General features: G+C 38.9%; 4 protein-coding genes and 1 pseudogene across 11 annotated transcripts; 1 reads left to right on the top strand and 4 right to left on the bottom strand.

Moving 5' to 3' along the window:
• Positions 1 to 620: 620 nt before the first annotated feature.
• Positions 621 to 19130, bottom strand: DNAJB13 (DnaJ heat shock protein family (Hsp40) member B13). 3 transcript variants are annotated; one of them, XM_064492697.1, is made up of 11 exons: positions 18993 to 19130; positions 17446 to 17544; positions 15585 to 15730; positions 11329 to 11536; positions 8568 to 8671; positions 7572 to 7733; positions 4587 to 4744; positions 3053 to 3166; positions 2575 to 2688; positions 1554 to 1630; positions 621 to 946 (listed from the first exon to the last, which is right to left on the bottom strand). In XM_064492697.1, exons 4-11 carry the CDS (start codon positions 11394 to 11396, stop codon positions 793 to 795), a joined length of 951 nt encoding a protein of 316 aa, XP_064348767.1. In that variant the 5' UTR covers positions 11397 to 11536; positions 15585 to 15730; positions 17446 to 17544; positions 18993 to 19130; the 3' UTR covers positions 621 to 792. The 3 variants fall into 3 exon arrangements, with proteins under 3 accessions (XP_064348767.1, XP_031316171.1, XP_031316170.1); XM_031460311.2 differs by lacking the exon at positions 11329 to 11536; XM_031460310.2 differs by lacking the exons at positions 11329 to 11536; positions 15585 to 15730; positions 17446 to 17544; positions 18993 to 19130 and having other exon boundaries at positions 8568 to 11302.
• Positions 19131 to 19154: 24 nt separating this feature from the next.
• On the bottom strand, positions 19155 to 66841 carry PAAF1 (proteasomal ATPase associated factor 1). 6 transcript variants are annotated; one of them, XR_004139304.2, is made up of 14 exons: positions 57830 to 58020; positions 56672 to 56712; positions 52817 to 52920; positions 49186 to 49275; positions 42221 to 42319; positions 41421 to 41571; positions 33915 to 34109; positions 30044 to 30135; positions 28831 to 28946; positions 27155 to 27237; positions 24001 to 24045; positions 22399 to 22534; positions 20983 to 21065; positions 19572 to 19593 (listed from the first exon to the last, which is right to left on the bottom strand). XR_004139304.2 is itself a non-coding variant. In XM_064492696.1 (12 exons), the coding sequence occupies exons 5-12, from the start codon at positions 42254 to 42256 to the stop codon at positions 19516 to 19518; spliced, it is 834 nt and encodes a 277-aa protein (XP_064348766.1). In that variant the 5' UTR covers positions 42257 to 42319; positions 49186 to 49275; positions 52817 to 52920; positions 56672 to 56712; positions 66824 to 66841; the 3' UTR covers positions 19155 to 19515. The 6 variants fall into 6 exon arrangements, 3 of the variants coding, with proteins under 3 accessions (XP_064348766.1, XP_010987679.2, XP_031316168.1); XR_010383419.1 differs by lacking the exon at positions 22399 to 22534 and having other exon boundaries at positions 19539 to 19593; XR_010383420.1 differs by lacking the exon at positions 24001 to 24045.
• Positions 58023 to 60990, top strand: LOC105096946 (cytochrome c oxidase assembly factor 4 homolog, mitochondrial). Its single transcript, XM_010989397.3, has 2 exons — positions 58023 to 58149; positions 60131 to 60990. The coding sequence occupies exon 2, from the start codon at positions 60143 to 60145 to the stop codon at positions 60395 to 60397; it is 255 nt and encodes an 84-aa protein (XP_010987699.1). The 5' UTR covers positions 58023 to 58149; positions 60131 to 60142; the 3' UTR covers positions 60398 to 60990.
• Positions 66842 to 70148: 3307 nt separating the features above from the next.
• On the bottom strand, positions 70149 to 111543 carry MRPL48 (mitochondrial ribosomal protein L48). The gene is made up of 8 exons (XM_010989357.3): positions 111407 to 111543; positions 103314 to 103366; positions 100693 to 100730; positions 92475 to 92563; positions 80164 to 80333; positions 72919 to 73021; positions 71347 to 71436; positions 70149 to 70452 (listed from the first exon to the last, which is right to left on the bottom strand). The coding sequence occupies exons 1-8, from the start codon at positions 111425 to 111427 to the stop codon at positions 70378 to 70380; spliced, it is 639 nt and encodes a 212-aa protein (XP_010987659.1). The 5' UTR covers positions 111428 to 111543; the 3' UTR covers positions 70149 to 70377.
• A 7763-nt stretch (positions 111544 to 119306) lies between these two features.
• Positions 119307 to 119723, bottom strand: LOC105098161 (small ribosomal subunit protein uS12-like; annotated as a pseudogene).
• Positions 119724 to 121896: the final 2173 nt, after the last annotated feature.

Here is a 121896-nt window from a genome sequence, read left to right as displayed (position 1 = left end):
TCACACTAATGACATGGCAGCCTGTGGAGAGTTATGAGCTCTGCTTTACTGACAAGACTAGCAATAATGCCCAGGGGGTCAGTGGGAGAGCTGGGAGCAGAACCCAGGTCTCCTGCCTCCTAGACCACCCTGCCTAGAGGCAGGCACAGACCTGACCCTCTGCACAGACAAGGCAATGGAGACTGGCAAGGTAGAAACCAAAGCCATTTCCAGCACATGTGTCCTTTGTGTTGCCTCTAATCTAAGAAGGGTGAATCTGTGGGAAGCAGCCTTCAAGGTTCTGGTGACAGCTTTGTCACTGAGCCCTGTGTGACCTGGGACAAGAATTTTGTTTTCTTTGTGCTTCAGTTTTCCTGAGTACAATGTGACTATATCACACTGGAGACTGCCCTTCTAAGGATTGTGTGTCATGAGAAATAGGACTGAGGACACTCAGAGGCCATGCAGCACTGCCCTGCACTACCAACGTGGTAGGCTCTGAGCCCTCAGGGGCCTGACTGTGCCCACACAGCCAGGACAGGGACCCAGGTCCTCAGCTTCCTAGGCCCTGCGCTTCCCTCTGCTCCACAAGAAGGCCTGTATATATAAATCCCTCCAACACACACTCTCCTGGGTGTAGCTGGAGGATAGGGAATAAAACTTTATTGTGTCAGTTTAAAAGTCCCATGTCATCCCATCCTCACATGTCTGTACAGTGGGCTGGCCCCCCGCCCACCCTGAAGCTGTGGGGGTTCAGGTAGGGTAAGGCCCAGCTAGCCTCCTCTTCCTCCTCCAGCTCCCAGCCCACCAGAACTATGTCAGCAATGCCTGGCGCAGCAGCTGCTTCTTCTGTGGTGTGAGGTGGGTGGGGAACTGGATGTCAAAGAAGATGAAGAGGTCCCCCTTCTTGGTGGGGTCCTCTGGCAATGGCATCCCCTCACCTGGCACCTTCTTGAAGTACTTGGGACTGAGACAGGGGAGGATGAAAGAAGAGGGTTCAGAGTGCACCCCAGAGCAGCACTTCAACAGATCCCATCCACCCTGGCTCACATTACCTCAGGTGTGGGGCAATCACCAGCTTCTAGAACTGGTGGGAGGGAAGGGGAGTCTGGCTTGTTCCAGACAGCTGGAAATCTCTGATGGAGGATTCCGGGAATCTCTTTTTAAGATGGGAAACCAGACAAGGAGTGAAGGAACATGAGCAGACCCTGGGTTGGGGGTGGGGAGTGCTGGACAGCTGAGCAAGCTTCCCATGTGAAGGACCTGGCTTGGAAAAGGGCTTAGGGGATGCAACTCAGAGCTCTCCAGAGAGGTTCTGGAGGATGACGGCAACAAGAAATGACTGGGGGCCTCTAGCCTCTTCAGTGGCTTTAGGCAAGTTAGAAAAAGGTATTCCATTTGCCAGGAGAATGTAGCCTATAGCTTGGCCAGAGTGGGGCCTGGATTTCAGTCTCTTTCACCCTCTTGTGCTGGATGCAACCTGAACAACTGTACCAGGCTGGCCTGTCTGACACACCCACTAAAGCCCAGACAGTCCTTCTTTTGCCTATGGGGGCCCAAGCAAATGAACTCACTGGACGATGTCATTGATAGGGATGTTGAGCAGACGGTCATCTAGGGTCTTCACCTCCACGGTGCAGCAGGTCAGAGCCTAGGGGACATTAAGGCCAAGGGTGTGAGTAGGGAAGGTCCCCATGTCCATTCTGTTTAAAAGGCACTTTATGAGATTATTCAGTGCCAGGCCCTAAGCTGGGCCTCAAGGAGACAATAGGATGTTCAAGGACAAACAAGTAAGTGAGTCACCCAAGGAGTTCACAGTCTGGTAGGTGAGACTGATGTCAATATGTGTTATGACAGAGGAAGTAAAAGCATCAGTGGGAGACAAGGAGGGGCCCCCAAGCCATTCTGGGATGGGGCAGGAGGGCTTCACAGCGGTGGTAGCAGTTGATAAGGCCCTTAAAGGAACGGGAGGTGGGGAGACAGCACTCCAGGCAGAGGGCCCAGCATGTATAAGAGAACCCAGGTGTGAAAAGAAAAATGCACCCAATGGGCAGGAGCTCTAAGTGGCAGTGGCTGGAATGCAGGGGATGAGATCAGCAGGGGCCAGATATCCGGAGGCCTTGAATGCCATGCAAAGATGCTTGGACAGGAGTGTGACGTGGTGGGGAAGTGTCTGGAGGAGACGAGAAGGGAGGCAGGAGGGCCACTGAGGAGGCTGCTGCACACATCCAGTTGCACAGACCCAGGCAGTGGGGATGAACAGAAATGGACCAGGCAGAGAGAGATCTGGCAGTGGGATTGACGGGACTGACTGAGTGCCTGCCTGCAGGTGGGGTGGATGAGGGGCAGCAGAGTCCAGGCTGGGGCGCCGTTTCTTGTTTGGGTTGTGAGGGCACAGAGGGGCCACTCACAGTCAGGAGTGAAGACAGCCACGAAGATGCTGTGTGGCATTCCTCAAGTTCTGGAGGCTGCACCATGCACCGGGGTGAGTGGAAGGTGAGGCTTCCTTGCCTTCAGGCCTTATATGGGGTGTGGTGGGGTTGGGGGCCTCATTCTGATCTGCCCACCCCTTGCTCCTCCACTTCACCCACTCACCTTGCCCAAGGGGATGGAGTACACAAAAAAGAGGTTGTCATTCTCCCTGCGGAAGCGAGGGTGTAGCTTCTCCTTTACGATGAAGATGATGTCCGCTGGGATGATGTTGGGACCCTGGGCAGGGGAGGCCAAAGAGTGACAAGGACTGATTGGCTCTGTGACCTTGATCAAGTTCCCGCCTCTATTGGGCTCCATGTCTTCATGTGAACAAAGGAGATTAGACCAGGTTTTCTGGAAGGGCCTTTTCAGTTTGGCCTCATAGCCCCTCCTCTGAGAAGCCTACCCCAGTGAATCCTACTTCCCACCAACCCCCGCCTGTCCTTTGGAAGGCACATTAGGGATCAGCTCAGTCACTCCTGTGTTCGCCCTGCCAGATCAGGGCTCCCAGAGGCAAGAAAAAGCACTGCCTCCTTCCACCTCAGTCTTTCCACCACATGAGCCCTGGTGACTGACTCTAGTCAGCGTCCCTCTCTCTCACCTGGTCCCCTTCCTTCTCGAAGGTGATACGTGTGCCCTGCCTCCAACCAGGCTTCACATCAATTGTGAGGATCTTGTCCTTGATGATAGAGGAGTACCCATCCTCGTTCAGCACCTGTAGTGAAATGACAGGGGAGGGAGGTTTGCTCAGGATTTCCCAGTGGGCCTTTACCCATGTGAAAGATGGTCTGTGGGATCTATGCTCAGCTCAATCCTCTAGCAACAGGGAGAACTTGCCCGAGCCATCCCCATGCCCACCCTATTCCACTGGAACCAAGAACTTATGATTCCAGGATGGCAGGGCGAGCGATGTGGCTGGGGCCTGAGATGCCAAGCAGTCACCATGATTTGATCAAGGCCACAATTCCAGCCCTAGAAATTATGTGGCCCTGGCCACTAACAGACACACAGTGAACATGAACTCAGTTCCTCACCCACCCCAGAAGCTTGGCCTTGAGCCTCTGGCAGGTCTCTTAATCCCAAAGGGAGAAATACCACTGGAGGTCGACATATCTCAGCCTTACCATCTCTTATGTCTTCCATCCATTCCCCAATCACATGCCCAGATGGGTGCCATCTGTGGAAAGCATGGCTCCAGTTGGCAACTCCTCTGCTGGGCAAAGGTATGAGGGGACCTTGCTCATGTGTCTAGTACAGGGCTGGACCATGGGACAGGGCCAAGCCAAGGACTGGACCCTGGGAGGACTGTCCCCCAGCCCACCCCCCATGCCCACACTGCTCCTTCTTATTCATGGGGTGTACACACAGATGAAACCCAGAGGGTATTGTCTGGAAACACCCAGAGACCAGAATTCACAGGAGATTCTCCTCCTCTTCCCTCAGGGATGGGGCTGAACTGAGAAGGGAGAGCTCTCATCCCAGTTAGGAGCAGGCAGAGGGGATTCCTGCACTGGGAAAGAACCAGGCTAATTCCCTTGTTACTGAACACAAGACCATGTGCACAGTGAGGCCAAACAATAGGAAAACATTGGAGTTTGGAGCAGAGATGGGTTTACTGCAGGGCCAAGCAAGGAGAATGGGTGGCTCGTGCCCCCTAAAAATAACCCTGAACTCCCTCAAGGGTTTCAGCTGAGCATTTTTAAAGGCCAGCTGAGGGAGGGGCGTCCCAAGGTATGTGATCAGCTGTGCAGTTCTCTGATTGGTTGATAGTGATCAATCCTTAGGTGCCAGAAGGAGGGCTAAGTGCTCATGATCATCAAGTAGTTAATTTCTTCCATTTGGTGGTGGTTTTTAGCATCTGAAAAACTTGGATGTATGAGATGAGATACTATTATCTGGGTACTCCAGAAAGGAACTACAGCAGAGGATATCTGGGAGAGGTCTGTCCCGGGAAGGCCCCATATGGTCCTGCTCGGTTACATCCTCAACTGTCCCTTCCAAATTTCAGATTTTAGAATTCTAAATCTAAGATTCCATGATTCCATGAGAGACTATATATGAGGTCTCCAGTTAGGGTCAGGAAGGAGGTGACCAGTAGGGTTGGAGGGGATAGAAGGTGGCTCCCAAGTACTCACCCTTCGAGAGATCTTAATTTTCTTGGTGCAGCCAAAGAATAAGTCCTCCAGGGACAGGTAGAGGTCTCGTTCAATTGGGGGGTCCTGTTTCTTGACCCCTCGGCCCCGGAGCCCCCCGAAGTTCAAATCCACCTCATTTCTTTCTGTATCAAAAAACTCTGCAGGAGGTGGGGAGAAGTAAGGAGTAAGAGAAATTGTGTCCAGAGACTTGGATTCGTAGACAACCCCCCTACCTCTTCAGTTTCCAAGTGTTATATCCAGCCTCCTATTCCCACTTTTCATATTCAGACAGTTTGGTCAGTCCAACGAGCTGTCCTCAACTGCAAATCCAATTATTACTGTCCCTTGCCACTCTCCACTGCTCCATCTCTGCTTTGGACTCCATCCCCACTCTACCGCCAAAATCAGGGATGTGTCCCTCAGGAGAGGAGTGCCCGCTGGTGGCAGTGCCTGGTAGTGCAGAAATGACACGCTGTTAGCTTTTGTGGAGGAGGGTCAGAGCCTGCCAGTTCTCCCTACCTTTCCCCAAGCTCCACTGCCTCTCACTGTCCAGTCCAGCTCAAGACCACTAGAGACCCCAGATTCAAATTTCTATGAAGTCAGCAGCTGAGATGTGGGAGGAGCACAGTTAAGCCCTAACAAATTTGAGACATCACCAGTGTGTCCCCAAACTCCTCTCTCCTCAACTTCTTTTGCCCCTGCCCAGCTCTACACTCATAACCCCTCTTGCTGTCCCACCTTCCATCCTAGTGCAAAGAGCCCCTTCCCTGTGATGCGCAGTGCAATTGTCCAGGCTTCAGTTTCTCACTCTGTGGGGTGGGGTAACATGCCTGACCTGCCTTCCACCATGAGGATCAGATAACAAGATGATGATGAATTAAAACTAGCTGAGAGCTTACCATGGGTCAGGTGTTGTTTTCAGCTCTTTGTATTATTATCTCATTGACCCAGAGAGGTCAAAGAGCTCACCGTCTCACAGCAAGTAAGTAGAGTTGGGATCTGAACCCAGGATGATATGACTATAGAACCACTGCCCTTAACCACTAGGCTTAATGCTAGATGTGAAGCCGTTTGTAAACTGTAGTCAGTGGTCTCTGTCATGATTCAGCTTTTCTGTACTCTGCCCCTCATAGTTTGTGCCACAAAAAGAACTTCATAGGCTAGAATAGTACAATGACCTTAGGCTGGGGGGCAAGGCAGAGTCTCACTCTGTCGCCTTAAGATGTGATGGGTCATCAAGAGGCCTATGAATTACCAGGTCCCCTCTTGCACCACTGAATTCATTTGTTCACATAGCACCCATGATATGCCAGGTCTCAGACACCTCAAAACCCAGGTCACAGGAAGCCCAGCCCTGCAATTCTGCAGGGAGATGGGACACAAGAACCCCTGGGGTGAAGCACTATAGCAGTATAGCTCCTGGGAACTGCCTGAGGGACCCCTGAACCATGAACAGGCGATGCCCCTGTAAGCTCTGGTTTGGCTCCTCTGAACAGCCTCTCTCCATGGATCTGTCCCTGAAAGACAGGCCCATCGTATGGTATTTTTCTGAATGCAAAGCCTGTTTTCATAAACATTAATCTCATTTGATAATGACCTGTGAGGAATGGCTATTTAACAATGAGGAAGCTGTTTCAGAGAGGTGAATTGATTTGCCCAGAATCACACAGTTCATAAGTGGTGGCGCATGGATTTGAGACAGGTCCTCTGACTCCAAGTCCGTTGCTTTTTCCAGTCTCACATGGAGTTTATAAACTCAGCCTCCTCTGGCCGACAGGTGAAGGCAATGCACAGTGGGCAGGACCTCTGATGTGGAGAAGCAGCCAGCCACAAAGCATATTAACATGGAGACAAGGAAGAGAGAACTTTTGAAATGTAGACAGGCTGTGATATAGCCAGGGAGAAAGGGCTGGGGAAGCCAGGCAGTGAAAATCACGATTCTGAGTTGCTTCAATGGAGCCAGCAAGACAGGTCTGAAGGTGAACTGTCCTTGCAAGATGACTGAATCTTGGAAGTCAATTCTTTGTCAGTTTTTCTAGGACCTGGGATCATCCTCCCATCCATCCCTGTACTCAGCTGACTAACATACACCTGTACAATGAAATCTTAAGCAGCCATTAAAATGAATAAAGTAGATCTGTATATAATATAATGTATAAGAAGGTAATCGCTAAGTATAAGTGAAAAAAATCAATGTGTACTATGTGGCCCTATTACCTTAAAATAAAAGACATAAAAAATAAATATAAGCTCATAAATGCATAGAATATTTCTAGAAAGATACATAAACTGTTAATAATGAGTGGCTGCTTCTGGGGAAGGGATGGAGGGCTGGGATTTATTTCTTTTTCAATGAATTGGGTTTTTGTTGTTGTTTTTTCCCACCATGTACTATATATATTTCTTCAAGTAAACAAAGCTGAGACAGGCTGGTACCTCGGACCCTTTGCTACAGTGCTTGCACCTGGACAAACATCCCCTCTAGCAACAAAATACAAAGAAACTAGAAGGGACTAAAAGGTACAACTAGGGCAAATTATGAACAAGATACAAAAAGACCAAAAACCTCACCACCACTTTGAAGAGTCCCGAACAAAAACAGGACACAGCACATGATCCCTGCACACACAGCACTACCAAGAGGGTGGCCCAACCCCTGGATCCACCTCTACACCACCCCATTTAAGGGACCAGTTTGCCACCTCCTCAGGGAGGGAGCAGGGAAACCTGTTACTCATTTTCACTCCCTCGTGCTGCAGCACGAGTCCCAATAAAGCCTTGCCTGAATTTCTTGTCTGGCCTCTCATCAATTTCTATTGATTAAGAAATCCAATAAAAATAATAATAAATAAATTTTAAAAAATTTAAAAAATAATAATAAAGAAATCCAAGAACCCTGGCCGGTAACAAAACTACTCAAAGAAAAGCATCTTCTAAAGCTCTGTGCTTCCCCAGTAAGGCAAAGGGGCAGGCAGGACCTCTTACCATTAAAGGGGTTATCTCCCCCGAAGAACTCATGGAAAACCTTTTCAGGGTTGCCATGGAAGACGTAACCAGTTGTCCATGGGGTCTGTGATCCAAACTCCAGAGGAATCCCGCCCTTCAGGCCCTCCTCTCCGAACTTGTCATAGATGCCTCTTTTCACCGCTGTGGATATGTGTCACCTTGAGTAGGGGGCCAGCCTTTGAGGCTGAGAGAGCTGGAGGGCTGGGAAGTAGGTTGTGAGACAGAGAGAAAGGGGCGAGGCGAAAAACAGCCTTATTTCAAAAATGCCTGCTGTCTGGCAGTCTTTGGAGGGAGACTTTGGAAGTTAGGGGCTTAATTTCATTGTGAGTGGATATAGCTAAGGCCCCATACCCAACAGGAGAAACAGGGAAGACTGAGACTTGCTGGGGGAGGGGTGGGGACTGGAGAAGAAACCAAGGGCCTAAGGGTCAGACTATCATCCTGGGATCTGAATTGTATCAGTCATCATAGAGCTACTGTCTTATGTGGGGTAAACAGAATCCTAGAACCTTGAGATTTTAGAATATAAAAATTCTAGAGTTTTGAAATCCTAGAGTCCAAAGTCCTGAAAACTTGGGGCTGGAGAAACTTTAGTGATCTTCTAGGAATAAGTAGGCGTGTCTGCCTCAGCCTCAGCCTTCTTCTCTGGGCAGGAAGCATCTCACTCTGCATCCCTGCAGGGGATGGGTGGAGTGTGGGGATGTGGAGGAGCCCTGCCCCAGGTCCTGCACTGCTGAGGGGCACCTGTCAGCGTATCTGGGAGCTCTTCACACCACGTCCTCCACCTGAGCTGGTGTTTGCTGAGAAAGGCAGTTAATTATGTTTATTTTCTCAGTTTGTTTAAATGTGAGCAGCGAAGAACGTTTATTCTCTGTTGGGCCCCCTCAGAAAGCCTGACACTCGGAGACATAAGGAATGATCTTAACATAGATGCAGGACAGAGGGCCACCCTCCACGCTCAGCCCTGTTACTCACGGTCGCTCAGCACATCGTAGGCCTCTGCTATTTGCCTGAATGTCTCTGCCGAGGATGGCTCAATGGACTTAAATGGGTGGTTCTTAAGGGCAAGTTTCCGATACCTAGAGGAGCAAGGGTTAGTATCCTGAGACTCAGACCACGGCTCAGAGCTGGCTCTGCTGCCTGGTGGCCTCCTGGAGCTTTGATGCTCCAGCTGTAAGTCAGGGCTGTGGTGGCCGGGGAGGAGCATCACTCAGAGCCCTGGGAAGAGAACCCAGTGTAGGGAGCACAGTTGACTGACAGCACCAGCAGCTGTCCTCCTGGCCATTTGTGTGAGGCTGCACTGGCTCTGAGCGGCTCCCAGCCAATGCCTCAGCTTGGTGGGGGTATCAGTGCTGGCTCTTCCCTACAGGACCCAGGCCTCCTCCAATACGCAACCTCTGCCTGAGGCCTCCCTATCAGCCTGGCTGAGATTTTTCCAGGCCACACTTCAGCCCTCCCTCCCCCTCTCCTTTCACATGTATCAGATCTGCACTGTGGTCTGCACACTCCTGCTCCCTCTTCACCCTCACAGGGGTTTCCCTTAAAACACTTCTTGCACATCTAATCCTGTCTTGGTGCCCAAACTGACACACAGGCCTCTTGGGAAGATTAGATAAAATAAGGTGTCAGAGGGCTTGGTGTCAGAGGCACTGGCCACAGGTCAGGTCCTCTCACTGTCCCCCACCTCTGTGCTCATTCTCTTCCTCATTTCTGTATCTGCCCAATCCCACCACTCAGAGATGCCACACCCACAGCATCTGAGGTATCATCAGGGTCCCAGGAGGAAAGAGATTTGTGGAGAGTTTAATTAGGGACCACGAATTACGGTGTGAGAGGTAGGAGGGAAACTACAAGGGACAGCCCAGGCTCCTGATACTAGGAGCCCTGAGGTGCCCTGACTGCCCCCGACCTTATAATTGGTTGTCACAACCTCCCTGAGACTTCCAAACCAGCCCTTCTCAACTACAAACGCTGCAGTCAAGTATGAAATTGCAAGAGAACTCTAACAGTGAGAAAAAGTAACAAGGTTTGAGAAGAGTTCAGTTTTTCATGTAAATTTGAGTAGTTTAAAGATGCAGTAACATCACTCTCATTCACCTGCTTTCCTAAGTGGGAGAGAAAGGGGTGAAGTCACAGCCCAGGCGTGGCAGTCTAGAATGAATATACTGAGAAGTTAATAGCTGGGCAATTATGAATCATCATGGTACTTTTCTTCATTACATAAATTTAACCTTTTTTGGGGGGAGGTGTCAAAATCTAGGTACTACCATAGGAGCGTGTCAAACATGTGACTCATCCCTTAAGAGCTGTTTCAGGGGAGAAGGGTTAAGGATATTGTTTGGAACATATACTGTTCTTTTAATCACTCTTCATATGCCATGGTTTCAGATGCAAATAGTTGCTGGGCATTTTCATACTCATTATCTCATATAATTCCACTTCAATACCACAACAACCCTTTAAATTTTTTTAGAGATGGGGAAACTGAAGCTCAGAGAGGTTAAGCAATTTGCCCATGTCACACAGCTACCAAGTAGAACCTAGGTTCAGACCTTGCTCTTTCCATTGCTTAATTTGGGCTTATCTTTCTGCATTCCAAACTGCCCTCCATCCTTGTGACCTTTCCCTAGACAGGTGTCACTGGCCAGGGAGATATTGTGAACACTGGGTGACATCACACACAGTCCTAAATTGTTCTGTTTCATGAATTTGTGTCTTGTTTCTCCAACCACACTGTAGACACTTAACCCCCAGAGGTCCCCTAAAGGACTTGGTTCCAGTGGGCAATTATAGTCAGCAAGGTGTCTGAATACTGACTCTGCTAGTTATTGGCACATGGCCTTGGGATAATAATGGCACCTACCTCTCAGGGCTGCTGTGATAAGTGAAATAATGATGGAACATTCTCAGAACAGCATCTGCACAATTCAGTAAGTATAGCTATTACCACTACCCAACCTTAACTGAACTTAGACTCCTCCCCTTTTCTTTACCCTCTAATGATCTAATTAATGGCCAAGTCCATTCTTTCTTTTCTCCCCAGCCCACTGCCCTGCTTCAAGCCTCATCTTTTGCCATGATTACCATGACAGCCTCCAAAGTGGACTCTCTCCTTCCAATATAGCTTCCACATACCCCGTATATCCCCTTTTTTAACCCTCATCATGCTTGCTGTGACTTATTCAACATCTGTATTCACCAACAAAGTTAACCTGCACATCTGATTCATATCTCCAGCTGATGAGACTATACCTAACCCATATGGTAGATGCTCGATAAATATTCGTCAAAAAAATTTTTTTTCAGAAAAATGTGCTGATTCCTGTCCTAGACTTTTTTAAGAAATACTGTAAATCCCCAAGACTTGATGGAACTATTCAGAGATGCAGTTTATTAAATGCGAAAACCCCACGTGTCAGCCAAAATAAAATTTGTAACACATCTGTCAGGTCACTCTCCTGTTCACAATCCTTTGGGTCTCCATAATATTAAAGTCTCCTCAGTCCCCATTTCATTGCTAGGGAAAGCAGGGCATCCAGGAGGGCAGGCAGGGTAAAGGATGATGGATTGGGAACCCTGATTCAGCCCAAAGCCAGGATGTAGGTGTGCAAGAAGCAAGAGAAGGAACAAGGTTTATCTTGTCTGCCTAAACTGTGAGGGGAAGTTCAGTTTGGAAGAGATGAAAGTGCGGATTTCCCCAACACAACCCAAAAGCCTCACTCCCACCCCAACTTACGCGCTCTTGATCTGGGCATCCTCTGAATTGCGAGTGATCTGGAGCACAGAGTAATAATCCTGGCCCATGGCTGGCTGGTTGTCAGTGGGTGGGTAGTCCTGACTCCAGCAGGGCTGTTAGTTTGCGTTCCTTGGTTGCTCCTGACAACCGCACAGGGGCACTCTGGGAGTTGTAGTCCTTCCTGCCTAAGCAAATTACCTTCTCAGCTCTGCCTCACAGAAGACCAAAAGAAAAAAAGGAATCAAAGAACTGATTCTGTGAGCCTGACAAGGGTCACTCAACTCAGAAACCAGAGAGAGAGTTTTTAAGGAGAGTAGTAATTAGTTTTAACAAAAAGTTTTAAGAACAAATACATTTGGCTATTTTTAAAAAATAATTATTTTAGAATGCTTTTAGATTTTCAGAAAAGTTATGAAGATGAGTTCTCCCATATACCCCACACCTGGTTTCCCCTATTATTAAGACTTTACATGAGTATGGTACGTTTGTCACAAATAATAACCAATATTGTTATATCATTTATAACAGAGGAAGTCCATACTTTACTCAGATTTCCTAGTTTTTAAGCTAATGCTGTTCTTTTTCTTTTTCTCCTGTTCCAAGATCTGATCCAGGATATCACATTGCACTTAGTTGTCACGTCTCCTTAGGCTCCTCTTGGCTGCAACTGTTTCTCAAACTTTCCTTGTTTTTGGTAACTTTCACAGTTTAAGGAGTATTGGTCATGTATTTTGTAGAATGTCTCTCAGCTGGGATCTGCTTGATGTTTTTCTTATGATCAGATAGGGGTTGGGGCATTTTGGAAGGAGATCATAGAGGTAGAGTGCCACCTTCCTCCCATCAGGTCAGAGGCACACACCATCACCATAACTTACCACTGTTGATGTTGATCACCTGCTGAGGTAGTGCTTGTCAGGTTTCTCCCCCATAAAGTTATTTTTGTTTCCCCATTTCTGGATTGTACTCTTTTGAAGGAAGTCATTTTGCAGCCCACCCTTCAAGAGTGAGGAGTTCTGCTCCACCTCCTGGAGGGCAGCAGTGCTGTTTTCCAAGGTGGCACAAGCCAGCTTCACACACCACTGCATGTATCCCAAACAACATTATTTAACTTTTCATATTTTTAAACTTTATTTAAATGGTATTATTCATGCAAATTGTGTGTGTGTGTGTGTGTGTGTGTGTGTGTGTGTGTGTGACTTATCTTCACAGCGGTTGTATAGCATTCTCTGTTGATGCTGAGTATTTGGGCATGTGCATCAACTGCAAGGTAACAGACAGTTTTCTGAGGTGGTGATTCTCATTTACAGTGGCAGAACAGCAGTGTGTGACAGTTCCTTTTTGCTCCACGTTCTCACCAATTCTTGGTGTCAAGTTTTTAAATGTTTGCCAATATAGGTGTGAAACAGCATCTTTATAGATTTTAATTTGCATTTGTTCGTGAAGGTTTTTCTCATGTTCATTGGCCATTTGTTTTTCCTTGTCTGAAATGCCTATTTACATCTTTTGTCCATTTTTCTATTAGGCTATACTTTTTTTTAATCAATTTTTTGTGACTCTTTATATTTTATGTTTTCTTGTTGATAGTATAAAATACAAACCCCTTTCACCTTGGAGCTTGTCTTTTCAGCATTTTTTTAATGGGGTCAAATTTATCAATGTTTCTTTTGTTTCTACCTTTTCTGTCTAGTTCAAGAAATATTCCCTATACAAGGTCATAAAAATCTTCACTTACATGTTCTTCCAAAAGTCCATTTAACTTTAAAATTTTTAATCTACCTAGAACTTATTTTTCTGTATATGGTGCCAGGTAGGTATCATTTTTTTTTAGATATCCCACTGTCCCAGAACCATTTATTTAACAGTTCATTGTTTTCCCACAATCTGTACTGACTGTTGTGTTACATACGAAGTTTCTACATATGCATAGGTTTGTATCTGGACCATTGTTCCATTGGTCTATTCCTGGGCCAGTGCCACACTATAGCCCTTCCTCTCCCCTTCCTCCTCCTCCTCCTCCTTTTTCAGGAGTATCTTCTCTTGAGCACTACTCCCTCACTCAGCCTCTTACTCCTCTGAAACAGAAATGTGTTCTTAAGAAACGATCTAGTATCAGTTACACAGGGAAAGAGCAGTGCTACATTTTAAACCTCATCTCTAATTGTAGATGGAAAAGCCTGATGTGCCTTGATGGCATTACAGATGATAGTGACTGAGATATTTAGGAACTTTCCTGGGTCCTCTGAAGCCACACTGTTACAGAGGAGGGCCTGCCTTAAAAGTAGCTCTTTCATATTATTTGAGGCAAAAGATCTATTTTAGGTATATTTAGGTATATCTAGAAGTGGTAAAACGCACTTTTGGAGTTAGGCCAAAGGGCAGAGCAATTAATTAAGACACAAAGTGTAGGTTTTGGGTGAGTTGAGTTGTTAGAAAGTGACCATATCTTGATGCTGCTGTGCTTACATGCCATTTGTGTGACCTGAAGCATGTTTATTTAATGGCCCCATGTCTAAGTTTCTTTGAATAAATGGCATTATCAACATGAACTCCACCACAGGGTTGGTGTAAACATATTAAACTATACAAAAGCACTTATCACATAGAAGAAGCTCCCTCAGCATTGAGGCAGTAAAGTCAGAGCCAAATCCTATCTGTTAGCTACTAGTTTTATGACCTTAAAACAATTACTTCATAGCTACAGTTGTCTGGTTGCAAAATGAAAATATGGAATTACTCTTGATACTTTTTGCATTTCCAAATTTTCTTCTGTATTTGCCTTTTTATTTAACTACTGAAATCGAGCATCTTTTCTTGTGTATTGGCCATTTGTCTTACTCTTATTACCAGAAAAAAATGTTATTAAAAATTAAATTCAGAGACTTGGAGGAAGGCCTTGCTCAGCCTGGGACTGGCTGTCATGAATGCAGAGGGAGAAGGAGACCCTATCGGAGGTGTGCAGGGGCTGTGGTGAAATGGAGGAGACAGTTTGTGTGGCTGGCAGACTGGTTCCTCACAGAGGTACTGAGCAAAAAAGTGAATATACTGAGAGTCATGAGATCCAAGTTTCTCACTGTTGGAGAAAGGAGCTATTTACATAGAAGGCTAGAAATAAACCCTGTGGCATTGGAGACGTAAATGTGAACACATGACTTTTAATATATATAGAATGATGGTTGTAGAAAGAGAGAAGTATATATGTATTGTCTACTCATAGGGCCTAGGAGCAGTAATACCCCAGAAGTAAAGAGCATATTGGTACCCAGATATTGGTTTCTGAATACCATTCTCCATTAAAAGGGACCAGGGCTATTTAGGCAAATGACTGATTCCCGAGCTGGGGAGGGGAAGTATAACTTGAGGCTTGAGTATCCTGTGGTACCAGAAAATACAGAAATGCTCAAAGAATGATGGAAACATGTCAAATGGACACAGGATCCAGCTTGAACAAGCTCCCACTGGGCCAACTTGGACAATTTAAATACCAAAGTAAATAATAGTAATAATGGATTATAATCCATAGAATAAAAGATGAGTCCATGAGTAATTTATACTAATATATTTATGATGAATAATTGAGAGAACAAATAAATAAACGGAGAAGGGAAAGTTCTTTCTTATAGTAGAATGCTGATTATAAATGTAAAAAGAATAATAGAATTAGAAAATCACCATTTGGCAATTATCATAGGAATAACTGATTCAGACAGAAATCATCAAAGAATGCTAAAACTAGCTGATGCAATATTGATGAGGAATAGGTTATTTATATAGTCTCAAAGTATCTCCCCTCAAAATACTTATGAACTCTCCAGTGGAGAAACCTGGTAGACACCATTTTAACTGGCTTAACATTGCCTGACTATAACAAAAAGGATGGAAAAAAACAAGTGTTGGCAAGGACATGGAGAAATCAGAACCCTTAGACATTGCTGGTGGGAATGTAAAATGGTGCAGCCACTTTGGAAAACAGCTGGCAGTCTCTCAAAACATTAAACATAGAGTTACCACATGACCAAGAAGTTCCACTGACAGTAGAATGAAAAACATATGTTTACATAAAAGCCTGTACACAAATGTTCATAGCAGCATTATCCATAATAGCTAAACAATGGAAGTAACCCAAATGTCCATCAACTAATGAATGGATTAAAAAACTGTGGTATATCCCTACAATGGTGTATTAGGGTTCTCCAGAGAAGCAGAGCCAAGAAGATGTGTGTATGTATACAGAGATTTATTTTAAGGAATTGGCTTACGTGATCATGAGGCTTGAAGAGTCCAAAATCTGCAGCGTAGGCCTGCAAGTGGGAGACCCAGGGAAGAGTTGTATTTCAAGTCCAAAGGCAATCCTCTGGCAGAATTCCTTCTTGCTGGAGGGATGTCAGTCTTCCTCTATTAAGGCCTTCAAAATTGGATGAGCCCCACTTATGTTATGGAAGGTAATCTGCTTCACTCAAAATACATTTATTTTACTTTATTTATTTATTTTTTTAACATCTTTTTTTTTTTTGAGTGGGAGGTAATTAGGTTTACTTATTTATTGATTGATTTTTAGAGGAGGTACTGGGAATTGAACCCAGGACCTTGTGTATGATAACCACATGCTCTAATACTTGAGCTATACCGTCCCCCCAAAATACACTGATTTTAAATGTTAATCTCATCCAAAAAATACCTTCATAGAAACATCCAGAATACTTGACCAACTATCTGGGCAAATGGCCCAGCCAAGTTGACACATAAAATTAACCATTACAAGTGGGGTGTTCCTTGACAACAAAACGGAATAGAGTACTGACACATGCTACAAAGTGAATGAACCTTGAAAACATTATGCTAAGAGAAATAAGCCAGATACAAAAGGCTACATATTGTATGATTCCATTTATATAAAATGTCCGGAATAGCCAAATCCATAGAGACAGTCAGTTGATTAGTGGTTGCCAGGGCTGGGGCATGGGGAGTGGCTGCTGAAGGATATGAAGTATCTTTCTGGGGTGATGAAATGTTCTGGAATGAGTGGTGATGGCTGCACTACCTTGTGAATTTACTAAAAAACCACTAAATTGTATACTTTAAAAGGATAAATTTTATGGCTTGTGAATTATATCTCCAAAAAAAAAAAGGGCTAACATCACTAGCAATGAGACAAGTCAACATTGTGTGGCTTCCAATATGATGTTCTTAGGACAGAGAATCACTTTTGGGGTATTGTTGCCAAAATGCCTAACCTAAATCTAATCATGAGGAAACATCAGACAAACCCAAAGTGGCCTATATTCCAAAAATACCAGGGTTATAAAACACAAAGAAAAACTGAGGACATACTCCAGACAGAAGGCAAATAAAGGCAAAATAAATGGATTAGATCCTGGAACCCAAAGGAAAGAGTGATTATAAAGAACACCGTTGGGACAACCAGCAAAATTTGAATGGGGTCTGCAGACTGGATGACAGTACAGGATCAGTGTGAGTTTCCTTGTTTTGATAGATGTACTGTGGTTATGGAACAGTGTCCTTTAAGTATTTAAAGGTAAGTGGACATAATATTTGTGTATTACTCTCAAATGATTCAGAAAAAAATGTAGCATACATAACCTGCATGAAAATATGTACTATATAAAATAGAAAGAGAGAGAATGATAAACATAATATATAGTTAACAACTGGGAGATTTGGGTGGGGATATACTGGAATCCTCTGAACTACTCTTACAGCTTTTCTGTAAGTTTGAAATTATTTCAAAATAAAAAGTAAATTAGAAAAAGAATACTAAATATATCCACAAAGACACTTGTTGAAGAAAAAAAAACCTTTACTTTGCAAGGCTATTGTGAGGACTGTGCCTGGCACACAAAAACATGTACACAATATCTGATGCCGCTGCCAGCTTTTCAGATCTGAGAAATAGCACTTCTCACAAGAAATCACAAGGGGGCACCAAAAGCCAAGAAACAAGGTCTTCCACAGAGCTTCACTGGGCCTTTAGTGCTGTGGATGGGGGTTGTCTACCCTTCCTTACCCAGAATGTGCTCCTCAACCCAAAAGTAAAAACAAGCTTTGTCTGCTGCAAAGCGGGGATTATTCCATTCACAGTAAACAAAGCTTTGGTGGTACCTGAGAGCTAGCCTCCGCTCCTTCTGCTTGGGTCTGGATTTCAGGATAGCTGTCAAGGGTCATTTCATCCATCACAGCCAGGATATCACCTATGGAGACCTGCGAAAAGGAGCTTGTGAATGTGATGGCAATGGAAAAGAGCGAGTCCTGGAATGCCTACTCAGAGACACACTTGTTGTGTGAACTCAGTCATATTCTCCCTCATCTTGTTTTGTTAATCTGACTTCTTAGAGGACTCCCCTGGACTTCCTGTGATTCAAAATTTCTGAGCTCTGAAATATGTCCTTTTGGGTCTACCTGAGCCTATCACAAATCACTCCTTAAATGAAACTGCTCTAGTCCCAGGTCTTGTAACCCCATGGTGTAGTGAAAGGAGCATGGACCTTGGAGACAGACAGAGCAAGGTCCAAATTGAGGCTCTGGTACTTAATTTCTTGAGCCTCAGTTTCCTTATCTGTTAAATAGAAATAATACCATTTCTTTTTTAAGAGTGTTAGTGAGGATTAAATATTTAAATATAGTACCTAGAACAGAGTAGATATCCAGCAGATACTCAATGAACCACAGTATTTTATTTTCAGATACTCAATGAACCACAGTATTGTATTTTCAATTTGGTTTAAGCATAAGCAACAGGAAAGAAAAAATGCGATTCAAAGTTAAGATAAACTATGTTCAAGTTCCTACTTTCTATGATTGTTGGCAAATCACTTTATCTCTTTGAGTCTTACCAACAGCCTTTACGAACTCTGTAAACCATACTCTTACCCTACCCAGGAATTACCTTCTTCTTTTAAATAAATCCTGATCTTAACATACATGTTGCATCCTCCAAGAAACCTTTTATCTAATAAGCTCTAAAATGTAACTGATACAGAAATTATTAAATTCATACTCTAGAAATTATTAAAAAAAAGAATGAGGAAAGTCTGAATGTACTGAGATGGAAAGAACTCAGAGATACTAAGTGAAAATAAACCATAGAATACATACATTATGATTCCATTTTTATGTTTAGGATGAAAAAGAGGCAACCAGGTTGAACCCTTCCTTAAAACCCTTCTGTAGTTGGTTCCCCATGGCCATCCAAATGAAGTTCAAGCTCCTTACCTGGTATTTTCATTATTTGGACCCTGCCAACCTCTCCAGCCTCCTCTCCAATAGACCAGTCTTGCCATCCCTTAAGCTCTGGATTCCATCTATGACTAAAGTGCCCTTCACTGTCTTTCTCTTGTTCTCAAACTTTAGCAGGCATCAGAATCATCTGGAAAGTTTATTCAAATACTGATTGTGGGCCCCATGCACAGAACTTCTCATTTAAGTCTGAGGTGGATCCAAGAATTTCTATCTCTAACAAGTTCCCAGGTGATATTGATGCAGCTATTCCAGGGACTGCACTTTGACAGCTGCCGCCTTTACAATGGTATGATTCAACTTCATCACCTGAATAAAGGCTAACCAATCATATCGGTTTGCCTGGGACTGAAAGTCCCATCTAGCAGAAAATCCCTCAGTCCAAGGAAAACTGGGACAGTTGGTTACCCTACCTGTATAAAAATCTTTCCCAGGTTGCTGCTTGTGGGCCATTTACTGCTACTGTCAAGTAGTCCTTCCCTATAGCCAGGCCAACAGGAAGTGCCTGAGAAAGGAATTCCATCAGCTTGACTGACTTTTTACTCAAGCAAGAATATTTAACAAAGTTTCTCAAGTTCAGACTCCTCCAAACATATTTTCTTTATTTCCTCCAGAGAACAGGCTTTAGTCCTCCAGTCCTTGTAAACATTTAACACAAGCAGTATCAGATCAAACTGTAAGCATCTGTATCCTTGTCCTGTGTTGCTGGGATGAGTATATATAGGGAGAAGTTAGGACAAATGCAGTGAACACATGTGAGCTTCTTACTCAGCTCAACATAGGTTTTATCATGGAATGATAGTTCCACATGGGCCAATGCAGCTCACTTTCTGTGACTTTCAAAGGGTGCCCGAACCCATGACCCTTGATAATGTTTCCGCTCATTGTTGTCAGAGTCAATCTTTTTCATTAACTGGGACTCTTCTTCCCAAGGCGTTAGAGGTCAGAGAGCTGATAGCGTCGCACAAGACCATCCCGACAGCATGTATAGATCTGCTTCTCCCATGTGGCTACCTGGAACACAAGAATTCACAGTTCAAAGGAAACCTGGGATTCTTCCATTTCAAAAAGATAGAGCCTTGTCATCGACCCCCAATAGTACAAGGGAGTCTGAGAAGCTTTACTGATTCCAAACACAAGAGAAGAGTTACATCCATGTTATGTATTTAAAAAATGGCTAGCCAGAATCTAAGGGCGCGCATGACCACAGAATGGAGGAACTAAGTGACCAAGTGGAGAGCAAACCCACTAGTGTTGTGTATGGTTTAGTGCAGATGGACTGTACTTGGGGAGGAGACGATCCATAGAAGGGCCTGGGTATCCCTGAACCTCATAAAATTCTATGCAAAGAAGTTCTCAAAATTTGCACTTTTTCCTAAGGAGAACTTCATCAAATTCTCAAAGTAGTCTGAGACTCAAAAAAGGTTAAGAACTCCTAATTTAATGGAAATAGTATTAATTCTGGAGTTAAGCTTAACCTGCTTAATTAGCAGGTTTGCTGATAGGTAGCTGCATGACCTAGGGCAACTTTCTCAATCCCTCTGAGTCCATTTATTTGTAAAACAAAAATATGTTAATTCACAATATAGAGCACTATGCAGGAATTTAAAAAAAGAAGTGTATCTATATGAATTTGGAAACAGTTTCAAGATGTTAAGTAAAAACCCAAGCTGTAGAGTAATATATATATAGAATGATACCAATTATGTACAAATTTGGATGTAAAACTACATTATTTATGTAAATACATAAACACAAAGATGTAAGTGCAAATTCTCCAAAAACAGTCTTGAAAGATACACGCCAAACTATTAATTCTAGTTACTTCGGGAAAGAAGAGTGGAACAAAAAAGTCTTAAAGGGGACTTTTAAGTCTGTACAATTGTGTATTGTTTGAATTTTTATATGTATGTATTAATTATGCAACTGTTCCAAAATTATAAGAAAAAATTAGAATAATAATACCTATACCTCAAGGAATAATAATGACTATTAAATAATAAATGTAAAACATCAAGCACAATATCCAGTCAATAAATATTACTTCCCCTTTCGTTTTTCTCTTTCTACTCTAAGTGAGATAATCAGTCTTGAACTTAAATAATGATAATAACAGCTAATATTTATAGAATATTTAAAATATACAAAGATCTTTCATATGCATTATCTATTATCCTCACTTTACAGTTGAACTGACAGACTGAGGCAGTGAAGTGAATTTTAAAGTTTCTAGAGCCAGTAAGTGATGAAGTCACTTCTGATTCAAAATTATGATTTCTTTCTATCCCACTCCTAAGTACTATATTACCCCTAATAACTACAAAGTAGCTGAATTCAGTCTCCTCTAAAGCCCTAGATCCCAGGTGAGAATCACACAGGCCTGATCTCCTCTCAGGTATGTACCTTGTACACAGGGTCAGAGTCAGCCCCAGTGAGCTCAATGACATAGTCTAAGTCTTGCTGGACAATGAAACAGCTTCCATCACCTAAAAGGCAGAAAGAAAACTTAGATAACTGAAGAGAAAGCTGTATGAAAAGGAGTTTAAAAAAAACCCAACTAAATATTTAGTTTATTTCTGTACATCACTGGCCTAAAGAAGACTGTCCTAAGACCCAGAATGGCAGACAGGTCTCATTATGTGGCTCAAATATGAGGCCCTATAATGTCGGCCTAAAATGCTGGCTCAAAAGGATTTGAAGGCCAAGAGCAAGCTTAGTGGGAAGAAGAGTTATCTTTGATTAGCAATAACTGCCAAGGGCACAGAGCAAACAAATGCAGGTTATATATCTGTTTGCAAATTTATCCTAGACAATTATCTTTAACAGGGAATTTGTCTACATAAATGTCTTCTTTAAGAAAATTATGCTCCCAAATTATTCTTCAGTCTATGAACTTGAACACATACATCAGGTTATACCAAGAAAATAAAAATATATCTAATATTTAAACTTACTTTTCTCAGAAAAGCATGGACAAATGAAACTTGGAATGATGTATAAACTACTGAATAAGTGATTTTTTGTTCTTGTTTTACTTAATATAAGAGTAGTACGTGCTCACTGAAGAAAACTTTAAAAATAAAGGAACAGAAGTAAAAACATCACCCATAATCAACCATTTGAAGACAATTACCATTCACATTTTAATGTATTTTTTCAGTCTTTTCTGTGCAAATTTTCATTTTACATGGTTGAGAGCATACTGTATAAAAGAATAGTTTCTGCATAAAGTTTTTTCTATATTAAGATTTTGACTTTGTATTGAACCTTGGACAAGAATCAAAACACATTAACTAGTCTTTTCAAACATTTTAGAAACCTGAAAAACTGCTTTCCAAAATTACATGTTGATCAGTATTACTTTATCTGTTAATCAATCTATACAACAAGCAGCAGCATACAGGAGGACCTTATTCTTGTATTATTATTAAAAGTAATCTTTTCCAAAAAAGAATCTTTACCTTTTAGAGATACATATAGAAATACTGACTGATGAAATAATATGATGTCTGTGATAGGTTTCAAAATTATAAGGGTTGGGGATTGTAAGAGAATGGGTAAGAAAAGATGAAACAAGATTAGCCATTGGTAACAGCTGAAGTTGGATAATAGGTACACCAAGTTCATTGTGCTATTCTCCTTACTTTTGTATCTGGTTGATAATTTCTGTAATAAAAAGTTTTTAAAATTGTTTAATCTGGCAATTTTAATCCTTTCTCTAGTAAATCAGAGTTCTAAAGTCCTCAAAGATCATCTATTTCCAGCTTCTAAACTAGTACAGAATTCCCTTAAGAGCATCCTGCAGAGGAGTCAACCAACCTGTTTGTCCAGTCCCAGAGTTAATGGTGCTTGTTACCTCAATGCCAGCTTCTTTCTTATGAAACAGAACACTTTTCCTTATATTGAACTGAAATGTGGCTCTTGGTAACTTTCTTTTATTGCTCTTAGTTTTGTCCTTTGAAAACAGAGTTATAATTTTAACCTCTCTTCCTTTTAGATATTTATTAATAACAGAAATTATGCCTTTCCTTCTCTCCAGCAGGAAAGAGCTACAAAAAGTAGGAGGGCCAGGAGTTAGCTCTTCTCCACACGCTACCCTTCAAGTTTCCCACACATTCCCTTGCAACAGAGATGTAAGTATTTTTTTAAAATAGCCTAACAGTAGGACAGGGGATGTAAGAAAATGCAGAGGCCCTGGGTGAGCTACATGCAGGTTCTCAGGGATATTAAGTTCTGTCACTTCAGAACTGCCACCAAGCAACATAAGCTTCTCATGTGCTGTACCATGTTTGAAGTTTATAATCCTTCAAAATCTCATTTTAAGCCAGAGGGGGAAACCAACCATAATCTTTTGTCAGTTTTTCACTGTTATTACTACTTCAGCAAGGAAAAGCTACACTACTGAGTTTTTTTCTTTCCTCTCAAAAAAAGTATGATTATCATAGCTCTTCTTCTGCACTCAAGTTTCTATACACAAATCTTACTTGATAAGCCCCAGCGCTATCAACATTCCCTCTAGGAAGCAATTTCTAACCATCCCATATAGTAAACCCTTTCTCCGTCAATCTCTTGTAACATTTATTATTCCTTTGATACTTTCACATATCTTTCCCTACAGCATAATTCTACTTTTTGTGAGTGTGTGCCTTGTCCTGGGTCATGATGATAAGAAATACTTTTTAGGAGGGCTTATAGGGCAAGGCAAAGTTACAGGAATAAGAAGAAATTATCATTTATAGGATATCTACTTTATGTTGAGTACTTTATATATTTTATCTCTAAGGAAATTGAGACTTAGGAAAGTGAAATGGTTTACCAAAGGTCATAGAACTATTAGATCAAACCATACACAACTGCCATTTTTATAAATAAAACATAATTTATTTAAAATAAATTTTATAAATAAAATATATTTCATATGGTTGAATCTAACAGTAGGTGATAGAGTGAGGATTTAAACTCACTGGTTAGGCTATCAGTTTGGGTCCAAAATCTGTACTTTTTCCATATCATGCTGCTGCCCAATAAAATAAGGGCTAAGTAGGAGGTCAGGGCTAGGGCTATGGATTCCAACCTTTAACAGCTAAAACCATGAGAACAGTCAGTCCGTTAGGAAGCACGGAAAACAAAAGGTAGAAGGACAAAGGCTGAACTCAGGAAATACCTCTGGTTTAGGTATGGCAACAATGTAGGAATAGCAAAAGGATTCAAGTTCAACAAACAATTTGAGAACCTACAGTATACCATGAATCATGCTAGATATGATTCCAGGGAAATGGAAAAAGAAGCAGTAATTAGAGAAAGAGAACAATCAGGAGATTAATTAGTATCACCAAAGTCAAAGGAATTAACAGTTTTAAGAAGGAACTAACAGAATCCATTACCACTAAGAGTCATGAAAGATGAAAAATATATACTCACTCATTCAGCAAACATTTGCTGAGATTCTTCAGTCTTGTGCAAGAGCTGGGGATAGAGAGATGAAAAAGACATAGCACTTGCCCTCAAGGAAACTTAGAGACTAGTGGACAAGATAGGCCTGTACCCATAAAAGGACACTGGATCTACCAAGGGGCTCATCATTGGTAGCCTTCAAGAGGGCATTCTGAGTGGAGGGATGGAGATGGTGGACATCCTGCAGGATCTCAAGGGAAGAGAGTAGCATGGCAGCAAAGGGAATCAAAGAAATAGGATCATAATGCGTGATGGCAGCAGCATCAAGGGAAGCTGTTGCAAGCTTATGCCAGCTGATCTCTTATTAAGGTTTCATAAACCCACTATAACACCAACTGATGCCCAGACACGGGGAGAAAGAGATTGAGAGGGAGTGTAGAAGAGCTAGAAAATCAGGTCTACAGATTCCTGATTACTCTTTGCTGCGGTCTGAAAATCCTGAAGAAGGGCTAGGTAAATAAGGCACCAGTTTTGACAGGGATGAAGGGTACCTACCTATATAAGAGTGATGCCCGTGAAAATCTGGACACTGTTGGCTGCCTACTCATCTATTTCCCAACCCTTCTCTTGACTAACAGGATCCCAGATTATTTCCAGTAAACCAGTGACTTGGGGGGTGAATCTTGATTAATCTAAGCCAATTATGGTAATTCCACTACTCTCCCCTTGTCACTTTAGGCATAGCATGTATTATTATTATATTCAATTGAAGTATAGTTGATTTATAATATTTTGTTAGTTTCAGGTGAATCAGCAAAGTGATTCAGTTATATATATATATATATTTTTTTTCCTTCAGATTATTTTCCATTATAGGTTATAACAAGATACTGAATATAGTTCCCTGTGTTATACAGTAAATCCTTGTTGCTTTATTTTATGTATAGCAGTTAATCCCATACTCTTAATTTATCCCTCCTCTTCACCCTTTCCCCTTTTTGTAACCATAAGTTTGTTTTCTATGTCTGTGAGTCCGTTTCTGTTTTGTATATAGATTCATTTGTATTATGTTTCAGATTCCACATCTAAGTGATATAATATCTGTCTTTCTCTGCCTGACTGATTTCACTTAGTATGATATTATCTAGGTCCATCTAAGTGACTGCAAATGGCAATATTTCATTCTTTCTTATGGCTGAGTAATATTCCATAGTATATGAATACCACACCTTAAACCAATCTTCTGTTGGGCACTTTGGCTGTTTCGATGTCTTGGTTATTGTAAACAGTGCTGCGATGAACACTGGTGCATGTATCTTTTCAAATAGTTTTGTCTCTTCTAGATAAATGCCCAGGAGCGGAATTGCCGGATCATATGGTAGCTCTATTTTTAGTTTTTAAGGAACTTCCATACTGTTTTTCATAGTGGCTACACCAATTTACATCCTACTAATAGTATAGGAGGGTTCCCTTTTTTTCCAAACTCTCTTTATTCTTTGTTAACTTTTTGATGACAGCCATTCTGACCGGTGTGAAGTGATACCTCACTGTAGTTTTTTTTTTTTTTCCCCTCACTGTAGTTTTGATTTGCAATTTCTCTGATAATTAGCAATGTTGAGCATCTTTTCACATGCCTCTTGGCCATCTGTATGTCTTCTTTGGAGAAATGCTATTTAGGTCTTCTTGGGATGGCATGTTTTATATATTGTAATTCTGGCCAATGAGGTATAACAGTAAATCAGCTGGGCTGCTCCTAAGGAAATGTTCCTCATTCTTAAAAAAAAGTGTAACAGTATCCATGTTACATGAGGATGAGATCTGCTGCAGCTATCTTGCACTGTGACCCTGAGGGAACAAGCCTGAGGACAAAAGCCAGCATGCCAGGGAGGACAATACCAAAAGATGAAGGGAAAAAAAAAAAAAAACCTGGCTCTTGATTTTATTTCTTTTTCCTTATTAAGGCTTTTATTCACTTTTTAAATTAAAAAAAAATTAAATACTTTTAGAATAATTTTATGTTTACATAAAAGTTACAAAGATAGTATAGAAAGTTCTCATATGCTCGTCTGCCAGTTTTAGTTCATACTTTCTTGGATTTCACCAGTTTTTAGTGTCCTGGATGCAATTCAGAACACCACAATGACTTAGCTATCAAGTTTTCTTAGGCTCCTCTATTGACTTTGTTTTCAAATCACTATATTAATCTAATCTGGAACCACCATAAACCTGGACATCTTTGTTAAGTGAAGTAGTACACTTTCCTAATTATTGAAGCCATTTTCAGTTGAGTGTTCTGTTATTAACAGTCAAAAACATCCTGATAACACTGAAATACTCAGGTAAGATGGTCCTCTCCAGGCCTACAGTCCAGTCCTCCTCACCTACATCATTCCTATGAAGATTCAGTCCCTTAACAGACATCTTATTCCGTGTATTTCTCCTAATCTCACTCCCAAACTCCATTCCAAGTATTTTGTACTAGTTACACCGAGGTATTCACTTTACCCAGACTATGTATGTAAAGCATTGAACACAGTACCTACTACATAGCAGGCACCTAGTAAATGATAGATCCTTTACTTTCGCCCCTCTTCCCTCACTTATGACTTTACACACACTATAGCTTTGGCCCTCAATGTTCATCTTTACATCTTTAGCTGGTAAAATATTCATCAGATTACATGTCACCTACTCCATGAAGATGTCCCTGTAGCACTCCTACCACTTGAATTAGCTGTTTCCCATGTTCCCATATAGTCTTCTGCTGCACAATTTATCAAGCTGTACTCAATCACATGTCCACATGTCTGTCTGCCTTATTAACTGTGAGCTCCTTTAGGGCAGAGACTGTAACTGATTCATTATCGAATCCTCAATGTTTTGCAACAAGGATCAATATATTGCTCTACCAATGTTTATTTGTATTGAATTAAAAAGTGGGCACTGAATTAAAAAGCTGGGGATAGCATGATGAATAAGGCCAAGTCACTACTCTCAGGGAGCTTAGACTGCAGAGGAGCATAGACAATCACAAGTAGTGTGTTAAAGGCCATGTGAAAAACACAATATGCCAATGAATCCTGGAGCACTATGCCCCTAGTCTAGCCACAGACCAGGCATTTAAACCTATGTTTAACTGAACTATATAGAACCACCTCTCTCCATTGGCCCCTGGACCTACCTTGGCTAGCAATGAATCCATCTCTGAAACTCAGCAAGGACAGAACTGGTGCTCCTGATCTGTGGATGACTTGTACTGGAGCCCTGGGATTCAAAATAAATAGGGAAATTTCACTTTTTTTCTTCAAAAGCAATGCTTGACTATGTACAACATATAGAGCTAAACACAAAACACCACACAGGACAAATGTGGACAGAGTAAACATTCATATGGTTTCTTTCATGGCTAGGTCCTTAAATGGTAGATCAAGGTAATCCGTTCAAAACCACCTTGGAATGAATCTAAACATATCTCTAAATATGTGAGTGGAATGAACAAAGTCACCATCGATATCTCCAGATTTTAGGGGAGGACTGACAAGGGTTTAAAATAACAAAGTTAACGTAAATCAGCTATACTTCAATAAAAAATGTAAAAAAATAAAATAACAATGTTAACAATATGTTAATCTTTTTACTTATAGGCAAAATCAAGACAGTTGTAAAACACTAAAACTGTTAGGACTCTGCAAAACAAAAGAGAACGGTAAGAACCAATTTTATATACATATATGTAGGTGATTTTATAACGATGAAATTTCCAATCTCCATGGAGACAAAAACAAATATAAAAATAAAATAAATTATGGAAGAAAAGGTATAATCTGGTCACTCTTAAGCTGAAATTGCTCTAAGAATAAAGTCCAAACTCCTGGGGATGGTATGTAAGTCCTTTCTAATCAAATTCCTGTTTTCCTGTCTTGGATCACTTCTCAACATTGCTCCATTGGCAAGGAACACACTTGTCATATTAAACTACATAGAAATCCCTTAAAGTGTCATACTTTCATACTCCATTGCTCTCTATATGCTGTTCAACCAAAGGCAGGTTCTTCTGCTTTTCACTTGGTAACTTTCTACTGGACAAGATCTAACTAAAGCCTCATTTCTTTGGAGAAGCAGTCTTACCTTCTTCCTTCTCCTTCTTGGTGCTTCCTCAAATTCCTGTGTGTAACCCTGTTAGACCATTGATCACACTGTATCACAACAGTCTTTCATTGCCCATCTTTACTGTTAGACTCCAAGTGCCTCCAAGGCAGAATCTTTGTTTTCTATTTCCATTTTTTGGTGCCCAGCACAAAGCCTGGTGCCCACAGAAGCCATTCAATAAATATCAGTTAAACAAAAGAAGGAAACAGAAGGAGGAAGGGACAGAACCGTAGAAACTGTTAAATCCTGGGACAAAGAGGATGTGGATTCTCTTTGGATATCTTTAAGACCAGGATAAAGCCTATTTTAGAGGTTATGATCAAAGCCAAATAAAGAATCAGAACTGGCTTACTGGAACTAAAAATGATCAATCTTAGATCAACCCAGATCTAATACCATGGGGAAAATTACTAAGCTCCTTGAAATTAAAAGTTTTACCCAATTATTATAAGTAAAATGTTAGCTCATTATTTAAGCTCAATTTCCAAAGCAATCATAACAATCATGACAGCAGGAATCAAATTACCTTTTAATGTGATTCCAGGAATAACAGGAACAATCAAACAATTCACACTGGAAAACCTTTATAAATGGAAAAATATACCCTTGATTCAACAGTCATGTATATGCTAGGCTAAACCACTGTGAAAGCCAATAAAATTTCCACTCTATAGAAGACCTGCACCATGCAAACGAATGGTGACTCACCTTGGACTCCTTACATCCAGCTGATAAATGTTTCCATCCTGCGTCCCAGCCAACAGCAAGAAGCCAGAGAGAAAAGTACAGCAGTTGAAGGCATCTGAGCCAATAAAGAGGAACACCTGGGAACAAGCAGGAGCCAAAAATGCTATTTAAAGATTAATTTGTTTCCTGGAATAAACAAGCCCTAAGAAAATGAGAATTTTACTATTTTTAGACAGAATTTCCTTCTTCCCTCTTCAAGCACTCCCAGTCTAAACTAATCATTCACCAACAACTGAGGAGGAAGCACTCCCAGGATTTCAGGAACCTGAGGCTGACTGAGAACTTAAGCAGGTTATATAATACTGAAATCTGAGGTAGGAGCTTTCACACTATTTCCCCTTAACATATTGACTCATGGGATCCTCAACACCAGAATCCCCTGATTTCCCTTTGGAAGTAAAAGCCAGCATGGAAATTCAGAGTGCAAAGGCAATATGATCAAAAACAGTGATATTCCCAGAACAAACTTTGAAAATGGAAACATCACCAGCACAAGGCAATAATGGATGAAATGAAAATACAAAGCCTATGGCCAAACCAAATAATTACATCGTCTGGATGATGATGACAGCAGCTGGATAGAAATTTAGAAAATCCAATCTCAAGGAACTCAGAGTTTAATTAGGAGCACAGTCTGCTTGGCAAAAGCTCAGCAAATGAAGGAAGAAAATTTAACTAATTCTTCTATAAAAGACATTCTGGTCATTAATTGATCTAGAGCCCTGAATGCATGAGTCCTTTACTCAGAAATTCTTCACATTACCTTAGAGATAGAAGAGAACCTACAGAATCTCATCATTTTACAAACAGCACACTAAGGCCCAGAGGGAAAGTGACTTGATAAAGGTCACAAAGCAGTAGGGCATTTAATCTCATCACATAAGCCTATATGGTAAGTCCTACCATGCCCAGTTTAGTGATAAGGAAATTGAGGCTCAGAGAGGTTAAGTAACCTGTCTGATGTCACAGCCATTAGGAAGAGCTAGGATTTAAATGTTGCCCTTATTTCATATTCCATGCTCTTAATCACTATACTGCACAGCCCCTCTCACTCACACAGCTTCCTCAAAAGGTGATCACAGGGAGAAAGCAGAAATATTTTCAAAACAACTTTCTAAGAATCAGAGTGACCGAGGTTGCCCCAGAGTTCAAAGATCTTAGATGAACCACTTGCCGGCTGCCTGCTCTGTAGTCCGAAACACTGAAGTTTCTTATCTTCTCGGGCCAACAGCAACATTTTCAACTCTGTTCCAACCTCCCGTTCACCTGCATGACAGATGAGCTATGTCAACAATGGGCTAGGCTGATCAGCTGGCAGTACTCAGAAAGTACAGCTATTGATGGCTGTTTACTGAATTACTCTCAGTGATTGACCTACTAATTTTCTAAAAATGTATTATGTTCTATATCTTGACTGTGGTATTGCTTATATGACGATATATACTTGTCAAAACTCACAAAATTGTGCAATTAAAAAGGGTGACTTCTACTAGATGTAAAATACACCTCAATAAACCCAACTTTAAAATATTAAGTCCTTGGTAATATGGAAAGATACTATACTTGGAGTAGGAGTACAATGTTGAACAAAATAGGTCTCTGCCCTCACAGCTCTTATGGTCTGGGGGAAATGAAATTTATTCATTCACTAAACAAATACTTGTTGAGGGACAAGGTCCTTACTCTCAAGGATTCTAGTAGAAACGGGAAACAGTGAAATAAGCTAATAAATAAGTAGGATATTTTCAGACAGTGATGAGGTCTATAAAGAAAATAAAACAGGAAAGTGTGATCAAAAGTGAGTACATGATGGAAAAATGAGTGGAGGAAAATAAGTTTAAATTTAAACTATTTATTTATTTATTTAAAGTATAATCAATTTATAATGTATTAGTTTCTGGTGTATAGCATGGTGATTCAGTTATACATATATACGTATATTCCTTTTCATATTCTTTTCCAGTATAGCTTATTATAAGATATTGAATATAGTTCCCTGTGCTATTCAGTCTGGCCTTGTTGTTTACCTATTTTATATATATACTTCAACTTTTAAAAGGTTACATGGAGGCCACTTTTCAGTTGAGACCTGAAAGGTAAACAGAAGCTAGTCATGTGAAAAGTTTCAGGAGGTATATTCCAGACTAAGGGAAGAATAAAAGCAAAGGCCTGGAGGCTGGCAGAGTCTGCTGTAGAGTTAGAACACAGTGAACCTGGCAGAGGGTAGTATGACATGAGGCTAAAGAAGACTGTAGGAGTTAGAAAGTGTGTTTGTCATAAGCCATGGTAAGGGGTTAGGATTTTAATATATATCTATCCCTTGGTGTCCACAGGGGACTTCTTCCAGGGCCCACTGCAGATACAAAAATCTGTGAATGCTTGAGTTCCCACAGTTGGCCCTCCATATCTGAGGGTTCCACATCAGCAGATTCAACCAACTGTGGACTGTGTTCCAGATGTGGAACCCATGGATATGGAGAGCCAAATGTATGTACAAAAGGAGGTCACTGGAGAAGAGTAGGGACACAGGAGATTCCTATGACTTGATTTATATTTTTTAAATGACCATGATGGTTCCTCTGAGGAGAATGGATTATAGAAGAGTGCAGGCAACAGAAAAATAGATTAGATCAGGATTCTGGTAGGAGGAAGGGAGAGCTGGAAGGAGAGGGTGAGGTGGAAAAGTGAGAAACATTTTGAAGGTAAAGAAGACAGACTTTGCAGATGTGAACGTGAGAAAAGGTTGGGGTGGATCTTGAATCAATCTGAGGCTTTAGGCTAAGCAAGGAGATGGTGGTGCCATTTACTGAGATGGGGAAAAAACAGACTTGGGGTGGGGGGAAATCAAACACTCCATGCTAAACAAGGTAAGTTCAAGCTGTCTATCACATATCTAAATAGAGTCTGAAATGCAAGTGAGATCTCTATGCTTTAGATATACCTTTGGAAATCACCAGCTTAAATACAATGTTTAAAGTCATGGAAATAAGGAGATCACCTAGGGAAAAACTGTAGAGCTGAGGGCCCTCCAATATTTAAAGGTAGAACAAAGGAGACTTATAAAAGGAGACTAAAAACCAGCAGCCAATGTGATAGGAAGAAAAGCACTGCAGTGTGATATTACAGAAGCCAAGAAAGAAAAGTGTTCTGAAGAGAAGAGTTTACTATGATGAACCCTGTTGAAAACTCGGAAAGACAAGCACAGAGAAGTAACACTGGATTAGGCAACATGGACTCACTGGTAACCTTGACAACAGCAGCTGTTGTTAAGCAGCTGGAGCACAAACCATCCTAGGATGTGTTGAAGAGTAAGTAGGAAGTGAGGAAATAGAGAAAACAAGAATATTTTCAATTAAATTACTTTGAACCAACTAATTTTTAGAAACTCAACCTTATTTTAAGTAGTATCTGTGAAATGTTAGGTTTGAAGTGAAATGTGTGTATTAATATAGAACTATTAAAAATGTGTACTGCCTGAAATGATCTTGCTTAGCACTAACTGCACATGTATCACACTTTGGGAAATAGACTCTTCCTATTAATCCATTAATTCCCAAAGAGGTGCCAGGGAACATGTGGTAATCAACAACAATTTTAGTTCTTGGACTACAGTGCATTCTACATGGGAAGTTTAAGAGTCTGAGGAGAGTACCACAGTGTGTCAAAAGTGAGAGGCAAAATTAATCCAAAAACATATATCCACACAAACACCTGCACAGGGATATTTACAGAAGCTTTATTCATAGTTGTCCAAACTTGGAAACCTCCAAGATGTCCTTCAGTAGATGAATGAATAAATAAACTGAGGTACACCCAGACAATAGAAGATTGTTCAATGTTAAAAAGAAATTAGTTATCAAGGCATGAAAAGACATGGAGGAACCTTAAATGCATATTATTAAGTGAAAGAAGCCAATCCGAAAAGGCTACATAGTTCATGATTTCAACTGCAACATTCTAGAAAAGGCAAAACCATGAAAACAGTAAAAATATCAGTAGTTGCCAAGGGTTATAGGAGACGAAGGAACTAATTGGTGGAGCACAGAGGATTTTTCAGGCAGTGAAACTCCTGCATGGTGCTATAATGATAGATATGTGTCATTATACATTTGTCCAAACCCATAGAATGTACAACTCCAAGAATGAATCCTAATGTAAACAACGAACTTTGAGTGATAATGATGTGTCGAGATAGCTTTATCAACTATAATAAATATACCACTCTGCTGGGGATGTTGATGATAGGGTAGGGTGTATGGGTGTTGGGGTAGAGGGTATTTAAGAACTCTGTACTTTTTGCTCAGTTTTATGTGGACATAACTGCTTGAAAAATAAAGTTTATTTTTTAAAAAATGGGAGAAGCAAAGATGATGGTAGAAAAATAGTCCTGTGAAATGAGAAGCAAGTATGTTATAATCAGAGGAAAATAAGAAAAAAATGCAAGTTGCCTTATTAGGACCTTTATCTTTCTGACTCACTAGAGCTATCATTCTACTCACCTATTTCGCCCTACTACTCTTACTCCAACCTCTGGCCCAACCAAACATATCTTTACCCAATAGTCAATTTCACCTGCATACTGTTTTAATGTGAATTGTCCCTACCTCCACCCCTGCCCTAGTTCCTGTTCTCCCATCCTTCCCATTCTTGTCTGTTCAACTTGAATCCATCCTTCCAAGTTCAAGTCAACTTCTTTCGTGACACCTTTCTCATCTATACTAACCTGAAACACTCTCTTCCTCCAAAAAACTATTATATATTGCACTAAGTTATTTTCGCTAAATTTTATTGTTCTCTGTTTTACAGGCATTAGTTTCATCTGCTAAATTAGATTGTACTTACTCAAATGCAGTAACTATGAGATATACTTCCTTTGTAGGTTCCAAAGCAACAGAAACATATGTATGTAATAAATATTAATCTTATGGTGAAAATAGAAATACCAGCTATAAAACAGAAAGAACGAGGAAGAAAAGGAGAGACTAAGGCAAACACTGAAGGAGTCTAAGGGAACAAAATAAGTTCATATATTGTTGTCAACTTACTAGGCATCTGTTCAGGGGAGCCGAGGTTTATAGAGTTGTCTGCAGCACCCACAGCCACTCCATTGATGGAAGAACCACAGTCTGCAATGACTCCCAGGCAGGCTGAGCGCCCACAATCCCAAAGGCGCGCTGTTCCATCTCGAGAACCAGATACCACGTTCCTCCCCCGATCAACAATGGCTGTATCCAGGATACCTGGAAAGAGGGGAAAGAAAAAAAGACCCTAAGATGGAGTAGGCAGTAAAGGAACTACAAGGGCAGAGAAGAAGGACCTGCATAAATGACTATTCCTTCACAATCAAGTACTGGATATGTACTACATGTTGGGCACATTCAAGTGCCAGAAAAACAGAAATAAATGGAACAGGACACTTGCTTCCCAATGGTTCAAAAACTAAATATGAGAGACAAACATGGAAAAGAAGCTTTGTATTTAATTTTTAGTGGAGTATTCTAGAGCAGTGGTTTTCAAGTTTTCATTTTGGCTTTAAAATCTGTTTTTTAAACAAAAATTAAGTAGATATCTTAGAGAGTTCAGTTTGAAAATCACTGTCTTAAAAGATCCTGCTGCTTCCATTGAGAATTAACTGAAAGGGTAAGTCTACCCATTGTGAAAAAAAAAGGATGTACCTCTGGTTTGGCCAATATGGAATAGCCCCATTCCTCCCAGTCCTTCCCCTTACAACTTAAAAAAACCTGGACATTAGACAACAAACCAGCATCAGAAAGCTGAAAGATGTAAAGAAGGCAGCCCACTTAGAGACCGCAGGACTTGAAGAACAACAGGGCAGTGAGTTCCCTGGCTTTCCTTACTGCCTCCCATATATCCAGGATAGGACACTGCAACACTGCAGAAGCCTCCAACACAGAACTGATGAAAAAACAACATCTACTAAAAAAACAGGTATTTAAAAAAAAAAAAAACTGCCAAGAAAGTTTTGTTGCTCCTATGCAGAAGACTGAGAAAAGGGTGACTTAACAGAAAACCTTTTTTTTTAAACTTAAGTATAGTTGATTTACAATGTTGTGTTAATTTTTGGCTCAGAAAAACTTCCTGACAATATCCATTTTACTCAAACAGCAACATAAAAAACTGCTACCTGCCCTCCCCCAAAGTTTCAGTGGGGCTGAATAGGAAGTGATCTTCTACCCCACCCCCTAGGGAAGGAGGAGGCAGCACTTCAATTCCCACCATCCAGTGATGCTGAACAGGCCAGAGGGGTACTGTCACTGGGGTCCAGTGGAGAGCTGAGCCTTTACCCTCAGCCAGCAGCAACAGAGGAAAAGACGCAGAACATGTGGGAGCAGGAAATAGCACTCTGCTTTCCCCAACCCCTCCCCTGGTGTCAGTCAGCAGGGAACAGAGCTTACAAGCCCATTTGGAGGCAAGGAAGTGGTGCAAGTTGAGGTGATGCAAATTGGTGCCTCACTATCACCAGGAAGGAGTCAGCAGGGTCAAAGGAAAGCTCAGCTTCTACCTCATCTGCCTGCAAAAAGGTAACGTAAGCCAGTGCTCCACTTTTGCCAGAGCAGTGTTAGAGGAGCCCAGCAGGAAGCTGAGCACACACATTTCCCATGTCCCTACACCATACCTCAACCAGAGACTGCTAAAAAAGATCAAATAAGATCCAAAATGTCCACAGATTTTATAACTTTTGAAGCCCCTTATTACCTGTTGTCTGACTATTTGTTATGGTCCCTGGCCTCAAGAGCACACAGCACAAAAAGGCAGAGCTAGTCATGGACATAAAGAGCTATATAATACGGGGGTATGTGTGTGATAACATAGGACTGTAGAGTAGAAAGGTAGTAGGACCCAATGGTGATACAGGAAGGGTTTGTTTTATTAAAACCCATTTAGTAATCCTATTATAGGTACCCAATAAATACTTGCAGGCTGAGTAATAAGACTACCTGGCCAAACACAAGAGTACCTGACCAAAGGTTACTCAGTGAATTAGTGCTCTTTGGGTTGCTCCCCTTCCCTTCAACATGACATGACTTCAGATATATAAATCCTGACAGAAATGCTGCAACAATTCATCATAAGGTACAAGTGATGGATTACCCATGTAATTAACCATAAGCCTCAAAAATATGACTGGAAATTTCATTTTTGAAAGCCTTTTCCAGAAAAAGATGAGTTTATTAAAAATGCCCCAAGTTTTAAAAGTAGCCAATTTTAGGGCCTATTTGAGAAAATGTGATTAGAGACAACTCAGGTGGGACATAATTCATAGCGTAAGCTTCCAAATATTTCCAATTTAAAATAAAAACTAAATCCAATTTCTATAGCTGATTATAGTTGTTGGAAAAATAAAATGTAACCCTTGTAACTATATACCCACTGAACAAAGACCACTATAGATAAGGTTTTAAAAGTAGTCTTTTCCTCAGAAGCAGATCTAAGGAAGCAACATGTTTTGTTACTATTTTGTGTTTCTTATTTACAACATATTTCGTAATTGTAAAGTAATTTGAGTTTAGAAAACCCACCTTTCCACTCTATCTCCATAAAACATTCAGCATTCTCGCTAGAGAAGGATCTCAGATCTTTTAAGAATCTTAAAGAATCAACAATAGGAACATTAGGAAGGGCCTTCAGCTCTTATTAAGCAATTAATGATCTGTTTATGTCTTTATTGGAAAGTTGCAACTTCTATTTTAAAATGTTGTTCAGTTCCATCTAAGTGATGCAAGCTTTAAAAAAAAAAAAAAGAAGTTCTGAAAAATATGTACCCAAGGCAGGTTGCTACAGTTGTGGCTAGGTAGTTCTGGAAGGTATTAACTGTGTACAAATTTCAAGTAATACTTGGTAAAGAGCTGCCACCTAGAAAGTTTTCCTTTTTTATGAAAGTAGAGTGGAAAATTATCACCCTGTTTCTAATAAAATGTCAATCACAACACAGTGGCATCTAGTGTGGGTCTCTTGACTCTTAGATGACAAGAATAAAAGAAAGAGGGGCCTTACAGGTGTGGGAACTTTCGAGGAATTACTTTAAGAAGAGGCTGTGAAAGTAGCAGGAATGCACTTGTAAGAGCAGCAGCCATACATAACTAAGACCTATCAGACGGCAAAGACTTTGATAACAAACCAAACAGACATGAAGTCCTCAACATATAAATCAAGACAAAAAAAATCTGCCCTCAAGAAAAAAGATTCAGCTGAATCACATATAAACATCCTAGCCAAAGTCTGGGAAATAAAAATAATGTTAGATGAAACTACAACTGAAATAAGTATTAGTAAGAAACAGCACATTTCATATTTCTAGGCATGTTTTTAAGAAGTTTACTCAGATCTCAGAGAATAACGAGCCTTGAAGTGTCTACTATTACTTGGAGGTAACATATCCTATTTCAAAACAAGTATATAATAGTTTGAAAAGAATGACCCAAGTGCCAAAAATGTAACTTGGTTTCTTAAAATTATTCTAAAATGTAAGCATCTTTCCTACCGTGATGAGCAAAGAAACTCACCAATCAACTGAAATGATGTTTAATTTGGACACAATGTTTTCATAGATTATGAAAGATCTGGTGCTTATTACAAAGAATTAAGATTATGAATATATATCCCCAAATTCCCCAATATTAATTAAATGGCCTGGGCAACTAAAAAGCTTCAAACTGATTAAAGCACACTTTAGAGCTACTTAGTACACTTCTATATTACAAATAGAAAACTACTTTTAGTTTATCTTTTCATAGAAAGATTTAGAAACACACAAATCTTATTACTTCTGCTTGTTAATTAAGTAAAGAACACACTAATCCTTTAATTAAATATAAAATATGTATCTAATACGTCAGAAAAGACCAATTACATATTAACTAGGATCAAAATGTCTATTCTATTAGAAGTAACAATTTCTGCTTTTCAAGTTTGACAAATATGCTAAAACATCACAAGGTTCACCTTTTCTGGCAGGGTTTAAGGTTTAGTGTTATATTTTATATGAACAATAACATTTATTGTGCACTTGTATGCTGGGGTTATGCCAAATCTCTCATATGCACCATTTCATTTAATACTATCCCCATTTTACAAATGAGAAAATTGAGGTTCAGAAAAGTTAAGCAATCTTCCAAGGTTGTACAGGTTGTAAATGGAAAAATTAAGATTTAAGCCAAGATCTGTATGACTTCAAATCCTATGTTTAACCACTCTACTATACTGCTTCCCTTACTATCATGTTTCCATACACTAGAAGCAGTAAGCAAGCCAGGGACTTAGTTAAGCTAACAAAAGGTTATCCTTTACAATAGTCCTTTATATAGAGCTAGCTACTCTATTAGTGTCCCTGTAAACATCAGGTTATGTTCAGTCCAGTCTTCCTTTTATATCTTGTTTGCCAAGACTTACCTAGGCAATGAAAGTCCATGTTCACTTTCAACACTATCTTCTGCTTCTCTTATTTAGTCACCACTTGTGAAACCACTAAAGATCACAAATGCAGGTAATACTTCTTTATTGTTTTTTATGTGGTTCATGACTTCTGCTAATAAAGAGCTTCAAATACTCAGAACTAAAGAGATTGTAAAAAAGGAGCCAAACAAACCTGGAAGTCATTTGAGTGGAGACAGTGTCCCATCTGCCGCTAAATTACTGGAGATTAATCTCGATTTTTGCTCTGTACTGTGGAAGAATGGGCAACCCCAAACCCGAGGCTCCTTTACAGAACTGGAGAGGCACATTCAAGATCTGACAGACATCAGTCTGGATCTGACTTCATGTAATTTCTCCTAAAGCTTATTATCATTTCTGTTCAATCTAATTAAAAAAAAACAAAACTCTCAAGGAAAAAAGAGTCAGGATTGTTATACTCTGAAGACGCCCCCACCCCACCCCAGGACTTCCTCACAGGGCCAAAAGAATGGAACAGCTATGTGAATAAAAGCTTAAATCAGATTAACAAACATTCTATAAGTCACTCTAAGTTAAATGACATGCATGGGTTCTCAAGAACTGAAGAACATTGGGAGACTTGGGAGGGTACACTCAATACTGCAGTAATCCAAAGGTTTTCTGAAGTTGAGTGAGCACTGATGCTGAATATGCATTTTGTTGAGTTCAACATGCACAGCCATGTCTTGTTCCACTGGAAAGCTTCTCTGTGCCTCATACATTCAAGGTGGCCAGATCTGAGGTAAATCCTTCAGTATTCTTCTAGATGCCTTTGGCTCCTGGACTCCCCAAATGTGAGGCCACTTTGACTCCTCAGACCTGTCAGTTCTTCAGGCTGAATGTGAGGAAGGCTCTAAATACCCCTTCTATTCCCTCTCAATGCACCCATGTACCTAAGTCTTAGATGTAAACCTGTTTATTTGCTAAGGTTAGCATGTGTGTTTGCTAGATGATCTGTATGTAATCTGACAAACCATTATAAAGAATTATTAAGGGAGGAGGGTATAGCTCAGGTGGTAGAGCACATGTTCAGCATACATGAGGTCCTGGGTTCAATCCCCAGTACCTCCTCTAAAAATAAACAAGCCTAGTTACCTCCTCCAACCCTGCCAAAATAAAATAATTAAATAATACAATAATAAATAGAATATTTTTTTAAAAAGTATTAAAACTTAAAAATCAATCTCTACAAGCAAGTTATTTATAATGCAGTCCGGTACACAAGGCAAAAACACTGGATTAAATATCATAAGTATAGGGCAATACATAATTAATTCCCAAATGAGTGGTACAGATGATGCGTATTACGGTCTCAAAGGAGGGATCAAGGTAAGAAATTATTTGGGGATGTTATTACATTTTCAAAAATATCCAAACTTGTAAAAGTAAGAATGACATATTTATCACATTTTTTAAAATAAAAAATTAAAGATAAAACATTTCTAAATTAATTTTCCCCAACAAACCAGCCAATCAGTTAGTTACAGAGGGAAGATGTTCTCACTCTGTATCTACAATCTGATATCAACCGGTTATATGGTTAATCCATTTAAAAAATATGAACTGTGATTTTAAATCCACAGGAATCAACAGCAGTATCTCTTGCAGTAATGGAGACAAAAGCAAAAATAAACAAATGGGATCTAATTAAATTTAAAAGCTTTTGCACAGATACCATCAACAAAGAGACAACCTACAGAATGAGAAATTTGCAAATGATATGACCAACAAGGGACTAATTTCCAAAATATACAAATAGCTCATACAGCTTAATATCAAAAAAACAAGGAACCAATCAATAAATGGGCAGAAGACCTAAACAGACATCTCTCCAAAGAAGACACAGATGTCCAATAAGCACATGAAAAGATGCTCTACATTACTAATTGCTAGAGAAATGCAAATCAAAACTACAATGAGATATCACCACATGTCAGTCAGAATGGCCATCATTAAAGTCTTCAAATGATAAATGCTGGAGAGGGTGTGGAGAAAAAGGAACTCACTCTTCGTAGGAATGTAAACTGGTGCAGCCCTAAAAAACTAAAAATAGACTTACCATATGATCTAGCAGTTCCATTCCTGGGCATATATCTGGAGAAAAATACAATTCAAAAAGGCACATGCACCCCAATGTTCACAGCAGCACTATTTACAATAGCAAAGACATGGAAACAACCCAAATGTCCATCGCCAGAGGACTAGATAAAGAAGATGTGTTGTGTGCACACACACACACACACACACACACACACACACACACAAAGGAATACTACTCAACCATAAAAAAATAGCTAAAGAAAAGAAAAGAAAAGAAAAACAATAGCCATTTGCAGCAACACGGATGGACCTGGAGATTGTCATTCTAAGTGAAGTAAGCCAGGAAGAGAAAAATGCCACATGATATCGCTTATATGTGGAATCTTAAAAAAAGGGACACAAACAAACTTATCTACAAAACAGAAACAGACTCACCAACATAGAGAATAAATTTAGGATTACCAGGGGTTAAAGAGGGTAGGAAGGGATAAATTGGGAATTCAAAAATTGCACCTCTTGGGGAATGATGGAAATGTTAGCTATCTTGATTGTGGTGGTGGTTTCATTGGTGTATACATCTATCAAAATTCATCAAAGTGTAACATCTGAAATATGTGTAGTTTACTGTACAGGGACCAAAACACAATAAAGGTGTTTAAAAAAAACAAAGTCAGTACCAAGCTCTATCTGATGTCTGGTGATGCAGCCATTTGCCACCCAGCTTTTACTATCACCTCAGCCAAAGGACTAATGAGAAAAAGTGGGCACACCTACCTCTCTCTTTTTTCCCAGCACACAAGTAAATGATCTCCTATGGAGGCTTTTTTTCCCCTTTTCAATTGTGAAAGACTACTATTTATGTAAGGCAGTTAGTTCTAGATAGCATTAATAAGACTGAGTAGGAAAGGAATCGCTAATCCTTGGAGAAATAGCAGTTCATTGGCCAGGTGGATAAATTATTTATGTTTTTGTGGATAACTAGCTTCTGTTTCTGTCTTTTTGGTGATTCATTTCTGGGGATTATCAGAGAAACCTTTGGGAAAAATCACTCTTCATACCTCCTTTGTGACCTTTGAAGGTCACCACGCAGCTAGCATCTTCAGCTGACCAGATCTTCAGCTGGGCATCCATTCCCCCACTCAGAACTACAAGGCCTGATGGGAAAAACCTGCAACAATTCACATCAAACACATGTCCTTCCAATACTCTCTGGAAAAACAAAAGAAAATTCCATGCTAGTTCTCTTGTCCATCCCTTGATGTTCTCTTACCTCCCATACCCTTGGTCCCTTAAATGAAAAATCTACATGCTGGGTTTTAAAACAAAAGAGATCCAGAGACTCTCTTTTAGTTCATCTATCTACCAGTAGTGTACTAAGAGCTACTGACTGGCTCCCTTTCCTGGGCTTTGGCTACAGATGTCATGGATTTGAACTACATGGCTCTCACAGTCATCACTAAGTCTAGCTCTACATATAAGGAGTTGAGGAGGCTTGAGGATTTTTACTCACCTCTCCTTAAAATCCTCTACAGAGGTTGGGGGACTCAGCCATACAGTTAGTGTAACAGCCGAGATACTCTGCCTTAGAAATGGATCACTGAAGGCAGTTCATACCAAGGGAACACCCACTCAGACATTCACTGGCCTGGCTCCTCCACTGTTCCAGCCCCAATTTGTTCTGGCAAATCACCAAACTTGAGCATGGTTCTCAGATTAACAAATGGAAGAACAAAGATCTATTGAAGTGCAGTGTTCCTACATTTTCAGAGTGGGCCACTGTTTTTTTCATGACGTAGTCTAAGGTTTCTCAGACCACCCTTCATGTGTAAGGCCCTAAAAGTGTATCCAAAGTCTTTACTCTGAGCTCTCCGTTGGAAGCCTGCCAGATTTTCATGCTCCCATCGGTACTAGAAGACACACCAAGGCCTCCTCCACTGGAAATGTCCAAGCATGTTATCTGTTCAAAAGACAAAACAACCAGTGTTATAAACAATGAAATGCTCTTCTTCCCTTGAAATATGTTATAAACCTCTCCCATTTCACGCTCCTCTGAGACTTCTTCAGGTTTATGCTTCTCAACACAAAGGACATGTGTTTCATGTAAAGGCTGAGTTATCATCACCAATCTCCCAACGAGGCTAGAGCCAAAACCCTTTATTTCTTGAAACAAAAAGATATTCTTGCAGTTACCTATAATCTCTTGCTTCAGCTAAAAAGTTCCCTATTCCCGTATCATTTCCATAGTTTCCATCTTTTGTTATTTTATTTTAAAATTAAAATAATTCTCCTAATTCTTGGGAATTCACTTACATAAAAGAAAGACTTCCAAGATGCACCAGAAGGATTCAATGAAAAGCAAAGGTGCTTCCAATTTACTACTTCACATTCCCTCTATAAAACCTTAAGTGTGTGTGTGTGTGTGTGTGTGTGTGTGTGTGTGTATTTTAGAGTAAGTAATAGAGAATTCTAAGATTCACTTACACAATTTGAATATTAGGAATCACTTCATGAATAAGCTATTATCAGAATGCCAAGTCTCTTTCATATACATGCATATGTAATACCCCCTTTTGATTAAAAAAACACCCAGTTGCAAATATTCCAGAAATGTAGGACTGAGATATATAAATCCTAGTCATATTCTCAACAACCATGATTCTCATTTGACCTAAATTATTAAGGAAAAAGTAGGAATTTTGGCCTTAATTATTTAACCTTCCACTTTACATTTCTATGCCAATTAAGCCATAATGAATAGGTTTGGAAAGAACTAAAGGGATATATAGGTCAACTGTAACACTTTCTAAGACTTTTTCTTCTTTATTTTGGTTCCTCAATAAAAAGACTATTAACTTAATTGTAGTTCCTTTAATTTTAAGGATTATGACAACAATTAACATTTATACCATGTTTTATCATTTTCAAATACTGAATCATTTAATCCTCATAGTAATCCCATTCTGCTCCTAGCTTCTCACTGGTAGGTACTGCATTCACATTCTAGTGTAGTAGACATCTCTCAGACCTATCTTTCTTCTTCAAGACCACTGCTACTGCCCTAATCCTGGTCCTTGAGTCTGACAACGGGTACTGTCAATTTCAACTCTATTCTGGTCCCACATCCCTAGAATGTAGGCTCTACAACACAGTTCAATCCATAGCCCCAGTACCAGAAGAGTATCTGTAATATACTAGGTGATTAATAAGTGGGTGAATCACCTAATAATGGCTCAAATAAGAGACAGGGAGAATGAGAGATACAATAAAGGAACTTATAGAAAATGATCTACTCTTCAAAAGATAAATGGTTTGTTTTCCCAAATCCCGCAAGGAGTTCATCACTTCCTCCCTTAGTGGTCTTCAGTTCTGTTTATATATTGTAGTGGTTGTCAACCAGAAGCAATCTGTTCCTAGGGGGACATTTGGCAATGTTTGTAAACATTTTTAGTTGTCACAAATGGGGGCGGCGTCCATTGACAACTCGTAGGTAGAGGCCAGGGATGCTGCTAAACATCCTACAGTGCACAGAACAGCCTCCTACAGAAAAAGAATTATCCATCTTAAAAGATCAATAGTGTCAAAGCTGAGAAACTCTGATATACTGTTTCGTATCCTCTCAGTTAATAAACTCTTCCTGGAGGGGACAGGGATATTGTGTTATTTATCTGTGTTACATACCTTTGGGGCCCTAGTTCCTAGACCTAAAAAGTAATTAAGTCTGAACTATTCATTTTTTCCAAAGTGACAGAACACTGAAAAGTAGTTTACAGATCATACTAGCTGTCTCTTTCCTCCAAATTTTTATTTAAAGAAAAAGAGAAAAGAGAACTAATATTTATTGAATAGCTATTATGTGCCAAACAAGTAACAGACACTACTCTCATACAATCCACTCAAAAATCTTTAAGTATTTGTTGTATTTTTCAAATGAGAAATCTGAGGCTTCAGAGGTGGTTAAGTAATTTCCCCAAGGTGACATAGCACAGCCAGGATACAAATCCAGGACAGAGTCTAAAGATAAAGATCTATTCCTTAGTCACACCAAACAAACAAGACAGATCTATGGGTCAATCCTAAATATTGGATAAAGATGACAATTCAAGTCTATGAGATAAAGGATGAATTACTTTGTAGTGCTATGGGTATGACACGCTAATCATTTCAAAAAGAATTAAGTTAGACACCTCTTCAAGCCAAATAACAAAAATAAAGCTTGAAATGTAAAAAGTAAAACATAAAAATTCAAAGAAACTACTTTATTTATAATTTTATTTGACACTTATATTGTGCTTGCCATGTTCCACGCCCAATTCTAATTGCTTCAATCCTCATAACGACCGTATGAGATAAATATTATTTTTAGTCTTATTTTACGGACAAGGAACTTTTAGTACAGGAAGGTTAAGTATCTGCCCAAATGTCACACAGTAAGTGGCAGAACCAAAATTAGAATCCATGACGTCAAATTCAGTGAGCATGTCTCTAGAGTCCCTGCTCTTCTACATTATGCTGAGTAACTAAAAGTAAATATACATAAAATTATGGTCTGCCCCAAGCAGGATCCCAAAGGCAGTCACCATAAGCTGACAGGTATAAATTGGTAAGTCTTATTATCTAGAAATATTAAATATCTTGCATGTCAAAGACACCATAAACAAAAAACCATAAACAATAAGCTAGAAAAAAACTACCTGTAAAATACACGTCAAAGGATCAATACCTTTTATATAAGAAGCGCTCTTACCAACAAAGAAAAAAATTCACACTTAGAAAAATGGGCAAATGACATAAAGAGTGGCCAATAAATATATGAAAAAGTGGTCAATTCATAATTAAGGGAATGCAAATTAAAATAACAATGAAACATACAGAATGTTGGGACTGTTATTTGTGCTCTCTGTGGGGTAGTTGGATAAAATTGGGCAGCTAAAATTTTCACTCCTGTGTGCCTCCTAAATTTAAAAAAAAAAAAGTTTGACTCCTTTACACCATACACAAAAATAAACTCAAAATGGATCAAACACTTAAACGAAAGACAAGATACAATAAACCTCCTAGAAGAAAATATAGGCAAAATATTGTCTCACATACGTCTCAAAAATGTTCTCCTAGGGCAGTCTACCCAAGCAATAGAAATAAAAGCAAGAATAAACAAATGGGACCTAATGAAACTTACAAGCTTCTGCACAGCAAAGGAAACCATAAGTAAAACAAACGACAACCTATGGAATGGGAGAAAATTTTTGCAAACGATGAAATCGACAAAGGCTTTATCTCCAGAATATATAAGCAGCTCATATGACTTAATAAGAAAAAAATAAACAACCCAATCCAAAAATGAGCAGAGGACCTAAACAAGCAATTCTCCAAGGAAGAAATACAAATGATCAATAGGCACATGAAAAAATGCTCAATATCACTAATTATCAGAGAAATGCAAATCAAAACTACAATGAGGTATCACCTCACACCAGCCAGAATGGCCATCATTCAAAAGTCCACAAATGACAAATGCTGGAGAAGCTGTGGAGAAAAGGGAACCCTCCAACACTGCTGGTGGGAATGTAGTTTGGTGCAGCCACTGTGGAAAACAGTATGGAGATTCCTCAAAAGACTAGGAATAGACTTACCATATGACCTAGGAATCCCGCTCCTGGGCATATATCCAGAAGGAACCCTATTTCAAAAAGACACCTGCACCCCAATGTTCATAGCAGCACTATTTACAATAGCCAAGACATGGAAACAGCCTAAATGTCCATCAACAGATGACCGGATAAAGAAGATGTGGTATATTTATACAATGGAATACTATTCAGCCATAAAAACCGACAACATAATGCCATTTGCAGCAACACGGATGTTCCTGGAGAATGTCATTCTAAGTGAAGTAAGCCAGAGAGAGAAAGAAAAACACCATATGAGATCGCTCATATGAGGAATCTAAATAAAAAACATAAATACAAAACAGAAACAAGACTCATAGACATAGAATACAGACTTGTGGTTGCCAAGGGGGTTGGGAATGGGAAGAGGCAGAATGGGATTTCAAAATTTGTAGATACTGACAGGCATATGTAGAATAGATAAACAAGATTATACTGTATAGCACAAGGAAATATATACAAAATCTTGTGGTAGCTCACAGTGGAAAAAAAATGTGACAATGAATATATGTATGTTCATGCATAACTGAAAAATTGTGCTCTACACTGGAACTTGACACAACATTGTAAAATCACTATAACTCAATAAAAAAAATGTTTAGAAAAAAAGTTTGTAAATTGACTTGCAGACACAAAGTAGCAACTATCCTGCATGTTTGCTGTTGGGTTTTCTTCCTTTCTTTTTCTTTTCTTTTCTTTTTTTTTTTGTAAACAGGTGAAATTTTCCAACTTGGCACATGCCATTCAGTTTTCCATATATCACACAGTTGTATAAAGTAGTAAAACTGAAGGAGGGAATGATTGTTGTATACACTTTAAAACTGCTTTGTATGGTCTCATTTGAGATTTTTAAAAATGCTAAATAACAATGAAATACCATCCCTCAAAATGGTAAAACTTAAAAAAAATTCTAATACCCAGTATTGGCAGAGAATGTCAAGTAAGATTGGTAGAAAAGCAATACAGTAAAAGCCTTTTTTAAACAATGGATAGGGCCCAGTAGTAGGTCAATCACAAAAAATTCAGATAAAGTCAGAAATAATAGAGAATGATACATAAATATCTACATTTTATTTTAACTCAAATATATAAATGTACAGTAAAATTCACTAATCTTTTCATTAGCCCACTGATCACTATAAGGAAGCATTACCTTGGTTTTCTTGTAATATACTATAACTAAAAGGTATATAACTTCCAGTTCCTCTAAAGCAAGGTAAATCTCTAATCACACTTAAAAAGCAATCTAAGAGCAAAGATTCATCCAGGGTTTTTTTTGTTTTAATCTTTCCCCTAATATTTTACATTTCTCTTGTCCACACCATACTAAATAGAAGATTTTTTAAAAACTCTTTTTTATCAAGTCTCTATAAAGCAGTCAACTTAATTTCAAAGACATAGTCACTGTCTTTTCACACTCATATTTCATTGGTTTAACATACTGAATTAATTAACATAATTTCAAAAATAATATAGCTGACATTATAACTGATCCTTGGTAAGCAGTCAACTTAACTGGCAGCATCAGTATGCAGACCTCAGAATGCTTACAAGCTGTAAATGTGCTGTGAGCATGGGTCAGAATGGTTTACAGAGGAAATGCAGAGCAACAGTTGACTCAATAAATTAGTTAAGTAGAAGTCAGAACATATCAAAAGCCTTATAATTTACATTTCCTGTGACTCAGCAACTCCACTTTTACAAATGTATTCTAATTTCTTCTTATTTTGGGGAGTAAAGGATTAGCTATAAGTATATCACCAAAATATGAAGTCATTAAGTTGGAGAAAATTAATGTCTAGTAATGTAAGATTAGAAAAATAAATTACAGTAAAGCCATACAGTGGAATACTATGCAACTCTTAAAATAATACACATAAAGTGAACATAGAGTAATGTACATAGTGTATTATTAACAAATAAAAACTAAGTTATAAAAGAACATGTATTATAAAAACCTATTACAGGAAAATATTTTTAAAAAAAGACTGGGAGGGTTAAGTGAAATAATGATATGTAAAGCTTAGCATGGTGCTGGCACATAGCAGGCAATCAATAAATGTTAGCTATTACTACTATGATTTTTCAAAATTGAGATGTAGTTAATGTACAATCTAAGTTACAGGTGTACAACACAGCAGTTCACAATTTTTAAAGATTATACTTCATTTATAGTTATAAAATATTAGCTATATTCCCTGGGTTTTATAATATATCTTTGTTGCTTATTTATTTTATACATAATAGTTTGTAACTCTTAATCCCCTAGCCCAATGTTTCCCATCTCCTCTTCCCTCTCCTCACTGGTAACCATTAGTTTATTCTCTATATCTGTGAATCTGTTTCCTTTTTGTTATATTCACTAGTTCGTTTTATTTTTCACATTCCACGTATAAGTGATACCATACAGTATTTGCCTTTCTCTGACTTATTTCACTTAGCTTAATACCTTCCAAGTCCATCCATGTTGTTGCAAATGGCAAAATTACTATGATTATTATTAATAGATGTTATATAATAAAAGCTCACAACAGTTATTTATCTTTAATTATGGAAATATGAGTAATTTTCATTTTCTTTTATATTTCCTAAATTTCCATCACTAAATGTATATTTATTTTCCAATAAGTGCAAAAAACAGCTCCTTTTGAAAATATATCACACAATAAGAAGCAGAAGGATTTAATATAATCAGTTTATTCACCTATTTCTCACTTCTGCTTCCAAAAAGCCTATGGTAGTAGAAAGAACTTTATCACAAAGACCTCTGAAAATCATTCCTCAGTACGCTGTACTTGGAATTTTGAGAAAATGCCCCTGTTCTGCAGGCAAACGGACAGAAATATGAGCAGCAGCAAATTATGCAAACATCAACTACTATCATCATTATCCAAAAGCCAGTAACTAGCTCTGCTAAAACATATATAAGTACATTTCATAAAATTCCTTTAAGATTACCAGTGAGTGGATTTGTACACTTATTCTAAGTGGACCCAAGTATCAGTTTTGCCATATATACAACATTTCATCAGCTGTGTTATCTTATAATGCAAAGTAATGAAAAACACATTAATATGTTTATAGCACTAGACAAGCAGATAAAATGAAAACCCAAATATGCTATTACATTTTCTCCTCATTTTATTAAAATACTTACACTCTTTGTATGAATTCTGGAAAAAGTAGTATATGGTGCCAAAAACTTCGAAGATGCAGTTTCCTTTGGACATGAAATATGAATGCTTTTCTAAAAGGAGAGGGAAAGATGATATCCATCAGTAAATCTACTCCAATGGAATTAAAACTTCTTAAAGAAAACATTAGGATGAGAGAAAACACTTACCTTTTAAGTGTACCCTCTCTAATCCTCCTTCCCCAATGCACAAAACTATCACTCCCCTATAGATCAGCAGTCCTTTTACTGCAGAGAACTGCAATGTAATTTGGTATCGCTGAGCCATTACGTTTTTATGTTTAAGTATACCCATAGAAGTATACTTAAGTATACTTCCCATAGAAGACAAGCCAACAATAAGATACAACTGACAAACATAAGAACATTAATTTTCAGAAGAAAATCTATTATCAGTATTCTCAATTAGCAGTGAGGCAAGGAAAAGGATCTACAGATCTGAGGAAACAGGACCAGTCCCCAGGTTAGGGCCTAAAAGACTAGTCTAAAAATAAACTTGCTGCCTATAAGAACTTTCAGAAAAAATGTTAGACTACTGACATGTATAGTTACCAGAGTGAGAGAGTAGGTAAAGTAAATTATGGTACAGTCATACAAGCTTGGCCAGGCTTGGGGTGCCCATTCTCACCTAGGACTTTAAGACTGGTCATCATAATATAGCTTTCTTACGATTCCCCATGTGTTTTGCCTAGTCATTATTACACTTCTTTCAGCTACTGTATGTAGGAAGATAACACTGGTAACATAGTGTTAAATTATACCTAGAACCAGATGTCAGATTCAAGCGACATAATAATAAACACCAAAATAAATAAATAAATAAATAAATAAATAAATAAATAAATAAATAAATAAATAAATAAATAACAGATTCAAGTGACATGATTTGCTAAAGGCAGACTTTGTAACCATTTAAGGTAAATATGCTGGTGTTTCAAGGCAGCATGTGTAGAAGTATAAAAGGCTTAGTAAACACCTCCTCAAGGATTCTTGCAATATGACAATCCCTTACTCTAATCAGAATACCAACACCATCCCCTGAGTGTGTATCTCCTATACAGAGCTGAGGAGTTGCTCTCACCAAATGGCCCCTAACCTGTTATCTCTTCTGCAATAGTACTTGAAAGTTTCTGGAAATTCTGCTGGACTATGAAAATATCTTCAATAATCAAGATTTTCTGAACTTCTTTATAAGGCTAAACTATGTATAAGCACAGTCCTCAGAGTTCATTAGAAAGAACAGTTTCAAAGTTATAATATTCTCATTACTAAAAATCAGTATGCTCTTATTACAGGTTTTATACTTCTTTAAAAAAACAATTAGATTATCTATACAAACTGTACTTTCTTAGCCAGTGTATTTATGCCTGGCTGCCTGCAGGCCTTTCATTAAATGAGTTTTTGCTTCTAACCGCATGACAAAGTGCATACAGCTGCAAGAGAGCTGACCCGGATTTAGAATTGTCTCCTGTACCCCAAACTAAAGCATCAGCTAAACTCTCTGACTGAATATTCATACCAAGCAAGGATGTGAGGAGCTCTGAAAGCTTAGTGTTTGGGCCATTATAAGAAATGAATTTGCTCTCAGAAGACTTCATTTCTTTGGTGCTAACTATGTAAAAGATTTCAAGAATCAGTGGTCTCCTGCTTATTAATCCTGCAAACCTACCTTTATATCATAAACAGACTATGAAGGAAGATAAGTGCCGAATTACCTTCCAATGTCAGCAGTAGAGAATCATGCTGTTAATGAAAATATTTTAAAGAAAAGTTGCAGGAGATATAACAGACAAAATTCAGTGTGGAAGGGCAAGTGTGAGTATTCCACACCAAGAAAAAATTCAAAGTCAAACTTTCTATCTTTCGGGGTTAGGTTTTTAAGCATAATGACAGATCTGTTTAACAGAACAATGTAGCAACATAAAATAGCAAGGTGACTCATGGCAGTTAGGAAACAAATGAATGTTCAACCATAAGCACTTACTGTCTGACCCAGCAGGTACACAGCAGAAATTAGCAATGATGTTGGAGGAGATAAAAATTGTATCAGGGCCTGAGTACAAAGGGAAGAAAGGAAGTCAGCACCAAGGCTGTGGATGGATACTGGCGAAACACCTGGAAAAATGTAGGCTTGCAAGGTGGTGTTATACTTGAAATCAAAAGAACTGGGTTTCAATTCTGACATACTGTCTAATCAGCTTCGATCATCAGAGGTTAATTAACCTCTCTGAGTGTGTTTGCTTATCTGCAAAATGGAAATCTAAAATGGCAATCCCACAGGATTGTTATGATAAACAGCAATTCACTTTTGAAATACGTTACAGCTTCTTTCATATGCATTCTTAGTCTCCACTATTCAGCCTGTAAGGTAGAATATTATCTCTGTTTTATAGATGAGGAAACTGAGGCTCAGGGAACTACTAAGTTATCTATCCAAAATCATCTTGCTAGTAAGTGTCAGAGTAACAAAGACTTGGACTCAGATCTTCTGACACTTTCTATAGTACTATTTATGAAAAATAAATATAAAATATATTATAACATGTCAACTATTACTTTGTATAGAGTATAATGAATAAACATTTGCTAAAAATCTTATGTAAAACATAAAATATTCTCTATTCTTTTCAGTATACCTGAAATATCTTATAACCAAAAAAGTTTAACTACACACAAAAAGAAAACAAAAAGGCTGGTTCATCCTTTGGGAACTGCCATAGCATACAGACTGCAGCCATCAGAATGTGGAAGGAAAGTCAGTTCGAGGGCTTCACAACACTTAGTTTGGCCATCTACTCACCTCAAAGACCAATGAAAAAAACTATTAAGTACTACGAATGTAGGTCTCCACCAAGGTGTTGCCAGACACATTATAATGCTATGCTGTACAACATGGTAGATACTAGCCACATAAAGCTTGAAATGTGACCAAAGCAAATGAGGACCTGAATTTCTAATTTTATTTAAAGTTTAATTTTAAAACTGATACTTCATTCAGTTATCAGAAAACTTTTAAGTATGTTTGGAACTACTTAGGTATGTGGATCTATGTTTTTAACTGTAAATTTTTAAAAACCTAAATACATATCAAGTATTCCCAATAAAAAATCAGAGTCTGAATTGAGATGTGTTCTAAGGGTAAAATATACAAAGAATCTCAAAGACTTAATAAGAAAAAAGGAATGTAAACCATCTCTAATAATTTATCATATTAATTCCAGGTTGAAATAATATTTTAGATATATTGGGTTAAATAAAATACATTATTAAAATTAATTTCACCTGTTTATTTTTACCTTTTTAATGTGACTACTAGAAAATTTAAAATTACATACAGGGCTCACATTATTTATCTATTGGACAGCACTGATATAAGGGAAGCAAGAGAAAGTTTGCATCTAAAAACAAATGTTAAGTACCAAAGAAAAAGAAAACTTTTGACATTCAAAGGCAGTAAAAAAAAAAACTATGATTATTGTACAAATGAAGTGGAGCTGATACTGATATGTAGATAAAAGTATAAATATTTAAAGCAGATATTTAAGTACTACTATAGTTTTGCACATGGTGCCATCTAGAAGACATAAAAACCCACCTTGTTTATTTCATTCACAATAAATCCTTCTGAAGCTGTAACCTCTGGGATGCCATCAAGGCCAATTCCTTGACAAGTTAGGCTGCCATACAAAGTTGGTTTACCTATATAGCACAAAAGAAGCATTTATCAAAAAAAGAGAATTTAACATTTTTCTTCTTGAACACCCAATTCAGGCACCTGTATAGATGAGAGGAAACTGGCTCATGACAGAGAAGCAAGTACTTGTGTTAAAAGTGAGGTGAAGTGAATCTAATTTGGAGGGAATACACTCAAGGGCTAAAAGTTATGAACAAAGATTTTGAGATGTAATATAGTGTTTGTAGAGAAAGCTACTAGAGTGATCTCAACCTCATTTACTGGCTGTGAAATAAAATTCTTCCAGGATGAAAGGTGAAGACCAACATAAATATATGCATTTATCCACAGTATATACACATAATATACAATAAAGAATTAAACTTCAGTAATCTGGAAAATTTGCTTAAGTAGGACATTGCTTTTGCAGTGATATGGACGAAATAAAATATTATCCTACACATAATCATATGCAGATGGCAGAATGGAGTTAAAAATGTTCTTTTCTTCTTCTGAGCCTCCTATATACACTTTTGTAACAGCCCATAACATGTCGTTTACATTTCCAGCTTCCCTATGAGACTGTGAAGTCCTTGAGCTCACAAACTAGCAAGGTGCTACAAATTATTCAGTAAATACCTGCTGCACCAAACAGAGATTCTAAGAGTAAAAGGGAAGTAAAAACCATCATGGATTCACACAGAGTGGGAGACCTTCTTAGAGAGGGTGGGACTTAAGTAGGACCTTGAAAGAAAGCTAGGCAGAAGAGAAAGGAAACTGCAAGTCAGGGATGGGGCGTATCAAGAATAAAAGACACAAAGAACAAGAGGGAAGGAGGGATCAATTAATATACTAGTTCAGTGACAACAGTCATGGAAAAGGTAGTTGAAAGATATTAATTAAGCAACTCACAATCGAGGGTAGAAGTTTGGCCTAGAGAAGATACAGTAAAGAAGCTTCAGCAGGGAAGTGGCATGAAATGCTAGTTCAGAAAGATGCCACAAAAACAGGACTGAGGGAACTCTGCTTTTTGTCCCACTCCATGATTCTCTCCTGGCTTCCCTAACCATCCTGTGAAGTCTGGCCTTTATGGTACATCATTTCAGCCAATCTCCTGTTAGTACCCTCAGTGAGCACTCTACAATTGTAAAGTCACTGAAATGACCTCAATCTTGGTTTTTTGTCTATGTAACAAAAGTAGAATTAATCCAGTCAGTCATGTTCTACATTTCTAAGCATAGGCTGCTGAGTGCTACTACAGAAAATGACACAACTGTGCAGACTGGCACCATTACAATTTCCTACAGAGCTTCAAACTCTGCAGCTTTGCAGTCCTTTTGCCCCTTTTATTCCCCAGAGCAGCCAGTTCTCATGACACCTATCCTGCCATCAAAACTTCTTTCATAACAGCCAAAAAGTGGAAATGACTTTGTTACGGAAATGACAGACCAGCCAAGAAACAAGCACCACTCGGAGGGTTGGAGTACTCAGATGTATTACACCGGCGGGCTCAGAGGGGCTTCTGCTCCGAAGCTCTGAGCACCTCCAAGACGTGCACATGAGGTTTTATAGAGTAAAGTACAAGCTTAGGGTATTCAGCCAATAGGCATGGAACAGCTTTAGCAGCATCATTATCACAAAAGTAGAGGCAGGGAGGCAGCAAACCAACATTCCAAAGCCAGATATGTATCTTTGAAAACCCAGCTGGCTAGCAAAAAAACATGAACAGCAAACCAACACTAATTAACTTAGATTTACCAGTTAGTCCAGCAGAACTCAGATCAGTATTCCGATACTTAGATTTGTGAGCTATCTTGTTAGACCAGCCCAGCTTTTCCTTCACATTCTTAGACTTGAGTCACCTTGTTAGCCCAGCCCGGCTTTACCTTCACAATTTAAGTGTCCATCTACTGATGAAAAAGCAAAAAATGGGGTATATCCTTACAATAGAATATTACTTGGCCACAAAAATAAATGAATGCTACAAAATGGATAAACCTTGAAATTATGCTAAATCAAAGACACAAAAGGCCACATATTACAATTCCATTTATGTGAAACATCCAGAAGAGACAAATCTATAGAGACAGAAAGTCAGTTAGTGACTGCTAGGGGCTGGGAGGAGGGTGGAATGGGGAGTGACTGCTAAAGAGTACAGGGTTTCTTTTAAAATGTTTGGAATTAGATAGTGGTGATAGACACACAACTCTGTGAATATACTAAAATCCACTGAATTGTACACTTTAAAAAGGTGAACCTTATGGTATGGGAATTATATCTCAGTAAAGTTATTATCTAAAAAAAATTAGAATCCTAACAGGTAGGTAAACTGATACAGTTGTGAGAAACAGAAATAATGTATGTAAAGCATCTAGCACATTAGCACACATTTTATTTTAATAAACTGTTATTTCAGGGAAAAAAAAACTCTTCCTTAAGAGCTGACCCTACTTCCAACATCATGAAGAAAATTGAGGATATAAGATAGTCTCAAATTTCCATATCTACATCTACACTTAAGCTCATCTTCTTTCATCTTAGCCTTTCAGACTTAAGTCTCTCCTCCAAGGCACTGATTTTTCAGTTAGTTCTTTTTTCCTTTACCTACATCTTATATCTTAATTGCTTTCCATTAGTACCCATGTTTAAAAATAAAATAAAAACCCTTGATTCTTTTAACTTTATTTTTTAGTTGAAGTATAGTCAGTTTACAATGTTGTGTCAATTTCTGGTGTACAGCACAATGTTTCAGTCATACATATACATACATAAATTCTTTTTCATATTTTTTCATTATAAGTTATTACAAGATATTGACTATAGTTCCCTGTGCTATATCGTAGAAACTTGTTTATCTATTTTATATATAGTAGTTAGTATCTGCAAATCTCCAACTCCCAATTTATCCCTTCACACCTCCTTTCCCCCTTGGTAACTGTAAGTTTAAAAACCTTTGATTTTTGAGACCTTCTAGCTACCATCCTTCTCCTGTGCAGCACCAATTTCCTCAAAAGAAAACTCTATTTAAAACTCTATTTCTCATAGAAATAGAATATATTATTATATAAAAACATAAAGTATCTCCAAAATGAAAAAATAACCACTAAAACAAAATTTTCTCACAAATTTAGAAGTTACCACATGTTACCACACTAACTGCAAACGAATGAACTGGAATAACACATGAATGTCATCCAAAGGAAACACTTATAAGACTTGAGAACTAACAATATATGGCAGGGTGAAGTGACTAGGCTTTTTACTCTGATACCTAGAACGGTGGTAACTTAAGAAATGAGAAAATCAAGAAAGAGAACCCATTTGACAACAGAAGTGCTTGGCTTCAGGTTTTGGATTTGATAAACCCAAGATAACAGTGAGAACTTTAAGCAGAAACATTTAGCAGACAGCTATTTAATCTCTGCTTGAAATTGAAGAGAGGTCAGAACTAGAACTGCAGATCTAGAACTGCAGGACAATCACAACTGAAGCTACAGAACTGCTTAGGATACAATAATGAATGGCTAAGAGACTGATAAAGATGCACCAGCAATGTCTCCACAGATAAGTTTGTGGCTTCCAATGGAAAACTAATCTGAAGACTTTCCCCTAGAATGGAGAAGTTGGAGTGATGTCAGAACAGCACAGACTAGTTAAGAACATTTGAAGACTATGAGCACTGTATAAGCAGTCTGGGCCAGGAGAAAGCAGGAAGCTCTCTTTTAGTAGTAAATTCTCTTTTTCTAAAGGGAAAGCATATAGATTTAAGGACATTACCTGGGGGGTGACAGCTCAGCCAGGCCTCCCCTTCATCCTTCCTATGAAGAGACAAAAACCTAATTAGGCTCACTCAATGTCAAAAAGGATCCTAATTTGGCCACTAGCACTTAGAAATGATCTAGTCTAAAATCTCATCCAGGCATAGACAAATTTTATTTGTTGAAGAAAGTTTTGTGGATTAAGTGTTTAATGCATAGATCTGTCGGTTAAATGAATCTCAAATATTCCACCATATATTTGATGAAATACTTACTAGCTGCACAATCTTGGGCAAGTTATTTCCTGATTCTGGACTTGTGTTCTCTCAGAGGCCCTTGGTAGCCCTCAATAAATGTCAGTGTTCTTCCTATTACACATTTTGTGTTGTAGTAAGTAATGTGTATTTTATTTTAGCCCACTTAGTAAAGTGTAAGTTTCTTAAATGCAGGAGACTATGCTTTATTCATCTTCACCACTGTTTTAATTTGAAAAACTTATGAGTAATAATGGTTGCCATTCACAGCACTGCTGTACTCATTCTGGTGCCTAGCATAAGTTGCACAGTATATGATCAATAAATATATGTTAAATGAGTGAATGGTTTGCTGTGCATCCCTAATTAAGCTGTTAATTTCTTGAGGGCAGGAACCACCCCTTAAATTTAAAGTGCACATTTGAACTCCACGGAGTATCTATCTAGGTCAATCTCGACATGGTAGGCGTTACGCTGTTTCCTTAACAGAATTGTACAATATGACTAATACACCACTAGGGGCCGAGGAAGATACAAAGATTCCATCGCACAATGACAATGCGGTGGTGGCAAGTACCGGGACTTTTATAAATAGCTGAGGACCAATATTTGCTAAATGACCATGACTACTTGGCCAAGAGACTTCCTGCCTCCCAATTTTCCAGTCTTTCTCCAACTGACTGATCCTATTCTGCCTCTGGAATCACACGACGCGTATGTGTTTTTTTGCCCTCAGCATAGCTCTTCTGAGGCTGAAAAACAATGGCTATGGGCGTTTGAGACTTCTTTTTCTAGACCCAGGGTTCCCTCAACAATTGATGAGGTAATCCATATGGATATCCTGGATCGAGCATGGCTTTCCTTAACGTAAAGGCAACATCTGCTACCCGCCTCCTCCGTCCCGGTTCTGGACCTGAATTCACCTGAGGGCTTGGGCCCAGTCGCTCTGAATCCTCAAAGGCGCCGCCATCTTGACCCCGCCTCCACCAGACCGCCTCTTCCGCTCTTTCCCGGAAGTGGGTCCTCCGAAGGAGCTGCGTCGAGAACGAAGGGCGGGATCTATACCGACAGACCACCAATGAAAATGCGCGATAGGTCCTCTTCTCCACCCCATCCATTTGCGCGCGCGCGCTCCCCACAGGAGGCTGGTTCCTGACAGAAGGGTCGGAAGAGTTCCAGCTGCCTGTAAAACCGACGCCGCTGTGCAGGAGCGCGCGTCCTTCGAGTCTTGTCAGCCTGATCGGTGAGCACTGTGTGCCGTGTGCATGCGCGGTGTAGCGCAGCAGGCACAACGGGGGTGTGCCCGGTGGCCGCGTGGGGGCGCGCGTGCACGCGTCCTCTTCTGAAGGTGGGAGAGGAGCGTTGGGTGACTTAGCCACCTGGATTTCTCTGCTTTCCCATCCTTTCCATGCCTTCTTAGTCCAGACCAGCCTCCACAACCAGCTGCCGACCATCTGGCTTGCCCTGATCTCTGTGCAAGGGTCTATCTCTCTTTACTCCAGGGGAGGCTGAAGCTGGGTAATGGTGGGAAAAAGTACAGTAGCATTTACTTTATTTCTGTTGTAGCCCATGCACGTGTCATTCATTATTATATTAATCCTTACAGGAACTCTGCGAGTTAAATATTACCTTAGAAAAGATTGCACGCTAAGGCATGTTCATAGTAAGGCGAGGTGCTGGTATTCGAACCCAGATTTCTTGGCTTAGGATCCAAGGCACTGTTTTTCCCACCGTACTTGTTCTAAGGGGTTTGCCCCTTGCCTTAAAAGAGCTCACTGTATTTAGGAAGAGGAAACACGTACGGGAGCTATCATTCATTGAACTCTTTGGACGTGCCAGGCTCCTTAACGTACGTTATCTCATTTAGTCGTCAGCAGTATTGTGAGGTAGATATTATCTGTTTTTCAAGAGAGATTTTGAAGTGGTTTACCCAAAGTCACTCAAAGAGTCGGTAACAAAGCTAAGTTTCCAATTCAAGTCTGTTTTCAAAGCTCATTTTCCCCCTCCTCTCTTAGGTTATACTGCCTCCAAAGCAGAGAGTTTTGTATAGGTATAGAGTCCTTAAATCCTTCTCGTGACTTCGGCATTGCCTTCTGGACGCCTTAACATGATTACCAAGGCGTTGCTATGATCAGATACTTTTTCATTTAACCAATTTCATTAATTTTCCCGTTCTCATACTCTATTCTCCAGTCATGTAGAACTTGCAATTCCCCTTCTGTCACATTCTGTCTCAGACCCTCACCCTGCTCATCCATTGACCAGGAATATTCTTTATATCTTTGGCTAACTCTTATTCATTCATCCTTCAAGTCTCAGTTTAGAAATCACTTTCTCCAGGAAGCCTTCCCTGCCTATTCCTGCCCTTGTCTGGATTAGGTATTCCCCTACTGTGTTCCCAGTCTTAGCTGTCTGTACATACTGTACACAAGTAAATAGCCTATTTACTTGTCTAGATTGTAAACTCTATGAAGGCAGGCACTGTGTCTGTCTTGCTCACTCCTGTATCCTTAACTTTAGCATAATGCGGGGTATGTGATAGCTCCTCAGTGATCATTTCTTGAATGAATCAGAGACTCAGGAAAGGCATTAAAGAGTCCTAGCTCATTTACAGCCTGTCATGGTGAAATTTGTACAAAACCTGAGGTCATTTCTCTTCAAACCTTTCTGTATGCTACCTTGTGCTGGGTATTCTGAAGCAGATTATTGTGGGAAGACAGTCTGGGCGAATACACCTTATATTAAGTACACTCACTCACCTCACAGACTCATTTCTTGCCCTGGACCCTGTATGCTCCATGTTACAGCCACACAGCTCTCTCCATTCCTCCCATATGTCAAACCCTACCCATACTTGGGTACTCTCTCAAGTGTTAAACTTTGTTCTAATCCAGCCGTAGAATAAAGCCAATTGGATGGAAGAAGATAGCTAATTCAATTCTATTATTAGAATCATTTCGAGCTTATTAGTGCTGTGCTAAGCATTCTCATGTACTTTATCTCATTCTGTTCAGTTCAAACCATTTTGCAGTGCCTGCTCTCTGCCAGGGAGTGCCAAGGTAAATCAGACCCAGTATCTCTCCTCAAATAGCTTACAATCTCCAAGAGGAGACATATGTATAAATAGGCTATAACAATGCAGTGGTCAGTGTTACTTACAACAGAGGAACAGCATCATACATAATCATGTCCCTACTCTAACCTTCCCTCCATTGATGTTCTAGAGACTCCCAAAGATGTCAGCGCAAGGCCATACCTGGTCCCGACCGATGAAGAAGGAGGATGAGGAAGAAGACCCACTGGATCAGCTGATCTCCCGCTCTGGCTGTGCTGCTTCCCACTATGCAGTGCAGGAGTGCATGGCCCAGCATCAGGACTGGCGACAGTGCCAGCCACAGGTGCAGGCCTTCAGGGATTGCATGAGTGAACAGCAGGCAAGGCGAAGGGAGGAGCTGCAGAGGAGGAAAGAGCAAAGCAGTGCCCACAGCTGAAATCCCAAACCACCTATCCCCAGAGGATGGCCCTGCAGAAACTAGCACCCAGAGAGATCATGGGAGGAAGAAATCCTAAACAGTGGAAGTGTGGGCCAAGAAGTGTAAGACTTGGGGATAGTCTTGGGCCTGGGGTTGAAAGCCAGGCAGCCATGGGTTTGGACATTTCTGCCATAAAAAGCTGTCATATTTTCATGTTGAGATCCCACACATCCTCATCCATCTTGTGCCACCAATATTAAATACTGACCAGTATTTGCCATGTAAAACAAGAATGGAGTTAAGGGATGCTCTCCTACCCTGTGTCCTGGGTCAGTGTGTCTAGCCCTGAGCTGATTACATGGACATTTAATTTTAAAGTAAATTCACAATCTAAAGGTAAATTTGTTACCTAATCATTTCTTCATTTATTAAGTCACTGGTTCAAAAATATCAGGGTTTTCAGAGACCTTCTCATGTGCCAGGCACCGTGTTGGAAACTGATGTGATGAAAATATGATCTCTGCCTTCATGTTGCTTAGTCTGGTTTGAGAGAGAAACAAAACAACACTAGAACAACTAATCCTAACAATAATATAAATGACTTTATCTCATCATTTGTTCTGGATATTTCAGTCAATCTAATGGAAGGAAAAGCAAATGGGAAACAAACACTGAGTACCTCTCATATGCCAGACTCTGTTGAATTAGAAAATGCAGAGTCTTAACTCAGCACACTCCCAACCCAGCAAACACAATGTTAGCTTGATGTTTTAAAAAGTACATTAACATAACATACAGATTTTCAGCTTTTGAACAATGTGAGGCTGTCAACGTGGAGCTTAGAGTCCTACGTGACAATTTTCTGAAGCTGAATAATGATTTTTCTTTTAGGTGGTTGTGTTCTCCAGTTCACAACAGTTCGCCACTGCTTTTCATTTTTCTTCCATGGAGCTGCATTACCCATTCTGTTACTTTCTGTCTAGCCCTGTAAAGCATTTGGGAGTTGGAAGGGAGCTGGGAGAGTGACCCCTGCTACAGAGCTGGAGTGCAAAGGGGCATATGCTCTCATCAATAGCAGCAACATTTCTTGAGTGTGTGTGTGTGTGTGTGTGTGTGTGTTATCACAAATCAGAAATACAGTAGCCCTAAAACTACTTTGAGCCTTTGTGTTGGTATTTGGAGAGGGGAGAAAGAGAAAAGAGGGGAGAAAATATGAGGAATACCAGTCCAAAGAATAATAAAGTCCAGTTTCAGCCTTGAAGCAGAAGGGGATGACTGGGTGTATAGAAAGAGATGAATCTCTGTTGGGCCATGTGTGCTCAGTGTCGTGTGTCATCAGAGGGAGCAGTGTGGACTGCAGCTGTCAGCAAGAATCTCAAAGAAGAGAATGGAGTTGAGTTGACACCATTAAAAATGAAGTAGATATTACCTATTTGTAACATATATAGCAGAAAGGATTACCATCTGCAACAAATAAAAAGTACCTAGAAATCAGTAAAGAAAAGCAGTAGTCCAACTGACAAGTAAACAAAGTTAAGTATACCCACAAAACATAGGAAAATGTAAATATATTCTACATAACTGATAATCAGAGAAATGCATGTCTTAAAAACAAAGTACTGTTAGATGATTCTATTGACAAAAATTAAGTATTTTTTTCTTCCATTTTTTTAAACATTGTTTTTTTTGAGTTATAGTCATTTTACAATGTTGTGTCAAGTTCCAGTGTAGAGCACAATTTTTAGGCTATATATGAACATACATACATTCATTGTCACATTCTCTTTCACTGTCAGCCACCATAAGATCCTATATATATTTCCTGTGCTATACAGTATAATCTTGTTTATCTATTCTACATTTTGAAATCCCAGTCTGTCCCTTCACACCCCCCATCCCCCTTGCAACCACAAGTCTGTATTCTATGTCTATGAGTCTGTTTCTGTTTTGTATTTATGTTTTTTTTAATTTAGATTCTGCATATGAGTGATCTCATATGGTGTTTTACTTTCTCTCTCTGGCTTACTTCAGTTAGAATGACATTCTCCAGGAACATCCATGTTGCTGCAAATGGCATTATGTTGTTGGCTTTTATGGCTGAATAGTATTCCATTGTATAAATATACCACATCTTCTTTATCCGGTCATCTGTTGATGGACATTTAGGCTGTTTCCATGTCTTGGCTATTGTAAATAGTGCTGCTATGAACATTGGGGTGCAGGTGTCTTTTTGAAATAGGGTTCCTTCTGGATATATGCCCAGGAGCGGGATTCCTAGGTCATATGGTAAGTCTATTCCTAGTCTTTTGAGGAATCTCTATACTGTTTTCCACAGTGGCTGCACCAAACTACATTCCCACCAGCAGTGTTGGAGGGTTCCCTTTTCTCCACAGCTTCTCCAGCATTTGTCATTTGTGGACTTTTGAATGATGGCCATTCTGGCTGGTGTGAGGTGATACCTCATTGTAGTTTTGATTTGCATTTCTCTGATAATTAGTGATATTGAGCATTTTTTCATGTGCCTATTGATCATTTGTATTTCTTCCTTGGAGAATTGCTTGTTTAGGTCCTCTGCTCATTTTTGGATTGGGTTGTTTATTTTTTTCTTATTAAGTCATATGAGCTGCTTATATATTCTGGAGATAAAGCCTTTGTCGATTTCATCGTTTGCAAAAATTTTCTCCCATTCCATAGGTTGTCGTTTGTTTTACTTATGGTTTCCTTTGCTGTGCAGAAGCTTGTAAGTTTCATTAGGTCCCATTTGTTTATTCTTGCTTTTATTTCTATTGCTTGGGTAGACTGCCCTAGGAGAACATTTTTGAGACGTATGTGAGACAATATTTTGCCTATATTTTCTTCTAGGAGGTTTATTGTATATTGTCTTGTGTTTAAGTCTTTGGTCCATTTTGAGTTTATTTTTGTGTATGGTGTAAGGGAGTGTTCTAGCTTCATTGATTTACATGCTGCTGTCCAGTTTTCCCAACACCATTTGCTGAAGAGACTGTCTTTATTCCATTGTATATTCGTGCCTCCTTTGTTGAAGATTAGTTGACCAAAAGTTTGTGGGTTCATTTCTGGGCTCTCTATTCTGTTCCATTGGTCCATATGTCTGTTTTTGTACCAATACCATGCTGTCTTGATGACTGTAGCTCGGTAGTATTGTCTTAAGTCTGGGAGACTTATTCCTCCAGCCTCTTTCTTCTTCTTCAGTAATGCTTTGGCAATTCTAGGTCTTTTGTGGTTCCATCTAAATTTTATAACGATTTGTTCTAGTTCTGTGAAATATGTCCTGGGTAATTTGATAGGGATTGTATTAAATCTGTAGATTGCCTTGGGCAGTATGACCATTTTAACAATATTGATTCTTCCAATCCAGGAGCATGAGATATCTTTCCATTTTTTTAAGTCTTCTTTAATTTCCTTAATCAGTGTTTTATAGTATTCTGTGTATAAGTTTTTCACCTCCTTGGTTAGGTTAACTCCTAGGTATTTTATTAGTTTGGGTGCTATTTTAAAGGGGATTGTTCCTTTACTTTCTTTTTCTGTTGATTCATCATTAGTGTAAAGAAATGCAACTGATTTTTGAATGTTAATCTTGTAACCTGCTACCTTGCTGAATTCTTCGATTATTTCTAGTAGTTTTTGTGTGGACCTTTTAGGGTTTTCTATATATAGTATCATGTCATCTATGTATAGTGACACTTTTACCTCTTCTATTCCAATTTGGATCCCTTTTATTTCTCTCTCTTGCCTGATTGCTGTGGCTAGGACTTCCAAGACGATGTTGAATAGGAGTGGTGATAGTGGGCAGCCTTGTCTTGTCCCAGATTTTAGTGGGAAACTTTTGAGTTTTTCACTGTTGAGTACTATGCTGGCTGTAGGTTTGTCATATATAGCTTTTATTATGTTGACGTATGTTCCCTCTATACCCACTTTGGTGAGAGTTTTTATCATAAATGGGTGTATTAAAAGTGTTTTAATGACCAGTATTGGTAGGGATGGAAGGAAACAGACATATTCACATATTGAAGGGATCATAAATTAGTAATGCTTTTCAGGGCAATTTGGTGACATCTATAAATATCTTAAATATTTAAACAGTAATTCCTCTTTTAGGAATCCTCTTAAACATCTTTTTACAAGATGTATATGCTATTAGATTCATTGCAGCACTGTTTATAATAGTGAATAAATGGTCACAATGTAAAGTTCCATCCATAAGGACTATATTTGCTTATATATTCAAATCTGTTACAACAGAAATGTATCTATGTATTAATTTGTGTAATTAAAGTAGAAATAATAGGCCATAGATGTAGGACAGGGGATTCTAGCAGAGGGGAAGGGTATAAGGACCTCCTCAGCAAGAGGAATGGCTTTCAAACTAGCTAAGCGTAGGGAACAGGTTTGGGAGGGCTCCAGTCTAACAGGGAGCTAACACTGTGGGGAGGTCACAGAATGTTTGGGCAAGGAGACCTCTATTGCCACTCAGGCCTGTTTCCTCAAATAAAGGGGGATAATTCCTATTTAATAGGCATACTAAGAGAATTAAATGAAAGATAATACATAAATATCTGGAAATAAAATTTGTTAGCATTTACTGATCTATTATAACACATGTATGGAGCATTTAACCCAGGGTGTCTGGTTCCAGCACCTGTGGTCTCAATCCCTATGACATGCTACTTTCAGATCCCACTATGCCACTTACTGGCTGTGTGATTTTGGGCAAATTACTTAACATCTCAGGATCTGTTTTTTCTTCTTTAAAAATGTAGTTATAATACCTTTCTCACAGGCATCAAAACTAATGCATATAGTGGGGAGGGTATAGCTCAGTGGTAGAGCATGTGCTTAGAATGCACAAGGTCCTGAATTTGATCCCCAGTACCTCAAAAAAAATAATTGAAAAAAAACCTAATTAATGTAGATCTTCCTCATAGGGTTCTTGAAAGAATGAGTACTGGTAAAGAGTTTGGCAACAGTGTCTGGCACATAGTAAGCATTCACTGGATGTTAGCTATATCACCATTATTATTGTGTGCTAGTCACTGTCCTGAGCTACATTATCTTCTGGTCCTCCTAACACTCAACTAACTGCCCTTTATAGAGGAGGAAGTAAAGGTCAGACTGAGGATTAGACTCCAAGGGTGTCTTGTTCCAAAGCCTGTGCTATTCTTTGCTCTTTGCTCTCTCACAAGCATCCAGTGCCTATTATGGTGCTTAACACACACTAAGTGACCCTACTTACTGTGTAAATATTACTTTACCTTTTTTTAGTGCTTTATAAAAAGGAAATTAACCAGCACAACTTGCCCACAGTGTTCTCGATTAGTATGTTTTTTAATCTCTCAGCTATGCAGCCCACAGCCATGGAGCTGGAGTTTAGGGGGGTCCATGCCTGTTCCTATACAATCCACACCTACCTCTGCAGAGAAGCTTAGTGCCAGGGATGAGTGGAGAGACCTGTTGGCTGGGTGCCACCCTTGGCTAGGCCTCAGGCAGACTCATGATTTGGCTCTTCCCTGCAAGGTCCTTGGCTGGGGACGTGGCCTGTGCTCAGTACAAAGGTGCACTGTAATGTGTTTTACTAAATGAGTAATAAGATACTCCTCCCACTCTTCCTCCCTCAGGTAAAATTGCCAAAGTCCTGGGCTGCTGACTTTAGAAATCCAAGGAGAACTGGAGGGGGTCCAGGTTGAAACTTTATACTTGCCCACTGTATGGAATGCTAGGACTCCCTGCTCTGCCCCAGCAGGGACCTAAGGCAGGCAGAGGAAGTGGGAAGGGTTCTCTCCTTCTCTAAGCTATCTTCTGAAGAAGACTTTCTTTCTTCAGAGCCTGAACATCTTTCAGAGCCTGGCTATTCTGTCTAAATGTGGAGCTGATTCCCTCAACCTGAAATGCCTGAGAATGAGTTATTCCAGGGTGGGTATAAGAGCTAAGTGAATCATTTCAGATTCTCCAGGGAAATCAGACATTTGAAGACAAAAACAGCACAAAGAGATCAAAGTACAGATTAAACAAGCATGGGGTACACTGGCTGCTTCTGTCTGTAGTGCCTTGCCAGCAGGTCCAGTTGCAGACATGCCCAATGCATGCTCAGAGAGCTTTCCTTGCCTAAGTACACTTTATATCCTACAGACAGGACCAGGGTCTCTGAACATTACTACAGTATCTGAGTGGTCAAATCATCCAGATTCCATTTTTTTTTCTCTACAACTAGAACATACCCTTTCAGAATCCACAGCTGGCAATTTTTAGGCTTGATGGTGGAGGACCAAGCTACCTCAGCCAGAGGAATGGGGCTCACACGTGAAGCTGAGGAATCCACTGGCCTCCACTAGGAAAACTGTCCATTTAACTTGGGCATTCAGTCCCTCTTGAAAGTTACTGATCTACATAAAAATCCATTTCTAAAAATCTCAGTAATGTGTACAATACCAGCAATCGAGTGACTTGGAGCTATCCCTGTGACCTTGGCCAAGTCTCTTTCCCTCCTGGGCCAGTTAACTCATCTGTAAAATGAAGAGCAAAACAGATTATCTCAAAGGTTATGTATTGATAGAGCCAAAACTAGAATCCAGGTACTCTGACTTCTAATCCATTAATCTTCCCTTTCTTCTCTCCTGTCTAGCCTTCATGTTTTTGCAGCAGTACTAGACACAGTTTAACCTTTATTGGGTTCAAAACTAAAAGTATGCTGAAGGAATGAACTATGGATATATGCAACAACATGGATAAAACATCAGAGTAAGTGAATCAAGTCAGACACAGAAGAGTACATACTCTGATATTTATATATTGTACTAGATAGGCAAAACTAATCTGTGGCAATAGGAGTGAGATGAGTGGTTGTGTCTGGGAAGAATGACTATGAAAGAATGTAAGGGACCTTTCAGGGAGATGGAAATGTTCTTTATCTTAACAGAAGTGTAGGTTTTATAGGTGACTGCATTTTTCAAAACTGATCAAACATCCACTTAAGATCTGTGTGTTTCACGATATATAAATTATACCTCAATGAGAAAATAATCTTTTTAAAAAGTATACCAAAGAAGTTTCAATAGGAAGGTAACCTAACATTTACTGAGCACGTGCCAGTCCATTATACACATAATCTAAGTGCCTAAAAAGAAATTATCCCCATTTTACAGATTAGAAAATTGAGGTTTAATGAAGTTAAAATAACTCACCTGAAGTCTCAGAATTCGTAAAATGTAGAAATTAGGAATAGCTCAGGTTTGTCTGCCTCTTTTCTTTATAATAAGTTGTCTCAGGGAGGGAGGGGGAGGTATTTTCAACCTAGAGCCAGGAGATGCATTCCATTTGATTTCACTGCCACATTATCCTAGAGAAGTTCATTTCCCTGCAGAGTCAAATGAAGCTTACAATTATTTTGTAACTCTGAGGTACCAGCAATCAGATTATCTCTGTCTCTCTTACCAGGATAAGGCATTATGAACAATTTCTATTTGTTTCAGGGCAGACTAATCATGAGCAACAAAAGTCCTTTGACTGGTGAGAGGATATATCATCAACTAGGCCAGTGACACAAGAGCTCCAAAGTGACAGAACCCAGTTGCCTCCTGTTTAAGAGATAAACCTGACTCATCCCTCAGTGATGTAATGGAAAGGGATGGACTGGGAATCAAAAGATCTGGATCATGCTCTCAGCTCTGCCAGTGAGGCGCACTGTGACCTTGAGTAAAGCACTGCCCTTCCTGGGCCCCTAACATGCAGTTGCTAAAAGAGAGGGTTAGGCTAGCTGGGTCCCAATTTCCTCCAGCTCTAACATTTTGTCAATTTATGAAACCCTGTATCTTGCTTTCACAAATTGGTAACAAGGAAAGGTGGGCAACTAGAATACACTGCCGTATTCCAGGTTCCTAAATGGAGTCGATGTCACATTGCCTATTGCCCATGTGATATGGAAGCGAGAAAGAGCGGGAGAGGGGGAGGGAGAGAGGGAGAGAGGGAGAGAGGGAGAGGGGGAGGGAGGGAGGGAGGGAGAGAGAGGGAGAGAGAGAGAGAGAGAGAGAGAGAGAGAGAGAGAGAGAGAGAATATATATGTTTATTCACCTTTTTATGTTCAAGTCACTACACATGCCCCAGCTTTACACTCATCTGTTAACTGCTGCTCTTTCATCTTCCCTAACGGACACCCAGCAGTGAGTAATTCTGCAACCAAAATATCAGTCCTCACCTCGCAAATTCTGCCCACACTTCCAGTGGGGGTTCACTTGGAAGTCCTGGCCTGCTGAGCCTTCAATTTGAATTCAGAGCAGCATTTTAATTAAGGGCACCTGCTACCTTGACAGCCCTCCCTAAGTGTTATACCTTGAGAAGAAATCTGAGTTTCCTCTTACTGCCTTTGGAAACCAAGGCAAAGAAACCAAACTGATGAGTTTCACGAAAGTACATACAATGCTAAGAATGCTCTGAGCTCCCACAGACCTCTATTTAGGGGCATCCCAAAGAAGTAGTGGAGAACAGCAGGGAGAGTTTTGCCACTTATTGGCTATGTGACCCTAGGAAGTCACTTCATCTCTCCAAACCTGTTTCTCCATCTGTAAAACTGAGATAATACCATCAAACTCAAGGATAGTCCACATAAAGTATATAGCATAATTAGGGCTCAATAAATGTGAGTGAGATAAACTCACACACTCAGATACTCACATTTTCACACACACGGATATCTATCCACGTGCACACTATATACTCCCTAAAAAACTGGTTTGAGGATTAGAGCTAATATAGTTCCTAGCAGAGTCCAGCTCAATAAATGATAGCTATTATATACAAAAGTATGAACGGACTAATGCTCAGAGTAGGAAAAACATTAGCAGTCACTTAGACCAGTGGTTCTTAAAGAGGTAACTCTGGACCAGCAGCACGTACTCAAGAGCTACTAAATCAGAAAATCCAGGGGTGGAGTTTAGTAATTTGTCTTTTAAAAAGACCTCCAGATGATCCTGATGCATGCTTAAGTTTGAGAACCATTGATTTAGATCAGGATTTGACAAACTATTTTTATAAAGGGTCACATAATAAATGTTTTAGCTTTACAGTCTCTGTCACAATTACTCAACTCTGTAGCATAAAAGCAGCCACAGACAATGTGTAAATGACTTAGCAAGACTCTGTTCCAATAAACCTTTATCTATAAAAACAGGCAATAGGGTTTTGGAACTAAATAGAGGTTGCATGACACTCTAAATGCATTAAATACCACTGTATTGTTCACCTTAAAATGGTTAATTTTGTGACATGAATTTTGCCTCAATAAATTACTTTTAAAAAGCAAATAGGCAGTTGGTGGGATTTGACTCACAAGTTGTAGTTTTCTGACCCCTGTCCAAGATCAACCTTTAATTCTTTGCTTAAAGTCATTCCAGGCAACCCTCATCTGCAGTTATAACATCTACCTGCATACTTATGACAAGTCACTCACTATCCCACAAGGGAATTTTTTTTCACTTATGGACAGACCCTGATCCTATCTGGAGAGTTCTTCTATATACAAAGCCAAACTCTCCCTCCCTATGCTTTCTAGCCACAGAGAATTCACTTATGTTATGATCATCAGCTTCACTAAAGGGACTCCATGCCAGACTGATTTAAAGGATGAGTTCACTCTAAGTGGAGAAATACTGAAGGAGAACATGCTTGTGTGCTAAAGCACCAGAAAACAAACAAACAAAAAAATCGAATCTCTTAGTTAAAGATACTCCACAGGATGGACTGACTTCTCACATACACACACTTGCATCATCAGGAGATTTTTATTAGATGGAGGATACCTAGGGTTAGCTGAAAAGAAAGTGTTGACAATTAGCAAGCACTCCTCCACAGAGAGGAGGCATTCCTAGTGGAAGAGATGGGTACTAATGATATTGAGGGTCAGGGTGTCCCACTTAACTTTGGCCACCCAGGAAGCTCTTCTCCTTAGCACACAGTATAACCAGTGCCAACATGAAAGGGTCTGCAATGAGCTAGTTCAACCTGGCTAACAGTTCTTCCAGTTCTGGCCGAGCTTTGAATCTTCCCTTGAAGTCTTCTTCAGTGTGCTGAGGAGAAGAAAAAGAAAATAAGGGAATTACTACAGAGCTTTCAGTTACTCAGATATGCCCAGCATCCGAAAAGGATCCTCAGCAAGCTCTGGAAAGAATGATTTAGATTCAACTAACTTTTACTGAATATCTACCACGTACTAGACTTGTAATAGGTACCAAGGATTCAAAGTTGAATTCGACTTCCTCCCTGCCTTAAATCAACTTATAGTCTGGTGAGAGAAGACAGACATATAAAGAACTAATGTCAAAATGCTGTAAGTATCACAACAAAAGCACTTAAAAAAAGAGATAGAATGCCAAAATCTCCATTTACAATAGAAAATAACAGGTATCGGTCTAAGATGACCTGATGTATCTTTGTCATAACAAGGATCATTTTGGCAACTGGACCCAAATACTCAGTAGGCTAAGGTTTCTAACATACTTCAAGTTTTCCATGCCAAACTTCCTTCTGATATTTGGTATTCTTTACTGAATATATTCAGTCAAGTTACAGTCAAGCCTTGAAGATCTAGGAAGCTTCTCTCTAGAATACACATTACCCTACATGTGTTCTGATTAATTACACTGTATGTGATCTTAAATCATGTACTTTCTGCTACACAACTGCCCGAAGAAGGGAATTTTGGGGTGTAATGGGCTCACCCCTAACATCAGGATGCTGTGATGGAGTTCAGCTTCTATGGTCTGTAAAGCATCATCCCTGATACACTGGAAGAGCCAGAATAATGATTATGGTAAAGTAACCTGCACATCTTTCCTGATTATTATCTGGGCTTAATTGTCCATGTCTTTGCTGTTTCTAAAGCCAGCCAGTTTAGATTTTCTTATCCCTATTTTCAGCACAGGTGGGTCACCAGGGGAGTTTCTTCTCAAACTGACACCTACCTCCCTCACTGACAGTTTGACTCCTTCAGGAAGATTGCTTTGGATTATTTCCAAGAAAATTTCTGCAAACGTAGCACTCAAACTGCTGATCTGCAAAAGGAAAAAAGATGCTCTAAGAGAGGCACTGAAAGCTAGGTGATTGGGCAGACATGGCAATCTCCATGTCTCTAGCAGAGCTAGAGGGCCCTTGGGTGAAGGGTTAGCACCCAGAGCTGATGTTGGAGCCCAGACTCTGCAGGATTTCTCTTGCTATCTGCCAAGGTGTTTGCTTACTGATATGATTGTGGCCAATATCTGCTCTTATAGGCAATGAAAGTCATAACTGGACCAAGAGGTTATCAAGTCCAGGACAACTTTCTGAATCAATTCAGGTTAACCCACATAGACCAGGACCTGATTGGTGTCACACTCTGTGCTGAGAATCCAGAGGTGAATCAGATGTGTGGTAGAAGGGTGTGTAGGGAGCTGCAGGAACCCATAAAAGAAATACCTACCTAACTTAATCAGGGATGGTCAAAGAAGTTTTCAAAAGAGGTAACATCTGGTTGGAGTCTTGAGGAAAAACAGGAGAAAACTGGGAGAATTCAAGAGTAGTATGGGGGTTTTTAAAGGCAGAGGAAACAATATTCAGTAAACTATATAGGAACAGCACAGTACTAGGGAATTAAAACTAGTTCCATGTATGGCTGGAATGAATAGGGGTGTGAAGAGGAAAGCAGGAGGAGAATCATGGAGGCACTTAGGTGCTAATCTAAAGAGTTCAAACTTTATCCTATGATCCTCAGTGGCAAGTTAGATCTGTCATAAAATGTAACTTAAATAATTTATTCCTAATAATATTTAAAGAACCAAAGATTTTAAGTACTTGAATGATTTAAAAAGTTAACATAGACTTAGGGTGTTACTATCTTAACATTTCTCCCATTACTTTCCTGGTATGTTTCTTGAGTGGATCAAAGAGGGGTGATGATGTCCATAAATTGGAATATTACTTGGCAGTAAAAAGGAATGAAGTACTGATACATGCTACAACATGGGTGAACCTTTAAAACATGCTAAGTGAAAGAAGCTAGATATAAATGGCCATATTTTATATAATTCCATTTAAAGAAATGTTTAGGAGAGGTAAAACCATAGAAGTGGAAGGTAGATTAGTGGTTGCCAGGAGCTGGGGGATAGGGAAAGAGGAGTGACTGCTAATGGGTACAGAGCTAAAGGGAAGCCACTGAGGGGTGCTAGGCAGGAAAATGACATGATCACATTGATATGAGGGTAAAGCAAAGTGGGTGGATCTGAAAGGTTTTTAGGGGTAGAAGCCATAGAATTTGGAGAATGAATGGATACCCAAAGCAAAGAAGGGTCAAGCATTAAGCTCAAAGGTGGGGAGGATTATAGAAAAAGAACATCAGTCCCTCTACAATTAGTTTTGTATACATTGAGTGTAGGGCTGTGGAATATCTCAAAAGAGAAGCCCAGCAGATAACTGGATATCAGGCTTGAAGCTCAACCGAGAGATCAAAGAAAAGAACCAGGAGAGGCAAACATATTTCAAATTTCTCCCAGAATACCTACCTGGACCACTCGCTCATGTGTGGTGAGAACTGAGTCCAGGAACATTTTCCTGCCTTGGTCCTGCAGCTGCAACACCTCCATAGTTTTGGTGGGCATCGCGTAACTGTGGGAAGGAAGAGTCAGCTGTTGAGACGGCTCCTTTAAGCCAGCTGCATCACTTCAGTCAGGGTAGTCCCTGAGTACAGCCGCTACTGCATGCAGTAGCTCCTGTTATCTAGGGCTGTTTATCTGCAGCCAGTGGCAAAGTAACCAGATCCTCTTAAGCCTCCTCCGAAGTCTCTAAACTCCATGAGGGGAAAGACCATGTCTAATGCTTTTCTGCAGCCCCAGTCATAATTAATATGACACTCTGAATAAAACCTGGTGATTAATAAGTATTTGCCGCTACCAAAGAGCAGCCAATTCTAAAAGAATCAAGCTCATCGCTAGGAACACATTGAAGGCTAACCTTGATTATTTCACCTCTTCTGAAGAAATAAGGCATGAAACCCAATTGTTCTAGAGTAAGATTTCTCAGTGTCAGCACTACTGACCCTTTAGACCAGATCATTCTTGTTGTGGGGGCTGACCAATGTGTCCCTAACCTCTATACCCAGCAGATGCAAGAAGTACCTCCCAAGTGGTGCCAATCAAAATTATCTCCAGACATTGTTCAATGTCCCCAGGTTGAGAACCATTGTTGTAGAATCTATGCTCACTATAATCGGCTTCAGCAGATCTATATGCTACAATGAAAAGAGTGCTGGACTTGAGGGTCAAGTCTTGGACCTGTCATTTATTAGCAATATGTACTTAGACGAGTCCCTTCCTCCTCTGAGCCTCAGTTTCTTCATGTATAAAGGGGATTACAATGTAAACTTATATCAGTAGACTTGTGAGGACCAGGTGTGATGATAAGATAAGACTGATGGCTACACAGAAATAGTATTAGTGTTGTGTTCCTCTTATCAAAAAGTTCATCAAACTGAAGATAAATGGAATAATAACGACAATAGGAGGAATGCTGAATTTTCATGCCACACAGAGCTTCATTAATTAGTAACAAGGAGCATAGCCCTCTACAGATGGATCTTATCAAAAAGAAGTTTGGTGTAATGGAAAATGGATTAGAAACATGGCAGTCAGTACTGGATTGAAATATTGGCTCTGCCATTTATTACCCGTTTGACCTTGGACAAACTAATTTAGTTCTGAGTCTCAGTTTCTTCAGCTATAAAATGAAGATATTAATACCTAGTTCTTAGGGTTGTAGCAATGATTAAATAAGATTACATAAGTAATTTTCCTGGCATACTATGCCTACAAATGCCAATTCCTTTGCCCTTATAAACAGTGAGTAAATGCTAGGCATTGCAAACTTCCAGGTAGCCTCCCTAAATAACATCCCTTCCCACTTTATAGCACAATTTCTGATCTCTTCAAATTCACATTTGGTAATAACTTCCTTATATTAAAAAAAAACTGAGACAGATTCATAAACTTGTTATGGAAAATCAAATAAAGTAATTATGTAAAAGCTTTCAGAAAAGTAAATGGCACTCTAAATGCTATTTTTCCTTTTTGACATTCCACAGATAAGACTGATAAGAGTATAGGTAATTTTTTTAATATCCATTTTATTCCAAGTGGGAATTGTCCATTCCTGCCACTGAGCAGGCCTTTATTCTTCAACATTTACTTCAGCAAGATTTCACTTATTTGTTCATTCATTCATTCAACAAGCATTTACTGAAATCCTGTTCTGTCCTAGGCAGGCTGATGGGCACTGTGCAGTCAATGCTTTCAAGGAGCTTGCTAAGAGTGTTTTGGAGAGACAAGTAAGTAAGTACACAAACATCTGCACTATAGTAAGACAAAGGCAAGAATAGGTATGTACCAAATATTACAGAGACAAGAGGGAGAGGAAGAGAGCTCAGGAAAGGCTTCATAGGTGAGGTGGTACTTTATCATGATTTAAAGAATGAACATAGGTGTTTGCCTGGAGGACATTCTAAAAAAGGGCATTCTACAAGGCAAGGAGGCATGAGAGGCCCTCAAAGAGAACCAACAGAAAAACCAGACATAGTTTGATAAAGAAGTACTGGGAACTCTAGCCATTTCAAAGTCGAATAGGCCTTTGAGTAGTAAGAGTATCTACACTTCTAGTACCTACATTTTTCTGTACTTCCCAAATTTTCTGCAATAAACATTACTTGAATGATCAGGTAGTTAAAAAAAAAAAACAAATAAGGGAAGAAATGAAATAACTGAATTTCAAGAGTCAACCTAGAGCTAACAAGACAAAATAGTACTACCTTTGAGGAGTACTGCTGGGATGGTACATGAGGAAACCTGCTGGGATGCTAGGAAACTTAGAATCTGTGGACTCTACTATATATAGATTATACCACCATTTTAAAAAATGTAAGTGGATTTAAAAAAAAAAAAGAGGAAAGAGCAGCCTTACAGAGAATGATGCTGAATGGTGCTTTTACTCTCCACAGAGCAAGAGGCTGGGTCAGCTTCAGGCTTGGAAGCTGCTCCCAGATGAATAAGACTTCCATCCTTCCAGACAGCAGCTCAGCAAGGGATGCACACAAATTAAAAGAGGCCTCATCTTCTCCTCTTCTGGGTGAGCTGCAGCTGCAGCAATGCAGACCATTTATAGAACAAAAGCTAGCATACAGCTCCCCTGCTCAATTCCATCTCAAGGTGAGAGCCCTCCCCCTCAACTCCTAAAGGAAAAATGGATCAAGATAAAATGAAAATCAGAAGAAAAGAAAATCATTTTTATCTCTGAAAAGCTGGGCACTGAGAATGCCTAATATGATGGTCTGAAAACCTCAATCAACGCAGAGAAGTGAATTGCTAAAAAGGATCATCTCTTTATGCTATGCACTATTCGGAGCAAAGGATGAAGAGAGGCAAAAAGCAGCACATCATTCATTCTGTTATCCTAGGAATCATGTCATGCCTATTGGAATTCAATCCAAGTCAACAAATACTCATTCAGTTCCTACTATGTGTCAGATACTGGGCAAAGTCTTAGCGTTAGACTGCTGATGCAAACAGAAACAGCTCCTGCCTTACAGATCTTAGAGTCTAATAAAGAAAACCAGTAATAGTCAAGTAATTATGAGAACAAGCATTATAAGGGAAGTTATATACCCTTTACTCCTCCTAAATACGTAACATAAGGACTTAATGAGGTTCTCTGAAGAAGTGACATTCAAAGTGAAGCATAAGAAAAAAATGGGAGTTGGCTAGGTGAAGGGGAAAGAGTATTCTAAGCTTTAGAGAGCATATGCAAAGGTCCAGAGGTGGGAAAGAATAAAAACAAAGCCAGTGTAACTAGAGGTGGAAGGAGAGGGAGAGACAAGTGTGAGTTAAGGCAAGAGAGGCCAGCCCAGGCCATGGAGCACCTAACAAGGCATGTGGGGAACTTTTATTTTGTTCCTAAAGGAATGGGAAGCCATGGAAAGAATTTAAGCATGGGAGTGAAATGATCATATTTCCATTCTAGAAAAATCACACTAAAAGCAGTGTGGAGGGAATTGAGAATTTGAGGGGGAAGAAGTGGGTTCAAATCTAGACCTTGCCACTTATTAGATGTATGACTATAGGCAAGCTTCTATTATGATAACAACAACAACAACAATAATAATAACAACAACAACAATAATAATGGCAGCCAACAGTTTCTGGACATAGTTCTAAGTACTTTAGATATATTAACTCCCTTAATTTTCACTATAGCATCTTTAAGTAGGTACTTTTATTAACCTCGTTTTACAGATGAGGAAACCAAGACACAAAGAGGTCAAGAAAACTGCCCAGTGTCACACAGTAAGAATGCAGCAGAGCAAAGGCAAAATCTAGGCAGTCTGGCTCCAGAGTCAATGCTTTGATCCACTATGTGCATGGTGCTTGTCTGAATTAAATTAAAAAATATACAAAAAAAGTATTTAGTGAGGTGGCTGGCTGATAGTAGGTACTCAACAAATATTACTGCCTTCTTGCCTTTACTCAAGTGCAGCCAGAGGTTTTCACAGCAGGGTTTTAAAAAAAGAATATTTTAAAGTCTTTCTGAAAATTTAAAACACTACTCCAGAGAGTTGATCCACTGTAGGTATGATAACAGTCTGTAAATGACATTTAATGTCTCTCTTCTACCACAGCCTCTGAGATGCTACCCCCTAATCCCTGCCAGCTAAAAAAACCTCATTAATTATTAATAACAATAATATTATTTACAGAGTATTTACAATGTGCTGGTCTCTCTGATAAGTGCTATCATATATTTTCTTATTTAATTTTCAGAACTCAAAGAAATAGGAAAATTATCATCACCATTATATAGATAAGGAAATTGACGCTCAGAATTTTTTAAAGTCATATTGCTAATAACTGGTAGAACTAGAATTTGGACACAGGTAGTTTGATTCCAGAGCTTTTACTTTTAACCACTTGTTATTCAAAGAGTTATCCAAAGACAAGCTGCTGGTAAGCAAACTGCTTGTTATCAGTTCAAGACAAGAAGTATGAAACAGTCACTAAACAACACACTTTAATTCAGTCAACCTTTTGTTTTCAGTAGAAAGACTTCCTTGATGAAGGACGCAAAGTATTAATGTATATTTTAGCATAAGTTTCTGATACTTTCCTGGAGTGATACTTTGAGAAACATTGCTCTAAGCTGTTATGCTACTCTGCCTCCTTAAACTGACATTAAACCTTACCTTTCATTTATCACTTTCCACATTATGTTATAATTATTTTTCTCTGTGTATGTATGTGTGCACACACATGTACACACACTCTCTCCCTGAAATCAGGGACATTCACCTTTGTATCCTCCAGTCAGAATGTCTAGTCCAACGCCTACCACATAGCAAGAAGAGGTTCAATTAATAGTTTTTTAAAATTAATTAAAAGCACTTTTATTAAACTGTAGGAAGTGTATACTACACAACCTGATTGTGTAGTCATATTCAAGAAACTGTCGTTCTTTCAACAAAGGTTTAATGTCTCCCATTTGGCAGGTGTTGTGCTAGGTACTGAAGAAATAGAGAAAACACAGTCCCCATGTAGTCAGAGGGGAAGGGAGCTGACACATGAGCAGATTATTACAGCCCAGAGCACTTGTGGCATGATAGAGGAATGTGTCAAGTACTGAAAGAGCAACCAACCCTCTAGAGCATCAGAAAAAGATAAAGTACATCTTTAGGCCTAAATCAACTGAAGTACAGTCAGCTGTGAGCCCTAACGTCACAGTTGATAATCCAGTCTTTTAATGAGCACATTAAGCACAGTTATACTCTAAGTTACAAAGATTTAAAAGTTCAAATTTGGCTTAAGGACTTAAAATAAAATCCTATATAATTAAAAATACTGGAGTCATACAGAACTGGGTTAAATCCAGGAAACTCACTGCTTCTGTGATTTTTGGCCTTTCTGACCCTTGGTTTCCTCATCTATGAAGTGGCAATATACTAACATCTAGTGAGTAAGAAAGTATATCCACATATTGTGCCTTGCCACAGGGGCAAATCACCCAATCTCAACCTACTATTTATTAAAGGTTTTTCTTTAAATCAACTTGCTTAAAAAATTAATTTTAGGGGGAGGGTGTAGCTCAGTGGTAGACTGCATGCTTAGCAGGCAGGAGGTCCTGGGTTCAATCCCAGTACTTCCATTAAAATAAATAAATACATAAACAAACAAACAAAATGAATTACCTACCCCCAAAAAACAAAACAAAAAATTAATTTTTAAAAAAGTCAGTTGTTCAGTGGAATAACTAAAACTCATGTTACTGGTAAGAAAGAAAAATGGTACAGCCACTTCAGAAAACAGTTTGGCAGTTTCCTACGAATTTAAAAATACACTACTTCTACTATTTGACCCAGCAATCATACTCCTAGAGAAATGAAAACTTATGTTTTCACAAACACCTGTACATGTTTATAGTAGCTTTATTCATAACTGCCCAAAACTGGAAACAACACAAATGTCCTTCAAATGGTTATATAAACTGTGGTACATCCATTCAGTGAAATGCTACTCAGCAACAGAAAGGAACAAATTACTTGATACAGGCAACAACATAAATGAATTTCAAATACATTATCCTAAGTGAAAGAAGCCAGACTCAAAAGGAAAAATATTGTATGACATTTTAGAAAAGGCAAAACTACAAGGATAGAAAACAGATCAGTAGTTGCAGGGACGGTGGGGCAGGGGTGAGATGAGGGATTGACTACAAAGGTAGAAGGCGACTTCTTGGGATGATGGAAATGTTCTATATCCTGATTATGATGGTATTTACTCTATGGCATGCATTTGTCAAAACTCACAGAAACTATTTGCTAAAAGGGTGAATTTTACTGAATATAAATTGTATCTCAGTAAGCCTGACTTTATATCACTACTGTAAATAGGAAAACCATTATCAGCTGACAAATAGAAGCTAAGGTAAAAATAAACACAGTGAAAACAAAACAGTATTATAAAATTCTAGCCAGATAGTGGGGCCTGCCAAAGACTCCGAGCTTGAGGTTCCTTCTTTGTTATAAAGATTAGGAAGTGTGAGAGTGGCATTAAGGACATACCTACCAGCACCACACTAAGAATTCTCCTTGACATAATTAGGTTTAATGAGAATTAAAAAGGGAAAAAATTTCTCACCATGTGACTTAATGACATTTAAGGCAAACCACAGGGCATCCCACACTTTCTCAAAAATTGAGATAAGATACGTAAAGTGCCTGGCCTAGAGTAGGCATTCAGTAAATGCTAGCTCTCCTCCCCTACAGTTTTCCAACAAAGAGTAAACAGAAAGCAGAGGAGGCAGAGAATATCTTTATAAATGGGGAGATATACCAAGTTAATGGATTGGAGAACTCAAAACAGATGTCACACATTATGTTAAGTGAAAGAGGCCAGAAACAAACAGCTACATATTGTATATGTATTTACCATTTACATGGTAAGAGAATTTAAAACAATAGGAACAGAAAAATCAATCAATGGTTACCAGGGCCTTGAGAGGAAAGGGAGAGGAGACTGACTACACCTGGGAACCAAGGAACTTCTGGGGTTAAGAACTTAATGGAACTGTTCTATATTTTGATTGTGGCAAAGTATATACCTAAAAAGAGTGAATTCTACTACCTGTTAATTATATCTCAAAAACACATTTAACAACAACAAAACAGAGCATGCTACCCACACCAAGAATATCCCATGAAAAGGCATCCTTCATACCTTTCCTCGACTTTAATCAAGAGATGGTTGCAGAGGTTGTGAACATATTGGGCATAACTCTCTGCCAGAGCCATGTCATATGCAGTCAGATGAATATTTAATACTCCATATTCATAATCTGTCCCCAAATTAATGGGTATCACTTCCACTTTCCCCCTCTTCTTCTTGGGCTGAACAGAAAACAAAAAGAGAAAGAAAATGAATTAAAGTATTGTACAAGAAATTCTAATCATACCATCCTGATATTAAAAAAAATTCAGTCTTTCAATTAAATTTGTTTACCATTTTTCTCTCAGGTTACCCTACCTACAAACCAAACTTTCCCTAGGAAGGAATGGGCATCTTTCCTTGCCACTCTGGGCTGTGACATCAGCCAATGAGAGGAGAGAGAATACTGCTGGTATTACTCTAACATTAATACATGTGACTGTTTTCTGCCATTAACTAGTTTTGAGACTCACCCTCCAACTCTGGCCCTCAGTTTCCTAGTTTTTTAATTAATGGGGTTATACTAGATAACAGATTATTAATCTAGAACCCATACAGGAATTTCAAGGGGTGTGTCAACACCAAAACTTATACGTGAAAATTTTTGTGTGCACGTTTTTCTAGGAGAGAATCTTTAGCTTCATCAGAATCCTAAAGAAATCAATTAAGGAAGCTCAGCATTAGTTCTCTTCAGGCTCTCCTAGCTCTGAAATTTTGCAGTCCAATTATTTAGACAGCCTTCCTTTTAAAAAGTCAGAGATAGAAAAATTATTTTATTTCTACCCTTCTCTTTCATATGAAGTATTGCTTTACTACATATCAACCTGTGCAAACTCCTATGTAAAGTTAAAATAAGGCCTGGGAAAATAGATAATTTAACACAACATAGATTAGGATCAAGAAAGCTTCTCAACTGGAAATAGTCTAACCTAAATGCCCATCAGGCGGGAACTTGGTACATAAATCATGGCACATCCATTCAATAGTACATTATGCAGCTGTAAGAAGGAATAAGGAGCTTCTTTATATACTGATATAGAAATATTTTTAAGATAAAAGATAAAAGCAACGGGATTTCAAAATTGTATAATAGATAAACAAGATTATACTGTATAGCACAGGGAAATATACACAAGATCTTATGGTAGCTCACAGAGAAAAAAATGTGACAATGAACATATATATGTTCATGTATAACTGAAAAATTGTGCTCTACACTGGAATTTGACACAACATTGTAAAATGATTATAAATCAATAAAAAATGTTTAAAAAAATAGAAATCCTATTGTACAGCACAGGGAACTATATTCAATACCTTGTAATAGCTTATAATGAAAAAATATGAAAAGGAATATCTATATGTATAACTGAATCACTATGATGTATACCAGAAATTAACACAACATTGTAAACCAACTATACTTCAATAAAAAAATTTTTTAATTAAAAAAAAAGATAAAAACACGCTGTAGAATAGTGTGTTCAGAATATTGCTATATATATATTAAAAGGGTGAGTGGGGGAGAATAGATATGTGTGTGTGTTTAATTACATATGTATGCATTTGTTTGCATATCAAAAAAAATCTCTAGAAGGATACACAAAAATACTAATATCATTGGTTACCTGTGAGGGAGGGAACTGGATGGCTGGGGCACTGGGGTAGGAAGGAGAATTAAACTATTTCTCTTCAATATTTTTTGCATTTTTAATACTATGACTCTTTTCTCAATTCAAAGTTAGAATCTTAAAATCTACCTCATTAAAAATATTTTTAGTAAAAATATTATTGCAATATAGTAGTCATACTGAAAAATACATAAATAAGTACACAGCTCAATGAATTTTCAAAGTGAAAATACTTGTATAAACAGTATCCTAAACAAGAAGAAACAGACCACTACCAGCACTCCAAAAGTCTCCCGCTCCCCAAATTGGTAACCACTATTCTGACTTCTAAAATTATAGGGTTATTTCGCCTATTTTTGAAATTTGTGAAAATGGAATAATATACATTGGTCTGTTTTCTGTCTGACTTATTTAACTCATTTCTGTAAAATTTTTATTTGTAAGATTCGTCATGTATTAGGTGAAACAGCTGTTCTTTCCTGAGCCATTATGAACAGTATTGCTACCAGTGTTCTTGCATGTATCTTTCAGTGAACATTTATTTGTATGCATTTCTGTTGGGGATATACCCAGGACTTGAACTACTGAATTATAGACAATGCATGGGTTCATCTTTAATAAGTACTCTCAAATCAGTTTTTCAAAGTGGTTTCCATTAGACTCCTACCAGCAGTACATGAGAGTTCCAGTTGTTCTACATTCTTGTCAACACTTACAAAACTTAGCATAGTCAGTTTTCTGGTTTGTTTGTTTAAGCCATTCTGGTCAGTATGAAGTGATAATGCATTGAGATTTTAACTTGGATTTCCTTTAAGTCTGTTGAGCCTGAGCACCTTTCACTGGCCATTTGAATATTCTCTTTTGTAACCTGCCTATTCATTTTGCCCATTTTTTAGATTGAGTTGTCTTCCTTTCTCCTATTGATTTGTAGAGGTTCCTTCTATATTCTAGATATGATCCTTGTTAAATGTACATGCTGTAAATATCTTCTTCCTCTATGTACCTTCTTTTTTCAGTTTTCAATGGTGCATTTTGATGAGGAGAAATTTTTGTTTTTAATTAGTCCAATTTACTCAATTTTTTTTGTTTTATGGTTATAGTGACTTTTGTGTCCTGTTTGAGAAATCTTAGAACAAAAACTTTGTTTCCCTTAAGATCATGAAGATATTCTTGTATAGTATCTTCTAGATGTTTGATTATTTTAACATTTAGATTACACATTTAGATCTACAATCATTGTTAAGTGATTTTTGTGTACACTATGAAATAGGAGTCAAGTCAGTTTTTTTACATGATTATCCTGTCCAGTTGACTCAACTGACCCAGCACCAATGCACTGCAGTGTCACTTTTGTCATATATTAAGTCTTCATAGATACTTGGATCTGTTTCTGCATTCTTTACCCTGTTCCACTGGGCTATTTGCCTATCTTTGAGCCAATACCACACTGTTCTAATTATTGGAGATTTAGAATGTCTTGCTATTAGATAGAAATACTTTTTTTTTTTTGAGAAAAAAAGGAATCTATCTTTATTAAGTCACCCCTACTTAACAGCCAACAGCCTAGTGATTGCCACAGCAGAGTTGTTCCTGGCAGAGCAGGTAGAATGGTTCTCTCATGTCACTGCTCTTCAGGTCAGCATAAGAGAGCAGGGGCCCAATCTGGGGAAGTAGGGGGAGGACCAAGAAATAGTCCTTTCACAAGGCCAGTAATACTGATGACAAACCTGGTCTCAAAGGGATGTTCTGAGAACTGAAAGAAACACTCTATATAAATTAGTTAATTCAATCTGTGACACATATTTAAAAACTCAATAAACATTAACTTTTATTCTTGCTTTCATTTTTACATATTCCTCATTCCTAGTACAGGGCCCGGCAAAGAAAAAACATGCAATGAATCATTATTTTAGAATTTTAGAACAAGATGGCATTTGGAGATAATTTTGTCCCAGTTCTTCATCTTTGCAGGGGAAGAATATGAAGCCCAGAGAGATTAAATATGTCTCTCAGAGTCACACAGCCAGACAGAACAGATCCTAGGAATTAACCCAGACCTCCTGACCCCCAATGCAGAAGATTTTCCACTGCAGCCTCTGCATTATTAAAGTTTTTAACAGTGGTGGTCACCTCAGAGTCCTAAATTTTGCTATGAGTGAGAAGCCAGCCTCTACAGACCATCAAGGTGCCGGGGCTTGGCTCTCTATTCTTCAGAGCCCACCACACCCGAAGACAAATGCAGCAATCCAGACTTCTCATCATGACAGCACTGCAGTCAGAGCTGTGAAGAATGCTAAAGGCAGAATGGAATGGGGAGTGGCTGAAATTTTCCAGCAGAGAAGGGAGGAGCTTCTCTGAAGCTTGCAGGAGGCTTTTCTTAACCAGGGAAAATGCCAGGGCTCCTCAAAGGTGTCGCTTCAGGAGAACAAAAAAAGAAGGCTGATTCTAGTATCCCTCTTGGCATCTCACTTGCTTTTCCACATTGGCCTAGATCTGCCTGAACTGATCCACACCATCAGGAGCCCATTGTGATATTACATTTCAGTTCTGAACCAGAGCACAGCATAGCCAGCAAGAGCTTGACTGCATAAAATTTTAGACACAGTTCCTATAATTTTCCCTGCATAATCTTCCTCACACCCATCCCCTCCTTTTTATCTATTCCTATTGCCTGAGTTCAGGCCTTCATGAATGCCATGGAGAGCTATTAAAGATATCTGTGCAAGGGAGGTACACATGACTAGAGCTGTGTTTTGGGAAGCCCACTCAGACTGCACATGAAGGAGAGCCAGGCAGGAAAGGAATGGAGGCTAGGAGAAAGGTGGCACGAAGGATGGACTACTATCCACCATCAAACTGGCACTTCTGTGACTGACCTGGATTTACTGTGGGATGGCCCAAAGCGGCCATTCTTAGATCCCTGTAGGAGTACACTGCGATGCTCAGAATGGGCCATAGGATAAATTACTAAATCACTTTTGTACAGAAATGTCCATATTACTCCTATTTTACAGACAGAAAACTGAGGTCCTCTGAAGGGATATTACTTGCCTAAGGTTACCGGGAATCTTGTTGGCAAAGAACAGAGAAAGGAGTCAGATTAGAATCACAGACTGCTAACAGTTGGAGGGTATCTTAGAGATAATTTAGCCTCTCTGTTCTTCCTTCCCTAATTTTACACAGAGGGAAGTCGAGGTCCAGAAAGGGGAAATGACTTCTTTAAAGGTTATAATAGTAAGGAAACGGCAAAGGCAACCACTTTACGTCTAGCCATGGCTAGAAGATATGTCTGTGGCTCCAAGCCCGGGCTCTCTCTTCTAGCCTCTGCAAAAGTGATGATAATATCTGCCTATCACTACAGGTGGCATTCTCCAGGGCAGGAAAGTTGGGAAGAAACTGTATCATCTTAATCCTCAAATGAAAAGTTTCAATATATACAGCTTCCAGAAATTTTGGTGATGGAAATTTTGTTACACCTGGGGACTTAAATGATTTGGTGATAGTACTCTGAACAGTCCATAATGATGTAAGGTGCACAGAAATCAAGTGATTATGTTTATGACTCAGGGTGGCACATTCAAGACACATATACCAGACAAAGACCTGGCCCTGACTGGGATGGCAAAGAGACACAGCCTGGTGCTGCATAAAGAACACTAAATTAAGATGGAAGCCAAAGAAAATCTGGACTCAAGTTCTATCTGCTTAGTCACTAAATGACATTGAGCGATCTCTCTAGGTGTCAGTTTCTTCATCTCTAACACCTAAGGTTCTTGTGAAGCTCAAAATAGTGATTATATGAAATGGAAATAGCGTAGACATGAACTCTCAGTTCAAATCAGCTCTGAAAATTACTAGCCACTTGGGCAAGTCATTTAATCTCTCTAAGTCTTAGATTCCTCAAACAGGGTCTTTAATAACCACAGGATATCTGAAGATTAAATAAAATATACCATTTATAATACTATAAAATGAAGCAATGCTTTTAAAGCCTGGTACTTGGTAATTACAGCATTTGGCATATAGTAGTTGCTCAATAAATGGTTTCTTTAAAAAAGGTTGCATAAGGTACACAGATAAGACGTTATTATTACCATAAATTGGAGGTAATTATGGTCTTTGTTATCCTACTCATATAGTTTACGGAATGAAGCACTTATTAACCATCTGCTATGTGCAAAATACTGATTCAACCACTCTAAGCAAGAACACCAAAAAAAGAGAAAACCCAAGTCCTGCTCTAAAGGAGCTTACAGGTCAGAGAGACAGAGACAGAAGACACACACGAAGGAACAGAGCCTCTCAATTTAATCATAAAGAGCAGACCACCTCCTATGGCAAGTTCAACACAAGCTATCTTGCTGCACCATGTCAGTTAAAACCCCAAAGCAATGGCCTCACGTGGGTGCAGCTGAAATGGCAGTGAGCAGGTCAGTACTTCTTGGTTTTCAGCATGACATGTAGGGTATATAGTAGTTACTCAACAAATGGTCTTTAAAAAGGTTGTTCTAGACCTGACTACTTCTTAGGCCTCATGTCCTCTCATCCTCTAGTGCCCACTTGAGACTCCAGGATTAACAAACTGCTAAGTTTCTCAACTGCATCTCCAGAATCAATGACTTCCCACCTTTGCCTAGAATGTTTCCCCTTCCTGAAAAGATTGTTTCCTCTTCCTGACTCTTCACCCAATACCCTCAACATGAGCAATTCCTAGACATTTTTTAAGACTCAGTTCATGCTCTTTCAGGAAGCCTTCACTGATTCCTCATGCTGAGTTAGGTCTAGGTCCTACTCCTATGTATTCCCATAGCAATCCTCTCCCCCTTATACACAACTATCACTTATCACATATATGCATTTATTCAACAAATATTTTCTGACCGCTAGTGATAAGTCAGACCAGGGTTAGCACTAGGGTTATGATAGTAAATAAGACAGCCATAGTCTCTCCTCGCTGAAGCTTGCAATCTATCAGAAAAGGCATATATAGAGCAAGGAATTATAAGAAGATGCATGTTTTGAGGGAGGAAAATAGAGTGCTATGGGATTGTAAAAAGACGGACTAATGCTATCATCATCATCATCATCATCATCATCATCATCATCATCACCACCACTATTATGGACTCCATGTTTCAGACACTATGCTAAGTTCTTAAAACATTCTTTTTTAGCTTAATTCCTGCAACAACATTTAAATAACATGGTTATTAAAAGCCAAGAAAACTGTGGATTAGAAAAATAAAGTAACATACCCAAGGACACACACTAGTAAGCATCAGAACTGAATCTTTACCTTGGGTCTGCCTAATTCCAACACATTTCTCTTAATCTCCATCTTTCCCTTTAAGGAAGGTGTGCAGAGCCACCAGTTTCCTCAATATCTACTCTCTTTTTCCTACAATAACAGAATGGCTGAATTTTAGCTGGGCATATGACCATTCATAATAAAATTTACATTTCCCAACCCTGCAGCTAGGTACAGTTATGTGACCACGTTCTGGCCAGTTGGATATGAGCTCATGCATACTGCTCTCCCTTTCTGCTGGTCCCCTTCCTGCTGGTTGGAATGTGGATATGAAGCCAGAAATGGGAGCAGCCATCTCACTATGAGAGAGAAGGAGGATGGTAAGTGTGGCAAAACAAAAAGCTGGAATATCTACTTACACTTTTATATGAGAGAAAAATAAACTCTATCTTGCTTAAGCCCCTTGATTAAGTTGATTTCTCTATTATGGCAGCCAAACCACTATCTTAATAAGAAGGTGCCATGTCTCATTCATTTCTCTAATCCTCGAGCAGAGCAATATTACATGTTGAGTTGAACTGAACTAAATTCTGGTTCTAATTCTGTTATTTACTAGCCATATGGTCATAGAGAAATCACTTATGCTTCTCAATCAGTTCCCTTTTCTGCCTTGTCTACCTCACAGGAGAGTTGGTGAATCAAAAGGCATGGTTTTCAAATTTGTTGGTTGCAGACGGCCTAAAATAAATCATGTTTCCCTTTGGGAAGCAATATGAAATACTCATCAACATGCCGTCACCTTACACAACAAGAATGACTTAACTGGCAGAAAATATGGTTATATTATGTAAACAGAGTTTTCTGCATGTCAAAAATATGCAAACATGAGTTTCTCTGTTAATATTTATTTTCATCAAGTAAAACTGATGGGAGAAAAATTTGAAATTTATACAATTCAATCCATTAACTTAATATCTTTCCAAAATGTGTAAGATTGTCATTGTTAAACTTGAGGAGGGGTTTGGCTCGGATCACCAGTGTTCCAAGGGCCTATGTCTTGAGAGGCACTGAGATAATGGATGTGAAAGCACTTTAAAAATGGAAAGGGATCATTATTTTTATTCACATCAAATATGAATCTCTCTAACACTGACAATGCTATAATGCAGCAGAACAGGCAAGGTGGGATGAGACTTCAGTGGGCTAGAGGCCAGCACAGGCGAAAAGCCAGGTCTTCACAGAAATCACTCTGTGCCTGGAAAAGCTTTGGGAAACTATTTTTATTGTTTTTACAGCCCCAGTGTTTCCAGCTACCCCAAGCAAAGGGCTACTCCTAGATGAGTGTCAGTTCGCTTTACATACTCAGTGCAACAACACAGGTGGTATTGAATAAATGTTTGTTGAACTGAACTCTGTAATACCTTCACTGACCCTTTCAGGGAGAACTGCTCCTTTAACTTTGCTCTCTTGATACTGAGTTCATTCCCCTAGTAAAGCACTTCCCAACTGTATTTAGCTACACTTTTGAGCAGCATCCTTCCCAGCCCACTGTATGTTTTTTGTAAGAGGAGACTGTGTCCCACTCACCACAGCATCATCTGTGCAAAGCACAGTGTCTGGCACATAGCAGATGCTCAATGATGGTTGTTCTTTTCAATGAGTTACAAGAGGCAGACTTGAGGGAAAACATGCATGCTAGTTTAAAACAACTCTCTGTAAGCCAGTCCTATAATCCATGTCTAGTCCTACAGTCACCAGACCAGCAAAATCAATCTTTCTGTTTCCAGGAAGCTAGGAATGTCATCCTAAAGTGATTCCGATCTGCTGATTTTTCTGGGAATGTTGCCACAGTCTCCTCCCAGACTTGTGGCTGAGAGCTGATCTATCTATGGGTGCTACAACAAAATAAGTAGGTGTCAGAAATGACAAACCCCTCCTCTATGTCAATAGTCAAAACAGCATGAAGTTTCCAAGAGAAAAAGTATCTTGATTCCTAGGGGCCATTCTATAAAGAGGAATTAAAGTGTCTGAGTTAAAAAAAATATACATTATCCTCTTGCCCCAGAGCCTGGAAAACAGAACATACAACAACTGAAACTGACAGCAATTTATGTTGCCGCCATTTCATCCTCCCACATCTTCCTCTTGGCAATTCTTTGATTGTTGGGCTATTACCCAGAGATCTGAGGCTGGACAAAAGCTGAGAACAAGTAAGTGGTTTTGGGAGAAATGACCTAGCATTGTACAAATGTGAAGGACTATATTCTTTTTATTTCTATCAAATAGGAATTACTCCAAACAATCTGAAGCCTCTTAAATTTAACAGAATGAATAATGAGATCTACACACTGAGACACAGTGCTATGTCTTAAGATATTCTCTAAAATGTGAACCCTCACCGCCCTGAGTCAAGCTGGGTCTTTCATGATAAGAGAAAAAAAAGGGAGGTCTCATCTCATAAAGAAGAAAGAGAACATGCAAAGGCACAGAGGCATGAGACAGCATGGGTGTGTGAGAAAATGTGTCAGAAACATAGAGTACAAAATGGGAAATCACTGAGAAGGAGGTTGGGTTTGTGCTGAGACCTGGAATCCCATGGTTTGCTGTCATCCCCCATGCTGCCACCCAAGAAGAAGCTTTGTTTTCATTCCTCTTCTCATCTCACTAACTCCTCGGAGAAGCCACAAGGACAAGGGCATAGGATGGAAGAATGGGAACCAATCCAGAGTTATAAACTAGGCCATGCAAGAAAGAGGTAAAACCAGTATTGATAAAGAAAATTGAGATGAGGAAGATGCACCTTTTCCTTCCCAAGGTTCAGGAGTCATAAGACTGAGTGTGGGACCTTTGAAAGGAGGAGTGAAGAGATTATACTAGCAGAAAAGGGATGAGGATTAGGTACTTTGTACATGAGAATTAACACTTATCCCAGGGATGTAGGGCTCAAGAGGGTAGAGGAGTCACCCTGAGAGCCAGAGAGGAAAAATGGGAATCTGGCTGCTTATTGTTTTTTCTAGGCTCTAAGCTTAGGGAGAGAAAAGGGGCCAAAAGATGCCTTTTAGCTTTTCCAGTCTAGTTCCCCATGGATGCAAAAGAGACAAGGACTTGGGTCTGGCAGATGAAAGTTTTCATTGTGCTGTCTCACGCAGGAAGTGAGGAGCCTGTAGCAGCATCCGCTACTATCCAGCACTACTGTGCTAGCCACCTTTGAGCAATAAATGCCATCAGAGAAAAGCCTACAGCCCTAACAAAAGGGAGCATCACTCCCTTCAAGCAACCAAGGTCATCCGGAGGCAGCTGCCTGAGAGAGTGGGTTGTGTTTGCCAGCTCTGATCTACAAAACCTTAGGGCACCTCCAATAACCACATTTAGGCTCAGGTCAATCAATACTTTTTGTCCTTTAGTTGATGTCAGGCTTTGTGTTGGACCCTGAGGATACAGAAAAAAATGAGACATGGCCTCTACCCTTAGGGAGCTCACCATCTAGGACGGGAGATAGTCATCGAAACAGGTGGTCAAAACAGAGCAGCAAGTCCTAGGACAGAGGAAGCACAGGAATTCCAGCAGCTCATGGTAGGACAAGTAACCCAGTGCAGGGAATCCAGGGAGGTTTCTCAAAAGGGAGATTCATTTTCCTCCTCCTTTTCCTGCTTCTTCAATGGGATTGAAAATTTCATGATCTATTAGCCAAGTGAAGAAGGAGAGAAGGTCTTCTAAGCAGACAGAAGAGCATGTGAGGGGCCTCAAAACAGTAGGCTGATTTGAGCATGGTATCCATGAGATGGGACAGGAGGCTAGAGAGAAAAATGGCACCAAACAGTAAGCTTCCTTTTATACCAAGCCAAGGAGTGGGTCAGAGCATGTTATACAGAAAATTATCTTTGAGGAGGGATCTCAAGAAATTTAAAAAAAAAAAAAAAACCCACACCCAAACAAAACTAATTTTATTTCCCACTAATTTATGTGGGACTTTTAGAAGGGGGATATCCCAAAATAAAACAACTCCAATAACTTATTCTAAGGTATCATAACTTAAAAAGAGTGTAAATAACTCGTTCTGAATTTTAATAGCACTTTGTATCTTCCTTTTAGTGCTTGTCACTTTCTGCTTGGGAGCATAATTATCTATGTCTTACCTCTAGTGGTTTATCAACTCCCTCTGAGTATGAATCAGGTTTTGTTCAGTCATACTATAAAGGTTTAGTGCAACTTAGTCTGAATAGGCAAGGTACCCGCAGAAGTGCCTAGCACATAATAGATGTTTGATAACTATTTCATGGTATTATGGTGTTACATGATATCAGAGCTGAAAGACTCTTAAAGATATTCTAATCCAGAGCTCCTCAAACTTGGCAAAGCGTCTAACAAAAGTTATGGACTCTCTTCCCAGAAAAAATCACACATGGAAAACATTTTACGTATAATTTCAGGGACTACCAGGCCCAGAGGGGTAAGGTTAACTTACCCCAAATCACGAAGTTAATAAGTGGTGAAACCAAGGCTAGAACACAAGTTTCTTGGTCCCCCGTTCAGTATTCTTCTTACCACAAAGGAACAATTTTAGTAGGGCTGTTTTCTTCTGGGAGGCTGCCTGATACAAGCCTCGGATGTAGCAATGCTCCTTTCATGAAATTCCTTGATATAAGGATGATGCTCAGGAGAATGTGGCAAGTTTAGTGGTTTCTGAGGCCCAAATATAGTGGTAATGGACCTCTGCCAAGGTGAGAGGGGCAATGGGAGATGTGCATGGTTGTGTGGAAGCATCAAACTAAGCCAAAGAACCAAAAAAGATGTTGAAATCTCCCCAAGTAGAACAGCAAATCTTTCTAACTGTACTGTTTACAGGAAGTGATAAAATCATGACTCAAAGCCAAATTGTCTGACTTTCAAGACAGCATTATGTCCATCCCACCACAAAGTCCTCTGCAAATGCACAAAAATATAACCACCACAGACGCAATCCTGCAGCTGGGGTCAGATAAATAGGCTAAATAATCTTGTAATGCTCAGAACTAACTCCCAGTTATCTGTGACAATGAATTCAAGTAACACATACATATTTTCAACCTGCAAATACTGTAAAAATCAGCTATTTGGCTGAAAATGTTAATCCACCTCTACTTGCCAAACTAAACTGAATGTATCATTTCCATCGGGAGGTCCATATGGAACTAAGTACTAAGAAGATATTTTCTTTAAGTATCACAAATAATAAAACTAAATCATTTGCTTTTCACTGTGATAACATGGCCTAGAGACAAGATTGGGAACTGGCAAAAACATCTCCACTCTGGATCACATTGAAACTAAGTAACTGAAGAGGACTGAAAGACGACCCCCAATCCTTTTTAGCTCTAAAACTATCCAATCTTTGCATATCTGATCTTTGAGTCCTTGCAAAAGCTGCACACTATCCTTTTCTAAAGGACCCCTATCCTCTTTACCTCTTGTGCTTTAACTAGGTGCTTGTATCTTCCAATGCCGTGGGTGGGCTTTGACCTGTAGTGCCGACTGGTACTCAACAGAATGCCACCTAGAAGAGAGAAAATAAGACAAACCTGTTTCAAAGCTCTGCCAGGGACAGACAGCTCATACGTGAGGAGACAAATTTTCCACTGTGAGATGGAATATTTGAAGATAGCAGGCCTCTTGTTGGTTTAAAGAGCCAGAGCTATTTCTTGATCTTGAGCTGACACTGTTTACCCCCCTTTTCTCTCCTTTTGGCCCCTGGACTATATCCAATCCCCACTACCCATGTTTCTTTGAGAAATTCTCTCCTGCTAGATCCACTGGTGGTAGGGAAAAGAATACATTCTCACAGGGCTCTCATTTTCTCTTGTTCCTCAACAAACAATAATCCTTTTGAAGTTTTCTAATAGGGATTGTTTACAGAAAGAGACAGGCAGCAAATATAACTGGAAAAAAGACAATCACAGATTTCCACTAAGTTTTAAAAATCATCTAATTTTCTTTTTTTTTTGTGTTGATATGTAACAATCTCCAACAGACATTGTTAAGTAAATAACAATAAATAAAAACTAAAACCTAAGCTACAAAACAGTGTGTATGTAAAAAAAATAGGATCTCTCTATATATATTCATCGTGGTAGGCCCAGAGATGTGCCACCCAGATCCCCTTAAAAGAAGGGCTTGCTGATATATACATATTCTCCTTTATTTCTCATTATTTTTATCTTCATTTACAAATAAAGAAACTGCAGCTTAAAAAAATAGAAATTGGCCAAAGTCATCCAGCTAGGAAAAGGCAGAACTGCATTTTAAACCCAGGTCTATCTGACTAAACAGCCTGTGCTCAGAGGAGTTACAACATCTGAATTTCAAGAATACAAAATCTAGCTGGACTTGATCTTTCCCAGATCTGATCTCAGTTCCTTATCTCTACCCTTTCACTGGAACCAGCCCTACACAGCTCTGCTATGTCTATGTCTCTCTTGCTCACTCTCCACCTTCTGGAGAAGTACTAGTCCTAGGTTCTGCTCCCTTTCCTCCCAGCTCCTGTAGTCCTGCCCTCATCTCCCCCGGGGCCACTATTTTGTGGGGACCTAAACACAAAATGATGTGGAAAAGTCTAATGACGTTAAGCGAAATGTTTCTTAAGCTTCTCTTTTCTAAAATGTGCTTCCAAGCAGGTCTGCTCTGTGCCAGGCCAATCAAGAGTCATAGCTTCAGAGACCTTCCATACATTTATAATCCACACTATTTCATCAGGACAGCCCTAGGATATCATGGATCACTTCCACAATATTCATTAGTCCACATTTACTATTATATGCCAACCACAGTATGGATACTGGGACAGTTACAAAAATGACTAAAATATGCTACTTTCCCTGAAGACACTCAGTGTGTACTGGGGGAGGACGACAGGAAAGCAGATAATTACCTTATGAAATACAAAATATTTTCATGGAGATGAGAGCAAGGAACCTAGAGGAAGGAGCACCTAACTATGCCCGGGGATGGATAGAGGGATGCAGGGGAATAGGTTCAGAGGGGTAACAGCTGCATTCTTGAAAGAGGAGTAAGAGTTTACCATACAAGGAAGAAGGAGGCATTTTTGGCAGAGGTTCCCAAAGAGCACTGTACATAACCGAGGTATCTTCTTGGCCACTGTCCCAATTGACCCTTTGAGCCTTTGGGTTCCAGACTCTGCAACCTGGGCCTCCACCCAAGGAGATGATATTCAAATCCCCTTGATGGGTACACAATCATCGTCAGACCAGAGCCTTGAAATTTAATCTATCCAACAAGATTTTATTATAACCTCAAAATATGACCTCTTAAAAACACTGAACTCTCCAAAGTATATTTATTCATTCAACAAACATTTATTATTACCCACCAGCGTAGCCAGCAACAGTTAAACCCTCACAACCATGTGAATGGCACACACTAGAGTTGTGCAGTGTACAACCAACCTAATATCCATGGCAAGCTGGGTTGGTACCAAGCACTGCCCTAGAAGCTGGAGCAGCTATAATAATGGACAAAGAGAAAGTCTCTGAAATAAGGAACCTATGGTCTAGTGGAGAGACAGTAATACCAATGCAAGGTGATAAGGGTTATATACATGGGAGGAGCGCTAAGGTTGGACTTGTGGGGTCAGGACAGGATTCTTAGAGCACGTGGGTTTTAAATAAAACTTGGTGGATGACTAGGAGTTAGTGAAGAGAGAAGATGGTCTGGAGAGGGAAAGAGCCAGAGAGAGAATATCAAGGCAGAGCATGAGGAGCAGGGTGGCAAGAATGAGTTTACAGAAGCTCAAGGCAAAGCTTAGGAAAGCTTAATCATTGAGTACTTATGATGTGCCAGGCACCGTGCAAAGATCTGGCGATATATCAGGGGTCAAACCCAACAAAACTCTGTTTATGAATCTTACCATCTAGGAGGAAGAAGGAATCATTAACAGAGGAAGGAACAGTCACAAAATAAATATAAAATTACCAATTGCGATAAATGATAAAAAGGGTTATGGCAATACAATCAGTGCATCTGTTTTGGATTGGAGTATCAGGAAAGGCTTCTCTAAAATAAAAATGACAAGTGAACTGAAATTAGAATTCAGAGGAAAATGGTAATAATGGTTATCCCCCAGGAGAAGTGGCTAGGCACCAGGAAAGAGAGGGAGACTTACTGTTAAATTTATATGCTTTTGTGTCTTTTAAAACTTGTTCCATGTACATGTATTATCTACTAAAAAAAAAAAAAATAAATAAAATAAATTGAGACCTGAAAGGCAAATAGGAGTTTGTCAGGTAAAAAGATAGAGAATAAATGTTCCAGGCAAAGGGAACAGCATGTGCAAAGGCCCCAACTGTGTGTGTGTGTGTGTGTGTGTGTGTGGTGGGGAAGGGGGACATAGCTTGGTACATTCAAGGAACAGAAAGGCTGTCAGTGTGGCTGAAGCAAAGTGAGAGGGGCTTAGAGTGCATCAGAGGTGAGAGCAGTGGGTCAGAACCCACCACTTTGGGCCTTGTTAAGCATTGGGATTTCACGCTGAAGAGTCACAAATGGGGAAATTATATGTCTAATACATTTTAAAAAGATCACTTTGGTTGTTGTGGGTAGAAGAGTGTGGGGAGGGGGAGTGTGGATGGAAGTTCAGGCAAAGATTCAAGTGGTAGCCTTGGCTGAGGTGTTGCTGGTAGGCTCCCTGTATCCACACTGCCCTTTCTATTCCATCCTCTAGAGCTGACAACTTAATCCTTCTAAAACACAAACTTATATTCTCTTTCATTAATGCAACCATTTGTTCACTGCACATATACAATTTTTTAAAAAGGACTTACAATGTGCCAGGCACTATAGTGGCACCAATGAATGAGACAAGGAAGGTCTTTGCCATATTTCAAAATGTTTGATGTTTTTTCACTGCCTAAAGTTCACACTCCTTAGGTAAGCATTTAAGAACTTTTATTTTATTTTATTTTATTTTATTTTATTTTATTTTATTTTATTTCCTTCTCTTTTTTAATTGAAGTATAGTCAGTTTACTATGTTGTGTCAGTTTCTGGTGTACAGCATAATGTTTCAGTCATATATATATGTACATATATTCCTTTTCATATTCTTTTTCATTAAAGGTTACTACAAGATATTGAATACATACAGTTCCTTATGCTATACAGTAGAAACTTGTTGTTTATCTATATTATATGTAGTAGTTAGTATCTGCAAATCTTGAACTCCCAATTTATCCCTTCCCACCCCCTGCCCCCCACCCCCCAAATCTGGTAACCATAAGTTTGTTTTCTATGTCTGTGAGTCTATTTCTGTTTTGTAAATAAGAACTTCGATTTTATAATCTAGTTCTAACCACTTCATGTCCTCACTCTCCCTCCTCCAGGCCTTTAAAACCTTGCTCTTCAGCTACAGAGCTACATTTGCCATTCTGTATAAACCATGCAGTTCTCATGCCTCTGTGCCATGCTGGGTTTTTCCCCCTGCTGGGACTGCACCTCTCTGTTGATATCCTTCACAGCCTCCAAGGTCAATGTCTCTGTGCTGCCCTAAATTTACAAACATCATCAAGAGTTTACTTTATGGTTATAGCTCTCCCGTGCCTCCATTATATAGTAAAATATTTTCTGTAAGTTAAAAAAACAACTCAGATGCCAGTCACCATCTTTAAGTACACAGAAACTCAATCACCCACCAGGGTTTCAAATAGCAGAATCAAAAGTTATCTTTGAGATAATGACACATCTTAGGTGAAAATGCCACTAATGCTTGCCTCAGCCTGTCATTTACCGGAATTCCTTGGCAAGGAGGCATTTTCAAATTCAGTTTGGGGCAATTCCTATAATTGGAGCAGCTGGTTAATTAAAAGGCTGGTTCAGACGACTGTTAAACTAAGCATTTTCCCCTTTAAATGAAAGGTTTTGGTCAAATTACCAGTGGTTAAACTGCTTAATTAGCCAGTTGTTTTAATTATAAAATTTACAACTTTGAAAGCCTCTGATTTCCGCAAAGTTCAAATGAATTTTTCCCCCTGCTTGTGTCTTCAAGCTGGTTTCCTGCTGTCATATTAACATTGCAGCGTCCTGAGAGAAAAGGCAACTCTTTTCACAGAAGAGACAAAACCCCAGGATTTTCAAAAGGAATCTTTGAAAATCTTTCAATTAGCACCATTACAGAATGTAATCAGGTACTGAATTCTCCCACAATTCTTCCCTTTCCTTTACATATGCCAGAGCCAACTGTCCTTCAGTGTCCCTGTTTACTAAACTGGGAGCTCAACCCATCAATCCAGGATGGGGATAAAGAACTTTAATTATTTCTCCTTCAAAAATTAGAACAAATATTTCGAGCAGGGATATGCAAGAAAGAAAGAGGAAAAAATTGGGGTAACCCCAGCCAAGAATCTAATTAAAGGATATCTTCTCCATTCAATAGGCTGCAAGTTCCTAAGGGCAGATATACCCCAACACCTGGCAAACAGTATGTGCTAAGTGTTGTTTTGTTTTGTTTTTAAGTTCTAGAGATATTTTACCAAGACAGTCTGCAATGATTTAGGCCTGGCAGCTACCTACTTTTTTCAAAATCTCTTTTCAAACTTCTTTCAGTTTTTCTGATTACACTGAACTTCTTGGACTTGAATGTACCATGTTTTGCTGACTCCATGTTTTTTGCTCATACTATAATGTCAGGAGTCTGAGTTCCCTTCATTTAACCTCCTTAGACCTCTTTATATCTTTTACTTCCACCTCTCCCTGTACATTTAAATCAGTAAGAAAAAGATAATCACTACTATCAGGCCCATCCCTTAGGGAGAGCAACTGGCCCACATGAGAATACAATGGATAAAAAAGAACAAGGCACTGCTTCCTACTTTTCTTTTCTGAACACTATAATTCAATTTTGAAACTTCTGACTTTAAAGATATCTCAAAGACCCATGAAAAATGCCAACAAAGCTGTGTCCTTTCAAAGAGAATTACCTTGGCATGCTGACATTAGTGAGTTAGTTACCCTGGGTCTTGGAGCCTTCTAGGCATTGAGATTCCCTGACTACAATTGAAAAATGGATAAAGGAAAGGATACATGGCCAGTAAATATATGAAAATATGTTCAACCAACTAGTAACCAAAGTCATACAAATTACAATACAAGGGTCAGAAATTTTTAGCTTATGATATTAGCAAATACTAAAAAAAAAAAAAATTTAATGTTGATGACTATATAATCAGGGATTCTGAAATACCAAAAAAAGTACAAAACGGTGCAATCTTTCTGAAGAGCAATTTAGTAATACATATCAATAGCTTTAAAAATGTGCATTTCCTTTGACCTAAAAATTCCACTTTTAGAAATGTATCCTATGTAAATAATCACACAAGGCCACAGGTCCTAATGTACAAGGATGTTTATCATCATGTTGTTTATACTGCAAAATTTTGAAGAAAACTTAAATTTCTCCAATCAGGAAACTGAGTAAATTGCTATTATCCCCTACCCCTCTTCTCAAAAGAATCTTTTTTCAACAGCATTTAACATGCCCTATTTGATCCAGCTTTAAAAACAAAATAAAACAAAAAACTACCTCAGAATTAGTTAGATATCAGATATTAAAATATACTACAAAACTATAGTAACCAATAGTATTAAAACAGCTTGGTACTGATATCAAATATATAGACAGATCAATGAAATAATACAAAGTTAAAACACAGTCTAGATCTATCTGGAAACTTAATATATGATAAAGGTGACATTCTCAAACCTATAGGAAAAGATGGATGTTTCAATAAATGTTGAAACAACTGCCTACCTATTTGGGGGAAAAAAACTGCATCCCTACCCACTGCTAATTCCAGATGGACCACATATTTAAAGGAAAAAAAAATATCAGAAGATAGTATGAAGGATTAAAAAAAAATTTTTTATGAAGGATTTTTAAAAATAATCTTGGAGTAGAGAAGATCTTTCTAAGCTTTCTAAGCATGAAGCAAAATCTAGAAATCAAAGATTAATAAACTTAGCTATATAAAACTTTTAAACTTCTACCCAGTAAAAAACACAAGCACAAAAGTCAAGGGATAGATAACTTTAAATAATACAAAGCATATATGATAGAAAAATGCTAATTTCTTTACTACATAAAAACTATATAAAAAGTTCTTACCAATCAAAAATGAAAAAGCAAACAATCCAAAAAAAAATAGGCAAAAATATAAACAGGCAGTTCACAAGAAAAGAAAAACAAATGGCCAAAACAATATGAAAAGATGACAAACTTTTTCAAGAAATGAAAATTAAAATGTGACATAATTTTCACAGCAAAATAATAAGATGTTTTGTAAAACCCAGTTTTGAGGAGAAAATAGAAATGTAAATTAATACAACTTCTCTGAAAGGCAATCTTACAAGCCTTACCAAAATTTTCAATTTACAATCCATTAACTCAGCAATTTTAATTCCAGGAATTTATCTTACAAATATATGGGAACAAGTTTATAAAGATGTATAAAAATGGTTGCTGCAGCATTTTTTGAAATAGCAAAAACTAAAAACAACCTAAATATCCAGCATTAAGATAGAGTCATGCACACACATAATATATATGTTCATATATGCATTAAACTTTCCTGAAAAATACATAAGAAACTATCAGGGGGAGGGTATAGTTCAGTGGTAAAGTGCAGGCTTAGAATGCATGAAGTCCTGGGTTCAATCCCCAGTACCTCCATTAAATAAATATATAAACCTAATTATCTGATTACCCCCTAACCAAGGGGAGGAAAATAAAAAGAAACTGCTATCAGGGCATACTGCTGGGAAGCAAGACTGGGAAATAGGAGAAAATTCAACTTTTCATTACACGCTCTTTTGTACAGTTTATTTCTACCATATGCATGCATTTAAAATTTTTAATAGTTGATAATTTTAATACATTTTTTAAAACCTTCCTCAGAAAATACATGGATTCAAAATGAACTCTGTCTCTGGTTATAGGGTAAGGGATGAGACCAAGACTAGGAAATAAAAGGGTCTTGAAAAAAATCCTTATTTTTCATATACAAGAAAAAAAAAAGTCCAATAAAATGTTAATAATTGCCAAATATGGATTTGACAAATCACCTTTAAAATTTTAAAATAATTTTTATATCTTTCAAAATTAAAAGTGCAACTAAGAGAAAAATAACAAGTAATAGGGTTGAAACAGATTGAGATTCATGGAATTAATCAGATTGAATGGACATTCATTTTGGATAAAATACTGTAAGAGAAGCCTTAGCCTGGTAGATGATGGACATGAAAGGCAGATCTGGAATAGTAGCAATAATAATAATAATAGCTACCTTTTTTGAGTACTTTACATGTTTTATCTCATTGAATCTTCAAATAATTCACTGTAGTTTGTACTATAATTCTCATTTTTTAAAGTGAGGAAGCCACGCTACGGAGAACAGTTAAAGGTCACAGAAGGGTATGTGGTAGAGTTGGAATCCAAACTTACTACAGAGCTCTTGCTGTTAACCACTTTATGTTCTCATCCATTGTACTATTCCACATGAGCGGTAAGGATTTGGTCCCAGCCACTCTTCTCAAAGATAAGTTAGGCATCTTCCTAGACAAAATTATGATAGAGTGATAAGGGTCACTTACATCAGGAAGACTACATCAGGACATAATTGCTCACCTGCAGAACAGATGGGATTCTCTCCTGAAGTTCTGAACCTAAAAAGAGGGAGACAGTATGTTGAATATAATTAGACAGCCACATTTTATTTGCACAGCTACCAAAATCTGTATGCTTCTCATTAAGGATATGCCAATGCTACATATTTCCTTATTCTTTCCTTCCTCTCTTTCCATAAACATTATTAAGTACCAACTATGTGCCACACAATGTGTTAGGTCCTGAGGATGCAAAAGTAAGTAAAATGTCTCTATGGTCTAGCTGGAAGAGAGATATGTAAACAATGTGAGCCACGATATAGTGCTGATCCAGAACAAAAATATGTACAAGATTTGGTGGCATACCAAGGAAAATGTGGTCATTTCCACCAGGAAGGCGAAACTATTTGAGCTGAGTTTTTAAAAATGAAGAACTTGTCTTGATTATTTAACCTTACAGGAAAAGCATTCTAGGCAGAAATATGGAAGTGGTACACCTGGGGAACAGCGAGAAGGTGGATGTGAGTGGCACTTAAGCAGCAGGGAAGGGGACAGGGTAAAAGAGGTAATCAGGGGCCAGGTTATGAAGATCGCATCCACTGTGCTAAGGAGTTTGGTCTTTACTCTGCATAGGCAGTGGGAAGGTGCTGGCAGAATTTAAACATGAGAGTGATATGATCAATTTTCAGTTTTAGAAAGTTAACCCTGCAGCAGGTGAGCAATGAATGGGAAGAAAGGAGACTGAGGCAAGAGAACCAGTGAAGCGGTTCTTGCAGTAGCCTTGTATTATTAGAACACGCTCAGGGAGGATGGAGAGGAAGGGACAGCAGTGAGAGCCAGACTGGATACAGAAGCCAAGAACATGGAGGAGAATAATATGGCTGTTTGGCTAACTAAGTAATTAGAGTATTTTAGTTCAGCATTCTGAGAGGCTTTGAAACTGAATTGTGGAACAAGTTAGAGACAAACAGATCTATGATTAAGGGCTGACTCCACCATTTCAAAACTGTGACCTTAGGCAAGTTGTTATATATACCTATCTCATTTTTAAAATGCAGATAATTATATAACTTCATGGGACTGAAAATATCTTAAACTCTCTGAGCCAGTTTCCTCTTTTGTAGAATGACAATATTTATATTCATTCTGTAGTATTTTTGGAAGATTAGAGAGGACATATAAAATGCCTAGCATGGTGCCATAGTAAATGCTTATTGAATAGCTGATTGATTAATGACAGAAAAATAGATTAAGATGGAAAGGAATAAGAGGAGAAAGGCTTCAATAAATATAAAGGATTAAAGAAATTATCCAGGCTCATGAGTGCCATGTGGTCCAGGAAGATATACAATTCACTGTGTTATATCATGTGGCTGCCACACATAAGATAGTCAGTGAATATCTGTAAAATAGAGAAATAATTAAACTACCAAGTTCATTACTATCTAGAGAAAAACAATAGGAAGTAGCATACTGTATATGCAGAACAGTGAAAAAAAAATTTAAGGTTTGAATCCTAACTTTAGCTCATATCAGCTGTGTCATCTTAGAGCAATCGATTAACCTCTCTGGACCTCAGTTTTTTATGTATAAAATTGAGATGACATCACCTGTTTTACTAGGTCACCATGATGATATATTCATTCATTAAACAAATATTAATTTAATGTCTATCTATGTGCAAGACACCATTCTAGGCCCTAGGGATAGAGCAGTAAACAAAATTAACAAAGTCATTATCCACATGATGCTATATTCTAGTAGGTTGGCAGGGAAGACAAACAATAACATATGTATACATGGTATCAGATGGTGTTACCTGCTATGAAGAAAAATAGCAAGATAAGGGGGCAGAGATTGACAGTGGGGAGCTATTTTACATCAGGTAGTCAGGAAAGGCCTTTCTGATAAGATGAAATTTGGACACGAACTTGAATAAAGGGGACAAGTCATATAGATATCTGAGGGAAGAATGTGCAAAGATCCTGGGGTGGTAGAATACTTAGATCATCAAGAAACAGAGAGGTAGCCATTGTGGCTAAAGCTGAATAAGTAGTAGTATACAATGAGGGAACAGATTATGTAAAGCCTTGTAGGCCATGATAAGGATTGTAGATTTTATTTTGCATGAGATGGGATACCATTGGAGAGTTCTGAGAGACAGAAGTGATGTGACTAACCTGACTTTAAAAAAATCACTCTGGTTTTAGTGTGAAGGCTAGAAGACAAAAGTAAAAGCAGGGAGACCAGTTATGAGCGGAATGAAGATAGTAACGTAGAAAGGATGAAGAGCTCGTCCCCAGCAGTTTAGCAAAACTGAAAGCATGAGACCTGAAGCGAGGAGAGAAACAGTGTGATTCCATATATATTTCAACAGCAAAGCTGACAGAATTTGTTTAAGAATTGGATGTACAGTGAGAGAAACAACAGTATCAAGGATAACTCCAAGGAATTTGTCCTGAGCAACTAGATGAACACAGTTCTCATTTACTGAGAATGGGGAAGGAGTAAAATGGCAGAGGAGATAATACTTGAGACACTTAGAAAATACACAAGTGGAGATGATGAAAGAAAAATGCTGTGCGACTACCTAGCAGAATGCAAATATTAGCTGTATTTAATTACTGTTATTAATATCCTTACCTTAAGAGGGAAAAGGATTGCTGAAAAATGGTATTGTTCCTCAGACACAGCACCTATGGCAAAACAGCCATGTTAGAACAACCTTAAGCATTAAGCATTCACAAATCTCCAAGTACCTCTTGACAAAAAGGCTAGAAACCCACAGTACACAAACCAAAACGGATCCAAAGGCTTTTGTCTAGCAAAGAAGCTGTCCTACAGTTAATACCAAATATGCAAGCAAACCAAGGTCATCTTTCCTATTCTACCCACTACAGAAAATGTTTGAAAAACAGCAGCCCCTTTTTCAGCTGCTTTAAAAAAAAAAAAAAAAAAAAACCCTATTTCCCATCTCCAATCTGATTTACTTCTTCTAATATCTATCAACAACTATTATGCATGTACCAAGCATGGGCACTATGCAAGGGGTGTTCTGAACTCTTCCCTAATTCTCAAAACACTGCAAAGCAATTTTACAGGTGAGGCAACTGAAGCCCACAGAAATTATGTTCCAAGAAATTATAGCTAATAAGTGGCTAAGAGGACTGTTTCATTCCAAAGGCTATGCCTCTATTACAGCACACTGCCAATAATAATAATAATAATAATAATAATAATAATAATAATAATAATAATAATACCACCAACATGAACAGAACAATAATGAGAGGAGCCAGATACAGTGGCAGCTTCCCTCTTTAAGCTTTCCCCCCAACAACCCAGTTTCTTCAATCTCACTCTGCCCTACTGGCATTCACTCAAGAGATCAGTGGTACAGCTTTACTAAAGAAGTATTAACTTAGAGATCTTTTTATAAAGTAACTAGGTAACAAACACTAAATATCCTTAAGGTCCCACAGCATAAAGGGAAAATCCTGTCCATGACGGGTAACAATTTCAGTTCCTTTAACATGAATGTGTAAAAAGCCTATTATGTGTAAAAGCCATCAAAAACAGAGGGAAGTCTGAAGACCTGTCATAAACAAGAGGAGCATAAGGACACATGAGTCTAAATGCAATATAATATCCTGGATGGGATCCTAGAACAGAAAAAGCACATTAGCTTAAAAAAAAAAAGAAAGAAATATGAATAAGTATGGATTTTAGTTAATAATAATATATCAATATCAGTTCATTAATTATGAAAAATGTACCATACTAATGTAAGATAATACTAGGGAAAACTGGATATGAGGTATTTGGGAATTCTTTGTACTATCTTTGCAACTTTTCTGTAATTCTAAAACTATTCTAAAATGAAATTTATTTTTAAAAAGCCTCTTATGGGTCAACTACTATGCTGAATATTAAAGGGAATATAAAAACAAAATGTAACAGCATGGACGAACTGGAAACATGCCAAAGGAACAGGCAAAACCTATAGAGGAGGAAAGACTAGTGATTACCTAGGGCTGGGGGGTCTGGGGAGCTGGGGATGACAACAAAGAGATATAGGGTTTCTTTTTGGGGTGATGAAAATGTTCTAAAATGGACTGTAGTCCATGCTTGCACAACTCTGAATATACTAAAAACTGTTGAATTGTATTCTTTAAATGGGTGAATTGTACAGTATATGAATTATATAAAGCTGTTTAAAAAAATGTAAGCACAATCCCCATCCTATAGGAGTTCTAAGGGCTGGAGGTATGGACATACATTTGTATCAAACAGCAAAGCATTACCACATGCATTATATGATAAAGTCAAAAAGGTGGTACAAACAACAAGCATCTCTGGCAGGGAATCTAGGTGTTGATGGCCAGGAGAAGTTCTCGGCTTTAGGGGTGTTACAAATATTGCTGAGAATCTGCCAAAGTCATGAACTTTCTCCCCAGATAAATACATATAGACAGGGATATACAAAAGTTAGCCACTCTCCTTTAACAGAGTCACTGCAACTCTTAACATCACCCATAGACCCCTATGATAAACCAAGAGATCTTCAGGGGCAAAGGTTGCATCATCTTCCTCTCTGGTACACTGTAGACAATCAAGGTGGTTTTAGTAAATAAATAATTAGAAAGAAATGATAGAAAGAAAGAAACAAAGAAACAAAAGAATGAGTGATAATCATTGCTACAATTTACTACCCATATTTATTTTGTTGAGTACCTACCATGTGTCTAAATCATAATTCCCTTATGGGATAAGTATTATTATCCCATTTTACAGTTGAGGAAACTAAGATTAAGTAATTTACCCAAAGTCAAACAGCTACTATCAGAACAAGCATAGGATCTTAGATTTCTCTAACTCCAAAGCCTATAATTTTCCTACCATTCTACACCCTCTCTCCCATAAATCAATGTGTTAGTGCTTAGGAAATCAGGGGGGCAAATTGACCAAATTTAGGAAACATATCCCAGAGAATGTGAGGTCACAAAAGTTGGGAAGGATATGAATAGATAGAAGGAAGGGCAAAGTACATAGATGATCCTAAAAATCACAATTAAATCAGATACTAAAAGACTTTGTAAAATATGTGTACAATAGGCTTAACCTAATATCGGTCAGCATAAAAGACAGAGTAGGAAACTGGGAACCCCAGGAGATAGAAGCTCTAGCCAGCTCCCCCACCACCAGTCACTATACCTTGGCTAGTTATTTTCCCCTCTCTGGAGTTAGAGCAGATGACTCTGAGGTCCCTCCAGGCCCAAGATCTATCAACCATGACTAACAGAATAGAAATCAGAGTGAACAGTATATATTCTTAAATGGGTCACTTCATACAGAAGAGGTATTGGATGAGAAGAAGGATCTAGATGAGACTGATTTTTTCCTCACTTTAATTTTTCAGATTTCTGAGTCTTTACAATAGCTATGGACTTAATTATCTAAAAGCAAGGCTTAAGGGTTGACAACTTTCTGGAAGACATTCAAATTGTGGCGTGAACTCTCCCTTTCAGCTCTGGGAAGTGTGCTTCCTCTCCCCTGCAATCCTTGGCATTATTTATCAAGACAAAAGTAATCTATTTTGGGACTGTATCCACAAATATTCCCTCCTCCAGTCAGCAAATGAAGAGTGGCTTGAGCTCTGAAGTAAATGGAAGAGGAGGCTGGTGACGCTAGTGAATGAATGAATGAGGACACAGCTACTGCAGTGGGTTACAAAAATACTTGTCCCATGAGCTCGGGAGGCAGGAACCGGGAAAGGACTACACAGCTACTTAAGAACTGAAGTTACAGGGCAAAATCTATAGTGTGTGAGTAGCTTCAGACACCAAAGCCCTGGGGTGGGTGGTGACAGCAATGGGAAAGGGGCCGGTGAGGCAAGCAACTGAGAGCTGTTTTATTAATATTAACAGAATATATTTGTATATTAACAAACATTACTTAAAATAGCATTGTAGTATACTATCACTTATTGAGTACATTCTTTGTGCTAAGCACTTTGCATGTACAATTTCCATTCATCTTTACACCAATCCTCTGTCAGAGGCATTGAGATAATTGCCTCTATTTTATAGAGGGGAAACAGAGGCTTATGTAAATTGCCCAAAGTTACAGATTTGGTTAAGAATTCAAACCCAAGTCTGACTGAATCCAAAGACCATGTTTTCCATTCTGCCATGCTAGCTCCCAAAAGAATAATATCAATTTAATATCAGTACTAGGAATAATAGCCTCAATAACCCTACCATTTGTTGAGCACCTGCTATATGCCAAACATCATTTCCTCTAATTCTCACAACCATTCTGTGAAGTAGATATTTCTACCTCCATTTTACTGTGAGGAAACCAAAGCTCAGTGTCTGATACAACTAGCTAGTGACTTAGCTTGTGGTCTAGCTGACCTTTTCCTAAGTTCTTTCAAAAGTGCTTTTGTTTGCAGTTTTTTCCTTTGGCCATTCCATTCTCCTCTGAATATGTTTAATACATTGACTATCAAAGTCTGGCTTTGCACTGAGTCCTTATGGCAGTTAGGAACACAGGTTATAGATTCCAACGGACCTGAGTTCTAATGTCAGCACCTCCATTTTACCAGCTGTATGATCTTTGGCAACTCACTGAAGAAATACTTGGCCTCACATACTGTATGATTTCACTTATATGAAATCATAAGAACAGACAAATCCATAGAGACAGAAAGTAGATTAATGATTACGAGGGGGTGAGTAGAGGGAGGAATGAGGAGTGACTGCTTATGGGTACAGGGCTTCTTCTTGGAGGGATGAAAATGTTCTGGAATTAGATAGCAGTGATGGCTGAACAACTCTGAAGACCCTGAAAACCACTGAATTGTTCACTTTAAAAGGGTGAATATCATGGTATGTGAATTATATCTCAACTTTTTAAAAAATGAAATAAATATCTGACTTCACAACATAACTGCCAGATGACACTTCTAGGCAACGGTGAGCTCTGTTAGGCCCAATTCCCTTACTTCCCCCAGGCCTAAGTTCTGTTTCAGAATACCAATGGTCACTGAAATGTAAGTCCAATCCCCTACTGTCTCCCCAACTCTCATCCCCATACTTCTCTGCATTCTCTCCCTCAATCCAAGACCCATTGCTTCTCTCCCTTCCAATTTTCTCTAGGTCCTCTGGAACTCAAACCATATTCTCATTTTAGGGCCTTTGCACATATTCTCCCCATCTAAATTCTATCATTCTTTAAGCCTTAGTCATGTAACATCCTCAAGAAAATATTCATGACTGCTCAGACTTACTTGAATCCTGCTGTTACATACACATATAGCACACAAAATCTTTCTTTTGTGGCATTTATCACAATTAGTTAAGTAGTTATATGTTTAATTAGTCTGTCTCTTTTGCTAGAAATATAAGCTCCACAAAGACAGGAAATTGCTATATCCCAGCATCTAGCATATTCTCTGGAACATAGCAGATGCTCAACAAATATTTGCTGATACAATTAATAAATCTCTCCAAACTTTATTTCCTTACCTCTAAAGAGGTTATAAAGATATTTACCTCATAGAGTTGTTGATAGGATTAAATCAGATAACATATGAAAAGGACTTAACAAGTACAAGGCACATTGTTAATAGTCAAATTCACAGCAGCAATGATAATAATGGTGATTGTTCAGCTCCTTATTTATTAAATAACATGTACCTTAGTGTGTGACAGTGCTGAAGATACAAAATAGAAAAATAGCCCTGTCCTTCAGATCTAGCAGTGAGCAGGAAATAGCCAACTTCTTTATCATTTTCCTGGACTTTTGGACTTCCTGCCTGTCTAGGCACTCTAAAATTTGTGTCTTCCTATTTCATATCTTTTTATATCTTCTTAATTCATGTCTGTTGGTTTGTCATTTGCTTCAATCCTCGCTGCTTTTTGTTCATATGAACTCTGCTCCACCTTGGCCTTCAATGTTTTCTCTTGAAAACACCTTACTATGAAGTCAGTCCCCAAGATTGCTCCTTAAGGGCTGGTAAGGCTGGCATACCTTTTGTGATCACCATCTATCCCTTAACCATTTCCCTGTGGTTCAACAATATGGTAATCCCTGAGAAAAGAATGGTAATCTCAGGGTGCACGACAACCAGATCTGAGCTTGACACTCCAGGACCACCTAGTTTCTGTGCAAAGTGACTCAGCAGATGACTTACTACCCATTCCCTGTGCATTCTGACTTCCACAGATACCATTCTGTTATCTTGAGCAATTAATATGTTTTCTGGGGTCTGATGACTATCAGCATTACTGTCTTAATCAGATCTACATGGCTTTACAACTTCTGTTGATCCAAAGAGATATGTGATTCCACCAGTTTTATTCCAGTAAAGGTGAGCTTCTCACTCATCTAAAACTTGAGATGATTATAAGCTAGTAACTTCTTAGGGTCCCAAGAAAAGAGCACTGAGCTAAAAGTTTGAAGTTCTAGTCCCAGATCTACTATGTACCTACCATATAGTGCCAACATTTGTTCATTCACTTATTCATTTAATATTTATCAAGTATTTATTATCAGCCAAGTACACCGTAGGCTGGGTACATACAGACATGAAGAAAATTAACCTCCCTACCCTCAAGTTTTTCTTTTTTTTTTTTCCAATTTTATTTTTTGTTTGCTTTATTTATTTATTTTTACCTGAAGTGTAGTCAGTTTATGGTGTTGTGTCAATATGTGGTATACAGCATAATGTTTCAGTCATACATATACATATATATTCATTTTCATATTCTTTTCCATTATAGGTTACTACAAGATTTGGAATATATTTCAAGTTTCTCTAATGAGGAAAATAGATATACAAATTACTTATTACATTGCAGTATGAGATCAGTATAATGAGTTATATAGGTTACAAAGAAGGGAAGGACTGACAACTGGGAAGGTCAAGGGAGGTTTTCATTCCTCATTTCACAGATGAGGAAAACCAAGATTATTATCAAATTAGGGAGATGTAAAAAATAAAAAAAGGAAAGGCAGTAGAGTCTTAGGAGGGGTAGAAAATCCAGGCTCCAGTCTCAGTACCATGACTTAAGAGACTGTTGACCTAAGTAAGGCATTCATTGATTCAGGCATTCGGTGGCATATTTGAGAACTTACTATGTATTAGACATTGTACCAGTAGCTTCCATCTCCTCATCTGTTGTGTCTGCCAGGATTATCTCATAATATCATGAAGATCAAATGAAATTATGCAAATGAAAGCACTTTATTAACTGTAGAATAACATTGATATTCCTATTTGTATAGTCCTTCACACTTACAAAATACTCCTACCTTACATTACCTTCTATAATCTTCAAAACAACTCTGCATGATAGGCATTGTCATCTGCATTTTACAGGTAAGATAGTGAAGCACAGAGAGGTCAAAAACCTGCCTAAGGTCACATAGCTAGCAAGAGATAGAACACAGGTCTGATGAAAATTCCATGTATTTTTCTTATAAATAATATAAATGTAAAGTATTAACTAACACTTCCAGACAGACTGAGAAAGTATGGTCACAGGACTGCATATGATTAGGTGCCAGAAGATAATACCAGCTAACAGTTCAAAAAATAACCAAGCATTTTGGCTAGAATGGTCTGAAAGGTTGTTAGGAAAAGATGAGAGCTGAGCTGGGCCTTGAATGATGGGGCATTTGGACAGGTGGTAGGAAAGGTGAGGGCATTCCAAGTGAGAAAGCTCCACAAGATCAAGGATTAGGAATTCAGCATTTGGCAAATAAAGTAAGTACTAGTAATTACTTTAGGGGCAGTCCCTGAATATCTCTAGGTTTGTTTCCTTAAGGTCTCAAACCTCACTTCATCCTTAATGAAATAACTCAATGTTGTTCACCTTAGCCAGACTGTGAGAATTTGGCTAGACCTGGTGAAAGGATAACAGAAAAAAAAAAAAAAAAATCAAAGTTTCAAAAGTTAATTGTTAAAGATGGTCAGATTGGAAGCTCCATGCTCCTGGTCTAAGAGATTTGATCTGAGGAATGCTGAAAGAGAGAGATCAGTTTTCAAAGAATACTGGTTTTGGCCATTCTAGATTCCTGAAAAGTCCATGGAAATCTGTCATTAGGCCATCACCTAAAGATACAATGGCATATAGGGCCCCTCTGAGTCTGATGCCACTGTTCCCTTCCAGGCTCCTTTTTTAACTGACTTTACTCTTGCATTCTGCCCTACTGTTTTGGCCAGATAGTGGCTCATGCGGTTTTACTGTAGTCACTTAACTCCGGTTTTGTAAGTAAAAATGTAGTTTATTATTACTCTTCCCTGTCGCCAAGCAGCCTCAAATTCCCAAAATGTTCAGCAAGTTAAAACAGCATTCTTAAAAAAAATTCTGAAAGTTGATGACTTAAAGCAAAAATAAAATGACCTATTCAAGGTCATATATGTTATTAAGATCTATCCTGTAATGATTCCCATTGCGGGGCTCATCTCTTTCCAGACCAATGGACCGCGAGGGTAGCGCGGTGGGGGTGTGGCGCTCGGGTTAGCGCAGCCGAGTCGGCCCCGGGAGGAGACAGGGGAGTTCAACGCTCTGACTACAAGGCGCCGCACGTGCTGCCGGGAAGAGCCTTGTTCTCGCTCAAGCCTCTTACCCGGATGTTTGCAGCGGCGTGATAGCCCCGCGGCCACCTCCCAGCTCTGCTCTCCTCACCACCTCCCCTGCGCCCAGCGTGCGTGGAACCTACGTTACCTTTCCCAGAGCTCCGTTCATCTCTTGCTGCTGCGTGGCCTGTAATTATGCCAGCGAAGATCTGCCCAAGAAGGCGCGTCCCCTGAACGTCTGAAAACACTGACGGAACGGACTCGATCCGGTCCAGGAACAATATCCGACCGAGACTCAACTCCCGCAGCACGTTGGTTCCGGCAGCTTCTGAGACTCAGTGTCTAGAAATCCCCTCAGACTCTGCCCTCACTATAGCTCAAGTGTCACCTTCACTGTCATTTCTGCGGGCAGAATTAATTGCCATCTCAGTGTTGCCCCACTACTTTACACACAATTCTGCTATTTTAAATGCCACACTGTGTATTCATTATTTGTTACTTTCTCCCACGTTTGCGAATTCCTCAGGGACTGAAATCCTCTGATTAATTCTTTCTAGCGTCTAGCACAAGACATGGAGCTCTGACTTCTAACCTCTATTTAAAAACTGAGTGACCCTAAGCGAGCCTTTCTGACATTCAGTTGCCTCATAATAATTGATAACTATTTTTTTTCTGAGTGGCCCCTATGCACAGTGCATTACACTCAGGGCATAGCTTAATTTATTCCTCATTATAAACCTGTTAGATATTATCACTCGATTTTACATATAAGGGTATTTCAAGAGATTAGGAGACGTGTCTGGGGTCAACCGAGGCAGAGTTGTTTTAAACTCAGTCTTGTTTATGCAGTGTTCTTCCTCTGACATACCCCTTCTCACATGAGATAATGTCACTGCACACATTAATTTACTTATTTTACATACGTCAATCATTTACTTAGCATGACTTTGTGCCAGTCCTTTGATTGAACCTTGAGAACACAGATATGAATATCACATGGTCCCCTGCTTTAAGTGGTTCATAGAGGATCGCATTAAACTAAAAGTCTTTTGCGTAGTAAAGGACACAATCAACAGAGTGAAGACACAATCTACAGACTGGAAGAAAATGTTTGCAAATCATACACTTGATAATGCACTTGGTAATATCCAAAATACATAAGGAACTCAACTTGATAGCAAGAAAAGAAGTAACCTGATTTAAAATTTGGCAAAAGATCTGAAAAGACATTTCTCAAAAGAAAACATAAAATGGGCAACAGGTATATGATAAGATGCTCAACATCACTAATCATCAGAGAAACATAAAACAAAACCACAAAGAGAAATCACCTCACACCTGTTAGAATGGCTATTACCAAAAAGACAAAAGATAGCAAGTATTGCCAAGAATGTGGAGAAAAGGGAAAGCTTGTAAATTTACCAATGTAAATTGGTACAGCTCCTATGGAAAACAGTATAAACAGTGTATGTATAATATAATATTACAACAGCCTTTAAAAAGAAGGAAATCCTGTCGTTTGTGACAGCATGGGTGAACCTGGAGGACCTTATGCTAAATGAAGTAAGCCAGGCTCAGAAAAACACATAGTCCATGATCTCACTTATATGTGGAATGTAAAATAGTCAAACTCACAGAAGCAGATTACAGAATGGTAGTTACCAGGAACTGGGGCATTGGGAGGAAGGGGAGAGATGAGATGTTACTCAAATTTTACAAAGTTCTACTTATGCAGGATGAATAAATTTAGAGATCTAATGTACAGCATGACGACTATAGTTAATATTACTACATTGAATACTGGAAATATACTAAGATGGTAGACTTCAGGTACTCTCATCACAAAGCCAACTATATGAGGAGATGATATGTAAACTAGCTTGGTTGTAGTAATCATTTCACTAGATATATGTATGTTAAATTATCATATTTTACACCATAAATATAAACAATTTTTAAGTGGCTCATAGAGATTAGTAGGGAGGCCAAGTAGTAAACAGACAATTATAAAGCAATGAGGAATTTCAGTTACAGAAATATACACATAAAACTGTATATAAACTCTGTCACAAAGTCAACATCAAGTGAAATAAATATGCAGTTATTTTTATTGTTGCTGTTATTATTGCTGCTGCTACCATTTTGTTATTATTATTTTATTCTTAGCAAGGAAAATGTGTAAAATCTGGTAAATATGAATGGGTCTTCAGTAACAGAAATTTGGCTGTGTTGTCAGAAACCCTGCCAAGATAACTTATTCTATTGCTTTATCAGTCCTCCCCATGATGAAATTACAAGGAACTACAAAGGGCTATGTAGTTAAATCTATGTCCCCCAATGGTAGCCCTAAACCCCCGTGGGGAAGAGTTGCTAAGAGACTGTCTAAAGAGACAAACTCACAGGTGAGTGATGCACTGAGCATAATGCATTGCACATAGTGGCCACTCAAATAAAAAATAGTTATTAACAATTATTATGAGTCAATTGAATGTCAAAAAATTCACTTTGGGTCATTCAGCTTTTAAATCGAGGTTAGAAGTAAAATCTCTACATCTTGTGCCAGGTGCTGGAATGAAATAATCAGGCTTTTAGTCCTTGAGGAACTCGCAATCAAACATGGGAAAGAGAAAGTAACAAATAATGAATACATAGTATGGCAGATGAAATAGCAGAATTGTGTGTAAACTATGTTAATTTTCCTGGAGAAATAGCAGACAAGTCACATCTCTTCCACCACAGTGACTGGTATCTAAAAGCTGTTCGGATTTTAGAATTGAATTTTTAAATAGGAAAAAAAAAAAACCAAAACACTTCAAGTTCTTAGTTTGTGCCCAGTCAGATCTTCAGTTATATGGATTCATTCAATCCTCCCAATAATCCTGAGTAGCTGGGGATCATTACACCCATTTCATACCTGAGGAACAGAGGCATGAAGAAGTTATCTAGTTAACATAAGTCACACTGTAAATGAAGAGCTGACTGATTCTAGCATCTGTGCTCCTTCTGCTCTATAGGACTGCAACTGTAGGCTTCATAAAGGGCAGGTTGGCTAGGTCAGAGAGTTTTTCCCTTGTCTAAACAAAGTAAAAGCAATCTGGTAAGATACAGACTCATGACTGTGTCGGTCATACACTCTGAGGAGGGAGGAAGCTGAAGGGAAGAGGGAAAAAGAAGAAAAAGGGGACAATTAGTTCTACAAATCAAAGTACAAGTATTCCCAAGACAACTAGAATACTTTAAAAGGTCAGGAATCAAGGACCCAAAGGGAGGTGAAATCAGCATATATGGATGTAAAGACACTTTAGCAATATCCAAGGATGTATTGGAATCTATATTATTAATGCCAAGCTCTGTTGGTGATGTCATGTGTAATAAAGGAATATGAACTTACTGAACTTCCCAGAAGGACACTTTCACACAGATGTGACAAATCCTCGCATATCCATTATTCTGTAGCTTCTCTGACTTATTTTTTCTCTAGCCTCTAAAACTGAAAATTCCCTTGGGGAAACCAAGACACAACTCAACACAGGCCTCTTTTCAGGTACCAAGGCTCCTGCCTCTTATATATTATGAGCTTTCCAAGGTAAAGGATTTGTCTCTGTGTCTCCAAAATCTAGTCCAGTGCCTAGGCCATGGTAATATGCATCTGATGAATTGATTAAAATCTTCCTCTTCTTCTTTCTCTTTTTTTCTCCTACCTCTAACCCGTCTCTACAAAGGCATCTCTTGTCTGCATTTTCACAAGTGGCACAGTATAAAGATGGGAAAATATGCATAGAATCTAATCCTGCCTCTGCCATTTACTCAGTGTGGTTTTGAAAAGTGGGGAGTGGTGAATGTTTGAGGAACTTCAAGTTTAGCTAAACTGTAGATATAGAAAAAAAAAAGTGGTGAGAAAAGAGACTAGAGAGGCAGAAAAATAGTCAAATTGTTAGATTCCAGACCAAAGGACTGAGGAAGCTTTGACCAGTCAGGAGCCAGTGAAGAGTGAAGAATGGAGGAGAGTATGGAGCCGGGGAATCCAGCCAGAAGACTAAGGGAGGAATTTTTAAACTGGATTCCCAGTTTATTAAAAGGATATGATAAAGGATTCAGATGACCATTTAGATGGAAGAGACATATAGGACAACGTATGATGAAAGGCCATGCTTTCTCTGGACATACTACTCTCCCCAGATCTCCATATGTTCATCAACATGGAAGTTCTCTAAGGGAATAATTAAGGTACTGACAGAGGTGGAGAAAAATCAGTATGAAAGATGTTAAGGAAGTGCAATGGGCAAGATTGCTGACTGATTAGATACGGGCAGTAAGGGATATTTTGAGTTAAATCTGGGATGGGTATTGACTATCAGTCTACAAATAGGTGGCAGATAAGCCAGTTTCCCATTCTCCCAGGCATATGACCTGCTGCTGTCCCTCTCTTTATCTTCCAGAAGCTCCTTGGCCATCCACCTAGAGTAGGAACTAGGTTAAAGCTCACCTAATCTCTCCTGACCTCCTCATTGGGAGAAATAGAGGAAAAGGGGTGGAACATTTGAATACCACCTGTAAAGGCTGCCTGAAGTAAATCCTTTAAGCCTAAAATCTGAATAGTTGTGCCATTATGATGAGTGGATATAGTGGGGAGGCAGCTAAGACAGTAAGGCTAAGGTAGAGGTAACCAAATAGTAATTTGTGATCACTTCACTTTTAAAATGATTTGACAAATCTCTCTCTCCCTCTTCTCCAAGACTTTTTTTTTTGGCTGGGGAGAGGTAATTAGGTTTGTTTGTTTGTTTATAACGGAGGTACTGGGGATTGAATCCAGGACCTTGTGCATGCTAAGCATGTAATCTCCCACTGAGCTATACCATCCCCCACTACTCCAAGCCATTCTTAATGCTGACAACAGAGTGATATTTATAAACATAAATATGACCATATCACTTTCTCTGCCCAAAGATGTTTAATGCTCCCCTACACCCTGCCTATAGCACTGCTGTCCAATAGAACTTTCTACAGATACATAAATGTTCTGTATCTGCTCTGTCCAATATGGTAGCTACCAACCACATGTGGCAATTGAGCAGTTGAAATGTGACTCATGCAAACCAGGAACTGGATTTTAATTTCATTTAATTTTAATTAACTTTAATATTTAAATTAATTTTAATGTAAGTAGCCACATAAGGCTATTGGCTCCCTATAGTAGCCTATAGGATCAAATCCAAACTCCTGAATGCAACATACCAAGTCCTCTACTCCCTAGAACTTTCCTATCTATCTAGCCTCATTTCCCACCCTGTTCAACACAAATATTACTCCCCAGTCAAAATAAATTCCTATAATTCTCCAATCATGATATATTCTCTCACACTTCCTGTCTTTGTACCTGCAATTTCCTCTCCTGAAATGATCTTTCTTTATTCATTGACCTGGAAAACTCCTACTTCTCTTTCAAGACACAAATCAAATGTTACCTTTCCTATTTAGCTTCTTGCACGCATTTCACAGGAATGGTGGAGTCCCTCCACTATATTTGCCCAGCCTAGATTTCATGCTCTCAACACTATATTGTAACTGTTTGTTCACTTGTATATCTTTCCCACTAGATTGTGAGCATTTTTAAAGGAGTAGCCTTTTTTTTTTCCACCTCAAAGATTAACAGATACTGTCATGTTTATTGTTTTGTACTTTTCAAACCACCTAAGTGAACATTATGCAATTTTATCAAAGGTAGGATGACAGGTATGCTTTCTCACTTTATAGATAACAGAACTGAAGACAGATGGCTTGCCTAAGGGATAGGGAAGAAAATAGGGGGCTTGCCTAAGCTTAAACAACTTGTACATGACAAAAAGAGGGTAACGATAATGGATTTTTAGCTCTGGAAGTCTCTTCTTATGGTCAACAACAGCAAAAGCAAACTAGAAGCTCTGAGATCCTCCCATTGCCAACCCTAAAACTTAAACCTACACTTGGTGATTTGGCTTTTACACAATACACATGAATTTGGGCCAGAAGCAACTTAACTGAGGAAATAACCATGAAGTTAGTCTTTTCTCATATAAGAATGAAGGCTAGAAGCACTGAAGCACCAACTTCTTCAGTTTTGTAAATTTCTCCTCCCTCTCAAGACAGATGTCTCCCAATCTTTGTTCACTTAATCTTTACTTGGTCCTGTGTAGCATATTCTTAAAGGAATATTCTTCATTTTTCTTTGTATCCCCAACATTTGGCACAGATTAAGGCATGATGAAGCTCCAATAAATGTTGAATAATTAATGAATAAATATTTAAAGGTTCCCAGATGTAATTATGGATTTTATATTTTTTTCCAGATCTTGCACCACACACACACACACACACACACACACACACACACACACACACACAAGCATGGAGAAACTGCCTTTCTGGCTTTAGTTTTACAAGCCAGCTGTCTTTAAAAACTTTTTAAAATTCCTATTCCAGCCCTCAGCACAACCACATCAGAGAAAGCTTTAGGGAACAAGAAAGAAGAAAGGGAGGCTCTCTAAAGAATATGTTTGATCTCAGGTTAAACTTCCTTTAAAGGAATAATTCTGTGCTATCTATTATAAAAAGTTTCCCAGGGGTGTCAAATAGCTCTAGTTTATAGCTTGAGTGAAAATATATGCATTAAGCTACCTCCAATTGAAAACTATTTTAGCTTTAGTAGGACTCTTAGGCTTCTATTTTTTGGTATGGTTTTGGTACAAAGAAAATCATACTTGAAAGGGAAAAAAAAAAAGATAAAAAAGCCAGAGGTAGGAAAAAGTTGGCTACCTTTTAAAAAGCCAGAAAGAAATGGTTCTGATTCCCTAGCCTATAGTTCAGCAGGAGTTTTCTGCTTGTGCAAGGCTGGGCTGAGTGAGTGGGGATTACCTAACCCAGGAGAGAGGGAGAAAGGATGATGAAAGAGGCTGCAAGAGGGAAGCTCAAGTGGTTAGCAGGACCTTAGAAAAGCCCATAAGGAGGGAGAGAGCGATGCAAAGAACCACTCACTGAGCACGTAGGTGTGCAACTCAGTTGAGAATCTTTCTAGAAGCCCAGAACCTGGGTTCAGGTTGGTCCAGCTCAGCCTCCAGCACAGGGATACTGGGAGAGTATCAGCAGCACAAAGTTCCTCCAGCAAAAAGATACTAGGGTACTTGGATAACTGAGAGGCTATCCTCTCCGGCCTCTTCCTGTCCCTTTCAGGTTGGCCTGCACTAAACCACCTATTATAGCTCATATCATTACTTGACATAAGAAAAATTCTTATAGACTAAAATGAACCCTTTGTGCTGCTGCCACCCAACCTCCAATGATTACATGTGTACTGAAAAACAGAAACAGAAAAACTGTAATTTCACTCTAGCAAACTACTCATAGCCTCTAGTGTAGTTCTTCTCCCTGGCAGCTTGGGGTAGGAAACACAAGTGCAGATTTTACAAAATCATGTTGTGGATGCCGATTTTGAAACAAATTCCTCAGAAGACAGTAACATTTCCTTGGCCTACTGCAATATGAGCTTCTAACCTTCATCTCCAATTATCCTCTCTATGTCTTTGTTTGAATGCTTCCTCTTTACCTCCACGTCAACTTCAAAGATCCACTTTCATCGTCTCTCACCTGAACTATTACGTTGGTTTCTAACTGAACGACCAGTTTTCAGTCTCATCCCATTCCAGTTTATTTCTAAAAAGCTGCCTTCCTGAAGTACATATCATGGAGATTATGTTTTAGAAAACATTAAAAAAAAAAAAAACCTTCAATAGCTACTGATAGCCCTTCAATTTAACAACACACTCCTTTCTTTGGCATTTGCAACTCTCATGATCTACCTATGATTTACCATTCCAACCACTCCTATTCACATACCCATAGCTTCTACTACACTAATAACTCTGTTCAACTTACTTTTCTGTACCTAACCTTATGGACTTTATCATTTGTATTATAGTTATTTATAGTCGTGTTTGTCTGATCACCAGATCATGCTCTTTTTTTTTTTTTTGGCATATGAAAATTTATTACTATCGTGCTTTCACCATCAAAACTTATGAAGTTGGTCTTTCCTTCTTGCCTTTGCATAAAGCCAAAAGAGAGACATTGGCTACTTTGACCACTTTAAAGCAGACTCCAGGAATGTCATCAACAGCATGACTTTTATGACCAAATCCAGCAACCAGAACTTCATCATTTTCCTCAATAAAATTCAAACAACCATCATTGGGTACAAAGGCTGTGATTTTTTTTGCCATTCTTGATTAGCTGAACCCTGACACGCTTCCTGATGGCAGACTTTGGCTGTTTGGCTTCAACCCCTACTTTTTTGCGTGAAAAGTGCCTCCAAAAGGGTTGGCTTTCAGGGTTGTGCCCAAATGGGCTTTCTTGTACTGTTTATCATGCCACTTCTGGTCTCGTCAGTGGCTGTGGAGCTTCCTAGCAGTATGAAGACCGTGACACTTGCCCATCCTACTGGCGCCAAGGGCCTGAGTGAGAAAGAGAAGCAGCCCAGGAAGGAGCCAGAAGCCCAAATCATGCTCTTTGATTTTAGAATCCTTGTCTGATTCAGCACTGGGTTTCTCTCAGCATCTTTATTGCATGTACATATGAGAGGCACCAGAAAATACTATGGACGAACACTGGGCCTGCTGAAGAATACTAACCCCTATGGCCCCAAGGTTTGCTAGTCAAAATATAAATGCTTCTCATGATGTTTACTACTATTTGAACTTCTGTGAATATTTTGTTAAAAAAAAAAAAAGACGGGACATACTACAAAACATTTGAAGAAGACAGAAAATTAAAAACAAAATCAACACTACCCAAAGACAGCCAGGATGTTAACATTTGATTATATTTCTCTTTTATCTATGTGTTTTAAAAATAATTTTAATATAGTCTGCATCCAATTTTACTGGCAGTTTTGTTTCTGGTGTATTATGACATAAACTCTACTCTAGTTTATTTTTTTAAAAACCCATTGCAAATATCATTTTGTGGCTGCATAGTATTCTATTATAAAGATGTATCATTGGTTTCTAAATTGCCTACTTTTTACTTTATACTAAATTTTCATATTAAAATTACTTTCTTATGATAGTTATCATGAGAAGCAGAATTAGTTTGAGATAGATTCATTTTGAGGTTTTTTATATATTTTGTGAAATTGCTATCACTCTATTTCTCTGTATTTCCTCTTTTACCGCACCTTCATAAGCACTGAGTATTAATATATTTGAAAACTTTCCAAATTTTGTAAGCAAAAAATTACATATCAAAAATCTTTGCAAATTTGACAGTTTATAAATTGCATAGTTTTCATTTTCTGTAGTTAGTATGATCAAAGCTCTCCTCATGCTTTGTTGCAAAATTATATTTCCTTTATGAATTGCTGGTTCATGTGTGTTACCTATGTATCCTTTGGAGTCTTAGTACTTTTATTCCTATCAATCTTAGCCTTTTATACATACTCTTCTCATGTTTTAGGAACCAGCTTATGTTCAGGGAAAGACCATCATACTGGAATTCAAGAAATCTGGGTTCAAGTCCCAGCACTACCATTATGTAACCGGGAGCAAATCTCTTCTTCTTTCTAGACCTCAGTATCCAAATATGTACATTAAGGGTGATACACTAGGAGCTCTAAGATCAAGGGAAAGGCCAGGTGGATAGGGCTACCATCAAAAACTCCTGCCTTCTTCCTTAATTAGAACAGCTACATTTTTATTCATTATATATAGAAAATTCCTAAGGCCCTTCTATCTCTAATGGTCTTGGATTCCATTATTCTGCCATACATAGAAAATAATCCAGTTACGGAACAATTCTTTTGTTATTTTTTTCCATTTTACAGATGAGGAGACTAAGACTCAATCCAAGTGTACAGATTATTCTTCAAATCTGGCTAAGAGGAAGCCAGACCTTCTAACTCTATTGTGGTCCCTAGCCTCTTCTTGAATCCAGAACCATCCTCTCGTCCTGAATTCCAACTCTTCCTGAAACTAGGCTGCTCAGCATTTCAGGGCACTCTAGCATGTTACCATGAAATGCTCAACAAATCTCTACCCTAAATCACTTGAGGTAATTCTGTTCCTTCCAAGCCAAGAAGGCAAATTCTTCAGAGTGAAACAGAAGTCTTCCTGAGTTGACAGTGTTGTCATGGCATAAAAAGTGGTTACTGACCTCATGAAGGACTCCCCAGCATGCTCAGCCATATAGGCTTAGGGGAGTTACTATACCACTTGACCTTTGCCACATCTCCTCCCCCAATTTTCTGGATTATGATTCTTCAAAATTTCAAAACTTTATTTTAGAAAATGTTATGCCATCCAGTAATAACAATACAGAGCCTTCTTTTTTCTAAAACACCTTCACAGACAGTTTCTCAATTGTTCTTTACCACAATCTTCTAAAGCAAATAAAGAAGGACTTGTATCCTTACCACAAGATGAGGAAATCAAGACTCAAAGAATTATGGGGAGAGGGTATAGCTCAGTGGTAGAGCACATTCCTAGCATGCAGGAGGTCCTGGGTTCAATCCCCAGTACCTCCATTAAAAAAAATAAATAAACCTAATTACTACTCCCCTCCTCCCCACCCCTCAAAAAGACTCAGAGAATTGAAGTGACTCGCTCAATATCA

The sequence above is a fragment of the Camelus dromedarius genome, chromosome 12 (assembly GCF_036321535.1).
Source record: "Camelus dromedarius isolate mCamDro1 chromosome 12, mCamDro1.pat, whole genome shotgun sequence".
Lineage (NCBI taxonomy): Eukaryota > Metazoa > Chordata > Mammalia > Artiodactyla > Camelidae > Camelus > Camelus dromedarius.
Note: the sequence above shows the minus strand (reverse complement) of the source record. Positions and strands in the feature narration are given on the sequence as shown.

Bases quoted from the DNA above. Each gene is read 5' to 3' on its own strand.
- DNAJB13 (XM_031460310.2), bottom strand. From the start codon at position 8,799: ATGCTCCTCCCCGGCCACCACAGCCCTGACTTACAGCTGGAGCATCAA. The intron at 4,745-7,571 runs GTAAGAGGTCCT...CACCTCCTGCAG, and splicing joins GGGAGATAACCCCTTTAATG to AGTTTTTTGATACAGAAAGA. The intron at 1,631-2,574 runs GTGAGTGGGTGA...AATGTCCCCTAG, and splicing joins ACTCCATCCCCTTGGGCAAG to GCTCTGACCTGCTGCACCGT.
- PAAF1 (XM_010989377.3), bottom strand. From the start codon at position 58,020: ATGGGGTGGAGAAGAGGACCTATCGCGCATTTTCATTGGTGGTCTGTC. The intron at 41,572-42,220 runs GTAAAGACTTTG...TTGTTTTTCCAG, and splicing joins CTTCCAACGGAGAGCTCAGA to AGAGTATTGGAAGGACATGT. The intron at 30,136-33,914 runs GTAAGTTGACAA...TCTGTCATGCAG, and splicing joins CTCCCCTGAACAGATGCCTA to GTGAACGGGAGGTTGGAACA.
- LOC105096946 (XM_010989397.3), top strand. From the start codon at position 60,143: ATGTCAGCGCAAGGCCATACCTGGTCCCGACCGATGAAGAAGGAGGAT.
- MRPL48 (XM_010989357.3), bottom strand. From the start codon at position 111,427: ATGAACGGAGCTCTGGGAAAG. The intron at 100,731-103,313 runs GTAAGGATATTA...CCCTCTTTTTAG, and splicing joins CAATCCTTTTCCCTCTTAAG to GTTCAGAACTTCAGGAGAGA. The intron at 70,453-71,346 runs GTAGGTGTCAGT...TCTTCTCCTCAG, and splicing joins TCAAACTGTCAGTGAGGGAG to CACACTGAAGAAGACTTCAA.